Source organism: Aplidium turbinatum, chromosome 7, assembly GCF_918807975.1.
Source record: "Aplidium turbinatum chromosome 7, kaAplTurb1.1, whole genome shotgun sequence".
Lineage (NCBI taxonomy): Eukaryota > Metazoa > Chordata > Ascidiacea > Aplousobranchia > Polyclinidae > Aplidium > Aplidium turbinatum.
Window position 1 is genome coordinate 31,454 of NC_137478.1, and position 144,179 is coordinate 175,632.

Below are 144,179 nucleotides of genomic sequence, written 5' to 3' on the forward strand. Positions count from 1 at the left end.
GGCAATTCTGGAGTATCAGAAACAACATTAGCTATAGTTTGCGCGGCTGTTCCGACACACGCAGCTTGCAGCAAACATAGGCCAGATTCTTGGAAGGGGCAGCTTTTCATTAAAGCAGTGATACGATTTTTGAAAAATATGAAGGGCATATTCTCCCCATTATAAGCAATCAATGTAGCTCTATCGAGATAGGCCCTACAGTTTTGATATTGAAAAAATGAGTCTTGTTGTGTACCATAAGTTTCTGTCTCCCTAGGTGGGCGAGAATCATAGATGTTGGAACGACCAGTACTTACTTGCCTTGAGATTACCTGTGGGTTGTGAGAATGGTTTGTACTAAAGTTCTGAGTTCCTGTCTGGCGCCCATACGTGTCCTTAAAGTTAGGCTCGGGCACATAAGGCTCAGGTGATCGAGAGATCGCTGGGGTTTCGTCAAGAAGTAAGTAAGCCGAGTTGCCGTGGGGTGAAACCCCTTTTTATATGTGTAGTTAACATTAGGAACTGTCTCATCACACTCTTTAGTCAAGTTATCGATCGGTGGGTGGGTAGCCTTCCACGAATCACTACGATCACCAATTCCAGCAGATTTTAGGCCCTCAAAGATACAACTAGAGATGGGCGACGAAGACATTCGCCTACCACGTAGGCCTACTGGCTTAAAAAATACAACACTACAGTTAAATTATTCAATTGAGAACAAGTTCGGAACTACCTTACATTCCAAGAGTTCGTTTGTTGAATGTTCTTTGTTTCTTCTGAATTTCTTCTCTATTTATTCCATTTATGACTGAATTCCTCCCCAATTGGTAATTGTGTAGGCCAGGGGTCACCAACCTTTTTTGCATGCGGGCCACTTACTTTGGCGCTGAGGAGAGCTGTGGCGGGCCGCACTAATAAAATTTTAGGTAGGTTGACTCTTATGCAAGAAAAGAACGCATTTCGTACCCAGTATTCAGCGTTACATGTTGTTAATACTTATCTTAAAATACTGCAGCAACAAAATTAGTCGAACAACGCTACTGCCAGGCCAAGCTTTTGACTTCTTTAACAATGCCTAATAAACGAGGTCACTTGTGCGCACTTATAGCGAGGTGAGCTGTTTCATCAGAAAATTCATCGCCAAGCAAGAGTGGTGTTGTCACTTCGCTTCACAAAAGATATCTTGCAATTAACAGTTTCAGTAAACAAGGAAATGTTTGACACATCGCAATACAGGCAACAATAGTGACCTGCAAACATATCCGCGAAAAATAGGCTCCAATAACAGGGAGAAAGAAACCAGGCACCATGAAACAAACGCTTGTGGAAATCACCGAAAAAAACGTTTCTATCGTAACCCATGACCAGTGTTTCCTCTAAAAAAGCAATGAGTTGGTTTTTCATTCTTTTTGTGAGAGTCTATAAAACCATCTTTCTTTGATTATTACACAACTGTCACTTGCGGTGCTTATCAGCATGGCAAGAATTGGTGATTAACAACATTTTGCAGCCTAGGCTACTAAGCTAAATATTTTCATAATACAATCAGAAAAAGTCTTTAAATTTATATACTGTATAATGTCTTGCCAGTTTATTATAAATTGAGTTGGCACACCGACCTATTTTGCCAACAAAAACTTGCATAAAGGGAACACTGCTCGTGAAACACAATAACGGTGAAACGCACACTAGTGTTTACATGACATTTACAAACTTAAAATTTTCACATCACTGTATACTCACAGACAATTTCGAAAACAGACGTTTAAGTCTTTCGATAAATTATCGCGTCACGAAAATATCAATAGAGAGAAGAAAAACTACGTAAAAAGAAAATTTTGACCTAACCATGAAATTTGACTTTTTTTTTACTTAATAACTTTGAAACCTCTCTTCGTGTCAGCCTGAAATTTAGTTTATGGACGTTTTATAAACTTTGAACAAGGCAGAAAAATTTTGACTTTATTGACTTTTGGTTGCCCTAATTATTACACAAAGTCTTTGACCACAAGTGTTAGCTTCAAACTGTCTGCATAGTAGTTATGCCTGTGTCAATATGGTCCTATAGGTTACAAGAGGGTTGGGTCATATTACACTATACTGACACACTATATAAAGTAGGGCTACGCTACAAATTATTGCGGGGCTACAAGTTATTGCAGCAAAGCAGGGTAGTAACTTCTTTTTTTTTGTGTGTGTGTTCGTTTGAAGAAAAGCACTGGCGTGTGGAAAAAAGATCACTGCAGTCTGACATTCCATTTGGAAGAGATGCTAGAAATGGGCAGCCAGAGAGAGCGTAGCTTTTGCAGTTACCCAGAGTCTTCTTTGCATGGGCCGCTGCGATCCTGTTATCCCAAAGCAAGTGGGACGAGGGAGAGGGACAGTTAAAAATTTCCCCGATGCAATCACTCTTCCGGCATCAGGTCGTTTCAGATAAGTGAGTGTTCCAGACAATTGTTCACCTAATCAAACGTCATATAAAAACCGTTCAAGTCTACTGAATATTACGTCATGGAAATTCCTAAAACATGTGCCAAAATTGCACCATCGTTCGTAAGACCTGTGTCAAACCTGTTTAAACCTGTTTCAGTTGAAACCTGTTTAAACATGAAATGTTGCGTCGCGCTAACTGCTGGCGTGCCTTTGAGTTATCACAAATTTTTCTGATTCATTCTCGAAGTTGTTTGTTGGAAGTCGGTCGCACATTTAACTGGTTTATTTGGTGCTTGCTAGCTGGACAAATTCTCCGTCTTTTATCCAAGTAATCTGTATCGTAGTGACAGTTTTAGAGGTGTACGGCTTTGCATCTCGATTTCGATAGCCGCGGGCTAATTTTACAGGAATACACTTTAAGAATAGATGTTTCGAGGAGTGTTTCGTTTTCGGTCACTACATGCAGACAAACGGATCCGGGAACTTTATGTTACAATTTTCCCACGAAGAGATTATGGTTTACCGCTGTGACCATAAAAAATAAAAGACGAGTTCTTGTTAGCTGGTAGGCCAAGAAGCACTAGAAGCATAAAAAAAAATAAAAGAAGATTTTTGTTAGCTGGTAGGCCAAGAAGCACTTGAAGGTATAAAAATAAACGACGTGTTTGTTGTCAGCTAGTGCAGAAGAACTACTTAGAAGTACAAGAATTAATAAAAGAAGATTTTTTGGTTGGTAGTCTACACTCTTACAGAAGCAAAGAAAAGTAAAGACATTTCTTCTCAGTTTGGTACTGAAGAAAAATAACTTTGACATTCATTGGCAAGAAAGAAGATTAAAAGACAATCCATCTGTGCTTGTAGATTCAAGTGGAAGAATCCAAGCAAGTTTTGTGGACTTTAGGACTTCATACCCGTACAGCTACGGTATCGTGCATTTAAATTCTTTTTTGTATTTTTTCGTTCTTTGCAGTTAAGTTTTTTATAACTACTGTAGCCTAATAATTTTGTGTGTTTGTGTAACTTAATTTTTTTAATTGTTAATTTAGCCCCAACATTTAATATGTCTACACTCGGTGGCGACAAGGACTCGACCGCCGTAGACTCGACTGAGTTTAAGCCTGAAGATGTTCTTTGCGGTCGGGCAGGCCATTCTGGGGAGGGACCCAGTAACGATGAGGCTAAGTCAGTTCGAGAGGCCCGGCATCTTAGACGGGATATTTTGACTCAAATTGGGAAACTTTCTGTAGCCCTAGGTTCTTTGAGTGATAAGCAGGAACTGTTAATTTTTAGATCTAAGTTATCTACTTTAGAAGAGGAATTACGGCATTTCCATGCTCTTTTGACTAAAATCTTTAACTCTGCAATCTTGGCAGAACTTCGTGATAGGGTAGATCCCGAATTTAACTCGTTAAAAAATAACTTCGAACAAAAAGAAAGTGAGTTCTCAGATATGTTGGATGCTGACATACATCCTGAGGATAGCGCCTCAAATGTAAGCACTAGGATGTCTAGGACTTCGTCTCGGATAGTTGCACAAATTAACCTGCAGCTAAGACGAGAGGAGCTCCAGATACAAGCTGAGGCCGAAGCGAGAGCTGCTGAGGCTGCCGCGAGAGCTGAGGCCATTCGAGCTGAGGCTGCCGCGAGAGCTGAGGCCGAAGCGAGAGCAGCTGAGGCCGCCGCGAGAGCTGCTGAGTTCGCACTCAAAGACGCTCAGTTGAGGGCTGAACAACGTAAAGAGGTAGTTTTAGCTGAATATCGATCAGAGGTGGGCTCTCGGCGTAGCTCTAAGAAGGGCTCTTCTAGGCATTCCAGAAATGAACATCAATCGCAGTTTAATTTACATAACCTTTTCCAAACGCCCGTTCAACCTGTGAGTGGACCAGGGCAATCCACACGGTTTCCAGCTATTTCAGGAGGTCTCGGGGCCGCGGCTAAGGGTCTTCCGAATGCTGTAGAGCCAAGGCCTGCGAATTACAACCGAAATCCTCCCCCAGAGCGTACAGGTCACGGGGCCGCCATTAGTAGCAATGCTTTGCCCCCTTCACAGTTTTCTGCGCCGCTAGTTTTTGATCGCCCAGCTACACGTAATTTGGGTGGTTGTGAGAGGCGTATCGCGTCTCCTGATTTTAACGTGTGTGAGGATCGTGATCGGGCTGTGCATTAGGGTGATTCAAATGCCCCGACCCTTTTAAATATAGCCACAAATTTTTTTACAATGGAGGTTAACTCTAAAATGAATATTGGTATCAAAATTATTGAGTAATATTAAGTTTTCACATTTGCTCTTTTTGATTGAAGTAAGAGCTCCATAATGCAAAAAAACAATTATCTCGCCTAGTTTACAAGTTCATAAATACAATTTTGTTGAAGACAAAAGTCTGGATTTGGCTTTATGTTGTCTAGAAAAATTATTTTAAATATAAACAATAAATTGCACATATTTGACTTATTCATATTTTTGTAAAATGCGTTTGAAATTGCCCTTATTTTCACTTTTTTCATATTTTTAAGCAAAAAACGTTCAACACCCCTTGTTTCTAGCCTCAGAAATAAAATCTTGGTGAAGATAAAAGCCTGGATTTTGCTTTATGTTATCCAGAAAAATGTTATCAAATACAAACACTCAATTGAAAATATTTAACCTGTGTAAATTTTTGGTAAAAACATTTGAAAATGACCTCATGCTCACTTTTGCTTAAATTCTATTATGTGATAAACAGGTTTTAATATCATTTTACTCAGAACTATATAATGCAAAAGGAAAAAAGACTGACAACCTCAATTCCTTCAAAGAAAAGTTAAAAACAACTATGCCTTTTTGGCCACGTAATGTGTTTACCTTAAGATCGACAAAGACATAAAATTTTTGGAGAGCATGATGAACGACAAGTCAGCAACTTTCGAAGCAAGAGATGTAAAGCTGAAGAAAGTGATAGAGAAGTGTCAGCAGAAGGAGGAAGAAGAAAAGCGAAATCATCAGGAAAGAAAGCGACACTGTCCAGTTGCAGAAGATGTTCATATTTTAGAATCACATCAGAATGATATTGATAATGGAGATAATGATGACACTCAGTCTATGACAGATTCCACTGAGTCACCGACAGATTATGACCAGGAGATTTATCATCGCGATCACATAAAAGGTGCAAAAAGGTCAATCAAGAAATAATGATACCACATAACATCATGAAAGATCACAGAATTACTTCAATAACAGAGAGACTTCGAGGAGTCACAAATTCTGCTACAACATGCATCATCTCAACGTTCATCCAAGCATGTGGTGGTGACCCTGATAAAGTCACTTTATCAAATTCATCCAATTACAGAGCAAACTCATCCAATAAGTCTGCTATATCAGACCGCATTATGCAAAATTGGGTGCCTTCCATTGTAGGAACTGTGCATTGGGATGGTAAGATGATGGAAGATCTTAAAAACAAGCATGTTTCTGTGGAGCGGCTTCCGGTATTGTTTTCTGGAAGTGACGGAGTCAAACTACTGGGTGCTCCAAAACTGAAAGCTAGTGGAGTTACAATTGGATATGCCACTTATGACTTGTTGGAAACATGGCAATGTACTGATAATGCATCTATAATGTGTTTTGATACCACCTCTATAAATACTGGTCACCTATCGCGGGCATGTATTCAACTACAAGAGCGATTGGGAAAAGTGTACGGTAATTGTGGTCAGCATGTCGCCACCACATATTTGAGGGGATTCTGTTTTCGTTTTTTCACGCAATGAAAATTGAAGTTTCAAGCTCTCCAGAAGTTAACCTATTTACGAAATTTCGAGATTCCTGGCATTTCATTGAATCCAAATCCGTGCCAATATTCACCATGAATAATGATGACTATATCTGCATTCATGATGCAGCTAACACATTAAAAGAAACAACAGTTTTCGATCTTGAAACATTGGATAAGAAGTATTTGCTTTGTGACGATTACAATGAATTAATCCAATTGACCAAATTGTATCTGAGTGAAAGAGAAAACAGAGTTAACTTTACCTTTCGACGACCAGGTGCCATTCACAAGGCTAAGTGGATGGCAAAACTGATATATGCAATTAAGATGGTTCTATTAAAAGACCAGGTGCTCAAATTGAACAAAAAAATAATTACCAGTAAAAGAATGATCAAGTTACAACGATTTGTAAATTTTGGAGTGCTTGTCTATGCAAAGTATTGGTTTAAGTGTCCAAGTGCCATCGATGCTCCAATAAACGATTTGAAATTATTCAAAGACATTCAGATGTACGATTCAGTTGCTTCGAAGGCAGCAACGCCCGTGATGAATGCATTGAAACGCCACTTATGGAGCTTAACAACAGAATTTGCACCAATCATTCTATTTAGTCAAGAAATAACAGTGGAAGAAAACTTGTCAGTGGAAGAAATAACAGAGACCTTCTTCCAAGAAATAACAGTGGAAGAAGGTCACTGTAGCCAAGAAGTTGTCTCTGGTCAAGAATGACCAACAAAATGTAAGACCTCATGGTCTCGGATATGGGAACCCCCTGTTCCCCTCGATAGATACCCTCACAAGCTCAGTATCGGATGTATCCTGCCTTATTGGTGAAGGTTCATGGATTTTCTTCCAAGCTCTGGGTGTACAAGACACTTCCTTTCTATCCAAGAATCCTGACAAATGGCCGGAACATAGATCATTCCAAGATTGTCAGAAACGAGCTAACAATATCATGGTTGTCAATGACGCCGCTGAACGAGGGGTGAAGTTGGCAACAGATTTTATTTCATCCTGTCGGGAAGAAGAAAATTTCCAAAATACTCTTCAAGTAGTTGAAGAAAATCGACAATTGGTAACAAATATCAGGAGAACATGGACATTAAATGCATGAATAGAATGGAAACTTCATAAACCAGCATTTATTGTGTCGTGCACTGTGCATTTAAAACCACTGTATGATTTGGCTGAACTATGTCTGTATATACTGTGTGTACTACTGTGTAGGTACTAGGTACCTAATCCTCTCCTCACCTCATGTTCAAAAATGCATAGTGTTGATAGTTGAAAATATTATGTTCCATTAAACATGCCATTTATGGTTCAATTTTATTTTTTTAAATCACAAAAAAATGAAAAATTTATGGTTTTTATTCAAATTTTTTAAAAAATTTAGAGCACGTATATACATGGACATAATTGTTTCTAGTAAAGCAAATTTTTCCTGAGAAACAAAAGTGCAAAACAAGTCTTTGGTTGAAAAAAATTACTTTAAATATTTTATATTTACTTTAAACATTGACAGTATTTTCACGGTTTTTCACAATTTTTGGAAAACGATAAAACGAAAAGGGCAAGTGTGAAAAGTTGATCAATCTTGAAAATTTTGATGGCAAAATACATTTCAGGTCAAGCCTCCACCATAAAAAAATTTGTGGCAGTCCCAGGCAGTTTTTGAAATTTTAAGGGGCGTTTGAATCACCCTACTGTGCATGTGACTGAGCCCACTCAGCCCCTTAAGGGATATAGCTTGTCTTCTCCCGCTAAATCGAGTTCTCAACAGCAGGATTGCTTTTTTGAATACCAAAATAGTAGGACGTTTTTCGATAAGGCGGCCTTGATTGGTTACGATGGTAATAATATGCCATTTATCTTCTTTAAAAATTGTGTTACGGCCTTAATGGCAGCTTCGCCCTTTAAGGGGACTTGTTTGACTTTGTTACAAGCAGCTTGTGTTAGAACAGCTGCGCAAACGATTGCTAATTTGGTTTCTGACACCCCTGGCTTGTCAGAGGAAGACAGGATAGAAATGTCGTTAGCTCGCTTGTCCCAGGGTTTTGGGGTTCGTGGAGGTCTTTTTGCAGAACCGGAAATTAGAAAGTATCGCTATGGTAGCAAATTGACTTCGACCTCTTCCAGTGATCTGAAAGAGTTTAAAGATGAATTATCGCAGTGTTTGCTTTACGCGCAAGCTTATGGTCAGCGTGACAAATTGGAAGGACGTTTTGTTTTGGATTTGGCTAAGCGACTCCCGTTTGACGCTAAGCAGCGTTATCTTGACTTTTTAGGTGATCAGTATGGTGGCACTGATGAGCCTACTTTTCAGAGTTTGTTTGAATTTGTAGTACGGGAGGAAACGCGTAAGTCGACTGATTTTAGCATTATGCTAATGGGCGATTCTGGTGAGTCGCAGCAATTTAAAAAGTTTGGCAAAGGAAAATTGCCTTCATGTCCGATTAGGCAGACGTCCGTAAAACCCCATGATGATGTGATGTCAGGGAGTTCGCAGTACTCGACTGTTGTTGGCGCACCGCGCGGTGGTGAAGCCAGACGTAAAAACCTACCGGCATGCATTTGTTGTTCGTCACGTGGTCAAGTTGAATATCATTTTTTGTCTAATTGTAAAGAATTTTTGCGCTTGACACCTAAAGATCGGAGAGATGTCATTGTGAAAGCTGGCAAATGCTTGAATTGTTTGCGCCAGCATATGGTTAGGGATTGCGTTCATGCAAATAACTGTCGTAAGTGTGGGCCTAACAACGATAGGAAACACTATTTTCTTCTGCATGATTTTTATGTGACGTCACGTGATTCTCTGGATTCTGTTGGGAAAGATGATGCTCGTGCCAGAGTTCCTGTGCGTAATGTTAGGATTGGAAATGTTAAAGCAGCTTTTAACCGCGTTACTGCTGCTCGTGTTTTGAATCCAATGACTGGCAAATCGAAGTTGGTGTATTGTCAGCATGATCCTGGTTCGCAGTTGACGTTTGTTTCGAGTGATTTGGTGTGTGAACTTGATCTTAAACCGTACGATAAAGCGTCGTTTAAAATGGATACCCTGGCTGGTCAGAAAGCTACTTGTGCTGACCTTGTCAAACTCAACATCCAGTCGTTAGAGACAGATGAACTGTTTTGTGATATAACTTCGGTGGTTAACCCAGCTTGGGCTGACGATGTTAAAACTTTACCGCATAAACAAGATTTAAATGGTTTCCGTCATTTTCATGACGTGAATATGTTTCATTTGAATGATTGTAGTTCTGTAGATGTACTGATTGGCAACGACAACGCTTATTTGATGTGTGCAAAAAAAGAGCGTGTTGGTGAAAATCGTAGTGAACCACATGCTTTGCTCACTCCTCTCGGCTGGTTGGCTTGTGGTGGTAAGTCACCCTTAGATGAAAGCGTTGCTAACGTGTGCAGAGTGCAGACGTCTTCAGAGTCGGATGTCATCTCTGGCTTTCAGCGTAAAATTGAGTCTCGCGATATGGAAATAGCAGACCTGAATAAAGTCATTCAGGATTTGACCTTGCAAAATGAAACCTGTGAATTGTCTCGCAATGACATTTTGGCTAGAGAACTTGTTGAACCGAATATTGAGTTGAAAGATGGTCGATTTGAGATACCTGTTCCGTTGAAGGAAGATATTGATCTACCTAACAATTTTGTGTTGGCGTCAGATAGAGTTGCTGCTTTAAGGAAGAAGGCTTTAAAACAACCTGAACTTCGTGATTTCCTTACTGACACCATGAAAGATCTTAAATCAAATGGCTATATTGAGCGTACTGGTGAAGCAGGAAATGTCAAGGGATTTGAATGGTATTTACCATACTTTGTTACGTCACAATTAAAAAAGCGCATTGTTTACGATGGCAAGTCTGAATTTCGAGGAACTTGTGTTAATGATGTAATGTTTTCGGGTCCTGACTTGTTAAACCCTCTGGTAGATGTCTTGGCTAGATTTCGGCTTGGTAGATTTGGTCTCATGGCTGATGTGACTAAATGCTTCTTTCGAATAAAGTTACCTGAGTCGCAAAGGGATTTGTTTCGTATATTGTGGTTTGAAGATGATGACCTTGAAAATGGTAGGATGGTACCATTTCGTTTTTGTGTACACCCTTGGGGAATAAAGAGTAGCCCGTATATCGCTTGCTTGGCTATAAAGAAAATGATCGAGCAGAATCCCAGCAGTGCTGGTGAATTGACTCTCTGCAATATTGCAAATAATATGTACATGGATGATTTTATATTTTCGGCTGATAGCTTAGAGGAAGCTCAGCAAATCACTCATGAATCAATTGCTTTGTTTGATAGCCGTGGGTTTAAACTTGGTAAGTGGAGTGCTAACAAGGAGGCTATGATTGTCTTGTCAAATTTGGATAATGAGATGCTTTCACCTTTGATTCGTGACATTGACTTTCAGACTGAAAATATGACTTTGCCATCAGCGAAGACATTGGGTTGTGTGTGGCAAACCGAGTCTGACGAGATGCGTATCGCATGTTCCTTAAAGCCCTTAGCTAAACACACGCGCCGAAGTATGCTCAGTCAGCTTGGACAAAATTTTGATCCGCTAGGCTTTGGAGCGCCATTTTTTCTAAAAGCACGCCTTATACTTCAGCAATTGGCGATAGACAAGTTTGATTGGGACACCGAGGTCCCTGATAGCTTTGTTAAAGAGTGGGAGTCGTGGCTTCGCTCTTTGGACCTGCTTAAGGATTTTTCGTTACCGAGATGGTATTTTGCAAACTCTGGTGTGTGCAGTCCGGATGATATTGTTTCATATCAATTGCATGGGTTTAGTGATGCTTCGAATCAAGCTTTCTCTTCTGTTGTTTACTTACGTAGACTGGTTAACGGAGTTCCGAGTGTGTCTTTCGTTCTGGGTAAATCTACCATTGTTGTAAAAAATCAGTTTTCTTAGCCGATAGCTAGGAAAGAGCTTGTTGCCGCTTTGAATACAGCAAGACTCGTGAAGCAGGCCTACGAGGCATTGAAGATGCCCGACTGCCTTAAGTATTTTTGGTGTGATTCTCGTACTGTGTTGCAGTGGGTTAAAAACCCTGATTTACGTTTGAATAAGTTTATTACGCGTCGAGTTGAGCATATTTTATTGTTGTCTGGAGCCCAGGATTGGCGTTTTTGCCCTACCGATATGAACCCAGCTGATGTTGGCACAAGGCCAAATCTTATTACAAAGAAAGAATTTCGAGAGTTGTGGTTAAATGGTTCTAGTCTTCTCTACCAGTGTGAGGAAATTCCATCTGTAGAAAATGCCACTCCAGTACCTGTCCATAGCCTATATCTTCGTGACGAAGAGGAGTCGCTTGACGTTGGACAGGGTGGTCTTCACAGATTGATCGAGGCCGCACCTTCTTTGTATGTTATGAAAAAGAGAATCGCTTATTTGGTTGCTTTTGTTGAATTTTTGTGCTGTAAAACGAGAAAGCGTAGCTTTGTGAAGCCAAAACTGGATGCATCTTATCTTAACAGTGCTTCAGAGTTGGCTGTGAAGTTTGTTCAGAAGAGCGTGTATGGCGATGTGGTACATTTAATGACCAAACGATCGCCGGATGCCCTTGAGGAAGTGATAAAGCGAGGTAGTGTTGGCGCTTCGCAACGTGAGAAGGAACGCTTGAAAGAATTACGTTCACTTAAAAAGTACAGACCTTGTGTAGATGACGCTGGTGTAATCCGCATTGAAGGGCGCTTAAGTAGTTCTCCCGAGATCTCTCTTGAAGCAAAGCATCCGATTGTTTTGCCTTCGAAGCACCCCTTCACTAGGCTTGTTGTACTGTCGCATCATAATGGAAATGCGCACTGTGGAGTACAGCACACTTTGTTGTCTACGCGACAGAAGTTTTGGATCGCTAATGGTAATGCCTCCGTGAAGAGGTATCTTAATGACTGTGGTGTATGCGCGATTGAGAAAGCTCGACCTATAAGGCAGCTCATGTCTGATTTACCTTTGTCTCGCACAACTGCGCATAGGAAACCCTTTTTTGATTGCGCTTAGACTATCTTGGACCTTTAACTTTTGTTGAAGGTAGAAGTCACAAAAAAGCTTGGGGACTCTTGTTCACATGTATGGCATCTCGCGCTATTCATGTTGAGCTGGTTACGTCATTGTCGCTGAGTGATTTTTTACTTGCCTTTACACGGTTTACAGATTTACGTGGGCAGGTTAATGCTATCTATTCCGACAATGGAAGTACCTTTCAGGCAGCATCTAAGAAGTTACCCGAGTTGATAGGATCAGCTGAATTTCACAACGCCCTGAGACAGAGAGAGATAAACTGGGAATTTATACCTCCGTATGCTCCGGCGCAAGGTGGCGCCTGGGAGGCAATGGTTAAACAATTTAAAATTGCATTTTTTCACATTTTGGACTCTTCAATACGTAAGCCCAGTTTTATTGAACTGCTTACGTACACCAGTAGTGCCGTTCGGATCGTGAACGAACGCCCTTTGGTACCTTTGAGTGACGACCCTAGGGATTTTACTGTCATCACCCCTGCCTCACTTTTGACCCCATACTTAGACCCATACTGTGCTGTTGGGCAACCACATGATCGTGACCAACTAAGAAGGGATTATCGGTTCAATTTGTCACTTTCTCAGCAGTTTTGGAGTAAATGGATCGATTTTTATTTGCCAGGTCTTCAGGGCCGGAAAAAATGGCTAAAAATGGCCGAGAATTTGGAGCCTGGTCAACTTGTAGTGGTAGGTTCTCTCCAGGACATTGGTAAACGTGGGAAGTATCAACTTGGGAGGGTGCATGAGGTAGTTCCACAAATTAGGAAAGGGAAGCCTGTGGTTCGTAGAGCTAAAGTTGCCGTCTGCAACTATGATGAGAGTACGGGGAAAGTGAGGGATATTTCGTTGATTGTCTGATGATTGACGTTTGATTGAGGGATATTTCGTGCCTCGCCCCCGTAAAGAACACCTAAGTGTTAGGGTTTGAGCCTGGTTTTGTCTGCGGTGGCCGACACTTGTCTGAGCCCAGAACAGTCGGTTATTATCGCAACCATTGTATATAGCGTCATTTTTGCGTGTACCTAATACCTATGGTACCAATTTCATGTATCGTCGTGTTTATTTTTATTGCTGTTCATTCTTTGCATGCCCTTTGTATTTGCGTATTAACTTAAACGTGAGTGATTCAAACAATTTGTGTATCATGTGTTTTTATTCATTGGCTCACAATTGTCGTCAATTCTTTTTTAGTTATGCCATGTCAGACTGTCATAACTAGGGGCCGCTATGTTCCAGACAATTGTTCACCTAATCAAACGTCATATAAAAACCGTTCAAGTCTACTGAATATTACGTCATGGAAATTCCTAAAACATGTGCCAAAATTGCACCATCGTTCGTAAGACCTGTGTCAAACCTGTTTAAACCTATTTCAGTTGAAACCTGTTTAAACATGAAATGTTGCGTCGCGCTAACTGCTGGCATGCCTTTGAGTTATCACAAATTTTTCTGATTCATTCTCGAAGTTGTTTGTTGGAAGTCGGTCGCACATTTAACTGGTTTATTTGGTGCTTGCTAGCTGGACAAATTCTCCGTCTTTTATCCAAGTAATCTGTATCGTAGTGGCAGTTTTAGAGGTGTACGGCTTTGCATCTCGATTTCGATAGCCGCGGGCTAATTTTACAGGAATACACTTTAAGAATAGACGTTTCGAGGAGTGTTTCGTTTTCGGTCACTACATGCAGACAAACGGATCCGGGAACTTTATGTTACAATTTTCCCACGAAGAGATTATGGTTTACCGCTGTGACTAGTGAGAGAGCGGCTAAAGATGGGTTGTTACAAGCTTGGCTGTCTAAACTTTTTCAAAGACGTTCTACGACCGTACTGAGCTAGTGAGGCCCATCGCTGCAATCAGTTATCCCTGCCATTAAGGGTGACTGAAAGGAAAGGTTGAGGAGAGAGTCTCGAGTGGTTCTTCTTACTTCTGACCGTAGGAGGATGTTTGGAAGGAAGGGGGATGTCAGATAACAAAAGAATGATATGCTTTTGTTTTATGTCTTTTGTTTTAGTCATGATCACCCACAAGGCTTGGATAGTGGACCGTTTTGTGCTCCACTTGTATGTGTTGCCAATATCCAGAGATATCTTCTTTTGGGTGATTGTATGCTTGGCCACATTCATCATGATCATCAATCATCATGATATTAGATTTTTTTTTGTCAGCGAAGGAATTGATTGTAGAGGATCGACACAAACGTCTGATCTGATTTCTCAGCGCTTTGTACTTTTGCCTTGGTTCCATTTTGCGTTTCTTCATGCTACATATATATTGCTTTGACGTGCAGCTCATTTTAGATTTTGCGGTTATAAATTTGAAACAAATATTCTCTTTGACCTTTCTTTCTGATTTTGTATGTCTGCAAAAATACAACAAGTACTCCAAAAAATGCTGCACAAATAATAATTGCTTTTGCTGTGGCCGACTCTTGATGCTTTTCACTAATTTTTTATAACTATTTAAAAAAGCGTGAACATCACAGATTCTTTCAATACGCAACAGTGTAGGCCTAAATTTTGAAGCTCCGTGTATTTGCATGTGAAAAATTTACAAATATGTTTAATCCAAAATTTTTGGTTCTCCATCAGTCTAGTTGCCGATCAAAGCCAGCAAAATCTTCTTATAATCGCCACTGGTGTCTCCTTTGATGAATGAGAAAAGCGTCTTTTTGTACTTTGCCAGAAACGCTTGTTTAATCTCTTCCATGTCGATCTATCAATAACATCACTTTCTAATATGCATCATATGCAGGTGATTGACCAAATCAAGTGATTATATAGCATTGTTTAAATCAGTGTTTCTCAACCTTTTTTGGCCCAACGCCCCCTTCATGAACTGGTAAAATTTTACCGCCCCCCAACAAAAACGATTAAATACGAAAAGCAAATATAAAACAATAAATAGGCTACTATTAATACGGTACTACAAAAAGTGCTCAATGCCAAGCAAAAAGCTAAGAAGAGCGAATTACATCCAATATAGGCAAGTTACCAGTCTCTAAAACCCTTACAGCCTGTTTTACCTTAAAAGAGGGATCATCAGAAGGTCCTTATTCAAATAGAATTCTATTTCTATTAAAATAAGGACCTTTTGATGATTCCCCCTTTTAGGGTGAAACAGGCTGTAAGGGGTTTAGAGACTAGTAGCTATATTTGATGAAAAGCAAATACATATTTGCGAGCATGAAAACAGTATAGGGCAAAGTGGGGCGTGTTGTCACAATTTTTACAAATCAGCATATATCTCGTTCTGTGCCAATGGTATCGAGATGCTAGATAGTGCAATTGAAAGAGGTATCATTTGACTTCTTTTAGCTACAGCTAAAGTTTTTCTAGATTATTTCGTTTTTACATAAATGTATGTTTAATGCAAGTAAATGGGCTGTGACAACACGCCCCACCCTGGGGCGTGTTGTCACAGAGGACGGGGCGTGTTGTCACAAAATTTCTGCACATGCTTTATGATTAAAATATCACAGAAACCAATAAAAAATAGTTTTAAAACAGGCTGAACGAATAAAACAATATGCGAAATGCAAAGAAATTAATTTACAACATATTGGTAAAAAGTTTATGCCCATTGTCAAAAGCAATAAAAATGTCATCTTGAGAATTATGTGTCACTATCGAATATATGTGTGTATCATTTATCTAATACTAATTTTTTTTTCTAAAAAAGCGTTGTATTTTAACAAATACGCATATTACCTCGTTGTATAAGCAAAAATATTTTTTATGTTTCTTACATCAAAAATGCACACCATGGGGCGTGTAGTCACAGCTGTGACAACACGCCCCGTGGTATGAAATCACGTGGTTTCAACAACCATGTGTACACCTCTACTTGCATGTCTTATCTGTTTGGTATGATGAAAAGAGCAGGCTTAAAGCAAACAAATGGTATCTTTCCTGATCAGTTATGATTATACCTTAGTTTTCCAGACCATTTTTTAGTTTAGTTATAAAACCTGATTTTGCCCAAAATTCAATGGCACTCCTCATAATTTCTGCTGTGGCGACAAATTTATTAATCTTCACTGCTTGTGCGAAAGAGAACTGAAAACTATGCCTTCCATTGAAAGCTCGTAGTTATACGCTTGGGTTATCACATGGAAATCGTGCTGTGACAACACGCCCCTGTGACAACACGCCCCACTTTGCCCTACTGGTAGTCAGTGTGAACCTTGGGCTTGGTGAGAAAGTGTCAGTTTCACATCCGGTGTAAAACCAGTGAAAAACATTCGTAGATCACCTCTTATGGATATGTCAAGTGGGTTTCGCTGTTTGGTATGTAGCAGCACAACACAGCTGAATCCCTTTTCCACCAGGTATGCGGTAGGAAATGCTACCACGAAGATACAAGCTCTTTGACGAAATCGTTACGCTGGGCGGAAAACAAAAAAAACTAGGAAAACAAATCGAATGTTTTTGCCTTGCTTGACGAATGCACCGAACAGAATCGTTTTGTTGTCAACCATTTCAAAATCCCTTCTATTCCAAAGCGACAATTGTGTCAACGATGTTGCAAACAAAGTTTCAAAAGTTATCATTTTCAGCCCATCGACACTAGAATTTTATAATTAGCAACCCCCTCTTTCTTACCTCAGCTCTGGACACTACGACCCTAATTAGTTTGTCGTCATCTGTTCCGATTCCTTTCATCGATTTGTAAAGCTGCTTTGCAAAATACGCAGGGGCGCTTCGTGCAACCTCTACTATTGCTATCATTCCATCCTCGATGTCTCCAGAGAATTCCGATTTGATTGAATCAATGATATCTTTCTTGGCAATCTATGTAACAGTGATCATGAGATAACTCACTTACAAAAACAAGTGAAATCATTTTCATCTGCCACTAACAATTCGAAAGGAAATCATTGAAGAACTACTGCGATTGTTAACAGGATTGCTACCGGTCGTGGGACTTAACACGATTGTTAACATACCTGCATCTGTCGAAGGAATTCAAAACTTATATTTAAGACACAAAAATAATTTGTCTCTAACCTGTTGGTAAGCTTCAAAGGTGGCACGTAGTTGTGAGAAGCTCCGAGAAGCCATGACAAGGTTAAAGGTCGCCTCATCCGTTCCCCATTTCTTTTCCCCTGCAGAGTAGAGGCGCTGCGCATCATCCTTTGCCTTGGACGCGTCCACGTGAGTTCCAATATCACGAGTTGCCTGATAAAGACATCAACTTAATGAGAATCATTCTTGAACAGGGTTTTCCAAATGTCTACCAGTTACTATTTGTTTATTATACGAGAGAAAAACATCGCATTATAATCGAACATGATTGAATAATTGAAGCTACCCTGAATTTGAGTTCCACTGGAAGCTACCTTGAACTGGAAGTAGGAAAAGCTATCCTGAATTGGATATGCATTCGGGGACCTTACCGAGAACTGGAATTCCATCGTCGGAGTTACTCTGAACTGGGGTTCCATTGAGGAAAGTTACCTAGAACTGGAGTTCCACTGAGAGTTACTCTGAACTGGAGTTCCACTGAGAGTTACTCTGAACTGGAGTTCCACTGAGAGTTACTCTGAACTGGGGTTCAATAAAGGGAAACTATCCTGAACTGAAACTTCACTGGAGAAAGCTACTTTGAACTGGAGTTCAATTGGGAGAAGATCTCTTGAACTGGAGTTCCATTAGAGGATGTTACTATGAACTGGAGCGTAATTGGGGGAAGCCAACCTAAACTAGAGTTCCATTGGGGGAAACTATCTTCAACTAGAGTTCCATTGGGAGAAGCTAATCTGAACTGGAGTTCCATTAAAATAAATTACACTAAACTGGAGTTCCACTGGGGTAAGCTCTCCTGAGATGGATCTCTACTGGGGGAAACTACACTGGAGTTCCATTGAGGGAACCCAGAGAGCCACTTTATTTGGTTCAGATCTGGTTAGATCCGTACCCGATCTGATAAAGATCTGGACCATGGAAGTGACTGTCTGAGAGGCTACACTGAATTGTTCCCTTGTGAGAAGTTACCCTGAACTGGAATTCAACTGAGTGAAGCGACACTAAACTGGAGTTTCATTGGGGGGAGTTTCCCTGAACTGGAATTCAACTGAGTGAAGCGACACTAAACTGGAGTTTCATTGGGGGGAGTTTCCCTGAACTGGAATTCAACTGAGTGAAGCGACACTAAACTGGAGTTTCATTGGGGGGAGTTTCCCTGAACTGGAATTCAACTGAGTGAAGCGACACTAAACTGGAGTTTCATTGGGGGGAGTTTCCCTGAACTGGAATTCAACTGAGTGAAGCGACACTAAACTGGAGTTTCATTGGGGGGAGTTTCCCTGAACTGGAATTCAACTGAGTGAAGCGACACTAAACTGGAGTTTCATTGGGGGGAGTTTCCCTGAACTGGAATTCAACTGAGTGAAGCGACACTAAACTAGAGTTTCATTGGGGGGAGTTTCCCTGAACTGGAATTCAACTGAGTGAAGCGACACTAAACTAGAGTTTCATTGGGGGGAGTTTCCCTGAAATGGATCACCATTGAGAGAAGCTATCCAACCAAATTATTTGTTTCATGTTTATCCGAATCTATAAGTCTCACGTTGTTTAAGGAAACAAGTAAACGCTTGAAGTGTCCACTGGCTTCACTTTGAAGAGCTTCTTCCAGAGATTTTTTGTGTTCCTTCTTGTAAAGTTCTTTGATTTCTTTGATTTCCTCGTTGCTGCGGGAAACCAGAATTTCAATCAGCGTCTGAAATTAAATGACAGAGATTGTGGAAATGTTCTATAAAACTTAATTTCAGTTTAATGTCAATGTTTTCATTGTTGTACGACTGTGTCAGGGGGGTAACACAAGACAAAACACCCCTCACCTTGTAGGCTAAACTAAATCTACGAACGTACCCATTAGTCGAGAATAATTTTCATTGTAATGTTGTATACGCTGAGGCGAGATTCACAAAAACTTCACACGAGAGATTGGGCATGTTTAATTTGTATCCGTCACAAAAATACACAAAGTGGAACATGCTCCAAAGTTTTGAAGCGACAATTTGTATTTGTCTTCTCTTTAACTAAATGATTCGTGTAAACAATAAACAACAGTGGACCTTCAAGAACGGAATCATTAGGAATCCCAAAACCCTAACCCCAAAACCCTAACCCCAAAACCCTGACCCTAAAACCCTAACCCCAAAACCCTGACCCCAAAACCCTAACCCCCAAACCCTAACCCCAAAAACCTGGTGGCCGGTCGATTGGTCGAAATACATTTGGTCGACAGTCATTTGGTCGACAGACATTTGGTCGACAGGACGTTTGGTCGACAGACAATTGGTCGACAGACATTTGGTCGACAGGACATTTGGTCGACAAGACATTTGGTCGACAAGACATTTGGTCGACAAGACATTTGGTCGACAGACATTTGGTCGACAGACATTTGGTCGACAAGACATTTGGTCGACAGGACATTTGGGTTACAGTTAGGGTTAGGGTTAGGGTTAGGGTTAGGTTAGGTTAGGTTAGAGTTAGGGCTAGGGTTAGGGTTAGGTTAGGATTAGGGTTAGGGTTAGGTTAGGGTTAGTTAACCCTAACCCTAAAATGAATCGTTCTGTCGACCAAATGTCCTGTCGACGAAATATCTTGTCGACCAAATGTCTGTCGACCAATTGTCTGTCGACCAAACGTCCTGTCGACCAAATGTCTGTCGACCAAATGTCCTGTCGACCAAATGTCCTGTCGACCAAATGTCTTGTCGACCAAATGTCTGTCGACCAAACGTCCTGTCGACCAAATGTCTGTCGACCAAATGACTGTCGACCAATTGTCTTTCGACCAATTGACCGGGTACCAAAAACCTAACCCCAAAACCCTAACCCAAAAACCCTAACCCCAAAACCCTAACCCCAAAACCCTAACCCTAAAACCCTAACCCCCAAACCCTAACCCCCAAACCCTAACCCCAAAACCCTAACCCCAAAACCCTAACCCCAAAACCCTAACTCCAAAACCTTAACCCCAAAACCCTAACCCTATGCTTTCATTACTGGTTGTCAACAGTCACGTAGGCTATTGCTCACGGCCAGTTGGATAACTACAAACTAGATTATTAGTGTCGCTTCGTACATCATAAAAGTCTACTTCCTGTAAACTTTTCTTATGATAAATCATTTCTTACGGTAAACGATGTCAAAAGCCTATTTTAGTCAAGGAATAATAAAGCTGTGTGTGTGTATTGTTTACGTGGATAAAGCTGTGATACGTTTTTTGGTAAACTTTATTTGGATTCAAGTAAGTTTGAACGAATTTAAAAATCATCAGAATTATTCATATGTTGTTTTTACACGGTTTTACACGATTCACACACGCCACTTCGTGTGGTGACGCTCGCTTCGATTCCAAGTCAAGTCATGACAATAGTTAAGAGCCCGATCATCATGCGACATTTAAGCTATAACAGGCCTGGTTATAATAATAATTAACAAGCTGGGATTCGTTTTTGGTTACAGGGAACCGTTAAAAAGATGACAAGATAAGCATGACATATAAAACTAAAGTTTATGCTGCCAATGTGTATCGCCAATCAATTTTGACTCCTTCTTTTTACAATGTATGACTACAACCTATTCGAGTAAACATTGTTACTTTTGAGCTTAAACAAGCTAAGTTTCAGACCAGTGCAGTATGCATCAAATTTGTCACATAATACCTAGACTGTTTGTCTCACCGACTCTTTGGTGCCCGCTCCTTTCATTGCTTTGTTTAAGCAAAATATGTCATAGACACGAGGCTTCATGAACATGGCAACAACGACCTCCTCAAAATGACCACTCAGTTCTGACTTTAAATCCGCAACAAGATCCTAAAAGGAAAAACATCATCATGTAGCTGGAAGGTTCTAAGCAGAATAACTTATTCGAATAAGCACTAACCTTGCCATAGGCTTGCTTATACTTTGACAGTAACTCCTGTCTCTGGGCGTTGCTTCGTTGAGATATAATGTCTATGATCGCCTGCTCGTCTGTTCCTGTAGTAAAAGCAACTCAATGTAACATGACTGAAGTCATGTCAAGCTGAAAGGCTATAACAAACATGTGATAAAAAACATCCTTTAGGCCAGTGGTTCTCAACCGCCGGTCAGCGGACCGGTGCCGGTCCGTGTAATTTTTTTGCCGGTCCGCAGAAGATCTTACTTTCTGCAAAGCTTATTTCAATATGGAGTCATTAGCATATTGTAAAATTGTGATCGCACTGTGAAACATGCACAGCTGTAAAACTGACACATCTCCACGTAATTGTTTGATAATAAAGGTGAACTTTTTGATGACCTAATTCTGTGCGGTTGATATGCGGTAATGTTTTTGTGACAAATTGCGTGTAGTTTTCAAAATTTTTTGAAACACTGAAATACATAACCAAATGGGGAATTTTGTCTTTGATTTAGAAAAATTTCAAAGTCGTTAGAGACGAAAATTTGGAATTAGATAAACTTGAAGTTTCGGGATAAAGTCAGGCCTGCAATGGAAATTTGCCAGAACCGGAGTTTGAGAAAGCAAAAATCCTGTTTTTTAAAAACTATGCGGAAAATAGCGCTTCGGAATGGAATGAAAAAAGCCGATTTGCTGTGGAAAATGCTGGTGAAATGAAGTGTTGTAAAAAAATAAAAAGCGGTGCTGAGCATTGTGAGTCAACACTTGAAAGAGTTGGCTAACAATTTTGACGATCATTTTGCGTAACATGAAGATCCTCGACATGGAAACTTTTGGATAAACAATCCATGCATCGATGATGTCAACACATGCGACCTTAATCTTCTTGAAAAAGAAAGTCTGATTGAATTACAATATGTTGTGCTTCTACTTTGCAGTCCAGATTGGAAAAACATCATTGTCACACTTCTGGTTATCTCTTGCAAACGATTTTGTGCCTAACTTTCAAAACAATCGATTTGATGGTAATTGTTTCAACTAGCTATTTACAAACGACAAATCTTTTTCATCTCTAGCTAACAAAGCAAAGATATTGCCTGGATGCCTAAACAGAGCTACGTGTGAAACTTCTTTGATATCTCGTTTTCCTCACATAGGCCTACTGGCAGTGTAACAGTAGCAAATTTCCCACTGACATTGATTTTGTATGCAAATGGATTGACATTATTCTGTTTGAGTTGATTTGATTGCCGTTTTATTCCAATTTTTGTCCTGAATACAAATCATATGCTAAAACTTTGCATTATGGTTCGCAACGACAACTTTGGTTAACAAAACGTTACAAATATTCATTCTATTCACTACGATCTTTGGTTGCCGGTCCGCGAACACTTTTTAAAAATTTTGCCGGTCCCCCATTGTTAAAAGGTTGAGAACCAACTGCTCTAGGCTATATGGAAAAACCGCGGCACAAACCCGGTTGAAATCAAGAAAAAGCTTCCTAACACACGTCCAGCCACTAACCCCAACAAAAGAAGAAACAAGACTTAAGCAATGGAAACAACAATTCGAAAATGACCCATCATGCACTGAAATGAAAGTCCCACCATCAGAGTCTCTCCCTCCAGGAGCAAACGCTCCTTGGGCAAAGTGGAAAACATTAAATCGAGTCCGAATCGGTGTTGGACGCACTAAGTCTGCAATGGTGGAGTGGGGCTACAACACGGGCCCAGTTGCATGTACCTGTGGCACTGAGCCCCAAACAGCGGACCACCTTGTTGTTTGCCCTCGGCTTGCCACCCGGTGCAGTAGGAGGGACTTTTCAGTGTATAACTCCGTTGCGGCAGAATGTGTCAATCTGTTGTGTATCGACGAACTTTAGAAGACTCGATAGAAGAATGTAACACGACAGAAAAATTGTGAAACCATTTGTATTTTTTCTCTTTATTTTACTTTCACAAACATTCTTTACATTACTAACTTACAATTAGACAAATAAAACCTAGCAACCACACGGCATTTAACATAATATAATAACACGAAAATAAACTAAAAATTACAAACGTTTTCGGCCATACTCATGTTAGCCCTTATCAAGTAACCAACTGACTGATATTCTATATAAATTGACATTACCAAACTGATCTGCATACACAAAATCGAAAAAAGAACGCATAAGAATGCAAATCACATGGCACAAGGCAGAGGAGAAGCAAAATCACATGACGCCTAATTGCGCAAGGAAAAGACACACATCAATGACGCAAATATTACGTGGACATTTATCAGATAGGAGATGTTACAGACAATTTAGACTTAATCTCGATTTTTTTCTCCTTTTCATTTGTTTAAAAACATTCGTCACGCTCCAGAAATTCCTATCTCCGTCTCGTGCACTGGTCGTAAATCTACTCTTCGAGTTTGGACCTCTGGAAGGAGCACTTGATTTCGAGGAGAAATTATTTTTAAATTGCTTCGCTGCAGTAAGTGATGCCTTCGGTTTTCATTGTGTATATTGATTAGGGTGGAGTGAAAATAACTTTTTCGCGAAATTCAAAAACATAGCCCCCTAAAAAGTTGCTTTTGTTCATGAAAAACACATTTGTGAAAAATAAAAATAAAAAAAATAATGTCTTGATGAATCTCAATCCACAAATCAAAGATGGCCGCCAACTTTGCTTGAAAATACAGTAAATTCATCATAACTTTGCCAATACTTGCCCAATTTTCATCATATTTCGACAAGCTTTCCTCGTTTATGTCATAAAACAATAGCAATACATATGATGACAGCGTGAGCAAATTATGACGTCACCAAATCCAATATGGCCGCCAAATTATGTTTTTTTGCATATTTTTCCATTTCTACTATTTCTTCTTTCATTTTTTTATAGATATATACTAGGCCAGTGCTACTCAAACTTTTTTATGCCGTGTACCGGCTGAGCACCTTCCATCACTTGGCGTCCCGGTCAATTTGCGAAAAAAAGACAAGAGCAAAGTCATTATTACTTTTGTAACAAATACACAAAAAAACAAGTAAAGAAACACTTTTATTAATGGTCTTTCGAATTTTGATGCGAAGTGTGCGCTTGCTCATTTGCAACCAGCTTATCCAATTGCGGTTCGATGGAAGACAATGCTACTCGAAGAGGAGCATGGATATCCAACGCGTTTCTGTGTTTTCCCTTTAAACAGCTCATGGTAGAAAAGCCGGCTTCACATAGATATGTAGAAGGGAATGGAAGCAGTGTTTTAATAGCCATGGTACACAGTCTCGGATATTCTGCTTTTATTTTGACCCAGAAGCTTGCAAGGGAGTTTGATTCAAAAGATTTTCGCAAACTTTCATCAGCAGATAGATCCAATAATTTATCTTTTAAATCGACACTTATATTTAACCCTTCTACGTTTACAGTTGGTGCAAATGGATTTCGAATCCTTTTATTTCCTCTTCGTGGATCTTTTTGTTCTGGAAAATAATGTTGAATACGTTCCACCAAATTTGACAAATGTTCTGTGGTAGTATCTTGAACACATTTTACGTCCAAATTGTCTCCAGCATCGTCAATAACAGTGGCTAACTTAGGAAACATGTCGTAACAATTGTTCGAGACTCGAATCTTCCATGCTTTCAGCTTTCGTTGCATGCCGCATCAATTTTATCTGCTGTTGCAAAAAGTGAAGCATTTTTTCCTTGCATTGAAGTGTTAAGACCATTCATAATAACGAAAATGTCAGTTATGTAAGCTAGCAAAGCAAGCCATTGTTCATCTAGAAATAGCTTCGCCCAATCTGGCTTTCTGTCACGTAAAAATACTGCCAGTTCGTTTCGGAGCTCATATACGCGTGATAAAACTTTTCCCCTCGACAGCCAACGCAAACTAGAATGAAATAATAGTTGCCTGTGATCTGCTTGCATATCGTCGCATAAAAGGGCAAATAATCTTGAATTAACTGCACTTCCTTTGATATAATTAACAATTTTTACGACCTCGCAAAGCACATCATTTAACTTCGTTGACAATTTCTTGGTTGCAAGACTTTCCCTATGAATTATTATATAGACGTTCTGATCAACATAAAACAAATTACTCAATTTACAATTTCTCCTAACTGACCGCGTACCAGCAGCCAATAGCTCGCGTAACGGCACCGGTACGCGTACCGGCGTTTGAGTAGCACTGTACTAGGCTACGTTCTCTTCTTTAATGGGTATGATTGCGTATTGCAGACCTGTTCAAAAGTGTTCATCTTATACCAGAAATAGTTACAGTCGTGTCCATATTAATTGACTCAAGCCATGTTTTGCAGTTAGCCTATATTGCTATGTTTCGTAGAATTTCTGATAAATCAAAGAAATGCCAGGCAAATGATTATTGGTAGAATTGATAAAGCAGAAAGACAAAAGCTAGAAAAAAGAAACAAAAGAAGAACGTTGTTAAAGCATTGTGAAATGACCGCAAGAAGTTGTGCAACTCAGTCGTTTGCATCATCTCAGGTTTATCATAGTGACAGTAACAGCGACACAGAATGTCCTAACAATAGTGGTGCATATATAGATGCTTCCTGTCCAAAGAAGAGAAAGGTCTTCCCCGATTCTTTGCAAACAATGGCAACCATATGTGACAGATACGGAGTTTCAGATAGGGCAGCAGAAGCCATTGCGAGTTCTGTTCATGCTGATGTTCAAGGCGGCTACTCCTTGGTGATCGACAGAAGCAAAGTTCGAAGGGAAAGGATGAAGAAACGCACAGCTTTGTCAGGTGAAGCCAGCACAAAGATTACAGGTTTATATTTTGATGGCCGAAAAGATAAGACAATGTTTAAAGCAAAAGAGATTGATGGCAAATTTCACTGTAAAATAATATCAGAGGAACACATGACAATTATAGCAGAACCAGGATCATTTTACTCCGGGCATGTTTTTGCAAGTAACGGGACAGGGGCTGAAATAGCTTCAAGGTTGTTAGATTATTTAGAAAAAAGGGGGGTACATACAAATGAACTCAATGTAGTTGGTAGCCTACTGATGGAACAGGCGTCAATACTGGTGTAAAGAAGGGAGTCATTTGGTTAATTGAAGAGTCACTAGGTAAACCATAATGGTGTATCTGCCTGTTGCATGCTAATAAGATTCCTCTCAGGTATCTTTTTCAGAAGCTAAATGGTCCAATTACTGGCCCCCATGGATTTGCAGGACCAATCAGCAAAGCCGTTCATACCTGTGACCGTCAACCACTGGTAAAGTTTGACAAAATACCTTGTGATTTAGAGCACATACTGCAACCCAAAGACTTAAGCACAGATCAGAAGTATCTGTTTGAAATCTGTCTGGCTATTAGCAAAGGTTGTTGCTCCTTGGACCTTTCACTCAGATGCCCTGATACAATTAATCAAGCAAGATGGCTGACTTTAACAAATCGCATGTTGCAGTTGTATATTTCAACAGAAGCACCGTCTATAGAATTGAAGACTGTTGTCACTTTTATTTTGAAAGTGAATGCACCGATGTGGTTCTCTATTAAAATTCTCTATTAAGCAAAATTCTCTATTAAGCAAAACATGTCTACAACATGGTAGACAAGGCCAGATATCTTGAGGATGAGCTTAAGGAAGTTGTTATGAATGCTATCCAGAGAAATGTCTTTTTTGCGCAACCTGAACACTTTCTGCTGGCAATGTTGGCAGACGACAACATCAGTATCAGAGAACTGGCTCTCAGGCGAATATTGAAGTCCAGAGAACGCAAGAGCAGCTGTACAGTGCGAGTTTTTAGAGTGCCAACCTTGAGCCTTCACGCTAGGAATTATATAGAAATAATTGACTGGCACTGAACTGGCACGAAGATATCACTGAACCTCCCCACACCAAGAACCTTAGCAATGAAGATTTGATTAATATGATGTCACAATCAAGGTGCAATGCCTCGCGATGGCTTGCTTTGTATCTTTAACGAGCGTGTTGTTTTGGTTGTAGAATTCTGGTGCGATGTGTTATTATCGGTTATGACCTGAAGTAACCTCTGATTACGAAATCTGTATTATGTAAAATGTGTTTTCTGGAATCATTTTCCCTACGTGACATTCTAGAGACTTCTGTTGTTTACATTTAAATGCTGCTTGATAGAACAATGGTTCTTTATGATGTAACCTTACGTAACCTTCTCGAAGTTACTGGACTGAACAACCAACTATAAATAGTGGTGTAGTTTATGATGATTATTATTATTGAGTTGATTATGTGATTATGGGAGTTGTGTTATGAGTTGTGGATTGGTAGTTGATGCAGAAATTATTGGTGATTGAGACTTGAAGTAATTGAATACAAGTAGATGAGAATTGGTGCTGATATAAATTGTGTTCGAAATTAGAGTTATTTGAGAAGCCGTTCGTTAAAGTTCTTCAAGAAGTCAGATTATCATTTCACTAGTAGAATTATTCGACATTTAATTGACTGCTTTTCGGTTTGACCCATTAAACTACGTCATTGAACCTTTCCAAGTCTTTTTCCTGGTAAGAGATAGAAAGAAATCGTGACATTCTGGGGGCTCGTCCGGGATTAACCGAAAAAGGATAAACCGAAAAAACCGAAGATTACCGAAGAATTCCGAAAGAATAATAAATTAACAACAAGCTGTCAAAATGGCGGATGCCGTCAAACATGAGATGATTGAAGACTTACGGAGCATGGCTGAACGAATGGGGCTGAGTGACAATGAAAAGTCTCAGTTTGTGATGGAAGAGTATCACAAGATAATGGACTAAAAAGCTCAGCGAGAAGCTGACGAAAGAGAAGATAGAAGAGCTGCTCGTAAAATAAGGAAAGCACAACTTGAAGCTGAGGAGAAGCGAGCACAACTTGAAGCTGAGGAGAAGCGAGCACAACTTGAAGCTGAGGAGAAACGAGCACAGCGTGAAGCTGAAGAAAAACGAGCACAGCGTGAAGCTGAAGCTGAAGAAAAACGTGCACAACGGCAGTACGAAGCAGAAGCTGAAGAAAGAAGAGCGCAATATGAATTGGAAAAGTTAAAACTTGGTATAGAAAAACAAAAACTGGACATTGGTGAGCGATCTAATTCTACTAACGATAATGCTCGAGATGTTATTGTGGCGCAAGTTAGACGTCCAGATTTGCCATCATTTGTTAAACAAAAAGATGAGTTAGATAATTATTTGTTAAGATTTGAAAGATATGCTACAATAGCCAAATTAGAGAAGTCGACGTGGGCTACCCAGCTAAGCATGTTATTATCGGGACAAGCTCTTGATGTATATTCAAGACTTTCACAAGAAGAGGCCATGAACTACGACAGATTGAAGTTAGCTTTGTTAAAGCGATACAATTTTACCGAGCATGGATACCGTCAAAGATTCCGTGAGGCAAAGCCTGAACAACACGAAAGCCCAGGTCAATTTATTGAACGTTTAAGAAACCTTTTGTTAAAATGGTTTGAACTTTCGGGGGCCGACCAATCATTGGACGGATTGGCAAACCTTATAGTTAAGGAACAATTCACAGATTCATGTTCAAAAGATCTGTCTGTTTATTTAATGGAGAGAAGTCCAAAGACTCTAGAAGACATAGCCAGTGTGGCAGAACAGTATTTAGTTGCTCATGATGAGAAGTTGTCGACTGAAGAGACGTTGTCATGCGATGATGACGAGGAGCAGACAAATAATTTTAAAGGAGGTGCGGTTCCAAGAGAAGTACGTTGTTTTAATTGTAATGGCTTAGGTCATAAATCTGTTAACTGCCGGAGGAAGACTAACAGAAATCATCAGGAATCGAGGAAGTGGTGCAATCGTTGCAATAGGCAAGGACACGAACCGAAGGAATGCAAGGACAAGTCGTTTTCCCTATCCAATCAGTCTGGAAAAGATAAAGACACGGACGTTTATCGATGCGGTTGTGCGTTAATGATTCCTGAACCCACGCTTGAGGAGGAGAAACCGGATGAAAATGTTTGCGAAAAAATAATACCTGAAGATTACCTGCCAGTAGTGGATGGAACAGTTGGAAACAAAAAGGTAAAAGTTTTACGTGATTCTGGTTTTACGGGTATAATGGTGAGGAGAGATTTGGTTAAAGACAGTCAGTTAACGGGAAAAACTGGAATTGTGATGTCGATTAATAACACTTCAATCCAAGGACCGTTAGCAAGGATATATATCGAAACCCCGTATTGTAGTGGGACTGTGAAAGCGTTATGTTTACAAAACTCTTTAGTTGATCTTATAATCGGAAATGTCAGTGAGAGAAATTCTGAAGTTACTTGTTATTCTTGTGGCAAGAATGGTCACTTTGCTCGAGATTGTTCTGCAGATAATCAGCGACGATCTCACGGTCATGGATACAATGAGCGCGAAGAACCGAGGAGAAGAGGCAGGCGACGACCATTTGGAGTTTGCTATAGATGCGGTAGACGCGGACATTTCGCTAGGGAGTGCGTTGCTGATGGCGGACATTCGGAAAACAGACGTTGCCGTGACAACCATTGCTACCGATGTGGGGAGATTGGACACATAGCCAGGTGCTGCTCTTTTGATGAAAAGGTTTGCTACAACTGTCACAGAGAAGGTCATCTCGCCAAGGACTGTCCGGAGAGGAGGTGTTTCCGATGTAGGAAGATGGGTCATCTTGCTCGCCAGTGCACTAAAGTCATTGAGGACGATGGAAACTTTCGCAGAAAACGTGACTATTGTTTTGAGAAAAGCTATCGTTGGTAGATCATGCAACGATGGATTTATGAGAATTGTTTTATTGAGTAATTAGTTGTTTTGTAATATGTTTTGTATTGATTGTGTTGTTATATTGTTTGCAACAATATTCTAAGGGGGGGCGTATGTCACAATCAAGGTGCAATGCCTCGCGATGGCTTGCTTTGTATCTTCAACGAGCGTGTTGTTTTGGTTGTAGAATTCTGGTGCGATGTGTTATTATCGGTTATGACCTGAAGTAACCTCTGATTACGAAATCTGTATTATGAAAATGTGTTTTCTGGAATCATTTTCCCTACGTGACATTCTAGAGACTTCTGTTGTTTACATTTAAATGCTGCTTGATAGAACAATGGTTCTTTATGATGTAACCTTACGTAACCTTCTCGAAGTTACTGGACTGAACAACCAACTATAAATAGTGGTGTAGTTTATGATGATTATTATTATTGAGTTCGTCGTCGTCGTCTGAGCTTCTGGGGCCGAGGGTCTATTCTTTTACCACCCCAGATTCACGATGTTCCCGGACTACACTGGAAGGCTGCTAGAGAGCAGCCAGTCTTTAGTTTCATCATCCATGACGCGCAGACCTTCCACTCCGTTAGGTGGCTTGAAGATGGTACAGTCATTGATGATGTGGTCTGCGGTCTGTTCCTCGGCACCACATTCACAGGAGGAGGAAGAAGCCATTCCCCATTGGTGCATGGTTGAGCGGAAAAGGCCGACGCCCGTACGGAGACGGTTGAGGCGCACCCACGCCTGTCTCTGTAGTGTCAGGCCGATTGGGCGTGTGTCGGCGTCGGGGATAAATGAATGGAGTCTGGTGGTGCTTGACCTCCATTCAGAATTCCATTTATGGTCCGCCCGAGTAGCCGCAGAGATGTCTTGTTCATCAGCTTCGTTGATCAGAAGCCGAGCGGCTGGCACGAATGGGTGTCTTGATTTCAGTCGGCGGGGGTGCCCGTTTGGGAAGGCAGAGATCTTGTGGTGGAGAAGATGATTAGGCTCCAGTGCCCGTCGACCGAGGGACAGAGTGGCTTCTTCGCGACGAAGCTCAGCAGGTTGGATGCCAGCGAGAATGGGGAGATTGTCCAATGGTGTGGGACGCAGGCATCCGGTCACTGTGCGCAGGGCGCTGTTTATGGCAGTGTCGATGTTGTGGCAGTGTCGGCAGTGTCGATTATTGAGTTGATTATGTGATTATGGGAGTTGTGTTATGAGTTGTGGATTGGTAGTTGATGCAGAAATTATTGGTGGTTGAGACTTGAAGTAATTGAATACAAGTAGATGAGAATTGGTGCTGATATAAATTGTGTTCGAAATTAGAGTTATTTGAGAAGCCGTTCGTTAAAGTTCTTCAAGAAGTCAGATTATCATTTCACTAGTAGAATTATTCGACATTTAATTGACTGCTTTTCGGTTTGACCCATTAAACTACGTCATTGAACCTTTCCAAGTCTTTTTCCTGGTAAGAGATAGAAAGAAATCGTGACATATGATAAAAACAAATCCATTCACGATGAGTCCTCTCACAGTTGAAAGTTTCCCCTGTCATAACCAGGCTGTGGAACGCCATGTTAAGCTTGTGACAGAGGCTCCAGGCTCCGTTTGTGGAGAAGATAACAGAAATGGTTTCATCAGGGCTCGATTAGAGAGCAGGTGCAAAATGCCAAAGTTTGACAGCAAGGCTGATTTCAAAGTTTAGAATTTCAGTGAAGGTTACATTGAACAGGTCATTCTGAGGTGAAATTCATATTCCTTGGACTTCCCAGAATGCCCTTGGGCGACAAACGCATTCCATCCCCGGTTTGTCCCCTAAAAGGTTCACGTGTAGCCTGTAGGACTACCTCCACGTGACGTGAACTGGAAACGTTAATGCTATGGGCTTAACGGCTAAACGTCCTATCCTACTCTGTTGCAATTATTGAAGGTATTTTTAATTTCTAGATGAATACTATACTAAATAAAGCTTCCATCTGTATTTACTATTATCAAGAGGAACAATCGTACCCACGACAGAAGACAGCATAACCATATAACTGTCAAACGTTGGAGCAAATCGAAAAAGAAGTGTGTAACATGGAATAGGACATGCAAAAAAATGAATTTGGCGGCCATATTGGATTTGGTGACGTCATAATTTGCTCACGCTGTCATCATATGTATTGCTATTGTTTTATGACATAAACGAGGAAAGCTTGTCGAAATATGATGAAAATTGGGCAAGTATTGGCAAAGTTATGATAAATTTACTGTATTTTCAAGCAAAGTTGGCGGCCATCTTTGATTTGTGGATTGAGATTCATCAAGATATTATTTTTTTTTTCACAAATGTGTTTTTCATGAACAAAAGCAACTTTTTAGGGGGCTATGTTTTTGAATTTCGCAAAAAAGTTATTTTCACTCCACCCTAGTATTGATTAGTGTGTGTGGTGAATTGTTTTTGACTTAATTGTGCATTACATTGTTTATACCTCTCAGTTGTGTTGAGCTGGTAGAGAAGTCAAGAGTAATTTATTGCGACATAATTAGTAGGACTTTGGATATCGAGCATTATTTTTTAGCTGCGGCAAGCGATCATAAACATTTCAATCAACCGAAACTAGGTCCATACTCATCTAGAACAGGATGCACCTGCCTCGAACAACTGCCTATAGAGAAGAGGATTGCAGGACTTATTGAGCAGCCTCGTGATTTTTAGTATCAAATTCGGTGAAGCATATACGCACAATTCTAAATGACTCCAGGGATGGTTTATTGTTTAAAGAAGTTTGGCAATTTTTCTGTCATATATGATCTTTAATGGCACTTTTCTGTTGAGAACAGTTCAATCCAAATGCTCCCTCACTCTTGTGGTCATCACCCACTTTTTCATGAAACATGACACTCACTCGACTCGCTCATGGAACACGACACTCATCTCCTTCACGAAACACTCAAAACAAAACACTTTTCATGCAATGACCACTGCAACCAAGCCATAACATTGATATTAAAACTTACCAGCTCCTCTCATAGCTTTCCTTAATCCCATAACGTCGGCTTCAGCGTCAAATGCCATCATTGATTTTATGTGGGAAAGATATAAATTTGATTTGTATATGATGTAACAATTAATTAGACAATCTGTTTATTAATAGCCCTAGCTTAGATGATGACTTGAATATTACAGGAATTGGTTAACATGCCAATCAGAAGAAATATTTAGTCAAACACAGGTTCAGTGCCGGTGTTTGGGGTGTGCAAACCGTGCGATCGCACAGGGCCCACAAATTAGGGGGCCCGCAATTTACTCAGAAAATGCAGTACCGGTAATCCGAAAAATGTCAAAGAAAACATGATCTTATTATTTTGCTATGCCACCGGACAGCACCATTTTACAGTACTAGTGATTTCCCTAACCACGAATTTTTTTTCATAAACACGAAATATTTTTCTTCACCCACTGTTTAATTCTGAATATATATATTTTTGGTGGTAATCACTTCTAGCTACTTGCGTCTACTTTACAAAGAATTAATTTCAGCTAAAAACTGCAACAACTTTAAACATACCGACGAAAATCATGATTGAGAGCAAGGATTTCGCGGTTTACATAAAAATCCCTAATGCGTAATTGCACAGTTGGGGAAATTCGTGGATACTACAAATCTTTCCATTGCATGCTTATTTTGGAATAAATTTACTTACATTTGACATGGTTAGCTCCTGCATACCTACTGATTATTTTAAGATAGTTTCATCCGAAAAAAAGTACCAAACCTTGGCGTAATGGATCCAAAAATGATGTTGGTCCATAGGACAATATAAATTGCCACGGGATCCGCAATTTTCCTAATTCTGATTTATTTAGTGCAAAAATATCAATCCAAGCATTTTAAAGACTTGGGAACACAATAGTCGACATACAAAATTTATTAATAAAATAGCTCAATTGGTTAGCGCGTCACTTCTGGAACGAAGAAGCTTCAAGATCAAGCGGCGCTGGTTCGACTCTCGGGGTGTGCGCTTGAGCAACGCACGTAAGGACTGCTCTTCATTCAGCGGCATCTAATGGATGGAATAGTTCCCCGGTAACAAGACTTCAACAATCGGAAACTTCACTCTGTCCATCTCGGTGACCGGGCCTGCGTCAGTGATTCCAAGCTTCTACAGGAATGCGAAACTGCCAGGATTAAGCTCTGCAAGAAGCTTTCCCAGTCCGAGGATAAAGATTCAATCAATCAATCAACACAGCAGCAAGAAACACGCAAACAACACTGAAAATATGTTGATTTGCTCTGCGTGACTAAAACTCTATCAGGCTTAAGCAACCATAGATGTGAAGTCAGGTCTTGCATGCCAAATTTGAAGAAGCTAACCAGTAACCACTCGCCTACCTCTCTTGCTAACGAATTTACACCAGCTTGCAATATTCAGACATTTGTAAATTTGCCTCCGGCTCTGAACACCCCCACACTAGCCTGTATAATATACATGTTTAAATAAGTTTCTACATTCTCCAATGCATATATCTGAATTATATCTGCATCCTAGGCAAAGGATACTCTTCATTACACTTCCTTACCTTTTCCATGACCAGATCAAACCCGATTTGCCAAAGGCATGGTTGTCTTGCGCAATCTTAAAATTTCCCAAACCGCAAAATTTACTATCTCCATCTAGGGGTTGCTTTTTTGAACTTTTATTTGTCACATGGCGCTAGAGTATTACTTCCCGATTCCATTGATGTTTCAATGGTCATTCTAGTGCAGACGGTCAGAAAGTTTTCAATTTGATTTGGGAAAGGTTTTTGGGCCTAGGTCAAACATTTGCTGATTGTTGAAATCTGAAAAGCGATTTTGGTCTAATTTTTAGTGCAGAAATAGTGATAGCAATTTTCTTACCTGTGCCATTTCAGTTTTTGAGTTTAAACAAACATTAGCCTGTTTATTTTGAAATTCGTGTTTCGGGTTATTTCACTAAATATTCGTGGTTAGGGTAATCACATATTCGCTCTGCTTTGCTTTTTTGCTTAGCATTGAGCATTTTTTGTAGTATTAATAGTTTTCATTGTTTTAATATTCATACACAAATTTTTGTTGAACATGCTCTCAGAATGCACCAAATTCAAAGTAATATTTCAAAAATTTCTGGGAGAGGCCCCCCAGACCCCCCCGGCCGTCAAAACCTCCCCTTTCCTTTCAAAATGCCTAGCTACGCTACTGAATTAGATCATTGTTATTGGGGCCCGCAAAGAATATTCCACACAGGGTCCGAAATACCTTAAAACCGGCACTGGCAGATTTCTTTCCTAATGATGTAGAGCAAGCGTTGACAATTTCATGGACTTCCTCACGGACGGCACTCGGCTGCGAATGCGGCATAAAGGCAGCTCGACAGCGTGCTAACAGTCATCGGTAAAAGATGGGTTCCATACTTGAACCAAACATCGGGAGAAGACAAGGTTCTCATTATACTAAGCCATCGGCACCAACGAGAGTAGGGTGGCCAGTTCCTTTCTGTCGGCCAGGTTTGCTTCAATAACTACGCCCACCCAACTTATTACACCCTGGGTAGAAAAGTGAGCGGTGTTTTTCAACAACCGGCTTAACTGACTTATTATTATTATTATTTATTTGCGTCAAACAAAGTTGTCCATATCCAAAACAAAAACAACGAAATAATACACAAACTGAAAATGCACAAAGATCACAGAGAGCCACCTTGGATGCCGTCGGTTTAAAAGCTCACTAAATGGGCTATCTACTGTTACAAATTTATATACAATGAGCGTTGGAAGAATTGAAAGTATTCAGAGCGATAAAAACAATCAGATGACATCAGGTCTGATATAAAGCGATTGGAGGAGTGAATGCAACGGTTGATAAACGAAAACATGTTTTTTCTCAATAAAGCATCAAACGTTGTTATATTATACATTACTTGATACATTACTTGATATACATTACTTGATATTAAGGGCTCGAAAAGATTAACCCAATTCAACTGAACTAGCAGCTCTAATATTGACTCTTCTCTCAGCGAAGTTGACAAACTAATTTCGTTCGTGCTAAAGTGACCAGATATTTTATATTTACAGCCCTAAAAAGTAGTCATCAGCAAATTGATTCTCTAAACATAGGCATCAATCTTATTGCCACCGGCGATGCTTGAAAGTGACACAACATATCTTTTGCTAGAACTTGTGTAAAAACAAGATTTTAGGAATGTATCCACCCTAATATGTTTTATTCTCTAATATTTCCTCCTTTCACCAAACTTTGCAAACGCACATTGCGGAATTGAAACCAATCTAAGCGCAGTAGATTACTCAAACAACCCACACAGCTACTCTGCTGGCTGACGTGATGCGCTAATTAGCTAAACAATTGGCACGTCTTAGCCAGTCAGAATGATATAGCGCCTACTTCCGGTAAACGTGCCGCATGGTAACTTGCTTGCTTTAACTACATCCAAACTGTTGTATTTCCAGACGTTTAATATAAAATAAACAATAATAATTGTAGCGATAGCCAACCAAGTGAGAAAACCATTTACCTCTTGTTACTTACTAATAATAATAATAATAATGTTATGGTTTTATTTATTGTCGCTCTACAACAGCTAAGGTCTTTTAGCGACAGGGCTCATTTTTAATTTATATCAGGTTTACGATGTTATCACATTATCACCCGACTCATTCTCACTGCGCTGTGCAGGATAGAACACAATCGGTACCGTTTTTAAAGTCTTCGGTTTGACTCGACCTGGAATCGATCTCAGATCTACCAGCACCAGAGCCGAAGGCGAAACCACTCGGCCACTGAGCTGGTTTGTTACTTACTGATTCAGTGTATAAAAGCAACGCAATATATAGTAAGAAAGAAACGCAAAACAATCAACTAAGGAACGTGGTACAGAACGCTCAATTGATTACACGCGCAGTGCGGTAGTAATCAATTCCAACGTCTGTACCAGAAAACGCTGAACTGTGATTATGTAGTGACGCTGGTCACGAGTTACATATATTCAACGTAACTAAAATGACGACTATAACACAAACCATAATTTTTGATACGTTTTACGATAAACTCACCGCAATAAACAGTCTCCTACTAGAAGGAGGCCAAAAGTAACTCGGTGTGCACCCATTTGTGGGTTTTATTGTTCAAGATGCGTAGACCAGAAAAAAATGATGAGTAGGCATAAGTTTGGTTTGGCATAAAACAAAATTACGTTTTGTTTCGAAAGTCTCTGAGATTAACATTTTTTTGGCGACACTGGTATGCTTTCGGGTAGAGTTGAGCATGAAGTAGAGCCGGAGTTCCCCGATTTTGAGAAAATGGAATTGATTCGGAGGGCAGTGGATTCGAAGTTTGGTTCAGCAACTTTGCATTTTAGTGGAATCAAATTAGTCCCATGTAGTCGATTAATATTGGTTGGTTTTGAATCTTTATCCTCGGAGTGATAAAGCCTAAATAGGTTATTCCTGGTAGTTTCGCATACTTCTGGAGGCTTTTGACGCAGGGTTGGTTACCGAGATTGACCAAGTGAAGTTTCCGATTGTTGAAGTCAGGGATATCTAGAGAAGGGCATATGAAGGCTTGCAGCGATTTCCTTATTCTCATGACACTACCAGGGCGGTAGTTTGTAGTGCTTTAAACATGTGGTTCTTTTTAAAATCGTAGAAAGTTTTGTAGTACAGCTGGTACAATGAGTTACAGAAGACAGTTAGCAAATGTTACGTAGAGTATATTCAAAGAATACTTGTTTACAAAGGCAGTTGAAAAGTTACTAGTAAGCTGTTTTTTATAACAAAGCCTTTGCAGGAGGCTAGATGTAAAGCAAGTATATGAGTAGTTGAATTAACAAGCAACCACGAGCATGCTGTAAATATCCAGGCCTGATGTTAATAGCGCAATGCAAGTTATCATAACAAGATTTAACTACTATCGGTGCCAATTGTCATTTTACGATAAACAGAGATTATTTACGATAAACAAAAGCCCTTCTATTGTCAGACGTAATAGAAGCCTTCGTATCCCCTTCTGTAGATAGGCCTATCCCTGGTTGAAGTATTGTTGCCGGGGAATTATTCCATCTAGGCTAGGCTACTAGGTGTTGCTAAATGGAGAGCAGTCCTTAGAATGCGTTGCTCAAGCGCACACCTTGAGAGCCAAACCAGCGCCACTAGATTTTGCAGCTTCTTTGTTCACAAAGTCACACACGAAAAAAATAAAAACTGTCCTATGATTTTCGAGCTAACGGTAACGCTTATAAGTGTAAGTCACTAAAAACATTTTCGTGCTAGATAGGACGCAAGTTGAGAAAAAAAATGTTCATCCCTAAACTGTTTTGTATTGTGGGCTACTTTCAATTACGGTACCCAAACAACTTATTAAAGCTGAATGTAGCCTATCCTAACATGGATGGGTTCCACTCAGGGGTGACAATTTTCTCCCTCGGAAATATTTCACACTTTGCTACAGCATCATTTGACATCGTCTTAGGCTGAAAGTACTTTCAGAATGGGCAATTTTAAGGTATTTTTTTTGGAAGAGGCCCCCAAACTCTCCTGTGGGTGTTCCGCCTTCTATGAGTCGTTGCCGGATTCACTCACATCTGCAAAAAGACTTACACTTGCTCCCACGAAATTTGTTTTGGTGTCTATCCTCGGACTGACAAAGCCTTGATATGTTATTCCTGGTAGTTTCGCATACTTGTAGAGGCTCTTGACGCAGGGCCGGTTACCGAAATTGACAGAGTGAAGTTTTCCGATTGTTGAAGTCTTGTTGCCATGGAATTATTCCATTCACTCGGTGCCGCTGAATGGAGAGCAGTCCTGAAATGCGTTACTCAAGCGCACACCCCAAGAGTCGAACCAGCGCCGCGTGATTTTGAGCTGGGCGCACAACCACTGAGCTAACGGGGAGGAAATTTTGTGCTGGCTATGCCACGCCTGATTCCACGATCTCTAGTTTCAAAAACTAAGTCCATAACTTATCTAAACCGCCACATTTTAAAGCCATTGCAAGATTCACGTGACCGAGAAGACAATACGTCTTTGTATTTACAACAAATGTTCAGGATAACGAGAAAATTAGTGCAGTTTTAATAAATCGCAAGTGCACTACGTGATTTACTCGCAGGCTATAGTCTCATAATTTCTTTGAATACAAGCAATTATTAGCCACAATGGTAAACATGAAGCGCAAGGAACTCCTCGGGTCTAGGCTCCGACCAAACTCAGAAGCAACTTCTTGTAATCTCCGCTTGTGTCATCCTTTATGTAGCCTGGTAGAGGTTTCTTGTACATCGCGAGGAACTGTTGCTTTATCTCGACCATGTCGATCTAAAAACCAATACCTGATTACAAAAACACAAGCAATTGGTCACAAAGCGATGAAGTGACATCACAAACCTCGCATCTGGTGACCACGACGCGAATCAGTGTCTTGTCGTTTGTTCCGGCGCCTTTCATCGACTCGTGCAACCTCCTCGCGAAGTATGCGGGCGCGTTCCTCGACACTTCCACGACCGCAACCATTCCGTCCTCAATGTCGCCTGAGAACTCGCCCTTGATCGACCGAACGATATCGCGGTTGGCGACCTACATTGATTATGACGTCACTAATGATCTGGCACACGCGCATGACCTCTCATAGTGAGCGGATGAGCCAATTTTTACGAGGGTAAAAACATCTAGGACCTATTTTATCTCACAATGGGAGCATTAAACTTATTTCAACCAAACCTCTTGTAAGCTATTCGGCCGCTACTATGCGAACAGCCACAGGTTTGGTAATTGGTTCAAGTTCCTTCCACACTTCATTGCTCTTACCTGTTGGTAAGCTTCAAAGGTGGCACGTAGTTGTGGGAAGCTACGAGAAGCCATGACAAGGTTAAAGGTCGCCTCATCCGTTCCCCATTTCTTTTCCCCTGCAGAGTAGAGGCGCTGCGCATCATCCTTCGCCTTGGACGCGTCCACGCGAAGACTTGTGTCACGTGATGCCTGAACACAAAAACTCGATCATCCACTGTTCCACTCACTGATGTAAAGTTGCCTGATAACCATCAACTGAGCGGTTGTACGTATGTTGTATAATTTGTGCGGAACAGTTTGATACTTTCAGGGAGCGCATCAGATCGCGTAAGTCCAGTAGTTCTAGTGATAGCAAAACCAGAAAGAACAAATCACATTATGGCGTAAGTTAATGTTGCAAAAACAACCTTGAAACCACTTGAAGTAGTTTAAACTGGCATCGATCAGAGGTGGTGGAGTTGCATGCAATTGCTATGCTTTCGAAATCGCATCTACATATCAAAATACTTCAAATTCACAAAACTAAGCGTGGGTTCACACCACTCAGCAAAAAATGAGTTCATGCCACGAAGCAAAAAAAAATGGGTTCACACAACTCAGCACAAGAGAGGGGTCACACCGCTAAGCACAAAAAAGGGTCACACCACTCAGCAAAAACATGAGTTCACGCCACTAAGCAAAAATGGGTTCACCCAACTCAGCACAAGAGAGGGGTAACACCGCTAAGCACAAAAGAGGGTCACACCACTCAGCATAAGAGAGGGTTCACACCACTCAGCACAAGAGAGGGTTCACACCACTCAGCACAAGAGAGGGGTCACACCACTCAGCACAAGAGAGGGTTCACATCACTCAGCACAAGAGAGGGTTCACACCACTCAGCACAAGAGAGGGTTCACATCACTCAGCACAAGAGTGGGTTCACATCACTCAGCACAAGAGTGGGTTCACACCACTCAGCACAAGAGAGGGTTCACACCACTCAGCACAAGAGTGGGTTCACACCACTCAGCACAAGAGTGGGTTCACACTACTCAGCACAAGAGAGGGTTCACACCACTCAGCACAAGAGAGGGTTCACACCACTTAGCACAAGAGAGGGTTCACGCCACTCAGCACAAGAGAGGGTTCACACCACTCAGCACAAGAGAGGGTTCACACCACTCAGCACAAGAGAGGGTTCACATCACTCAGCACAAGAGAGGGTTCACGCCACTCAGCGCAATAGAGGGTTCACGCCACTCAGCACAAGAAAGGGTTCACGCCACTCAGCACAAGGCTGAATAGTTTTTCCAGAAAATTAATCCGAGCTAGAGAACTTGATGTAGCTTTGGAATAGGTGTTTCTGGTTCGTTACAAAATCGATTTGGAACGCCAATTGCACGATCTCAATAGATGACGTAAGCGGAACTTTCGGATCAAGGGGTTCACTCACATTGTTCAGCGAAACCAACAGCTTCCTGAAGTGGCCACTTGTTTCGCTCATGAGGGCTTTCTCAAGCTTCACCCCGTACAACCTTTTGTAGATTTCGTTGATTTCTTTGATTTCTTCGTTGCTACGGGATACTAAAATCTCAATCAGCGTCTGCGCAACAACAAGAAACAATAAAGTTGATATCAATCACATATAACGTCATAAAGGACACGTCAATACTCACGGATTCAGTCGTGCCAGCCCCGGACATGGCATCTCTGAGACAATACGCATCGTATTCCCTTGGCTTCATGAAGAGAGCAACAGAAAGATCTTCGAATCTTCCGCTCAATTCCGATTTCAAGTCTTTAACCAGATCCTTTGTTAAAATGCAACAAATTACAGCTCCTGCCAGTTAATATGCAGTTTGTCGCCGCCTAGCGATAACTGTGTGTGGCAACTATTTCATGCAATTGATGCAGGAACGTGGAGACCGTTTCCGGGTGTTTGTTAGCGGGTTACCCATTGAGCAACAAATGCGTATGTTGTTGACATGTAATGCCTGTACGTGTAATAATACATTCAGACTTCATGTTGTTTAAATAACCAAAATTATCAGTACATACATCATGTACGTATGTACTCGCACAGAGCACATTTCGTCAAGGAGCTACTTTATTGCAAATTCTTTCCAGCTGTACATTTTCAAAATATTCCAGGACGTACCATCCCAATCTTTCCAATAACATTTGTGCAACACTGCGTTCTGATAATCTCGCGGCTCTCATGACTTACATATCAATTTCCCAAATACATCTTATGGTCAATATTGCATGACCTGTAGTCCATAGGCTTCACTTTTTATTCAAAGTCGGATTGGTTCAAATGTCTTTTTTAATTAAAAAGGATTAGAAAATAAAACAGCTAATACAAGTAAATCATTTAATAAAACTTGTCTAATCAGCCTGCGTCAGTGGTTCAAACCTTTACAAATAGTCGAAACTACCAAGATTAAGGTCTCAAACAAGCTTTCTCAGTCTAAGGATAATCCAATCAATCATTCTTAAACCAAACCAAAATTAAACTTATAACTTAACACAGGCAGCAACTGAATACTTGCCCTTCCGTAGGCTTGCTTGTAAGTGGTCTTGATTTGCTGACGTTGATCGTTTGTCCGTGCTCCTATCACTCCAACAATCGCTTTCTCATCAGTACCAAGTCCCTTCATCGCTTTCCGAAGAAGTTGCGCGTCAGCCTCGGCATTGAAGCCGGGCTGGGCCACCACAGTGCCATGCGTGGAAATGGTCATGCTGGCCATCCCTGACGTCAGCTGCTGGGTAGCGGCCTTGTTTGGCTTGGAGTGAACTGGAGCTTGGTATGCTGGAATGAAATTTGCTGGATCAATGCATTTACGAAAGCCATCCCCCAACGCTGCAGTGTAACTTAGTGATTAAAACGCCACCTGAAAACAAAACTAATAATTTAAAATCATTGCAAGAAAAGGAGGGGGTGCACCTAGAAACATTTGTTGGATTGGCCAATGATGCTGCAAGAGAGGGATCCACAAAGAATACAAACTGATGTAAGCGTTTTGGCTTGTTGAATTTAAAATCACTTTGCAAAGATCTGACCAGCTGAGCGTCAATTAAAATAATGAAAAGTGATATGTGTTGGGATACAAGTTCAGTATTCCAGGGTGACCATGGCATTTCAAACATGATGCATTGAGAAATCAATAGCTTCCACATAGATACCGCGATGAGAGTAAAGTCGCAACATCCATTTTATAGTTGAGAAGTAGCAATCTTCCTGGCGTCAGCACTATCTGACTACTCACTATAGAACAGAGAGCATTGTGCTTCGCTAACCATACCGGTGTGTAGGCTCCACACTAGCCATCAAGACTTTTCCGTTCCTTTTGTTGTTGTTTTTGTCAGAATTAAATCCTTACCTTTCTGGAAAGAAAACAAGTTGAGAACTATATGGTATAAATTAGTGGTGCGATACTGATGAGCCCAGCCTCATAGGCGAAACACGTGTCTATCGCTGTCAATTCTTGCTACACTCAACTGCCGAGAAACACACGTCCATGCCATATGTTGTACACCAGTCCTTATGTGGTGAGAACACTTCACAATGTCTTCATTTTTGTTAAAGTCACGTTACGGATGACGTGGTTACAAGACTTCATATGACTATCCGACTAGGCTATCAAATATCTTTTGTTTGTGTTTCAATGCCCACACGTTCGCGCACATGTGTGTGTGTTAGGGTGTGACAGCCGCCCCATGATTTTTGAAACTTGGTTTCACAGAGCCTACCTTTTTTTTGGTGGTGAGGTTTTACCTGTATAACATTCCTGTAAAGTTTCAAAAAAATTGGTCAAGGTTTAGAAGTGGCCCGTGGCCACTAAAGTTTTTGGGGGGTGAGCGATGCATTTTAGGGGTGTTTTTGCTATATCTCAGCTCATAGACATGATGGAAGGTCATGCTATAGCTCAATCGATGCAGAATAAGCAAGTTTATATCAGACTTGTGAATAAATGTTCAGTCTAAAATGTGTAGTTTTTGAGTTATTTGAGAAAAACCCGTTTTTTGCATATTTGTGAGAAAATGTTCATAGCATCTTTTCTTCTTGGGTTAAAACACATGGAAAATCAATGAAATGATGAACTCACATGTTTACTTAATGTTAAACGAAATCACAAAATACATTTGAGAGCGAGGAACAGCGATGATAAAAATCACAATGTAAGAAACCAACTCCGAGATGGATGTAACTTTTGTTTACGCTGATTGGGCATAGAATTTCTGCTGTTCTCAACTACTTGAAGAACATTTTGAAATGAAACTTGTGTCTTAGTAGTGTCAATAAAGTCTTGGCACAGTTTGACACCCCTTTCTGCTGCATCATTAACAACACAAAGATTTGAAACCCGTTTCCTTGCTTCACAGTAGCTGCCATTCTGGCACCAATCGACAACACCAACACTTAAAAAGGTCGTATCAATCCTCAAGGTTCTGAAGAAGCTCCAAGAATCTTCTCCAACAAATGAGCTCAAGTCATCTGTTGGTTTTGTAGGAACGGAAGGAAGGGAGAGTTTGCCAAAATCACTTCTTTCTCTTTTCAAAGAATGTCCAGGATCTTCGAAGCTTGTCAGTTTTTGAACAATTTTTTGCCTTGTCTTGTCAGACACACTGCTATCGAAAAGGGTAAGGGGTATAGGTTCTTCACTAAGATACCACATGTGCCCCTTTAGAGCTTTAAGAGCTGCTTTGGCCATACTGCTTTCGATTTCTTTATGCTCAAGGAGGTTGTTGATAAGTTCTAGGTCGTTGCAAGGAGCAGAAGTTGACACAGAAGCGGTTAGCCACCGTGGCACATATGAATATACAACAAGTTGAATGAGGAGACCACGATTCTTTTATCTTTGAAGCTATCGTAACCACTGACTGCAACTTGTACCTTTGAAGCAAGATAACAGATGTAGTGAATGAAGTCATTTATTAACAAACACTACAATTAAATGCAATGTTAACTTTCCTACCTGTAAGCTGTTCTGTAGCTGAGATTAACTTTGGAAACATCACCTCATGTAGCGGTAATGTAAGACTGTGTAAGTGCTGCTAAAGATGGAGGGCTGATGCGGTTACGTACAGCTGCTTCCACTACTGTGGAAGAATTGAGGTCATCATGTGGCCAGAATGCTGATGTACCAGTCTTCACAGTCCTTTTGTGTGGCCTGTTGGGAGCAGTGAGCTATCTCTTCATAATCATCTTGATCCTCAATGTCTACTCTACATCATCCTCAACAATATGAAATGGCTTTTCAGCTGCTTCTCGTCTTAAACATTCCTTTTTTCTCCGACTCCTTGCTTCCATTGACATTCCTTTCTGTGGTAGTGAGAACCATATCAACACTGCTCATACTTGCAACCCTGTTTGTCATCATACTCAGTAAAAATGCTTTGTCTTCTTTATTACTCAAGTTCTAACACATTCTTTGGCCATAACTTTATTGTGGAGTTTAGTTTCTCTTTGTAATCCTTAATTCTCTGTTGCTGTAAATCGTCCATCCTGTACTTGGTTTCTCTTTTTAGGATAGCTTTCATTAAACAGCTTAATCACTTCCTCTGCCATCTAATGAGATTGCAAGTGAGGTATTCTTGCATCATTTGCATGTTCGTAAAAGGGTAGTACTGCTTTAACAGCTTCGTTAGCAGCATTTCTCAAGGTATTTGTTGTAGTGGAATGATGAGCAAGAAAGCACAGCAGGACCTGACTACAAGTAGGGAGTCATAAACCAGTAATGACCTTATTTTCTTCACCAGGAATTGTGTCAAGCAAATAATACCTTGGATCTTTAAACTTTGACATAGCATATAATATAAATTAGCACTTACCACCATAGAAATTGCATAAACAGTAGCCTAAACACCATGTTAGTGTTCAGTTTCTATGCTTCTAACAAAGCAAAACATGAGGTTATATACTTAAGTTTAAACTTTGAAGAGTTACAGCTTCTGTACTTCTCCAGGTGTTCCTAAGAAAAAAAGTGAAAATGGTAAAACATTCAATTCATATGTAACAATTTTTCACAAATTTTTTACAAAAAACGGGTTTTTCTCAAATAACTCAAAAACTACACATTTTAGGCAAATAGTTTCTTCACAAGTCTAATACAAATTTGCTTATTCTGCATCGATTGAGCTATAGCACGACCTTCTATCATGTCTAGGAGCCGAGATATAGCAAAAACACCCCTAAAAATGCATCACGCACCCCCCAAAAACTTTAGTGGCCACGGGCCACCTCTCAACCTTGACCATTTCTTTTGAAACTTTACAGGAATGTTATACAGGTAAAACCTCACCACCAAAAAAAAGGTAGGCAAATTCTGAAAAGGTCGGGGCGGCTGTCACACCCTAGTGTGTGTGTGTGTGAGGTATCCTATTTCATGCGGTACCTTGTTAAATCAAAGCAACTAATTAAACCAACAAATCAAAAAATCAAATCAACGAATCCCTCGCATTGAAGCCGAGGCACAGTACATAAGTTACCGTATGCACATGTGGATGGAATAAAAAATAGTTGCCTCAAAATTGCTTAGTAAGGTTGCAGAGGAAAATCTTTCCCACATTAGTTGTGATAAATTGCTTCATGCTACAAACCAATAGCTCACACTTGCCATGTTGCAACCACTTCAAGGTTGGATATGCTACAAATTTATATCTCAGTTTATTACTACCTTTAGCAAGCGGAATGGCCCGTTTCGGCGAGTCCGATTCGGCGAGTCCGATTCGACTAGTCCGATTCGGCGAGTTCCCTATTCGGCGAGAGCCTTTTTCGGCGAGTGCCCTATTCGGCGAGTTTTTGAAATTTTTAAAATGAAATTATCGGGTACCGTAGCCTAACTACAATTGCCGTTTTTACATCGTTTTGACGTCGCTAAACGTTGAAATCGTGCAGAAAGGAATAAAAATAAAATGTTTGTCAACATAGCAAAGGTCGAGAAAAAGGTAGAAGCGACAAAACGCGAAGTTAAAACGTGCTTGTGACCGAAGTAAGTTATTGAGTTGAAAGAAATTTGGCACGGTCGCAACACCTTCAGAAAAATTTAAGATATGAAGGGAAAATAAACCAAACAATGTTACAAAAAACATCATGTTTATGTCTATAAGTTAGTACTTTTGAATAGTTAAAATGATTAGTTTGGATCAACAAATGTGTGACCCACAGCTTAGATTGAAAGGAAATTATCGGGTACCGTAGCCTAGTTATCCCGACTAGCAAAAATTTGTTCCTAGAACCCAGTTAGCCTAACAGTTCATTTTTACATTGTAGTAACAGAATAAAAAGGCTAACCAAATGTGTGGCCTATCGTTTTAACGTCGCTAAACGTTGAAATCGTGTAGAAAAGAGAACTTTGCTGACTAGGATACGTTGAAACTGAAAAACATTCACAGAAGCCCTACGATACGTTGCATTTTTAAGATAATGTATTCAGACGTTGAATCAATGTACAAATGAAATGTTATGCTAAATGGGTTCTTGGAACAATTCGAAAGGCTTCTGTGAATTTTTGCTGGTCGGGATAACTGGGCTACGGCACCCGATAATTTCCTTTCAATCCAAGCTGTAGGCGGCCTACAGTAAGCCACACATTTGGTTAGCCTTTTTATTCTGTTACTACAATGTAAAAATGAACTGTTAGGCTAACTGGGTTCTTGGAACAAATCGAAAGGCTTCTGTGAATGTTTCTCAGTTTCAAAGTATCCTAGTCAGCAAAAGCTCCCTTTTCTACACGATTTCAACGTTTAGCGACGTTAACACGATAGGCCACACATTTGGTTAGCCTTTTCATTCTGTTACTACAATGTAAAAATGAACTGTGTTCTTGGAACAAATTTTTGCTGGTCGAGATAACTAGGCTACGGTACCCGATAATTTCCTTTCAATCCAAGCTGTAGGCCACACATTTGTTGATCCAAACTAATCATTTTAACTATTCAAAAGTACTAACTTATAGACATAAACAAAATTTATTTTATTTTTTTTTGTAACATTTTCTTTATTTTATTTTCCCTTCATATCTTAAATTTTTCTGAAGGTGTTGCGACCGTGCCAAATTTCTTTCCATAGGCGCCGACTTTTCAAAAAACCTTGGGGGGCGAGAAAGGTGATGACGTCATAACCATAACGCTATTTTACTCAATTAAAATAGTCTTTAATTAAGCTTAGTGTCTTGTTTATATTAACAAATAGGTCCCAAACCGTATTTATTAGAAGCGCTGCTTGAAAGGATTAGTTTTACGCATGCAGTACGCCTAGTCGTAAAATTTTTGAAATTGTTAGCTCATAATTGGAACTGTTGGAAAACAAGCCGATTCATTTCCTTTTCGTGCGAGTGAATAACAACGATCAAGACAGTGAAGTTATCGAAATAAAACGCAAAAATCATGATCTCAAGCAGAGTGAAAACCCGCTATCAGTTTTATTAACCTCGTTTCGCTAATTACTTTCAAAGCGTTGACAACGGCGAAGTGTTTTCTCTTCTGTTTTTTATCGAAAGTCTTTATAGTCTTTTATTGAATACAGTAGGCTATACTCGAGTAAAGGTCGAGATGTTCCCACGTGATTTTCACCTCAAAAAGACAAGTTCAACTAACACGGGACAAGCTGTTGTCTCCAGCTCGGCAATTTTCAAAATGAACGCACTAAAAATCATTGTCGACGTAGATTACGGAGTGTGAAATCGCGTCGGCCTAAGTAAAACTTTTGAATACGTTTATTTGCAGTGATTTAAACTTAATTTTCAAATTCAATGATTTCTTGTCAATTCTAAACTTTATGCACTTGTTGAGCAATATGCAAAGCTCACGAGACAAAACAGAAAGAGGAGATCAATTTTTTTATTTTTGCGTGTAGGATATAATCGTTCTTATTATAACGTAACATTCCATGATCGTTGAAGTCGATGTCAAACCTTAGCGGTCGCATAAAACAATGATGTCAGGTTAGCTAGGTGATAATAGCGGTAAGAGACGTCGTTAATGCAGGCAATATCTGCGACCAAGACCATTAAACACCTTTTCTTTTATCGGTTTTCGATTTAATTCTCACACATTGCGAAGAAAACAATGCGTTCTGTTGAATCATAATTGTCTCACAGCGGGAAGACCTCGTTGAAAATAGCGCGTCTAATTTAGCTGGTTTACTTAATATTGCAGTGAATAGTTACGTGACTATTCCAGCAGTGCAAGTTACTCTACCATCTACTTTGAAACTTCCATACCGTATGAGAAAGCCATGCGATCAGCTGCTGTTTTGCGGGCAAGAGCAACGTAGGCTTTTCTTGCTTTCGGCATTCTTTAAGTCCGTTTAAATTATCTAAATCTCTTTCACGAAGTGTTTTATCTTTGAAACACCACTTGTCATCACCATTTTTGTTGCCCTTCAACCATAAATTTACGGGGGGCGCCGCCCCCCGGAAGTCGGTGCGTATGTTTCTTTCAACTCAATAACTTACTTCGGTCACAAGCACGTTTCAACGTTCGTGTTTTGTCGCTTCTACCTTTTTCTACCCCTTTGCTATGTTGACGTGTATTGTTTTTCATATGATGGTCAGAAATAAAAACAACTAAACTGACATGACGAATTGTAATTTAATAGTTTAAACATTTTATTTTTATTCCTTTCTGCACGATTTCAACGTTTAGCGACGTTAAAACGATGTAAAAACGGCAATTGTAATTAGGCTACGGTATCCGATAATTTCCTTTCACAAATTTCAAAAACTCGCCGAATAGGGCACTCGCCGAAAAAGGCTCTCGCCGAATAGGGAACTCGCCGAATCGGACTAGTCGAATCGGACTCGCCGAATCGGACTCGCCGAATAGTAGCAGACCCTTTAGCAAGGCACAGTCGTGTTAGGTGCTGCTGATTTCACCAACTACTCCCTTTATTCGCCATCCGTAAACCGCTGCTCAAGATCACCGATTACTGATCCATCAATGAACTTTGTGTAAACTGATTGTCGATTAATTTTATCTAAGACGTAATTGGCCGCTTTAACTAATATTTGCTGCTGATATATCCAACACCAAGCGTTGAGTTATAATAAATGTTGGGAATTCGTATGTGATATGAACAACTAGCTATATTTACAATTGCGTTTAGATGCTTATTAAGATGCTATTTGGATGCTGTTAATTTATTCTTCTGACAAACAGGGCTCTACAGCTGGTTATCTATAACGCTTTGTTTTGTACATATCTACCTCTCAACATCCTGTTCATCACAGCCCATCTGACACTACATCACTGTGACGAGGAAGCATCACTGTTTTATACAGAAGATTCAATGTAGGATACGCACTCCACTTGTCAGACTGAGCTTTTAAAGAAGCTTTTTCAGTCCCAAACAAAAGACTCCAAAATTCAAACAATTTTAAAGAAATGTTGGCTCTTCAAAATAGAAATATGATGTAAAGAGACATTTTCATCAAAGCGACACATATCGGAACAACAAAACACATTAGATTTTCTGTAAACCTTACGCCAAGTTTTTATAAAGTGAGAAAGAGAATGATGCCAGATGATGTTTCAGGTCAACAATAAAACTGGCGCCACCAACTAAGAACGTTGACAACAAAATCTCGTAAATCCACTCTTGCCTCGAGAGCAAGCTGGTTTTTGGTGTGGAAGATCTAATGTAGACCAAGTCACTCTCGTGACTCAAGATATCGAAAACTACTTCGAGGCAAAGAAGAAGGCTGGTGCTGTGTTTTCGACATCACAGCCGACTACGAGACCGTATGGCACCAAGGCTTCGTCTGCAAACTGCTCTGCCTGCTCCCGAACATGCACATGTCTGCATGATCATGGAACTCATTCACAATAGAATTTTTACCCTCACCACCAGAAGTGGTAAACCAAGCAGGTTACAACACCTTACAATGGCATCTCACAGGGATCATCCGTCCTGACTCTCTTCTGTGTGACATCTACAACCTGCCAAGCACAATATCTGCATAGTACGCTAAGAAATGGGAAGGTTTTAATATTGATTGGGTTACATTGGCTTCCAGATCACTTCATTATGTCGTTTGAAAGTTGGTTAGCAGGTGATATTTAGTTGGACGGCTTTCAACTTTGCAACAACTCTTTCAGAGTTGAATCCTGGTACAAAACAATCTCGCAACAATCTTTCAAAGAAAAATTGCTTATCCTGCCTATTCTTCCACGGTCACTTTGATCAGTATGTCCGTAACTACAGACACTAAACGTCGCATGGAACTCAGCAAGGTGACTGAATACAAAGATGGCTGACATATTAGAACAAGAAATGCAGAACGGCAATCGCTATGATTCGTCAATAACATAAAAGATGTGAAATATAAAACCGAAAACTTATTTTAGCAATTTCGAAAGAAGCACATAAACACAACAGATGATAAAGTTGACACATTTATCTTTTAAATAGAATTATAATTTTTTATTAAATTCTATCTCAGGAACTTCGACCGCTTGCTATAAACTCATATGATTCTTACCTTTTACATAATTTTATTCATGTATTCTGCCATATCAAAAGTTGCACACTGATATAATGCAATTGCAAGTTGACATGACCATGGAGAGTGGAGACCCCACGAGTATATCTATTATGAACTTGACTTAGATTTCCCAAATGAGCACATGTTCTCCGACTTTCTACTTTCGTTCACCTCAAATTTATAAAATTTGCCTCAACCATTTCCTGGCCAAAACTTGGGTATTGATTCTATTCTATTGAATCTATCTTTCCGATTTCAGTTTATCTCTTGATTAACTTCGCAAGGAACCCCTTGATTAACTTAGGAAGGAAGCCCTTGGAGAGTTAATATGTCCCCGTTTAAGAATCCTTGTACGAAAAGTTTATTGGAAAGTTGGCATTAAAGTTGTAAAGTGGCCGGGCCATGGCAGGGCAGACATTGAAAGATCCCAGATGTGTGCAGTGACATTCCGCACAAGGCGCACATATCATCAATGAGATTTAGCTGAACCGGAACATAACCAAAGCAATGCATCCAGCCAACTATTCTCACCATACCTTGAACCTTAAACTAATGCTAATCTATTGGAAATAAATGTCTAGCAAACAGATTGACTTCAATTGAATATCCGAAATCATTATTGTTTATTCAGTTCAAGCCATAATACGAGTAACTCACAATTTCACGCGAATTTTCACATGACTTTGAACATGAGCCACAATAAATACAATCAAACAACTGGAGTATGACACACCACACATGATCAATAAATAATAGGGCGACTCCATGATGCATTTGGCTTCAAGAGAGACAAGAACTTTTAATGATGCTTATTTTCAATTTTTTAGAAAAGCACGTAAGAGGCAGTCACTTCAGCACATGCCAAACAGGTGTTATAGGGCTACTGTACATTTCATTTGGTGAGGGCGGTAGCTCGGTATGATTTACTCATAAACATGTAACAATCAGATCTAAAAGGTTCAATACGTACAACTGCAGTCATAAATTTTCTAAATTATTAGCTGATAGCCTAATTTGACAATGCTATTCCAAACGAAAGTTTGCGGACTGCGGAGTAGGCTATTAACCCTATCTGTAGCGACACGGCACGGGGTTTTATGAGGACACACCGCATTCTAGTAGTGAAATATTCACAAAAGGAAATATGCTAGAAATGTTAAATTTCTTGACTTTTAGTTTTTATTCTTTGCGAATTTTCTAAACATACAGTCATACACTGGTCATTTTTCTACATTCCTGCCCTTCACAATAAGCATTTCGTCTCAGGTGACTAGACATTTTCATGAAACTGCCTACATTATAGCTAGTGCTATAATGTAGTGCATTATACTATAGCTATTAAATAACTAGTGCAGTTACTTTGAAATGTAAAAACGCCTAAAATATGCCTTAAATTTATGAACAAAAGTAATTTTTTGTTTAGTTTAGCATTACTCTATAATTAAAAACATGCGTTTGAACGGTCAATTTTGAAGCTATTTTCGGGAAATTAGAATATAAATCGACTTTCTGACGTTTTTTCATCTCAAACACTTTATTTCAATAAATAAACTGTCTGTGGATTAACTATCGCAACAGCTCCTTGCCTGATATGTTTCATGAATTGAAATGCCAGTTACATGCACCAAAAATATAAGATGAACCCTGCACCAAGCAGCATGACTTTTGGTGACTGATCACTGATCAGTCAAAATTTAGAAATTGAGTGACACAATTGAAATATTTTTGCAAATTATTTAAATTTCAACCCTTTCCAGGGTTCGACCTTAACTTTTTTTCGCACTGGCCATGTGGCCAACCGGACCAGTGGCTGACCATTTGCACTGGTCCGCACGAGATCGCACTGGTCCGTCCGTTTACTGATAAAAACAAGATTGTCGTGGGAAGCACGAGGCCTACCCAGGAAAAACTACCTTAAAACGACAATAATGAATGGTGGCAATAGCATGGAAATATACAATGGCAATAACAGTAACAACAGTTTATCTAGGCAAGACATTCAATCTACGTTGAGTCTTCAATCTATTTGGGGCTCTTCTTCAATTTCTGAATCCGATGATGGGTCATAATCGGAATCTGATGGCGGGACGATCACGGGGTCATAATCGGAATCCGATGTGTGTTTGTCTGGCCTTGTATTAAGTTAATTTGATGCCTCATCACTCACATGCTCTCTAGCACAAGCTTAACATTTTTATGCATCAAATCTTTTGAGAGTACTGTACTAGGCTACCAGAGCTTACATGTTGTTGCGATTACCCCTTTTCTTACGATTTAACACTGTCACGTGATGTTGCGATTGCTTTTTTTCTTACGATTTAACACGTGATGTTGCGATTGCCTTTTTCATACGGTTTAACACACACGGATCACGTGTTTTGTTGTTTGAAGAGAAGCGCAAACGAGAACCACGCACTCTAAACGATCAAACGACATTTTACGATATTTTCGCACTGGACAGTCGGACCAGTGCTAAGATCGAACCCTGCTTTCAATTTTTTTTATGAAAATACATTGACTTTTTATTCCCACAACTGTATTAAATTATTATTATTTATTTGCGTCAGACAAAGTTGTCCATATCCAAAACAAAATCCAAAGTACGGTACGTAATTTAACTTGTCTCATATTGCAATTCATCACACAAAAGAATTCAACTTCAAAAATGTGAAAATTTATGAATGTTCTGATTTTTTGTTTCTCCTAATTGAGAGCTTACAGATTCAGCACTAAGAGTAAAAACATCCAACAGGCATGGCATATGTCTCAACGTTGCTGGAGCTGTTTTAAAATGAACTACCATCATATCAAGCTTAAACACAAACTTTTCAAGTTTTCATTTCATTTAATAGCAATCAGTGTTATAGTGGCACCGTATGGCAAGTATTTGCTGATTTTATGTTTCAACTGAAAAGTTGCCAAAAATCACCCGTTGTAACCTTTGGAATCGCCCTATGTAATAACCTTTAAAATAATTACAACTATAAAAGGAGTTTTAAAATTTAAAAAGTTAATCTCTTTGTTAAGTAATGTCATCATTTTATACAACATAAACATCAAGTCAATCTTGACTGAGCATTATGAAAGCATAATTGAAAACACACACAATATAAATTGCTATGAAATATATCACACTTGAATTGTTGATCAGATTGAAACTAACTTTGAGGCACAAGTAACTGATCATGGTGGCATGAAAACAAAGAGAAAAATTAAATGGAATGTGGGTTGTGGTAGGTTAAATTCCAATTACAAATGAATGTAATGTCTGTACTAGCTACACAAAGCATTTCCAAAATTTCATTCATTGGTTTTAAACATATTTTATGCTGTTCAATGATCTTAAGCAAATAATCATGCAATAACATATTTAAAAATACAAAGTTTTCGTGACTTTTAGATATGTTTTTATTTAAAAATCAAATACTTTTTCATTTCTCAACTGTGGAATTGACCAATGGCAAAGACCATAAATGTATCTAATCTTAGATCAAACTAATTGACTACAACGTCGTTCTCATTATTATTCAACCTATTTCTAACAAAAAGTGGATTTGGTGTAATTTTCACGATTAAAGAAATTGACAATATCAAAGGGTGATAATGAAAACTCATAACCCTGGAAAAAAGCTGATTTTGCAAGTCAAATGTTACCTTGCTGGGCAGGGGGTTGTCCATATAGCTGTCCTTGAGTAGGCATAGGTGCTCCTGCTGGATATCCTTGACCCTGAGGGGGTGCATTATACCCCTGAGGTGGCCCTTGAGGGGGTACTGACCCTTGTGGGGCACCATAACCTTGTTGGGGAGGGTAACTTCCGGGGGCTCCATAACCTCCAGCCGTAGGCATGCCAGGTCCACTTGATGGAGCACCATATCCTCCTGCAGGTGCATAATTCTGTGCCGGGTTTTGTGGAGGGCCAGGGGGTTGATTAGCAAGACTTTCAAAGCCTAAAAAGAAAACAGATAAGTTAAAAATCAAAAGCCTTAAGTGCAGTAAGTAAACTGCTGAGCACAAATCGTAGCCACTGAGATATTGAAGTTCTACCTTAGTGGGGTGCTACCGTGCTAGTGAATTAAAAGCTATTTCAAAAACAGTAGATTTTACTGATGTTTTAAGTTCATATATATATTATACATTATTATAGAATGAAATAAGGAACGATCATGCTGCTTTAAACGCAACTCATTCTATTACTATTTACAATAACGTAATTGTTTTGTATTCTAACACCAGAATCATTGATGTGGTTTATCATGCTCATTGCTCATCACATAATGCAGGCTATAAGGCATTTTACTTTCCAAACAACAAAAAGCAGTGAAGGGCATTAATGCTCCCTTCAAGAAAAACTCGCACATGCTACTAAGCATGACTGATATGACATGACTCACTATACCAGTGATTTCTCAACTGGGGGTCCATGGACCCTTAAGGGGTCCGCAAAGCATTTTCAGAGGCCAGTGAAACTTTTCTAGTTTGCAGCATGATTGATAAATTACAAGATTTAAAAATTGGTGGTGCTTTATTTGTGTATTACAGTGATTCTCAAACTGGGTGTTGCGGTGCCTTGGTGCGTCATTCAGATAGTTAGATGTTTATTGGTTGCTGCAAAAAATATGTACGATAAATCAAAACACATTGCACAGTAAAACTGTTGAAAAGATCACAATTAAAAAAAGCAACTAATAATAGCATCACAGCAACAGGAGGCTACAGATTGACCATTCAAGGTCTTCAAGTCAAGCAGCCAGCCCTCAAAATCATCAATGATAATTATAATTGGTTAATTTAGACAAATGAATAAATAATAGTGAAACTCTCCAAGATGGCAAGAAATTAAAAACTTAGGTAGGCCTACGTAGTCTTATCGGGTTTAACATAATATTGTCCATATTACCAGAGATGTGCCGATACCAATATTTTGGCCGATACTTTAGTGTTACAAAAAGAATCAATTTTGGTATTCGCAAGGAATTATATCAAATGCTAAGTTTGACCTTATTTGCATTTGTGCAAGGGTTAGGGTTAAAACAAAACAACTTAAATAAAATAAAACTATTAAAAAAAACTTTGAACTGGCATAATTTATTAAAGATTCAAGAATCCAATCTCAACCGCATTGTTGTGTCATAATAGTAGCTTTTAGTAATGAAAGGCCACCAAGATTGAGGACTGGGGTATAAGGGAAGAAACGTTACATCATCATTGGGGTTTCTGAAAAATTTATCATAATTGATAATAATATGTAAACCAAGTCATTTGTGTAGTCGTACAAAAACTATTCAACAAGTAATGTGCAACCTAAGGGTTTTGTCGTTTGGTTGAGAAGCTTTAGCCGAGCCAAAACTACCCAGGTATCAGCAAAATTGTATAATTTTGCATCGTTTCTATGTTTCTAAACGCTTAAAAAACCCATGTAACTTGGTTGTTTTTAGTAAGCTGGTTCTATCAGTTTGTGATTTAGTTTCCACTTTAAACGCATCAAGCTTAAACAATGTCGTGGCAGAGTAAGTAGGCTCAAAATGAAAGCAATGGGACTACGAATCCTCACTAAACCAATCAATCAATCAATGGTCTTGTTGCATCTAAGATGACAACCTTATATTTTACTGATCTCCGGAGCTGATGTAAACCTTAAAAGTCATGTGGACTTATTCTTGATGCCCCCCTTGTCGAAAATTGTTCTTTGTAACTACCGCTTTGAAGGTGGATTGCGACTATGAAGAAAAGAATAAATTTTAAACTTCAACTTGTATATATTGAAAATACAGGATGTAATGTCTTCCAACCTTATCACAACCTTTAATTCAAAGCCGATAATTTATTTCCAATAAAGACAATAACCCTAAAACTACCCCTAACTCAGGATTAAAGTGCCGTTTGTCTCTGACAAGGTAGGCATTTTGGTAGGCATTGGGGCAGCTGAAGTTGCTCTACTTTGAAATTTCCTCAGTGTATGTTAATGCCAATACTTAGATGAACCACCAAATGACAGTGCCAAGAATAACCTAGTTGACTTTTACACGAGAGAATAAAAACGTCATTGATTTTCTGCAAAAAAGTAGACGTCGAGTGGTCGACCTATACATGACGTCAGCCTGTACTCGAGTAGGGTCATGCGGGGTCAAACGGGACACTTTTTCAGTTTTTTGAATGCCACATAAAACCTATAATAAAATTTAAAAAAAAAATTTTTGCAACAGAGCATTACACCTTTCAGCAATGAAATAAGACATTTTTCAGAAAAATTAAAAACTTGCAAAAACATGAAAAAATGTGCTAAGCTGGGGTAGGTGTGGCCCATTTGACCCCATCAGCTGTGGGGTCAAATGGGCCACAACTTCTATTTGTCGAAATGGTAAGGAAAGAACTTCATTTTTGCTATTCTATCACAGGCCTGTTGGGTGGCATGTATTTTGTTAGTGATATTCAACAATTTTAGCCATAAAGGCCTTCTTCGCCCTTTTCAGATAAAGGTAGAACACATAATTTGCAATGCTTTTTTTTTGCAACTGAAATGGAACGATATGAATAAGGAAACATTTTACAAATGTTCAATTTTCAAACAGCAGGGTCTATAGTTGACAATTGAAATAGGATACTATACCTTCAATCAATCATGCTATATACAAAACAAACGGGACAGGTTGGAAACATCAAACAAATAGTCTAATATTGTGATTACTTCAGTTTGTATTTTCATACGGATCACAAGAATTGTCATTTACACTGCAGTTAGACTTTCCAGTATTTTTCAACTTCGGGCACACTACGTTGGCCACGACTGCCACAAGTAGCTGGAGGTTGGATGATGGAGACAACATCATCTAATGGATAATCATGTAGATCTTGATGTTCAGGCCACTTCCAGACACTGGGACTGCTTCTTATCATGCAACTAACTTCAACACATGTCTTTTTAACCTTTGTAACTAGCCCTGGGAAATAAGATCCTTCATAGATGACAACAACAAATGTAACACCTTCTTTCAATTTTTTAACTTTGGTTATTGACACCGCTTCTTCCTCACCTGAACCACTGTCACTACTGGATGATGCAGTAACAAATGAATCGCTGTAGGTTAACTTCTTTTTTGCCATATCTGGAATTCTAGCCACAAGCTGTTTCTTTACAGGCTTTTTAACTGAAATTGTCATGTTACTCTTGTTCTGTTTCAACTTCTTCTCTTTACGAAGTCTTTCTTCTTCTAATAGTCTTTTCAGCACTTCTTCTTCTGTCAATACTTCTCCTGCATGTGCCTGAACTCGTGCTCTTTTCTTTTTTTTCTGTTCCATGGCTGCTACAGTTGTTCGTGATGGGGTTGGATTTATTACTCCAACAATTGCATTCCGCAGCAACTTCCTTGGTGAGTCTGCGGATGTGCTGGGCTTTGCTAGTGTCCCATCAGTCCCATCTTGTGTATTTTCTTCTAGGTGTACAACCCTTTCCATTACAGGTCTTCTGTTTGGAGGATATAACCCAGCACCTCGGAATGCGTTGATTGTAGTTATTGTGTCTAAACGTGGCCAAAGTCTTGACAGCAACCTAGGGAAGACTGCTTTGTCAACAGCGTCCAATCGTGACTCTGAAAACCAGGCATTAAGAATCTTCTTCCACATAACTTTCACAGCTTTGAATACTCCGACATCCAGAGGCTGAAGTGCATGGGATGAATTTGGTGGGAGACACAGGATAATAACACCATTGTCCATTGCACTCTTGACAGTGTTGTATGTTAGATGGCTGTTATGCCCATCAAAGGTCAAAAGAACTGGCTTTTCAATATCACTGACATATTTTACAAAAATGTTGAGAAACCAATTTTCAAAATTAATATCCATCATCCATCCAGACTCTGAGCAGCTGTAACATGCACCTTTTGGGCCTCCGACAGTCCAGCTCTCATAGAGGTGTTTTGCCTTGTACACCGTCAAAGGAGGAAGATGCTTTCCAGAGGCAGAGATAAAAGAGCACTGTGTACATAGTCTTGCCCGCAGTAGGAGACCTCAAGTAGGCGTTCTTGCTTTGTTTGGAGACAAAGAGTGCCTCATTGCTTCTATCAGTGCTAAGTCCAGTCTCATCCAAGTTGAAGATGCGATGAGGCTGCTCTTCAAGTTTGTTTTGTTCTAGAGTTTTATCATAAATGTCAAAAAAGGAATTCACAACATGCTTGGTCAAACCTTCAGCGCGTGCTTCAGTTAAGATCTCAGGCTTACGTCGTTTTAATACACCTGTATGTCGCTTTTCAAAGAGCAACATCCAATCTCTACCAGGTCTTCCATCCTTAAATGGATTCTTCCTGCCTATAGAACTGATATAAGATGCCACCATGTTCTTTACATCATCTCTACTCTGGGGGTAACTGCACTTGGAGATATACTGTAAAGCATTCACGATCAGTAGTTCTTCGTCAAACGTTAAGACAGTTCTACCACCAGAACCTACTTTTGTTGGGGCACTTGAAACCCACCGGCGAAGAGTTTCTTTGGGGACATTGTGCTTTTTTGCAATACTTTGTAACGAACCTTTGCCATCTTTCACCAACTGGGCCAATTCAGGTAGAAGATCAGGATTGTATGCAGTTTTAGTTTTGCGTGTTCTCTTTCTAGGCATGTCTGGAGCTAATCATGCAACCAACAGCTATGTCTAGTACTAGTAATAGGCCTGTTCACCTAAAAAATACCATAAATTAAACAGAATTAAAAAAAATTACGCAAGTGAGCTAAAACTTGTCAAAAAGCCAATGTGACCCATTTGACCCCATTTTATTTAAACAGAAAAATTGCAAAAAGTAGAAAAGTGAGACTATTAATTTTTTCAGCATACTAATTCAGCATTCTGGGGTGTATGCTGTTCAGTAAATTTTTATTCCAGCTTAATTAGTTTTTCAGGTATACCAAAGTTTTTTTGGTCAATTTTTAAATTTTAATATTTTCACATTTTTTGGCCACTTTATGCATCATGTGAAGTATATTTTCCAAATGTACATCTGTGTTTGTTTTACATGATGCAAATCTATGGGAAAACAGCTTTAAAATGAGCTATTAACTTCCGATTTTAAAAAAGAATAAGTTTGAAAAAAAATGTGAGAAGTAAACAGAGTACCAGAATGGCCTGTTTGCCCCCGCGGCCCATTTGACCCCGCTTGACCCTATAGGGTTAGGGACAATTTTTGAGTGATAAATTGCTTTTATCAGTTTTGAAGTTCTGACGCTTCAAGGGCAACCTTGGGCTACATAGGCGCCTAGTTTTCAAAATAGCTGGGCGGGCGAACACATGCTGTCACGTCATCAAGGTTATTTTGTGCGTTTTTCAAAAGGGCGATTTTGCTAGGTTGTTGGGCTAGCCTAGTTTTACATTTAAGTCTATGTCTCCTCTAACACGATTTGGAAACAAGCAATAAATATAATTGGTACGCAACAACGTCTGGTCCTGGTAATTCAGTTCCGCATATTTTTTGTGATTGGCCTATGTGTGGCTTGCGGGACGAAAACTGCAATACTGTACTAGTTCCATAATTACATTACTATTGTTGATACAACACAATAACACACACACAATACATCGGTGGGTTCATACAATAGTCGCTCCTAGCGGGCGCACAGATAAGAAACAAGATGCTGTAATACAGGGGTCACCAAACTACGGCCCGCGGGCCAGAACCGGCCCGCAAACTAATTTCATCCGGCCCGCCACATGCTGCGGAAACAACAGCTGGTATCGTAAATTAATTATTATACATATCAGATGTCGTAGATACAAATTATTATAGATTCTAAACCTACAATAAGAATTGTTTTTATAACAATACTTTTTCTATAATACCGGTAATAGAAAAACTGCCAGACACTGTTATAAATTCTGTACACGTGCTTCCCTTGGCATAGGCAACCGTCTTTGGCTTTGCCTTTTTGTGTAATAGAGATTTCTTTAAAATTCTTTGTTCTTATAGTTCGTTGTTGTATGTTGAATTTGTACATTTTTTCACCAGGCAGCCTACATGTTGGTGTTCTGTTTTTATCATTAGGCCACCACAAATGGGGACAGCCTAGGCCAAATTTGGAAAGATGTAATGTTGTTTCAAGAGCATGATGCCCTGTAGTGTATCACAGCGGGGGATGACTTTTCCAGCAACTTTTCGATTTTCATCACTACTTTGCTATTCCATCTTTGACTTTGTTAATTATTGTGCTCAATTCAAGTCAATGGAGATTCTACATATATAGTTGTATAATGTATATCTTTTCGCAATTTGCATCCGGCCCGCAGCTGTTAATCTCGCAGCAACCCGGCCCTCAGAGAAAAAAGTTTGGTGACCCCTGATGTAATACAACGCAGAAGCGATTTTACAGCAATTCAACTCCCGAGAAGCCCATAGTGGGGAAGAACGAAAGGTATAAAACACTTTTTACAAACGGCGCTCCATAGCATAGTTAAACAAAAAATGTGTTTTACCGAACAGTGCTTTCGGAGATAAACTGCGCAATTATTTTGTCTTTGTCAAGTACCGTCCATCAACTTCTTCTTTGTGAGCGGTCATGATGCAGGCATGGTTATTGGTTAAGACAGTGGTTCTCAAACTTTTTTTTGTTGCGACGCCTCTGGAAAAGTTTTCTGGACTTGCGACGCACCAGCAAATAAAAGTAAATGAAGAAACTTATGATTAAAGTTTTGTTTATTGATGCAACAAAAAGCAATGCATATTATTTAATGTGACGCGTGGGCTTGTTTATTTTCACAAAGTTCATTGAATCTTGAGAGAATTTTTGAACTTGCCACCCGCATTTCTCTTTCACTGTTTAGTATTTATTCGTGAACGATATTTGGTTTGATCACCGCCAAGGCAGAAAATTTTGCTTTACATAAATACGACGTAGCGAATGGGATAATAATTCGCAGTGCTTTCTTTCACCAAACCTGGATAATCGTCATTCATTGAATCCAAAGATTTCCTACTATGAAAGGATCACGAGTCCATTCGTAGTTTGAAAAATTTTCCGGGAAGTATTTTGAAAATTTCGACTCGAGCTTGGGCAAATGTAAATAAATATGCTTCGCAAATTTGAAGAGAAGAAAACGCACTTGCAACCTCAACTCTTCACTATTTTCAAACTGAAATAACACCAAGGAAAATGATTCAGAGTTTCCAACTTTTTTTTGAAGGATAGACATCCAATACTACGTTAGGGTATCAGCATAGTGGCAATTTTTTTTAGTTAATTGCGGTGTAGGCTAATCGGCTAAGTGCATTGGACACATGTGTTCCAGCGGTCCTCAAAGGGTTAACCTCATTTTTATAATCTTAAACTGAGTTCAGCCAAGAAACGGAACTATTTTGCGACGCCCTTGGAAAAGTGAAACGACGCACCAGGGCGTCGCGACGCACAGTTTGAGAACTACTGGGTTAAGACGTTTCTGCGTCATGGTCGTTCGCAATTTACTTGGTTTATAGCACTGGGCTACGGGTGGCAGAGTGGAGACAAACGGCGCGGCTGGACACTTTTGCTCGTTTAACGGCGAATCAGCGTTGTTTAACATTGCATGAATGTAACAATGGCAATAATTGACAAAAACTAATCGCTTAATTAGTAGGTCTAGGGCCTATCATATGGCGACAAAACCCTGCGATTAAGGTAAGTAGGCTAGTATCAGAAGGAGGCAAATGGTTACAGAAATTTTGGGACTTAAAGTTGCATTAGTTTTTTTTTTTAATTCTTGAAATGTCCGACGGGCACGGCCTGCCCGCCCGGGACTCGGCGCCAGTGCTTGGGCAGGCGCCTGCGGCAGTGCTTGGGCGGCGCCAAGTCCTTTGCAAATATCACTCCTTGACTTGCCCGATTTGAAGAACTCTACATCTATTCTTTTAAATTCAAACTTTCATTCATGGCCTATCAAAGTTAGACCTAAAAAATATAAAATCTAGAAATATTCAATTTATTAACATTGCAACGCTAAATGTTGATGTTAAATACAGTTGTTTGAAGTTGTACCGTAATGTTAATTTACTGATGACCCTGTATAATTATGGAGATTAAAAATCAATAAGAAACTGCGAGATCAAGCAGTGCCAAACAACTATGCTTCAACCAGCAGAAACTTCCCACTGTCAACAATCAACATCTGTGACCGACCTGTGTCAATGATTCAAAAACCTCTATAACAGTAGTTCTTGGCCTTTTTATGTCATGCCTCCTTTTAGTAAAGATCACATGCCTTGCAGCTTGCAGCATCCCCAGTGATTTTGAACAAGTGTAGCAAAAAACTTTTTTTATTTATTGATCACGGTACAATCGGTACATATCAAGTGAGATGGTTGACACTGGTTCCTAGCACTCAGATTGGCTTATACCCTTAGATTTGCAACTCACTTCACACCTCCCACAACCACTCAGGTTACTTTTTCATTCAAAGAAGACTGACAGAATCAATCTCTCAAAGAGACTCTCAGGCCAAAGACAAAGACTCCCATTCCAACAATCAATTTCTATAAAAACATTAAATGTCTTTACAATTTGTGTACTCACCTATTCCACCAGGTTGTGTATAAGCTCCTCCTGTGGCTGGTGGATACCCTCCAGATGAAGGCTGAGGTGGGTAAGCTCCTCCTGTTCCAGGCTGGGGTGGGTAAGCTCCTCCGGGTGCAGGATAGCCTCCTGGAGCCCCAGTTGCAGGGGGATACCCACCTTGAGGAGGGTAGGCTCCTGGGTACCCTTGTTGTCCAGCTGGAGGATATCCAGGCTAAAGAAATTCATTAATGAAGCAGAAAAATCACTTGGGGTTCAGCAAATTTGTTATGAGCTATGGGCAGAATTGTAGATTGAAATCACTTTTTAAACTCTGTGTGGCTTAACACTCAAATACATATACGTCATTAGTATGTGATGAAAACTTACAAATTTAACCGCCTTGTTAAACAAGCTTGCATAAGATCCAATTTTTAAAAAAAGAATAGCACAAGCAGTCTTTATGTAGGTGAGGACTGGATATGAAAGTATTTGTCGTGCTATAACATAGATTCATTGGCTAACAAAGATCGGAATCACCAGTTTTGGAGAATCTGATTCAGAGATGCCAATTTGGAGAATGGAGATATCCCGATTCAAATATTTCTTTAAAATCCAGCCACGGCTTCTGTTTATTCAGAGAAGTTGTAGGGATCATAGGTAAGCTTTTTTATTCAAAGAAAATGAAGGGGTGTACCAGCAAACATCTATAGGATTGGCCCATGATACAAGAGAAGGATCCCCAGAGGATAAGCTTTTTTATGTTTACTTTTCCATAACCATGCAAACAAAACGGTTATTGGTTCAGTAAGCTGCGCCCTTTTGGGGCAAATTTTTAATTTCAATTGGGGGGATATCTAAATATCTGTGTATGCCTGAAAAATGAAGACATGCAAAAAAAAAAAATTTTCCGTCAATGTTTAGACCCTGCTGTCGGCCCCGGAACATTTGCAGGTTACCGGAATTTTGAAATCCTCATAAAATCTTAATCGTTTGTGCTAGGTATGGCATGTTGGTATTCATTTCTATTGTTTTTGGATAATTAATCCATTCATTAAGTTTACAGACAAATTTAGACATGTTTTACAATTTTAATTTTTGCAACGATGACAAATTTTCTTGCATTTTATGTAAATTTTTGTGGTTTCTGAGGGTTATGATAGTAGCAAGTTAGATTTACTGGTTCTGGTACATTCTGAAGCAATATAAATAGACTCATTAGTTAAACATTTTAACAGAAACAATGGCTAAGGAAGTCCAGATGAAAAAATAGTATTATAATTCTTATTTATGTAACAAATTACATCACAGGCATGTAAGTGTGTATGATGTTTCTCCACCCATTAACTTGATTCCGATTTTACCTTCCAGGATACTACGAAATATACCTACCTGACTCATTCTTTTGAATGTATTGTAATTGCTGAGTGTAAGAATGGCATAACAATCTTCAATAAAGAATGATCCTTTAGAAATAGAAAAGTATGAGTCACTGCAAACATCCAAACTTCCGCTTCATTTGAATGTACTCATATATTTTCTCTATCTCCGTACATTTCAATTTATGAATTCCACAACATCTAGTCAACTGCACAATTAACTCTACGAAGACATCATCAACATATATTCATCTGCATCTATAGCAGCCACAAAGTGCAAGAAGACCATCATAGACCAAGTAAAAGAGCTTGTAACCAATGAAACCAAAAGAAAGACTGAACAAAAACAAGAATAACCAGTAGATTCTTAGGTTCAATAATTTTTTTTTAGGAAGTCTTAACTTTAAAATTTGTATTCTACAGGAAAATGTGTTGCTGAAGGTGTCGTGGATCATCTCATCTCAATGAAAATTAACATATCTAACATATGTGTTATTTGAGGAGATGGTAGCCTACACACTCTAATACTAGCTGGAAGGATGGTTTAATGGCCCATATCGAAAGAAGTATAGGAAGACCTTGTCAGCATGTAGTTCGCTTACTTCACCACTGCGAGTTATCACTTCGCAAACTTTTTGAACACATTGATGGATCAACTTCAGGGTCAAACAGTTTTAATGGCCCAATCGGAAAAATGCTTGCCAAAAATGTATGAGAAATGGAGCCACTACTATTTGAACCACTAAATCAGTGTTTCCCAAACTTTTTTTTAATAGCGCCCCCCTGGACAACAAACAGAGTATCAAACGCCCCCTCGACAAAAAAGTAAAACCAAAGTTATTTTCCATTCAAGTCCAAGTCTAATGAGACAGATGAGGTTGGTGCAATGTCATCAGTCTCTTGACATCGGGCTTCAGTTGCATAGGAACAATCTTAAGTCTCCCTCTATCTAAGTATGACAAGACGGTTTCTTTTATTATCCAGAAGCGTTGTCACGGCACTGAAAGCACGCTCCACCAAGTATGAGCCGGGAAAGACTATGATAAAAAATTTGACCCGATTCCACACGTGAGGGTATTTCTCTTTGATTTGGTTCTGTAACCAGAACTATTGGTGCGAGATATTGAACTTCGGTTTGAGTGCAAAATCGCCTTGCAATGTTATCAGTTCCTCCTCAAGAATTCCATGTTTGGAAATATCACAGAATGGGTCGATTATCTAGTCAGAGATTACCCAGTCAGACTCCGCAGCAGTGGCCGAGTGGTTAGCGTGTTGGGATCGCAGTCGAGAGCCTGCATGTTCGACTCCAGCCACCCGCACTTGATGTTGTTTCTCTGGGCAAGAAACTTTACAATAATTGCCTCTACCCAGTGATCGATTTCGAGTAATGGGTAGTACCAAATTTAAGTCATAAGTAGAGTAGACAACCGGAAACAGACATTGCCGTCGGCTGCAGCGTGGGTCAGGTGTACGTCGGAAGGAGTACACCGATGCATGGCGCTCAAGTCCGCTTTCCCGCAATGCAGGGTAAAGATAAAACAAACAAACAACTGAAATACATCATGGAATCGAACTCCCATGTCTTTGTGTACTTCTTGAAGATGATTGCTGTACGTCTCTTCATCAACATCAAATATGCCTCTGTCACTGGTATCAAGTTGATGCAAGCTTGAGATTTGGAAAAATTCTCGTCTAGCCAAATTTTGCTGATAGAACGCGAGCTTATCACTGAACCCAGACAGTGCCGATTTCACCTTGATTAGGTTTACTTCGTTACCGTGAAGGGATAGACTCATTAAATTTGGAAAATATGTCTGACAAGTAGGCGATATCATTTCTCACAACCAAGACGTCATTCGCAAGGCCAGGGTCACAACTCTATGGAAATTCCACGACCGTTTCAAACAGCGATTAAAATCGTGCAAGGCAATTTCCCTTGGAAAGCCATCGTACTTCGGTGTGGAGTAGTAAGCGCTCAAAAGATCGGGTTTGCATATTCGCAGTGCTTCAAAGTAAGTCATGCGTTACGACCTCAACAAACTTGTAGGGCACTGCGAAGCGACGTTGCCAACATAATTGCATGACAAAAATCCTTTGCAAACTTTTTCTTGTAACTGCCCTGGCTTACTCTCAGCGCCCCCCAATCGCCCACTTTATAGCCAGCGCCCCCTTCATGGTCGCAAACGCCCCCAGGGGGGCGCTGGCGCCCACTTTGGGAACCGCTGCACTAAATAATATATACACCAAAATATCCTGAAATTTCGGTTCAAGTTGAGCAGAATCTCTCAAATGATGCAAAGCACCTGCATAAGCTGGGTAAGGCGACCAATAGTGGAAATCTTCCAGAAAGTTTAATCAAGAAAAAGATTGGCCCACTGTGTCACTCGCGTTGGTTAACTCTAACTTATTGAACCCAAGAATCTGCTGGTTATTCTTGTTTTTGTTCAGTCTTTCTTTTGGTTTCAAGCTCTTTTACTTGGTCTATGATGGCATTCTTGCAATTTGTGGCTGCTATAGATGCAGATGAATACATATTGATGATGTCTTTGTAGAGTTCATTGTGCAGTTGACTAGATGTTGTGGAATTCATAAATTGAAATGTACGGAGATAGAGAAAATGTCTGAGCACATTCAAATGAAGCGGAAGTTTGGATGTTTTCAGTGACTCATACTTTTCTATTTCTAAAGGATCATCCTTTATTGAAGATTGTTATGCCATTCTTACACTCAGCTATTACAATACATTCAAAAGAATGAGTCAGGTAGGTATATTTCGTAGTATCCTGGAAGGTATAATCGGAATCAAGTTAATGGGTGGAGAAACAGCATACATACTTACATGCCTGTGATGTAATTTGTTACATAAATAAGAATTATAACACTATTTTTTCATCTGGACTTCCTTAGCCATTGTTTTTGCTAAAATGTTTAACTAATGAGTCTATTTATATTGCTTCAGAATGTACCAGAACCAGTAAATCTAACTTGCTACTATCATAACCCTCAGAAACCACAAAAATTTACATAAAATGCAAGAAAATTTGTCATCGTTGCAAAAATTAAAATTGTAAAACATGTCTAAATTTGTCTGTAAACTTAATGAATGGATTAATTATCCAAAAACAATAGAAATGAATACCAACATGCCCTACCTAGCACAAAAGATTAAGATTTTATAAAGATTTCAAAATTCCGGTAACCTGCAAATGTTCCGGGGCCGACAGCAGGGTCTAAACATTGACGAAAAAAATTTTTTTTTTGCATGCCTTCATTTTTCAGGCATACACAGATATTTAGATATCCCCCCAATTGAAATTAAAAATTTGCCCCAAAAGGGCGCAGCTTATTGGTTCAGTAAGGTAGATGTAAATTAGGTGATATCTTGCAGACTGTGTATATAGTGATATCTAGCAACGATTATTCTATAGGTTAGGCATTATAGGCAATTAACCTTTGGTTTTCAGGCTAATAAAGGAAGCGATTTCCAGATTAGCCGCTGATATGTCGACCGTGGTAATGATCCAAGCATAAAAGTATGGATGGGTAATTGGAATTACATCTTTGCATGCACAGTCTTAAACCATTACGATTCTGCCACCTTTTCCTTTGGTTGGTTCTGTTACTGTATTTTATTTCCACAATATTGTTTCTTCTGTATTTCGACAAAGAAAATTAAATGGAAACTGAAGTTTTACAAAAATAAAAGGCAAATTAAAATTTATTTCTGATTTAACCACTTGATAATGGCGGCTATTTTTATTTCACTTAGCCTACCAGACAGGATTAATTTCAGAGACAATTGTTAATTTTACAGTAATTTTGTTTCTGGATGGTTTTTCAGTTTGGTGGTTTCCCCAGTGCACATAATAATGTGGCCAATACTAAAATAAAAAACTGCTGAAAGTTTTGCGCATATATATATATATAGTAATCGCATCGGTCGGTCTTTTTGTCAACAGTAAAAATGCGTACATATGCCATCCTTATAAATGCTAAAGTTTTCTCATGCGTAGAACTGTAGATGTACATCTTCCGCCCACAAGTGGTTATTTAGCAAAGATTTTATTTGATTAATCTCTAAGTATTATAAGCTAATTCCTTTGAATGAACAAATGCTGCTGTGCCAGTGGGATCTTAGAAATCTCCAAAAAAAGGTTGTCTCCAAATTAGGATATCTCTGAATCAGCATCTCCGAATAGTCCCAGACCGATCAAATATATAGAACGGCGCACAGTTTGTTCAAGAAGCATCGAAAAATCTGTTATTACCACAACAAACACATGTTAAACAACAAACTAAACCAATTTAGTTTACAACCAAGTTGAGTCATAACGTCATAAGGAATAAAAGCAGTTATCTCTGTTTATCACATTTCTTTTGACTCATCTTTGCAGTTATTTGATTCCATAGGGTGAAGGGTCATTTTTTCACGTCAAGAATTAAAGTGTTGAAGTTACCAGACAGCAGAACAAGTTTAAAAGAGAAAGTCGCATTATCCTGGCTGTGCAAACCTTATGTTGCAATTGAAGGGTTAAAGATATTGCAATAGGATGGGCAGAAAACAATTTTTTTTATAATTTAAAAAAAACTAGTAAAAGGACCTAAAACTCATCTCCAAACATTTTGGGGAGTGGCTCTCTCTAACGGCTGTGCCACCCAGTGAAAAAAGGTCAAATTGCCATATATCCAGAACCATAGGGGTCGATTTTTTCTTAGAAGAGAGGAATTCTGGGTGGGCGAGAGTTTTCAAACAGATTTCATTGAATGTGTATGTTCGCAATGGTTAGTCTTTCTCACAAAGACTGTGTTTAGCGTCGATGCAGAAATTAAACTTTAATAGGTTTGATGTTTGCTTTCTTGCGCCTTTGACTTTGCTTTATGTTTAACTTTTCAATAATGAAATGACAATTGTCGCGCGGTGCCCCAATTTATACCCAGCAACAAGTTTGTGAGGAAAGATTTGTAAAAAATGATTGTTTCAGTACATCTTTAGTTTGTATTGGTTATTTTATTGTCATGTTCATTATGATGTCATATTCATATTCCCTTACGCTAACCTGGAACTGAAGTTTGATTGTGACGTAACAAAAGTGAGACCATTCGGAGAAAAGATCAAACATGGCTTTCTCTCACCAGGAATTGCCATCGTGTGGCAGTTGCCGTAACAACAACAATGCAGTGAGTACCGCATTTTTTTCAATGCAGCGTTGTTGCGGATTTGCTTTGTTCTGTCGAATACCTAGCGAGAGACATAGCGTAAAACAAAAAGTTGCGCTACAGTTGGTTGGATAATTCAGCGTATAACAAAAACGGAAATAATTGTAACGAACACTTCATAAGTATCATGAAAACAGGGTGGGCGAAACATATTTTGCCCACCCTCATTTTACGGCAGGGTGGGCGCCACCCACCCGGCCACCCTATTTCAACGCCTATGTCCAGAACTACTTATTGCTGGAAGGGTTAAACCAGTGGTTCCCAACCTTTTTGACCTTGCGGCACCCTATCAAAGAGATAAACAGTTTGCGGCACCCTGGCAAAACTGGATCAATTTTATGAGGTTTCTGTATTTCAAATAACTGTATGACATAACACAGAATGAGTTGTACAGTATAGCGCGCATAAATAAATGTATTTATTAAAAAGTCAGTGTGAAATTAGGGCTTGACTTCTTGCACAAAGTCCTTTAATATCTGGGGGCACATTCGATAAAGCAACCTGCATTTCTTCCTCGACTATAAGCAGTCGTTCTTGTTTTTTAGTTTTTATGTTTGTTAATATGGAAAATCCACTCTCACATAGGTAGGCTATGTCATGGAAAACTGCAGTAAAAGCACAACAGCTTTCTTTCTAACGCAAGGATATTCATTTTGAATTTTTATTCGGAACTCGTCGAGAGACATCTGCTTGTGCATAAGCTTAAACTATCGTTACAAAAGTCAATGAATTCTTCTTCTTCTTTAAGATTCAAAATAATATGACAGTCCAGTAAAAATGGATTTCTTACCCATGCGTAATTTTCCATGGACAATCTGGGAAATTACTTCTTAACCCTTTCGCTGCTATAGGTATGTCTAGTCCCTGTGCTAAACCCTTTTTTAGGAAAAAATATGCATTTTCAAATGAATGTGCAAAAAGTACTACAAGAGCTTTTTTGAAATTTTTTTTTGTGTATTAGATTTTAAAAAAGGTTGGACTACTAAAAACAGGCAAAATTTTAGAGTTTTGTGCAGTTAGATTGTCACGTGACGTCATGGCAGCCATTTTGGATTTTTTCACTTTTGTGAAATTTGTGAAGAAAACGTTTTTTTTTGTAATGAAATGTAGTTAGAAAGTCTTTTTGCTTACTAAATATGGATAAAGATACACAAAATCAATTACTGAATAACATTTAAAAAAATGAAACTGGTAACAAAAGTAATAAATTAAAAAAAAAAATTTAGAAAAAAATATGCATTTCATAATGAATGTGAAAAAATAAGCTCCTACTAGAGCTTTTTGAAAATTTCTTTTGTCTTTTAGATCTAAAAAAAGGTTGAACTAATAAAAAAAAAAAAAATGTTAAAATTTTACACAGATAGATTGTCACGTGACTTCGTGGCAGCCATTTTAGATGCTTCAATTTTTAGAAAATCTGTAAAAAAAACTTTTTTCTAGTAAAATGTTGTTGAAATGTCTTGTTGTTTACTGAAAATAGATAAAAATACACAAAACGGACAAAAAGAACTATAAAATAGGCTACCATGTAAAAAATGAAAGATACATTGAAAAATAGTTATAGTTTGTAGGCTACATAGTGATTGTAGTCTTCTATCACATAGGCTAATGCTTTTCAATAAATGTTTTTGCTTTCTTTCACAGTACAAACTTCAGGCTGTTGAGTTTGTGAGAGCATAATTTGGACATTTACTCGTAGGCTATACGTCTAATGAATCTTTGTTTTTTTCATCAGGTGCAGCCAGGCCCGGATTTAGGGAGGGGGCAGAGGGTACAGGTGCCCCGGGCCCCCCTTTTGAAGGGACCCCCGATGTAGAAAAAATGTAATTTTGTGTTATTATTTTTTTTTGGCCTTTAAAGTTTCTGCAAAATGCTGTGCAGTGCTGGATTACTGCTACTGTACACGTAGAGGTGGTTTTTCGCGCCCACGGAGCTAAAAAAAAATTTTGCACGGGCCCCCCCACCTAAAAGTGCCTCGGCCCCCCATCAGCTAAATCCGGCCCTGGGTGCAGCTACAGAATAATCCAATTTTATGTGGTAAACCCTAAAACAATCTTTATCTGCATGCAGGCCTGGCTGGCTTGGACAGTCAGGGCAAACTTGGGCGGACCATAAATGGAGTTCTGAATGGAAGTCAAGCGCCACTAGACTCTATTCGTTCAGCCCCGACGCCGACATACGCCTCATCGGCCTAAGGCTACCAAGACAGGCATGGGTGCGCCTCAACCGTCTTCGTACGGGTGTCGGGCTTTTCCGCTCAACCATGCACCAACGGGGAATGGCCTCTTCCTCCTCCTGTGCAGGGTTCGATCTTAGCGGTAGTCCGCTAGCCAATGGCTAGTGAAATTTTGCGCGGACTAGTAGAAATGTTGCAGTACTAGTCCGATTGGCTAGTGAAAATATTCGCTGGTGAAAAATTTTGATTTACAAAATGGCGATTGGCGACGTCACTGAGGTCACTCTCACTCTGAAATACTGCAGAAATTTGCTTGCCAGAGGCGAAATTGCACAAAGAAGGCTGCAAAGTAGGTCAACTGAGCACGTGACTACTTTTTTCTCGCACTGAACACGCCAGCCGCCAGGTTGGCGGTCGCCACATTACAACTGATACTTCCTACAACTGTTTACAATTCTGGTTAAACTTTAAAGAGTTTACTAGTTCTGTGTTACATAACACTATGCTGTATTTTCCAACCAGCAAAACTGGTCCTTTTTACATTGATTTATCATCTGCAGACGTTGAAACAATGTTAAAAAGACCAGCTTTGCTGACTGGGAGAGCATTTATGATGAAAGCATTTTTCTGCAAACTGTGGCAGTCGGACTTCTTTTCATCTCACCGATATCTGTGATGTCACAACGCCAACTTTGACGTTGATGTTTTTAATTCAAGCGTGCTATTTTTAGCTCCGTGCCAGCTGTGAAGTTTTGAGTATGGAACGTGGCCTACGAAAATAGTGGTATGGTGGAAAACACGGCTCACACTCATTGTTTGTTTTGAAATCGCAAAGTTTTTTTTTCAAGTCTTTTGGTTTTGCGCTGTCTGGTAAAATAATTAATTTGCAATGTTCTTCAACTGAACGAAACTGCACAAATGAAATTATGCACTGCATTTCACAACAGTAGGCTGTTTTTTTTCAGCAATTTAAAAAAAAATTCTCCAAAGTTTTCTGGTTTAAACTTTTAGACATGCTTTCCAACACTTCCCTCTCAAGCTGAAATAATTTGTCCGTGTCCATTCCTTGGAAAGCCAGTCGCCGACGGATGACATCAAAAGCATTTAAACTTCTTTATTGGGAAGTGTGATTATTCCTTTTGTGTGCTCTTCTGTTTTAATGAAGCCCAGCTGTGCGAAAATTGTTTTTTTTGTAGTGCGATGTATATTAGCTTATGGCGGCCTGGGATTACAGACACTTGTCTTTGTTTTGATCGCATGCGCATGTCTCACCTCTGCTTCATTTCGCCTTTGAACATTGAAGACAATTATGCGAAGCAAAGAAGAGACATTCTCTTTTCGCTAACAGGCACAATTATACGATTAAATAAATGAAGTATGCAAACTAGAAGCAAATCCTGATGATCAAATGCTGATTCAACGTTACTACAAAGTGTCTAACGCTGAGTGTTAGCTGGGTAGTTATCGCTATTGTTAATACGTCATCAGACAAGTGAAAAGTCAGTAAACTGGTCGGACCAGTGAAAAATCGTGCGGGCTAGTGAAAACGGGGAGCAACTAGTCCGGTGGGCTAGTAAAAAAAAAAGTTAAGATCGACCCCTGCTGTGACTGTGGTGCCGAGGAACAGACCCTGGACCACATCATCAAGGACTGTTCCATCTTCAAGCCGTCTAACGGAGTGGAAGATCTGCGTGTCATGGATGATGAAACCAAAGACTGGCTGCTCTCTAGTAGCCTTCCAGTGTAGTCCCGGGACATCGTGAATCTGGGGTGGTAAAAGGATAGACCCTCGGCCCCAGAGGCTCAGACGACGACGACGAACTCAATAATAATAATCATCACGACGACGACCACCCTCTTCATCATAATCGGGAGACACATCCATGGATCTATCGTCAAGATGTAAATCATAAAAATCATTCAAATCACATTCCCAATCACTCCCCGGGCTGTCATAGTCAACATGCGGAAATGAAACTTCTCTATCAGCAATATCAAAATTGTCCTCGCTGTCTGTGTTAGCAAAAATCTGACCTACCGCTTCCTCCGTATTGAATCGACTACCTCGCACATTGCTCCCCGACATTTTAAAGTTTGACGTTTTTAAACAGCTACAAATAACTTCTAGTGCATAGAAACAAGCCAAGCTGGCGCGTGCAAGTCAATAACTAGCTTTAACAAGGTTTTAACTGACTACCATACCCGGTATTACCGGGTACACGCATTTCACCGACTAGTTGCTATACCCGGTAACACCGGGTACACGCACTGAAAGGGTTAATGCAACAGATTAGCATAGTTTGCTCCCATTTCCTTAAGTGGTCTACTTTTGATGTACGGTAGTTGACCATTTTGACAAGTTTGTTTAAAATTTCTTTTAGGTCTGAACTTAATGTTTTTCCGAAAAGAACTTTGCGATAAAGAAAACAGTGTGTTGTTATAATATCACTATTTTGTCTTTTTGCTAACGATACAAATCCTTTAATTGACCCAACCATCGACGAAGCTCCATCTGTGCAAATTCCTACACACCGTTGTCCATTTCTAAGATAACCGGGCTTCTTTCAGGTATATACTTACTCAAATATTTTGACCAGTGGTAGTTTGTGCGCCGTGAAACACAAAATTTAATCATGAAACCTGGCAATAATGATGCGTTTTAAACGTTTTTATGGAAAGAACAGCAACTAGTTAAAATCTCTTTCACGCTGTTTTTCCTAGGAGAGAAAACAAAGGCTTACCGCGAATTATCTACTTACCGCCAGCGACTTCCCCACTAAGTGACTCTCCAGAAAGGAGCCGAGAATAACTGCGAGACGCGAAACTTAATACGCACTGAAACTTGGTTAGAAATAAATAAATTTCGCACTTAACAGTTTAAAGTTAAAATAAAGATTGGGCCACAGTAGCTTATTGCAATATTTCAATATCTCGCGGCACCCTTGAGCATTGCAATTGGCACCCCGGTTGGGAACCACTGGGTTAAACAAAGCTCAAAACCAAAAGTTGAAGCAGAAACAGAAAGTTTCAATATGTCCTAAACTCCTAAGTGGTCTGCTACTATTCGGAGACTCCATTTCAGAGAATCATATTCATTATTCAGAGAAGCCGACCCAGTACAAAAAAAGCATTTTTCAGAGAACATCAAAAGACTGAGGCAAGTAATGACTAGTTTTGACAGCTTCATAAGAATACCAAGTTACTTCAGCATCAACGCTTAAAGCAACAGTCTTCTATAAAAGCCATTGCAAGGGATGTTTAAGATAACATATTGTTGAGGTAAAACCAAACTGGGTTATGTCCACTTTTAGTTTTATTGCAGTGTCTCGGTTTTTGAGCGTAGTTCTTTCCAGTACTCCAGGTTTGCAAAACAAGGTTGTAAGTATTGTGGCACTTACATGGTTGTAAGTATTGTGGCACTGGTTGGTTTGATGCATTTAAGATATCAAAAACATTCAAACAATTTTTTTGCGGTTATCTCAGTTTGATGATTTTGGACATAACTCCATTTGGTTTTATCCCAACGATATATTCCATAATCCTGTCAACCATCTTAAGACCAAGACCATGGAATACAATGAGCAAATCTTGGTTAAAACAAAATAACTTGAGAAAGGGTCTTTCTGGAGCTCTGAGATATCAGTGAATGTCTAAGAATCATAGACACAAATTATATATATAATACTGTACAAGATACAATCCTCTGTTCATATTTTCGGTAGTTGATAGATTCCTGATTTTGTCTGAAAAAGTCAACTCAACACGAGCTCCTACGGCCATGGTCCATGTATTTTAGAGCAATGATCTTTCGCACTCTATCATTGGATGCACACTGTACGTTTTTGTTGTTTTTTTTTAAGTAAGTTTTGTGTCGCATTCAAACAAAAATAAATGACCAGTGACCACCTATCCTTACCATATATTGTGAATATAGCCACTGAAGCTATTGCACAACGCTAGTAAGTAGGCTACACAGTAGTACAATGAAGAATTGGTAGCTTATTCAATGACCAAAATATTCAAACTATTGGTAGCCAATGAGTTCAAACCGCACCCGGCTCCCCACCATCACTAAAATAACTGGAACAATGCAAAAACCATCCTGACAGCGTCTCATCACCAATGGAACTGACAACTAGAGAGAAAAGGGTGTGGCTTTTTCTTATATATTTTCAGTGGGAATTGTGCAAGAGCACTACCCTAATCGCAATACTTGCACCAACAAAGAGCAACATTGAGTATACAGTAGTGCAAAATAACACCTAAACAATTAAAAATCACTTGAAGGGCAATCACGCTGAGAAACATAAATGAAGCTAAAGAAAATGTTTTAATCAATTTCACGATTTCTACACATCAGTGCATTAATAACATCTTGATACAATTGATTAAGACAAGAATATCTTAAAGCAAAACAAAGAATCACCTGCTGAGGTGGGTAGCCTTGACCTTGTCCGGATGGAGGATAATTATAAGCCATTGTTGCGAAACACAACTTTACAAAAAAATAGGTTGTTTTTATCGATAAGTACGTCAATCTAGAAAATACTGCTAAAAATAAAATCAATGCTGTAAGAGGATAAATCTAGATAACTAAAATAATCCGTGCTAATTATTTTCTAACACAATCACCTTTCTGCATGACAACAGCAAACATTTTCCATGAGAACTGTTTCCGTCTGTTTGTGATAATTTTTTGGCAATACCCCATCATCAGCCAGTGCTTCCACAATTTTACCGTACTTTCTATTTCCTCTTTCAACATTCGCGTTTTGTCGCTTCTATCCCTTTCTCGTCCTTTGTTATGTTGACATGTATTGTTTTTGTTGTTTCAAAAATTAATTCCTTCTAGCTTTCCTCTAATCTAATTCATGAAATCTTCAAAATAAAACAAAGTCGGAGAAGATCAATGTTTATCACCATGCCAAAAAGAAGACACACTGGTTTGCAGAGATGTACGTATGCGCCGCAAATTCTACGCCGCATACATGCGGCGTAGACTTTTTGTTTGCGCTTACGCTTGCGGCCACATTTTTTTGGATAGTTTGCGCTTGAGGATGCGCCGTAAAGTTTTCGCGGTTTTTTAGCGCATAGCGTCAACGCATACTTTTTAATGTCTTAGTTGTTGTTTGCAATTTTTTTTGTCAAACTGCGAAATGTTGACGTCTTACAAAGTTACAATTGCCCATTGTTCTAGTGTTGTGTCACAGTGTCATCTATTGTTCAGTCAGCTGGAGTTTGTTTGTATATCGCACTACTGCCTTTGACGCTAGAATCCCACGTGGAGACTGAAGTCTTGCAGAAAAAAAGAAAGAATTAGTTAAAACAACTTAATTAGGCCTACTGCGAAATTACTTAGTAAATTACGGGTCAGAACAGGAATGTAATGTAAGCAAGTAAGTAGGTAGGTTGGTAATGTTCCCGACAATTTTCACCAAATCAAACGTCATATAAAAACCGTTATGGTCTACTTAACCTAGCTGGCATCTTACGTCATGGAAATTTTTAGAAAATGTCCAAATATTGCACCATCGTTCGTGAGGCCTGATGAAATATTGCATCATTGCCTTTCAACACCGGTTTGAATTGCGTGACAATGTCTTTCACTATTGCGTCACAGTACTGTGTACATGCATTTGAGATATTGCTATCTATTCTGGTCATTCGTGAAATGGTTGCTTGAGAGTTAGTCGAACATTTAACTATTGGCTTAGTGCTTGCTAGCTGGACAAAAATTTCGTCTTTTATCTAAGTAATCTGTTCTGTAGTGACAAGTTTTAGTGGTGTACGGCGATGCATCCAATTTCGACAGCCAGGTGGCTAATTTTACAGAAATACAAATTTGAATAGACGTTTCGAAGGAGTGTTTCTTTTTCGGTCATTACATACAGACAGAGATGGGCAAGATCACCAGTATTGGTGATCTTGAAGATCAAGATCAAGATCACCAAGAATAGGTGATCTTGAAGATCAAGATCACCAAACTATGTGATCTTGAAGATCAAGATCGTGATCTTGAAGATCAAGATCACTTTCAAGATCACTTTTTGTGTACTTGAAAAAAAAATGAAGTTTTTGATCAGTGATGTTGCAAAAAATAATTACTAGGCTATAAGCAACCTGGGTAAAGGTATATAGTTGGTATTGCTAACTTTTACTTTTAACTACTCGATCGCTGGCCTAAGAATTGTGATAAGTTAGTGACTGTTGCTATTAGGCCTATCAATTGTTGATGTAGTTTGCGTAGAATCGCAACGTCACACCCAAAGCCGAGGTTAATTACAGTTGTTCTGAAAAAGTCGCAAAATTTGCAATTAGTTTTATACGTTTTATTTATAATAAATAAATAAAAATAAACTTTGAACTGCATCATTTTTTACCAAATTTTTGTCTGGTTCGTGGGAGTTTTTATTCGTGTTACTAAGCAGTTTTAACTTTCACTGTATTATGTCAATGTTTATTGCACCATTTACCTATCTGGCAACCTTGATGCTGTTGTCTGCTATCAAAAAAGTTCAGAGGCCTGAGGTCAGACAAACCGCTCCATACTCAGACCCTAAACAAGTCTTGGTCTGGTTGATTTGCTGCAATACACCACTTTACATGACCAAAGTCGGCGTCCTAGAGTCCAGATTTTTTAACACCGCCATTCTAGACTTTTGAAACATCTAAAATTGAGTCAAAGAAAGAAAACATTTCTTTAAAATTCACACATGGAAATTGTGAACAAAATTAAATCACTTTTTATTATGCGTCAACATAAAGTACACGGAAGTTGACTTCTTTATTATGACCAACACAGAAAACTTTTTCAATTTTGAAATGGCAACACTGACCAGATTAAATGGAGACTATCGTCTTTTGTTGGACACATATTATATTAACAGTGGCTTAATGTTAGTAGTTGCCACTAACTGCTTTGTACAGTACGAGTTATAAAAAAATGCCTTTATTTAGGAAGCAAAATTCAATTTTAAAGTGATCTTGATCTTATTGTTCTTCAAGATCAAGATCACACAAAAAAAAGTGATCTTAGATCAAGATCAAGATCACCAAAAAAAAAGTGATCTTGAAGATCAAGATCAAGATCACGATCTTGATCTTCAAGATCACTTGTGATCTTCAAGATCAAGATCACGCCCATTTCTGCATACAGACAAACGGATCCGGGAACTTTATGTTACAATTTTCCCACGAAGAGATTATGGTTTACCGCTGTGACCATAAAAAATAAAAGACGTTTTTGTTAGCTGGTAGGCCGAGAAGCACTTGAAGGCATAAAAAAAAAAAAAGACGAGTTCTTGTCAGTTGGTAGGTCAAGAAGAAATTAAAGCAAAATAATAAAAGAAGATCTTGTTGGTTGGTAGTCTACAGAAGCAAAAGAAAATTAAAGACATTTCTTCTCAGTTGGTACTGAAGAACTTCAAGTTGAAAATTAAAGGCGTTTCTTTGTTGGTTCTGAAGAAAAAAACAACATTGACATTCATTTGAGGAAAAAAGATTAAAGACAATCCATCTGTGCTTGAAGATTCAAGTCAACATATCCAAGCAAGTTTTGTGGACTTTAGGACTTCTTATACCCGTACAGCTACGGTATCGTGCATTTAAATTCTTTTTGTATTTTACAGTCTTTGGAGTTAAGTATTTTATAACTTAATTTTGTGTGTTTGTGTAACTTAATTTTTTTAATTGTTAAATTTAGCCCCAACATTTAATCTGTCTACACTCGGTGGCGACAGGGACTCGACTGCCGTCGACTCGACTGAGTTTAAGCCTGATGATGTTCTTTGCGGTCGGGCAGGCCATTCTGGGGAGGGACCCAGTAACGATGAGGCTAAGTCAGTTCGAGAGGCCCGGCATCTTAGAAGGGATATTTTGACTCAAATTGGGGAACTTTCTGTAGCCCTAGGTTCTTTGAGTGATAAGCAGGAACTGTTAATTTTTAGATCTAAGTTTTCTACTTTGGAAGAGGATTTACGGCATTTCCATGCTCTTTTGATTAAAATTTTTAACTCTGCAATCTTGACAGAACTTCGTGATAGGGTAGATCCGGAATTTAACTCATTAAAAAATAACTTTGAACACAAAATAAGTGAGTTCTCAGATATGTTGGATGCTGACATACATCCTGAGGATAGCGCCTCAAATGTAAGCACTAGGATGTCTAAGAGTTCGTCTCGGATAGTTGCACAAATTAACCTACAGCTAAGACGAGAGGAGCTCCAGATACAAGCTGAGGCTGAAGCAAGAGCTGCTAAGGCCATGGCGAGAGCTGAGGCCATACGAGCTGAGGCTGCCGCGAGAGCTGAGGCCGAAGCTAGAGCTGCTGAGTTCGCACTCAAAGACGCTCAGTTGTCTGCTTTACGCGCAAGCTTATGGTCAGCGTGACAAATTTGAAGGACGTTTTGTTTTGGATTTGGCTAAGCGACTCCCGTTTGACGCTAAGCAGCGTTATCTTGACTTTTTAGGTGATCAGTATGGTGGTACTGATGACCCTACTTTTCAGAGTTTGTTTGAATTTGTAGTACGGGAGGAAACGCGCAAGTCGACTGATTTTAGCATTATGCTAATGGGCGATTCTGGTGAGTCGCAGCACTTTAAAAAGTTTGGCAAAGGAAAATTGCCTTCATGTCCGGTTAGGCAGATGTCGGTAAAACCCCATGATAATGTGATTTCAGGGAGTTCGCAGTACTCGACTGCAGTTGGCGCACCGCGCGGTGGTGTGGCCAGACGTAGAGACATACCGGCATGCTTTTATTGTTCGTCACGTGGTCAAGTTGAATATCATTTTTTGTCTAATTGTAAAGAATTTTTGCGCTTGACACCTAAAGATCGGAGAGATGTCATTGTGAAAGCTGGCAAATGCTTGAATTGTTTGCGCCAACATATGGTTAGGGATTGCGTTCATGCAAACAACTGTCGTCAGTGTGGCCCTAACAACGATGGGAAACACTATTTTCTTCTGCATGATTTTTATGTGACGTCACATGATTCTCTGGATTCGGTCGGTAAAGATGATGCTGGTGCCAGAGTTCCTGTGCGTAATGTTAAGATTGGAAATGTTAAAGCAGCCTTTAACCGCGTTACTGCTGCTCGTGTTTTGAATCCAATGACTGGCAAATCGAAGTTGGTGTATTGTCAGCATGATCCTGCTTGGCAGTTGACTTTTGTTTCGAGTGATTTGGTCTGCGAACTTGACGTTAAACCGTATGACAAAGCGTCGTTTAAAATGGATACTCTGGCTGGTCAGAAACCTACTTGTGCTGACCTTGTTAAACTCAACATTCAGTCGTTAGAGACGAATGAACTGTTTTGTGATATTGGTCACAGCGGTAAACCATAATCTCTTTGTGGGAAAATTGTAAGATAAAGTTCCCGGATCCGTTCGTCTGCATGTAATGACCGAAAAAGAAACACTCCTCGAAACGTCTATTCAAAAAGTGTATTCCTGTAAAATTAGCCCGCAGCTATCGAAAATGGGACGCAACACCGTACGCCTCTAAAACTGTCACTACAGAACAGATTACTTGGATAAAAGACGGAAAATTTGTCCAGCTAGCAAGCACCAAACAAACAGTTAAACTTGCTACTGACTTCCAACAAACAATTTTACGAATGACTAGAATAATTTGCGATATCTCAAATGCACGTAGACAGTAACTGTGACGCAATAATGAAAGACAATTATGAAGTCATTCAAACAGGTGTTCAAGCGGCTAATGCAATATTTCATCAGGTCTTACGACCGATGGTGCAATATTTGGACATTTTCTAGCAATTTCCATGACGTAAGATGCCAGCTAGGTTAAGTAGACCATAACGGTTTTTATATATGACGTTTGATTTGGTGAAAATTGTCGGGAACATTGCGGCCCCTAGTTATGACAGTCTAGCATGGCATAACTAAAAAAGAATTGACGACAATTGTGAGCCAATGAATAAAAACACACGATACACAAATTGTATGAATCACTCACGTTTAAGTTAATACGTAAATACAAAGGGCATGCAAAGAATGAACAACAATACGGAATAATACACGACGATACATGAAATTGGTACCATAGGTACACGCTAAAATGACGCTATATACAATGGTTGCGATAATAACCGACTGTTCTGGGCTCAGACAAGTGTCGGCCACCGCAGACAAAACCAGGCTCAAACCCTAATACTTAGGTGTTCTTTACGGGGGCGGGGCACGAAATATCCCTCAACACGTAGTCTACTTTCACTTTCCCCGTACTCTCATCATAGTTGCAGACGGCAACTTTAACACTACGAACCACAGGCTTCCCTTTCCTAATTTGTGGAACTACCTCATGCACCCTCCCAAGTTGATACTTCCCACGTTTACCAATGTCTTGGAGAGAACCTACCACTACAAGTTGACCAGGCTCCAAATTCTCGGCCATTTTTAGCCATTTTTTCCGGCCCTGAAGCCCTGGCAAGTAAAAATCTATCCATTTGCTCCAAAACTGCTGAGAAAGTGACAAATTGAACCGATAATCCCTTCTTAGTTGGTCACGATCATGTGGTTGCCCAACAGCACAGTATGGGTCTAAGTATGGGGTCAAAAGTGAGGCAGGGGTGATGACAGTAAAATCCCTAGGGTCGTCACTCAAAGGTACCAAAGGGCGTTCGTTCACGATCCGAACGGCGCTGCCTGTGTACGTAAGCAGTTCAATGAAATTGGGCTTGCGTATTGAAGAGTCCAGAATGTGAAAAAAGTACTTGGTCATATCGGCCACGAAACCAAATCTACCAAGCCGAAATCTAGCCAAGAGATCTGCCAGAGGGTTTAACAAATCAGGACCCGAAAACATTAGATCATTAACACAAGTTCCTCGAAATTCAGACTTGCCATCGTAAACAATGCGCTTTTTTAATTGTGACGTCACAAAGTATGGTAAATACCACTGAAAGCCCTTTACATTTCCTGCTTCACCAGCACGCTCAGTATAGCCATTAGATTTAAGATCTTTCATGGTGTCAGTAAGGAAATCACGAAGTTCAGGTTGTTTTAAAGCCTTCTTCCTTAAAGCAGCAACTCTATCTGACGCCAACACAAAATTGTTAGGTAAATCAATATCTTTCTTCAACGGTACAGGTATCTCAAATCGACCATCTTTCAACTCAATATTCGGTTCGACAAGTTCTCTAGCCAAAATATCATTGTGATACAATTCACAGGTTTCATTTTGCAAGGTCAAATCCTGAATGACTTTATTCAGGTCTGCTATTTCCATATCACGAGACTCAATTTTACGCTGAAAGCTAGAGATGACATCCGACTCTGAAGACGTCTGCACTCTGCACACTTTAGCAACGCTTTCAACTAAGGGTGACTTACCACCACAAGCCAACCAACCGAGAGGAGTGAGTAAAGCATGTGGTTCACTACGATTTTCACCAACACGTTCTTCTTTTGCCCACATCAAATAAGCGTTGTCGTTGCCAATCAGTACATCTACAGTACTACAATCATTCAAATGAAACATATTCACGTCATGAAAATGATGGAAACTACTTAAATCCTGCTTATGTGGTAAAGTTTTAACATTGTTAGCCCAAGCTGGGTTAACCACTGAAGTTATATCACAAAACAGTTCATTCGTCTCTAACGACTGGATGTTGAGTTTAACAAGGTTAGCACAAGTAGGTTTCTGACCAGCCAGAGTATCCATTTTAAACGACGCTTTGTCATACGGTTTAAGACCAAGTTCGCCCACCAAATCACTCGAAACAAACGTCAACTGCGAACCAGGATCATGCTGACAATACACCAACTTCGATTTGCCAGTCATTGGATTCAAAACACGAGCAGCAGTAACGCGGTTAAAGGCTGCTTTAACATTTCCAATCTTAACATTACGCACAGGAACTCTGGCACCAGCATCATCTTTGCCAACCGAATCCAGAGAATCACGTGACGTCACATAAAAATCATGCAGAAGAAAATAGTGCTTCCCATCGTTGTTAGGGCCACATTTACGACAGTTGTTTACATGAACGTAATCCCTAACCATATGCTGGCGCAAACAATTCAAGCATTTGCCAGCTTTCACAATAACATCTCTCCGATCTTTAGGTGTCAAGCGCACAAATTCTTTACAATTAGACAAAAAATGATATTCAACTTGACCACGTGACGAACAACAAAAACATGCCGGTATGTCTCTACGTCTGGCCACACCACCGCGCGGTGCGCCATCTGCAGTCGAGTACTGCGAACTCCCTGACATCACATTATCATGGGGTTTTACCGACATCTGCCTAACCGGACATGAAGGCAATTTTCCTTTGCCAAACTTTTTAAAGTGCTGCGACTCACCAGAATCGCCCATTAGCATAATGCTAAAATCAGTCGACTTGCGCGTTTCCTCCCGTACTACAAATTCAAACAAACTCTGAAAAGTAGGGTCATCAGTACCACCATACTGATCACCTAAAAAGTCAAGATAACGCTGCTTAGCGTCAAACGGGAGTCGCTTAGCCAAATCCAAAACAAAACGTCCTTCCAATTTGTGACGCTGACCATAAGCTTGCGCGTAAAGCAGACAACTGAGCGTCTTTGAGTGCGAACTCAGCAGCTCTAGCTTCGGCCTCAGCTCTCGCGGCAGCCTCAGCTCGTATGGACTCAGCTCTCGCGGCGGCCTCAGCTCGTATGGCCTCAGCTCTGGCGGCGGCCTCAGCAGCTCTCGCTTCGACCTCAGCTCTCGCGGCGGCCTCAGCAGCTCTCGCTTCGGCCTCGGCTTGTATTTGGAGCTCCTCTCGTCTTAGCTGTAGGTTAATTTGTGCAATTATTTGTGACGAGCTCCTTGACATCCTAGTGATTACATTTGAGGCGCTATCCTCAGGATGTATGTCAGCTTCTAACATATCTGAGAACTCACTTACTTTTTGTTCGAAGTTATTTTTCAACGAGTTAAATTCCGGATCTACCCTATCACAAAGTTCTGCCAAGATTGCAGAGTTAAAAATTTTAGTCAAAAGAGCATGGAAATGCAGTAATTCCTCTTCTAAAGTAGAGAACTTAGATCTAAAAATTAACAGTTCCTGCTTATCACTCAAAGAACCTAGGGCTACAGAAAGTTCCCCAATTTGAGTCAAAATATCCCTTCTAAGATGCCGGGCCTCTCGAACTGACTTAGCCTCATCGTTACTGGGTCCCTCCCCAGAATGGCCTGCACGACCGCAAAGAACATCATCAGGCTTAAACTCAGTCGAGTCGACGGCAGTCGAGTCCCTGTCGCCACCGAGTGTAGACATATTAAATGTTGGGGCTAAATTTAACAATTAAAAAAATTACGTTACACAAACACACAAAATTAAGTTATAAGAAACTTAACTGCAAAGATCGTAAAAATACAAAAAGAATTTAAATGCACAATACCGTAGTTGTACGGGTATATGAAGTCCTAGAGTTCCACAAAACTTGCTTGGATTCGTTCACTTGAATCTTCAAGCACAGATGGATTGTCTTTAATCTTTTTTCTTCAAATGAATGTCAATGTTGTTTTTTCTTCAGAACCAACAAAGAAACGCCTTTAATTTTTAACTTGAAGTTCTTCACTACCAACTGAGAAGAAATGTCTTTAATTTTCTTTTGCTTCTGTAGACTACCAACCAACAAGATCTTTTTTTATTATTTCTTTGCTTCAGTACCAAACACTAGACAGAGCCACGTCTTTTATTTTTTCTTGCTTCAAGTTCTTCTTGGCCTACCAGCTAACAAAAACGTCTTTTATTTTTTATGGTCACAGCGGTAAACCATAATCTCTTCGTGGGAAAATTGTAAGATAAAGTTCCCGGATCCGTTCGTCTGCATGTAATGACCGAAAAAGAAACACTCCTCGAAACGTCTATTCAAAAAGTGTATTCCTGTAAAATTAGCCCGCAGCTATCGAAAATGGGACGCAACACCGTACGCCTCTAAAACTGTCACTACAGAACAGATTACTTGGATAAAAGACGGAAAATTTGTCCAGCTAGCAAGCACCAAGCAAACAGTTAAACTTGCTACTGACTTCCAACAAACAATTTTACGAATGACTAGAATAATTTGCGATATCTCAAATGCACGTAGACAGTAACTGTGACGCAATAATGAAAGACAATTATGAAGTCATTCAAACAGGTGTTCAAGCGGCTAATGCAATATTTCATCAGGTCTTACGACCGATGGTGCAATATTTGGACATTTTCTAGCAATTTCCATGACGTAAGATGCCAGCTAGGTTAAGTAGACCATAACGGTTTTTATATATGACGTTTGATTTGGTGAAAATTGTCGGGAACAGATATAACTTCGGTGGTTAACCCAGCTTGGGCTGACAATGTTAAAACTTTACCACATAAGCAGGATTTAAGTAGTTTCCATCATTTTCATGACGTGAATATGTTTCATTTGAATGATTGTAGTACTGTAGATGTACTGATTGGAAACGACAACGCTTATTTGATGTGTGCTAAAGAAGAGCGTGTTGGTGAGAATCGTAGTGAACCACATGCTTTGCTCACTCCTCTCGGTTGGTTGGCTTGTGGTGGTAAGTCACCCTTAGATGAAAGCGTTGCTAAAGTGTGCAGAGTGCAAACGTTTTCAGAGTCGGATGTCATCTCTAGCTTTCAGCGTAAAATTGAGTCTCGTGATATGGAAATAGCAGACCTGAATAAAGTCATTCAGGATTTGACCTTGCAAAATGAAACCTGTGAATTGTCTCGCAATGATATTTTGGCTAGAGAACTTGTTGAACCAAATATTGAGTTGAAAGATGGTCGATTTGAGATACCTGTACCGTTGAAGAAAGATATTGATTTACCTAACAATTTTGTGTTGGCGTCAGATAGAGCTGCTGCTTTAAGGAAGAAGGCTTTAAAACAACCTGGACTTCGTGATTTCCTCACTGACACCATGAAAGATCTTAAATCTAATGGCTATATTGAGCGTGCTGGTGAAGCAGAAAATGTAAAAGGATTTGAATGGTATTTACCATACTTTGTGACGTCACAATTAAAAAAGCATGTTGTTTACGATGGAAAGTATGAATTTCGAGGAACTTGTGTTAATGATGTAATGTTTTCGTGTACTGACTTGTTAACTCGACCTGTTATCAGACGTGTTCAAATGGCCACGCCCTTCACTAGTTTTGAAATATTATATAGAAGGAATTTTCCTAAAACGCTGATATTTCTTGACTTTTACTTTTTATCATTTGAGCATCGTTTAAACCTAATTTAGTTATTTTTGGAACACTATGTGGTTCACAATAAGCATTTTGTTACAGGTTGTTCAGAAATTTTGTCTAAATTCCTAGATTTTGGCAATCGGCATCGAAATGACTCATCGCTTCTGTTAATGTATATACAGTGGCCGCAGTCAACCGCGAGTCAAGTCATCAATCACACATTAAAACTAAGAACGAAACGCAATGGGACTCATAGTACAATTTATCGCTTAATCTCAATTCAGGCAGTTTTTGTTGCGTCATTGCAAGGCAAGTGAAGTTGACCAGTTTTTACGAAGATAAAACGTGTTCACAACATGAAAAGCAAACTTTAGCAACTAGTAATGATCCGTTACTTTAGTTTAGTATTTACACTTTGCTACTTTTGAAAAAAAAGTAGAGCTAATCACAACCGAATCATCAACCACAGCCATCCACAAAGCGTTTTGTACCATATGTGTAGACCATAGGCGCCGACTCCGGGGGGGGCGGAGGGGTGGCGCCCCCCCCGTGAATTTAGCTCGGGGTGGCTGTCTCCCCCGCAAATTATTTTTAAAAAAATCCTAAAGCAAATGATTGTAAGTTCAAATTTGCGTTAGTTTGACCTTCATTGCGGATCGATCTCAATTAAAAGATCTACTTGTTGCAACAAGAGCGCTGCTCCTAAGATAACAAAAGAAACAGAAGTACGGTAGCTGATAAACGCCAGCATGGTGCCGTTGAAGCATAGTAACAATGATTGAAAAACGTTTTTCTTGATTTCTTCTGCTTTGTTTTTTCTTGGGAGTGTCAATAACGAGGTGCAGTTTGCTCAGTTTAATATCTACGCGTATTAAGAGCTAAAGTTCAAAGTGACTAGCATAGAATTCGAAGTAGCCTACAGGCCTCAACATTCGTTTTTGTTGACGGCGGACAAACGTGTCCGGTCTGAGCAGCTATCTCGGCGGACAAATCAAGTCTCACGGCGGACACACTAGTTTTAGCCGTCGATCGTCATGCTTAATCACTTTATCTTGATAATAATTTATCACCATTTCAGAACTATAACTACGGTTTTAGAAGGCTTTTTAAAAAATCAGTAAAGTCACTCTGAAAGGCTTTCATCAGACCAACGACTTGCGCTTGAAGAGTCAAAGCGCCGTGTAGCTGGTCAATACGTCACATAACTGATTAACTTCCCCTGAACGAGGTCGTGTGGCTTATTGCGTCACAATACTCTGGGCAGGAGTCGGAAAATTTCTACACCAACGCTACTATTTTCTGCTGTGCAAAGTTTCACAGGCTTTTTTCTTTAAGTTTATTTTTGCGTGTCATGTGAGCGAAAGTGAATTTTCTTTAGGTCTTTTCTTTCTTACTGTAATACCAAAACTTAACAAATTTTGTTGCATCTTGCTGCAATAGCCTACTCGTATAATCTAATTTAGTAACCAACCTTGCCGTATCATTATTACTCGGAGATCAAAGCCAGACATTGTGACGTAAAATTTGAACTAAATTGCGCGTGATTAGTGTAGAAGTACCTGTACTCCTATCGATTCTTAGCGAAGAATTCACCTTTGTTACACTGATTCAATGTCATCAATCGTTGAAGCAACGTAAAAATCGAAAGTTTTCCTCCTTGAATGGAAGCTAAGGGATACAGTATTCACATTTTCTAGATGCGCGCTAGAATGCGCTGGAAAATCTATTATTGCAACAATTGTTCGTGCTATGCAATGACGATTTGTATCGCTAGTTCCTGTGTTATTTCTCGGCGGACAAATATGACCGATCTAGATGGTACTTCCCGAGGACATCACATGCTATGACGGCGGGCATGTCCGCCGTGAATTTCGAAGCCTGAGCCTACATTATAAAGCTTGGCGATATACAATGGCAGATAGACGCAAAAAAACATCAATGCTGACAAACAAACATCAGCATTTTGAATGTAAACAATCAGTCGGCTAGAAAGTTTGCCCCCCCGGCAATTTTCAAAACCCGGCGCCTATGGTGTAGACGACATCAGAGGAACAGATTATTCCAAAAAAGAAATGATCTCGGCAAAATTCCTCATAGTAGCTTCAAATGCAACATGCCTTTTTGCACAAAGCACTAGTTGAAACTATGTAGGCTATATGTTATTGCCATTCATGACATGTAGGCTACAGTTGAGAAGGAGCGATATTCCTGGCGTCAGCACTACCTGACTGCTCACGACAGAACAGCGAGCATTGTGTTTCGCTAAACTGAATTTTTCATAACTCAACGATCATTCGATGTGTGTTGATACAGAATTGTGGTAGCCTACATTTCATTTTGAATCTTGAAAAGTAAAATTAACTTTTCTTACATTGTCAGACTCAAGTTAAACAACCCAGACAGAAAAACCCGTCATTTTTAGATTCATTCAACGTCTGAAAAATGACGAGTTTTGCTATCTGGGAAATTTAGCAAAAAGCAGGCAGGCTTTTATATCGTTTCAACGTTTAGCTACATTGAAAAGTAACAAAAAGAAGTTTTTTTTCCTTTGATTCTAAAACATTTGGCAGGTTGAAATGAAAGCTACACTATATGAAATGCAATGCCTGACAAAACAGCTGATTGGAAATCGTGTTACCTATACTTCTAACCCAGCCAGTAAATCAACCACTTTCAACAATGATTCGACGTCTGCAGACGTTAAATAAATGTGAAAAGGATCAATTTTGCAGGCTGGGAAAGAATGTGATAAACTAGAGTTATTTCAACCAGAAATTCAATCTGCCAACGTTGAATCAATGTAAAAAAATGATTTGCTGGCTGGGATCGCTACAACTATTTTATGCTTTTATTCATCTTGATTTGTCATGAGAGATACTGCGATGCTAAGCAGCCATGACCACATGTGGAGAAGCAATTCATCACAATAACCTCAAAACCGCTTGATGTAGTATGAATATGAAAAATACTGTATTTAGTGTAGGAAAAAATAATTTGTTTCAAAATATTGTTGTTGAATGTTCACAAATCATTAAAATTAAAATTCGAATGAACAAAATCGGATATAAAATGCCTAAATGCCAGCAAAATTTGCGTTTTTAGAGCTTTTTTGCAACATATGTTTTCAGAATGCACAAACTAAACATTTGTTTTGAAAACAAATAATTAAAATATAAAATAAAAGCATTTGTGCATGCAGATTTTCTCAAATGTGCGATATTTAGCGGCTGAGTTATAAACCAATAATCAGGGCGTGGCCAAATGGTCACGTCTCGTGCTTTTCGCGCGTCTTTGAGACGAATACCAGATAGGGTTAAACCTTCTGGCAGATGTCTTGGCTAGATTTCGGCTTGAAAGGTTTGGTTTCATGGCCGATGTGATTAAATACTTTTTTCACATTTTGGACTCTTCAATACGTAAGCCCAATTTTATTGAACTGCTTACGTACACAAGCAGTGCCGTTCGGATCGTGAACGAACGCCCTTGGGTACCTTTGAGTGACGACCCTAGGGATTTTACTGTCATCACCCCTGCCTCACTTTTGACCCCATACTTAGACCCATACTGTGCTGTTGGGCAGCTACATGATCGTGACCAACTAAGGAGGGACTATCGGTTCAATTGGTCACTTTCTCAGCAGTTTTGGAGCAAATGGATAGATTTTTACTTGCCAGGGCTTCAGGGCCGGAAAAAATGGCTAAAAATGGCCGAGAATTTGGAGCCTGGTCAACTTGTAGTGGTGGGTTCTCTCCAAGACATTGGTAAACGTGGGAAGTATCAACTTGGGAGGGTGCATGAACTAGTTCCACAAATTAGGAAAGGGAAGCCTGTGGTTCGTAGAGCTAAAGTTGCCGTCTGCAACTATGATGAGAGTACGGGGAAGTGAAAGTAGACTACGTGTTGAGGGATATTTCGTGCCTCGCCCCCGTAAAGAACACCTAAGTGTTAGGGTTTGAGCCTGGTTTTGTCTGCGGTGGCCGACACTTGTCTGAGCCCAGAACAGTCGGTTATTATCGCAACCATTGTATATAGCGTCATTTTAGCGTGTACTTATGGTACCAATTTCATGTATCGTCGTGTATTATTCCGTATTGTTGTTCATTCTTTGCATGCCCTTTGTATTTACGTATTAACATAAACGTGAGTGATTCAAACAATTTGTGTATCGTGTGTTTTTATTCATTGGCTCACAATTGTCGTCAATTCTTTTTTAGTTATGCCATGCTAGACTGTCATAACTAGGGGCCGCTATGTTCCCGACAATTTTCACCAAATCAAACGTCATATAAACCGTTATGGTCTACTTAACCTAGCTGGCATCTTACGTCATGGAAATTGCTAGAAAATGTCCAAATATTGCACCATCGTTCGTAAGGCCTGATGAAATATTGCATCATTGCCTTTCAACACCGGTTTGAATTGCGTGACAATGTCTTTCATTATTGCGTCACAGTACTGTGTACGTGCATTTGAGATATTGCTATCTATTCTGGTCATTCGTGAAATGGTTGCTTGAGAGTTAGTCGAACATTTAACTATTGGCTTAGTGCTTGCTAGCTGGACAAAAATTTCGTCTTTTATCTAAGTAATCTGTTCTGTAGTGACAAGTTTTAGTGGTGTACGGCGTTGCATCCAATTTCGACAGCCAGGTGGCTAATTTTACAGAAATACAAATTTGAATAGACGTTTCGAAGGAGTGTTTCTTTTTCGGTCATTACATACAGACGAACGGATCCGGGAACTTTATGTTACAATTTTCCCACGAAGAGATTATGGTTTACCGCTGTGACCAGGTAATGTCGCTCCATGTAAAATGTAAACAATGACTTGGCTTCGTAGTGTGAAGTTTTTTTAGTCAAGCAGTGTTGAAGGCGTTTGTAAGCAATTGTGAGCACTTTAATTTATATTAGTTAAGTCTTGCATTTTGGGGCAAATCAGAAACTTCTCAGGCAATGAGCAGTGCAGCCTATGTATCTAAACAAACTCAAATATTTGGTCTCCGACCGTGATTGCTGGCTCTGTCCTTTTTGCTCAAGTTGACTAAATGTTTCGACCATTGTCAGTGATGGGCATTATCGGCGATAATTCATCGGCGATAATTATCGGCGATAAATTTTTATCGCTTATCGTTATCGCTCAATTATTTTTTCGGTTATCGTTTATCGTTATCGCCAAAGGCAATATTTGATTATCGCCGATAATTAATCGCCGATAAATTTTATTTTGGATCAACACACAAGTGGAAAGATCATGAAAAGTAATATTTTTACTAGCCACCTAGTTAATGAAACTAAAATTAAAACCAGTTCTTCTTCAGTGCCTGAAGTGTGTGTGCACAGGTCGTTATCAGGAGAGGGGGCACGCCCCCCTGCAGCGACGGCTCTGACAACACAATAATTTTTAGAGTTGCAAGTTGCAATGCAATGAAATGCATGCAACAAGTTTCTTGTTGGTTTGCCGCAATGGGCAATCGCGAGTGAACTTTACAATTAAAATGTAAGCGCACAGGCGGTACAACTTCCTTTGAAGCGAAGCGAAAGAAATTGGCAAGTGGTTTGTGAAAGTGTCGCAATACAAGGCCGCTTTTACATAGGAAACATGGTCTTTCACGCCACCTCACGATCAACTATTTTATTCTTGTGTTTTCTTTTTTCGTTGGAAGTGTTAATTTTTAGTAATTGTGGTAAAAAAATAAAATCTCTCTTGTCAAAACATGAAACTTACTGTTTTAAGCGCATTAAATTTTTAGATGAGTAGATTAACTAAAATTGCAAGAACTTGCCTTGAGACGTGCGGTTACGTCACAAACTCAGTTTAAAAGACAAAATTCACACACAATAACAACACAAGATCGGTTATAGACTGTAAGATCGATTTTTTTCTAGCTTGGCGATATAACTTTAATTTAAAAATAATAACCGAATGCATAAGTGCCATTTAACTTAAAAAGTTAACCCATTTGTGCCGAAAGTGAAAGTACTTAAAAAATATTTTCGGAAAATTTAAATATTGCATAATTATGACTTAAAGAACATATCACAATTATTTTTTTCCTAATTGTGTTTGTACTTTTTGAGAAAAAAGCCGTCCTATATATAAGACGCTAGGCAAATCCGTTATCAAATTTCACAGTTTCTTGTGCGTAATGCTTAAGCGTTATTATATTTTACTTATCGCTCAAAGTGATAAATGGGAAATGTCTTGTTCATGTCTTGTCATGTCATTATTGTCATCGAGCATTTTATTGAAATGAAAGTTAAAAAAATATGAAGATGAAAATTAGCAAAGTAACACAACATCACTGAAACAAGTCATTGCGGAATATGATATTGCTTGAAGCATTTAACATGCAGACCGACATCACATTTTTTTGCATCTTGTACTGTGATAGTTTTTGCATGACAATAGGCGGATCGAGTTGCGTGGTAAAATTATGCTAAATACAGTATAACCTTTCTCATTTACTGTAGCCTACCTATGCGACATAGCCTACCTCAATCAAATATTTTTATTCCCACTAATACAGTGCCTACATTGTAATTCTTATCTCAACAACTCAGCGTTCTGCCATTGCTTTAATGATGGTGTTCACAAAGAAAACAAAAAAAAATTATCTGAAATTATCAGTAAATTACGATAATTATGTTATTGTTCTTAAACAAACACGACTAATTTGACAAGCTTGATGGATTTCACAATATGCACATTTTTACTACCAATAACGCTTATGATTACTGATGAATTTTCAAGCATTTTGCGTTTTTGGGAATTTTTTCAATTATTGCTGACTTTGCTGTAAACAGCCCTTTAAGCAGAAAACAAAATACAAAGTTTGGAATTTTTTATGGTATTTTCATTTGATTTAATTATTTTGCCTACTGCACGTAAGCGGCAGTGTAACTCAATTGATAAAAGCATCCAACTGGTATCTGAAGGTATAATTATAAGCACGGCGGTTACCTCAGTGGTTTGATTCTGGATCAAGAGGTTGAAGATTCGATGCCCACTGCCGCTATTGCGATTCTATTTATGCATAACTTACAAAAAGTTTTGTCCCTTTACAGTATATTATGTTCGATTTTTCGGCATGTTGATGAAAACAGTTCGTGCTGCATGGGATGGGGCAGCGCTAATCAAGAAAAAAAAATTTATTGTTATCGGACATTATCGGCGATAATTTATCGTTTATCGTTATCGCTTAACTTTTTTTTGATTTATCGTTTATCGTTATCGCTTTAGGCATTTTTCGTTTATCGATTATCGTTATCGCTTAACTGAAAAATGAGTTATCGCGCCCAACACTGAGCCTATGTATCTAAACAAACTCAAATATTTGGTCTCCGACCGTGATTGCTTGCATGATGTTGTACTCTGTATGTTATATGTAGTACATTACTTTGCCTTTGCCGGTTATTCTTGTTGTAGGCAGTGATGGGCATTATCGGCGATAATTTATCGGCGGTAAATTTTTATCGCTTATCGTTATCGCTCAATTATTTTTTCAGTTATCGTTTATCGTTATCGCCAAAGGCAATATTTGATTATCGCCGATAAAGTTTATTTCGGATCAACACACGTGGAAAACCCATGAAAAGTAATATTTTTACTAGCCACCTAGTTAATGAAACTAAAATTAAAACCAGTTCTTCTTCAGTGCCTGAAGTGTATGTGCACAGGTCGTTGTCAAGGGAGGGGGCACGCCCCCCTGCAGCGACGGCTCTGACAACACAATAATTTTTAGAGTTGCAAATTGCAATGCAATGAAATGCATGCAACAAGTTTCTTGTTGTTTTGCTGCAATCGGCAATCGCGAGTGAATTTTACAATTAAAATGTAAGCGCCCAGACAGTACAGATTCCTTTGAAGCGAAGCGAAAGAAATTGGCAAGTGGTTTGTGAAAGTGTCACAATACAAGGCCGCTTTTACGTCGGAAACATGGTCTTTCGCGCCACCTCACGATCAACCATTTTATTCTTGCGTTTTCTTTTTTCGTTGGAAGTGTTAATTTTTAGTAATTGTGGTAAAAAAATAAAATCCTTCTCATCAAAACCTGAAACTTACTGTTTTAAGCGCATTAAATCTTTAGATGAGTAGATTAACTAAAATTGCAAGAACTTGCCTTGAGACGTGCGGTTACGTCACAAACTCAGTTTAAAAGACAAAATTCACGCACAATAACAACACAAGATCGGTTATAGACTATAAGATCGATTTTTTTCTAGCTTGGCGATATAACTTTAATCCAAAAATAATAACCAAATTCGTAAGTGCCATTTAACTTAAAAAGTTAACCCATTTGTGCCGAAAGTGAAAGTACTTAAAAAATATTTTCGGAAAATTTAAATATTGCATAATTATGACCTAAAGAACATATCACAATTATTTTTTTCCTAATTGTGTTTGTACTTTTTGAGAAAAAAAAAACATTCTATATATAAGACGCTAGGCAAATCCGTTATCAAATTTCACAAGTTTCTTGTGCGTAATGCTTAAGCGTTATTACATTTTACTTATCGCTCAAAGTGATAAATGGGAAATGTCTTGTTCATGTCTTGTCATGTCATTATTGTCATCGAGCATTTTATTAAAATAAAAGTTAAAAAAAATATGAAGATGAAAATTAGCAAAGTAACACAATATCACTGAAACAAGTCATTGCGGAATATGATATTGCTTGAAGCAGTTGACATGCAGACCGACATCACATTTTTTGCATCTTGTAGTAGTTTTTGCATGACAATAGGCGGATCGAGTTGCGTGGTAAAATTATGCTAAATACAGTATAACCTTTCTCATTTACCTATGCGACCTAGCCTACCTCAATCAAATATTTTTATTCCCACTAATACAGTGCCTGTATTGTAATTCTTATCTCAACAACTCAGCGTTCTGCCATTGCTTTAATGATGGTGTTCACAAAGAAAACAAAAAAAATTATCTGAAATTATCAGTAAATTACGATATTATGTTATTGTTCTTAAACAAACACGACTAATTTGACAAGCTTGATGGATTTCACAATATGCACATTTTTACTACTAATAACGCTTAAGACTACTGATAAATTGTCAAGCAATTTGCGTTTTTTGGAATTTTTTCAATTATTGCTGACTTTGCTGTAAACAGTCCTTTAAGCAGAAAGCAGTTCAGTTCAGTTGTTTTTTTATTTCTGACCATCATATCAAAACAATACACGTCAACATAGCAAAGGTCAAGAAAAAGGTAGAAGCGACAAAACGCGAACGTTAAAACGTGCTTGTGATCGAAGTAAGTTATTGAGTTGAAAAAAATTTGGCACGGTCGCAACACCTTCAGAAAATTTTAAGATATAAAGGGAAAATAAAAAAATAAAAAATGTTACAAAACAAATAAACATATATAGGCTATAACTTTATTAGCCTACATAACTTTAGCTGATATATTGAAGATTTGTATGGACAGTTGCTATGAAGATCGGCTATGGTGCGTTATCAAGAGTGCTGATGGTCGTAAGGGGAACACGTCTTGATGCGTTTAGCTCATAGCAAAGAGCAAGGCAGGCAAAGAAAACCCCACAAAGAAATCCTACCACGGGCAAAGCCATTTCAAGCGCAACGCACCAGGCCTTGCACGACTCACAAAATAGATAGGCTATAACTTGACGACATGAAACAATGACAAAAAACAAATAAATCAAACTAGCAAAAAACAACATCATCATCTTGAGGAAATTCAATTATACCCAGGGAAGTTATGTCTTAAAGATATCAAGCGTGCTTTGATAAAAGTTGCGTTGATAAAGCGATAATTTTAGACCCCAGTCAGCTAAACTCGCCACTTCCACACCGATCCAACGTTGGCTAACGTTGAATTAATGCAAAAATGACAGTCATCGCCAGCTGGGATGTAGTAGTGGTATGTCCCAGTAATATGATAAATTTGGGTTACCGTATGTTTTACACGTTAAACCATATTAAAGTGACAAAAAATATCCAATTTGGCATATTACGTTAAAAAAATAGATAAACAATCAGACAATAGCATGACGATCCAGTCCAAGATATTGAAATAAAACAACTGGTTGGAGCACATGGCCACCGCTTCACCGAAAGATGGAGATTGGTCAAAAAGGATGGAAAAACTTCTGCAGACTCTGTAGAACTTCTGTGGACAAAAGACACAAGAACCAGAAGGCCAGTAGGAGTACTTACAATCTTACTATTTTGCTAATAAATCTACACACATTGGCTAATCATTGCTGGGCAATAAAAAAAAATATATATATATTAGTATGTTTGGTGCATGATGTAATACTTAGATGGGATTATTTCAAAGAAGATTTAGCTTGTTTATTTTTGATTTAAAGCCTTTTACAGTTTTACATTCATTTCTTATAGTAGGCTAGTTGGAAGCTTGTTCCAAACTGTTGGCCCCATGTACCGTATTGATTGTTTGCAAGTGTTAATTCTGCAATATATCGGAATATAAGGAGAATTACTTCTCATTTGATTTAATTATTTTTCCTACTGCACGTAAGCGGCAGTGTAACTCAATTGATAAAAGCATCCAACTGGTATCTGAAGGTATAATTATAAGCACGGCGGTTACCTCAGTGGTTTGATTCTGGATCAAGAGGTTGAAGATTCGATACCTACTGCCGCTGTTGTGATTTTATTGATCAGTGACGTTCGGTGGCTTAAACCGTTGGGAAAGCAACTTAGAAATATGCTGCAGCAAGGTAGTAAGCACGAAGGGCGTAACCGTCGGGCGAAGCCCGAAGGCGTGTTGCCGAAGGCAACACTTCCAGCGGGGGGTCTGGGGAGCCTCCCCCAGAAATTTTTGAAAAACATTTCCAATTTGGTGCGCTCTGAGAGCATTTCCAAAACAAATCAAAAATAAAAATCTGTCAAATTGTGCTTCGCCTATGTCGTGATCATACATCCATTTAATGTTTAGAAGTCATGAACAATCTTAATTTTAACGTTGCAGGACCAAAATCCTGTGTTAGACATGGAATAACAATTGTCTAAATGTTTAATTCGTCATGAATGTTCATTCTCAGATATTCAATTAAGCCTACACTACAAAAACTAACACTTAGGCCTAAACATTACAACAGCAAGCAATTTGTACAAAAAGCTGGATAAGCTTGCCTCCTGCGTATAGAAGCTTAACAAACTAAATATTGCATCCGCACCTGAACGTTCATTGGCGAAGTAACGTTATATCAACGCTGTAAAAAGGGCAAAGGCATGACTATGAAAGCTAGTACAGTAGGCTAAAGTACATGGCGAGGAGACATAAAAAAACAGCAACAAGCTTATTGGCATTATGATGCTGTGCGTGTACCGTGACGAGATACCATTCTGACGAGTTAGTCTAGTATAGTCGCTCTAGCGAATGTACGCATTGACGTCACTGGGAAAGCACAACTAACCTACCATAACCATAACACATCTGATTGGCTAAGCAGCTGGTAACGTTTTGCAAAACGGGTGAGGATTGGTTAAAACGAAGGCGTTTTTTGACATTTTTGAATCTGGGAAAGCAAGTTTGATAGTTGCTTACCTGGAGCCTCAGTGATTGTTTCTGACAGAAGCGTTTGCGTCAATTGGCATTTATAGGCAAGACATACGGTTTGGTGAGGACTTAGACTACTCACAAGCGTTACGAGTAATTCTAGTCACGAATACAGTAATTTTCAAGTTAAAATAGACGTGATAAAAATAATAAGTTAAACCTACAATTCAGTCATTATATTTTGCATAGTTTTTGCTAAGGTAAGCACGGCTTTCCTTGCTTTCCCTCACCGATCGTCACTGTTATTCATGCATAACTTACAAAAAGTTTTGTCCCTTTGCAGTATATTGTGTTCGATTTTTCGTCATGTTGATGAAAACAGTTCGTGCTGCATGAGATGGGGCAGCGCTAATCAAGAAAAAAAATTATCGTTATCGGACATTATCGGCGATAATTTATCGCTTATCGTTATCGCTTAACTTTTTTTCGATTTATTGTTTATCGTTATCGCTTTAGGCATTTTTCGTTTATCGATTATCGTTATCGCTTAACTGAAAAATGAGTTATCGCGCCCAACACTGGTTGTAGGCTATGTAGCGTAGTAATGTGTAGGCCTACATACAGTAGGCTATCAAGCTAAGGTAATATTTACTTGACAATTTATACATTCTGATGCGTAAGTATGTAATTATATATGTTTTGTAACTTGATGAGCAGTTTAGCAAAACATGCATCCAGGGGCCAATTGTGAGAGGCGTTTGAGTAGCCTACTGCTAATAACACTAGTAATGCTAACTATCCTTGAATGCTAATAACAAAGAGTTGTGCAGTTCAGAATCTAAACTTGCTTGTGTCTGGCAGTTTTGTTTTCCATTAACCCACTTTTTAAAAATCTTATCAAAAAAAAGCATAGAGCTTACTGAGAGAATCATGGCATTAAAAACAACATTAGTCTTATTCAAACGGAATCATTTTAAAAATAGTGTTTTTTATACTGGATTTTTAGGGAGCGACAGTTAGTATATCACTAGGAGCGACAGTTAGTATAATACTAGAACTTTCTTGATAGGCATATGGTACAGTTTCTTACACTACATTATTGTATTCAGGGAATAAATTACGGTAATACTAATCTTCAAGTGAAATGGAGCATGATAATACAAATCCATGGCCCTACATGGAAAAGTATTTTAAGCTCTCTTCTTCGAAAGGCAAAAACTTATATTTTCAATGCCAGATGTGCCTTCCGGCCAAAAAGATAATTTCTTGTAACGATAAATCGCGAAGTGGCTTGAAAAGTGTGTTGTTTCGAGTGGTTTATACCGTTCGAATGTTTGGCACCTAGCAAACAAAATGAGTTTGCGCTAACGCTGACGCCACCAACTTTTTTTACAAGTTGCGTTGACGCATGCGGCGTATAGTTTTTCAAACGTTTGCGTTTGCACTGACGGCGTCAATATTTTTTGTATGCGCGTACATCACTGCTGGTTTGTTCAAACTATCGAACCATAGCCTTGTACTTGCTGCATAAATCCACCATAGCTAAATCTTTCAAAGGATGGCATCTCGCCCCATGGCAACAAATTTTCTCTAGACGTCGATCGAAACTATAATGTGCTTTTATAGCTACGTAATCTCAGAAACTCCTTCTATCTTAAATTTTTCTGAAGGTGTTGCGATCGTGCCAAATCCTTCAACTTAATAACAATAACAGGCACGTTTTAACGTTCGCGTTTTGTCGCTTCTACCATTTTTCGACCTTTGCAATATTGACATGTAGCATATTGTTTTTGCTGTGATGGTCAGAAATAAAAACAACTGAACTACCATACTACAGAAGCTGATTTTTCTGTGGTCTACTATTCTTTTACTTGCCGGAGTGAGTGACTTCATAGCCCAGTTGGTTGGTTTTGAACCTGCAGGGGTTCTTGGTTTTTTTATTGAATTAAAATGTTTATTCCCCCTGATGACAGCAGATACGCTGCTGGCGTAACAAAGCTTCGATGGCACAAAGGTAACGCAATGAGTCTCAAGTAATTTCTTTATTTGTGAGTTCGAATTGAATCTAGATTTTGAGTTTAGAAATACACTTTATGTTGTCTGTCTTTTATGTTATCTGTGTTTTATGTTATCTGTTTAAGAATTGTTTTGCGCAGAAGTATATAAAGCACTTTCAGAAAAAGGAAAAAGCAAGCAGTTACGTAATTTAAAACTGGCAAATTTCAACAATGTTTACGAACTAGGGTGAACTCCTGGTGAGATTCCGTCACGGAGGTGAACTGCGGATATAACGTTTTGTTAAAGCAGAGAAGATTGAAAGCGATGACTTGCCATTAAACAGAATCACTTGAGGAAAGCTGCAGGTGGAAGGTTATTTGAGTAAAAAATGATCCATCAAAATTATCTCGGTGCACAACAAGTGAGCCTTTTTTAAGAAACGCAAATGTTATGTGAGAATTACATTTTGTAGAAAGCTAAAAACAATGGAAATTCATTCGGGTCCCTACAAACCTTTATCCTCAGACTGACAAAGCCTTGATAGGTTATTCCTGGTAGTTTCGCACAAGCTACCCTACTTGTGAAGGCTTTTAACCCAGAGACGATTAACGAGATTGTCAGAGTGAAATTTGCGATTGTTGGTTTGGTTTTGAATTTTTATCCTTCGGACTGACAAAGCCTTGATAGGTTATTCCTGGTAGTTTCGCATACTTGTAGATGCTTTCGACGCAAGGCCGGTTACCGAGATTGACAGAGGGAAATTTATGATTGTTAAAGTGTTAATTGTTGTCGTGGAATTATTCCATCCATTAGGTTCCGCTGAATGGAAAGCAGTCTTAAACTGGGTTATTTATAGCGCACGCCCCGAACCAGCGCCGCGTGACCTGAAAATGAGAGTCGACCGCGTAACCGCAGACAGGTCCTATTTGTCGACGTTGCCTAGCCGACAATAAGCGATGATTGGTTATTTGGTTTGCTCAACAAACGCATATCGAGACTTGTGTTATGTCACAAACAACTTAGGTTTGTGGTGTCGAAATAGCAGGGTATGGGATGGAATGGAAGACGTTTTTTCCATCTTCCATCCTGAGATTTTCTTCCATTCCATCTTAGAAATCTTCCATCTCAGAAATCTCTTCCATCTTCACATGTTGTGATCTCCGCGTTGAATATGCCACAAATAAACCTAAAAACCATAGGCTAAATTTAAGCTAAAAATTTAACAGCAGTATTTTCCTAAGGATTAGATCATTAGGCTATGTACCGTTTGAACGCACCATTCGAATGATTTCAGCAAGCAACGTAATATTTTGCCTGTCTTGATAAAGCGTTAGAAAGTTAATGATGGAATGATGGAAGATTGTCTTCCATCCCATCATCAAGATCTTCCATTCCTTTCCATCTTTGACATTTTCTATCTTCCATCCCAAAACCTGTCTTCCATCCCATTCCCTGCAAAATAGTGCAAAAATCCGAAAACGGATTTAGCTTTTTCGTGTCACATTGATTGAATCTTTATCCTCGGACTGGAAAAGCTTCTTGAAGAGCTTAATCCTGGCTGTTTCGCATAGGCTACTTGTAAACTAAAGGCTTTAAATTATTCCATCCATTAGATGTCGCTGAATGGACAACAGTCCTTTACGTGCGTTGCTCAAGCGCACTCCCGGAGAGTCGAAGTTGTGAAACAGCATGCAGTGGTTGTCATGGTGAAGGATGTGAAAAAAAAGGTAAACAAATAGTTCTTCAGTTCAATGTTTTCCAGCGATGTATTTCTTGGACAAACAAGCTTTTAGTCAATAAAGATAGTTAAATCTAAGTATAAAACTTCTTAATTCATTACAAAAAGAAGCAAGTCATGTGACCACCATGCATAGCCGTACGAGCCAGGGGGGACAGCCGCCCCCCCTGTTGTTTCAAAACGTTGGGAATTCGGGCAAAATCTTGAAATTATTAGGGCAAAAAATGCTATATGAAAAGCTACAAAATTGCATGAATTAAGAAAAACTATAAATTATTATCTTTTACCTATCAAACTAATTAGCCTACAGCCTCTTATTTGCACAAGAAATGTGCCGCAAAATTTTCATTTGGCACAGCCGTATTGATGTATTGTATTGCATGGTGATCAAACTGTAGTACGAAATGCATTTAACCAACTGCATCATGCTAATTTGGGCAGCCACCAAAATATGTCTCTAATACTTTTGTGAAACTGCCCAAATCAAAACGCAAAATTTGCTATAGGCCTATAGCTAATTTTATTAATTTTCACAAATGCATCGTATTGATTTGGGCAGCTGAAAACATGAAATTATTTGATAAAACTGATTAGTCTGTTTATGCAACTGCCCAAATTAGCGTGAGGCAGTTTCCCCAAAATGAACAAATTCATTAATTTTTCCCATTTACATAACTGTATCGTTTAGATTTGGGCAACAAAAAAATATGAAATTATTTAATCATAGTCTATTTATAAAACTGCCCAAATTAGCATGATGCAGTTGCCTCGGCATAAAAATTTACAAAGGCTTTAATTTTTTTCATAATATCCATAAATGCATCATCTTGATTTGGGCAACTACAAAATATGAATTTATATAAATCTGGTGAATAGCCTACTTTTATAAAACAATTCGGGTGAGGAGGTCACAGTACTTTTTCAACCATAAACGGACATAGCTAAGCAACATCACAACATTTAACAAAAACATGTTATACCTGTTAAAAGTAATGTTAAGGTGTTGCTTAGCTTTGTTTGGTTACTTTTATAAAAGGTTTTGCTACTATTCGGCGAGTTTCCTATTCGGCGAAAGCCCTTTTCGGCGAGTTCCCTATTCGGCGATTTTTTAAATCCAACGACGCCTTCTGCAAATCCGATGATTGAATATTATTCAATATTCAGACATTGAATCAATGTAAATACGTACTGTTAGGCCAATTGGGTTCTTTGAATCCTACGTCGTCTGTATGCAAACTTAGAATAGCTTATATTAGTTATTTTTGTAATCAAATTACCTAGCCTAACTATATTTTTAGACCTTTTTATTTTTTGTACTAAAATTCGTACCATCAAAACTACTTTAATTGATTGAACAAAGTTTATTTGAACAGAAGTAGTATGTCTGTGTTTTATTACATTTAATTATAATTTCTCTATTGTTATGTACTTTTTTCTGAATCCGCATGGTCACCCTGAGCCGGTTTCCTGCAATGTTTATTTTTCTGAGTCTTTTATGACATCACAACTGAATATTTAAGTGGCGTTGTTTATTATTTGTGGTGTGTAAAACAATATTTGTTACTCCTACTTACCATGCCAAAGTGCAGAAGCATCGAGCAATGCACAAGCAAGGTATCTTTAAAGATGAATTCAGTTGTTCTATCTTGATTACTTTGGTAAGAAATTCTAGCTAGCTGGTGATCAGTGGCGTAGCCAGGGGGGGGGGGGGGGGGTGGGGGGTTGGGTATTGCAAAGAGCAAGTTTTGCCATTACTAAACATTCAAATATCTCAGCTAGAAATTAGCAACAAGAAAAGATAGAGAATTGTAGCTTTATTTTCGAAAAATGCCGAAGAAAACATGATTTTATCCTTTTGCTATATGCCACCGGACAGCACCATTTTACAGGAATATTCATAACCACATTTTTGTTGAAAATACTCTCAGAATGCATCAAATTCAAAGTAATTTTTCAAAATTTTCTGGGGGAGGCCTCCCACACCCCCCACTGCTGGGTGTCGCCATAAGTAAAACACGCCGTCAAAACCACCCCCCTTTCAAAATTACTGGCTACGCCACTGCTGGTGATCTTGGTATGTTACTTTTTCATTATTATCATGCACCGCATACATTATATTTGGGCAATTTCTATAAAAGCGTGCACATTTGGGAAAATTTACGTTCTGCCTCCCCAAAATGGTTTGGTCTCGTACGGCTATGCCACCATGTCAGTTGTAGGGCCTATAGAGTGGCTTTAATTATTTATATGTCAAGTGACATGAAGTCAGATATTTCATATCTTAAGATCAATTTTAGATACCGGTAGACTACTCGAATCAAGTGATGGTGATAATGACCAGAGATGGGCGTGATCTTGAAGATCACTTTTTTTTTGGTGATCTTGATCTTGATCTAAGATCACTTTTTTTGTGTGATCTTGATCTTGAAGGACTATAAGATCAAGATCACTTTAACCGTATCTGTCACTGCTTCCTTTTGGCGGCAAGAGTTACTGGCCGAGACCATCAGGTCTACGTCTCTCTTATTGCTAATTACTCCGTCGGCATATATCAATTAACACCGGAAAAAAGTATGCCGTTGGTCAAAAGCCTTATCTGTCACTTCAATCAATTTATTTTGCAAAATATATTCGTGGTTGTGTATTTTAAGTAGAAAAAGTGATAAAGACTCGGTTTTAGACCTATTTTCGCCATTTTTTGGTCAAATTTTTCAGTTGACATTTCATTTTGAAAGTCTTCTTGCATTGAACACAGAATTTCATCAATTTTGTTTTTCCGTTTCTGTGCAAACAGTATTACATGCACCTTTTGCACTACAAAGCAATTTGTGCAAATAACGAATTACCTTCCTAATTATTGTCTGTCAGCAAAGAATGACTCATATTGCGTCAGAGACCGACTCCCTACCCAGACAGCAAAATCGACGTTGAATCAATGTAAAAATGACGGATTTTGCTGCCTGGAATTTTAGCGCCGTCGCGTTAGCACAAATGAAACCGCACGCTAATAGTAAACTGTCAATCAAGCTATTGAATATCAGCAAATTTCTTGCATTTCATAACTGGCTGTGACAAAAGGTTTATTGTGAACTTCACAATTATCCGATACCAACATAATCGGGATTAAAATTTGGGGGAAGAAAAAAAAGTAAAAGTCAAAAAATCTCAGGTTTTTAGCGTCACTGCTTCTATGTGAAATTGCTGAATTAACAGAGGGCGAGACCATAAGGTCTACGCCAGCAACAGATACGGTTAAAATTGAAGTTTACTTCCTAGGACCTAGATAGAGGCAATTTTTTAGAACTCGTACTTTAGGCTACAAAGTAGTTAGTGGCAACTACTAACATTAAGCCACTGTTAATATGATATGTGTCCAACAAAAGACGATTTAAAGCAGTGTTTCTTAACCTTTTTAGCACTCGTATTTTTTGAGCTTTCATGAAATTTTCTCGTACCCCTGTCTACAGTGGCCGACGAAAGTAAATAAAATTGTAATAATAGGAGTTAAACTCAGTGGATTTATAAGTTACGTGTTGAATGTTTGCATTAAGAACAGTCTTGTAAGTTCAATAATATTTATAACACCCCAGTAAACATTTTTCCTTGGCCCAACGTTGGCTGACGGTTGTTCGGGTTGGCTGAGGGTAGTGTAGTTTTGCCAACTTTGCCAACTTTTGAAATATTTTAATTGAAGATACCTTCGAAGAATTGTTTAAGTTTGCTTCATCGTATTCCTTTTACAATTGTAATGGGACAATGAAAATGCAAAAAAACTTAGAATTAGAAAGTCGGTTTTTCCAATGTTGGTGTGCAGTTGTACAGAACGTTGGGCCAACGTCATTATTGGCGGGCGAACTACGGTAACCCCTCAATTTTTTTACGTTATTGCTATAAGTAAAAAAAAAATTTGAAATGTTTTTCTAAATCATGCATCACTATGAGGATCACTAATTCTGAAAAAAAAACACTAATTTGCAAATTTAGCTGCAGTTTTTCAAGTTTGTTAGCAGCAGCTAGTTTTTTTAGTGTTCTACTATGGCTCTATATAACTATATACTCTGCCTTCTTAAAATTGATCAGGGCTGTAGTTTCATCTCGCAATTTTTACGTGCTCCGTTCATTTTTGTTTTCGAAGTTTTCATTTTATTTTCGAAAAAAATTATGACAACACTGAGCTGAATAATTGGACACAGTTTCCCGTACCATGTGTTTCAGGCAAGCACTTTAAAAAAACCATAAACATCTTATAACAACTAGACAGCGCATCTCGATTGAAGAAATTAAAAAAAGGCATTCGCCATTGTTACTGTCTCAAATTTGCGTGAAAGCTGCGCTGTTACAGCCAAGCCATACAACAAAATCTGTCATTTTTACACTGATTCAACGTCTACAGACGTTTGTTAAGACAGAATTTTTGTTAAGCGTTTTACGAACCAATTTAGCTTGTATTTGCTTGCAAGTTTTCTTACCAATGCGGTAAAACCTAATTTTTAAATAACATTTGTACACAGTTTTGACTAGTGTAAAAATATGATTATTGGTAATGGTGCATTCAAACACATGATCCGAGAGATTGGTAAATATCTTGGAATAATATTTACTCCTTTTATCATCTGAATTGTATTTTCTTCGTTTTCTACATCCATATGCACAGCACACCATATCTAAAGCATTGACAAACGCGAGTAATTGGTACATTGTAAAAAATGGCGGACATCTGAACGTGCTTTTTCAAAATTTGCTAAAACAAGATGACGATGCGCATGCGCAGTCAGAAACTACAATTGTCTGTGACGTGAATCGTAAAAAACGCGCGAAAACCCAAATGGAGTTGGACGCCGCCATTTGCATTTGCAGTTTTGTCTTGTTCGCTTGCAGAATCAATGGAAGTTTATTTGTCAAGTTTTCTTCCGTATTTGAGTTCATAGCAAAGTAGTCACTTGCCTAATGTCCCTACCATGTTTAAATGCCCCAGTTGAATGACTTTTTAGTACGGAAAGCTTGAAGAACATTAAAACTGACTACAGGAACAGTTTAAAGTCAGAAAGTTTAGTTGGTTTGCTACACACCCAAGGTATGAAGTCAGCTGACAAACTGGGATTAAGGGATCGAGCTAAATTGTTGCAGTTGGCAAGGGCTCATGAAGAGTTCAGCTACAGATGCTGAAGCACATGAACTAATCAACTAATTACTAGTCGAATTAGCTCTCATGAATAAGTCGATAGTCGTGCACAGTTTATGTCATTTTTAGCATGTGATAAGCATTGGGAAATCTTCACTGTATCCCTGTAATGTTAAACATCACTGTAATTTAACATACCGTACTGCTTTTTGCTGTGAGACTTTGCCCACTAATACAACAAAGTTATGTAGAATGGTTTTTGCTAGTGTTGTTGTTTAAACCGCTTAACTCTTGCTTTTTGTTTCAGAACGTGAAACTGTTTGAATGTAATAATGATTTAGGGAACTTTGATGTAATCTAGGAATTTTTAGACGTAGCTTTGGGGACTTTCAGGTTTTCATTTATGAGAGCACTGCCCAAATGAATGATCATCATGAAACTCAGGTAAGGTTTATTGCAGTTGACTCTAATCTATTCTTCAGGGTAAACTATTTAATACTTTTTACGGCAATTACGTGACCTGTTTATTGGTTTTGAAGTAACATTTTTAGAAGTAGCCTACTCGATTTTTTCAAAAAGTGGTATCTTCACTTTCAAGTGGCATAAAAATGACTATTATGTCAACGAGAAGTTTTTTATCAGGATTCGAATGTTGCTACTATCACCGCATTATGTATATACCACAACTTTTTTGCAGATTGTTTTATGAAGTAGATTGCGCAGCATCGGATGCAACCTAATTAGTACCACCATGAACAATTCGTACCGTCAGTTCGTACCTTGAAAAGATCGAAAAAAAAATTAAAAAAAGCCGAAGTCGCTGATCACAGTTTCTGCAAATATTTTAAAATTTTTCCGCAAACAAACAAAAACTCTTAGGGTCATTTAAAGAAATTTTTAAATGTTTGCGGAAACTTTGATCAACCCTAATCCCGAACCCTTTTAAAATGTTTGCGGAAACTCTAATCAAGCCTAACCCTTTTAAAACGGTAGGCCTACCTCTAAATACCCATTGTCAGGCATAGTAGGCTTTTTGGGGGTTTGTGGAGCATTTTCAGGGGTTGTCAGGTATTGTGGAGTAGGCTAACTACTTTCAGGCATTGTTGGGAATTTCCAGGCATTGTCGATCATTATCAGTGGTTGACGGGTTTGTTAGGCATTATAGCATTTTCAGGGGTTGTCAGGCATTGTAGAGTAGCTACTTTCAGGCATTGTCGGTAATTTCAAGGCATTGTCTAGGATTTGTCTAATGCCTGACAATGGGTATTTAGAGGTACCCCTTTTTAAATGTTTGCGGAAACTGCGAGTGCGATCGGCGACTTCAGCAAGCTCTTAGGATCATTACCAGAAATTTTAAAATGTTTGCGGAAACTGTGGAAAAATGGAAACTGCGATCAGCAACTTCGGCTTTGTTCTATTTTTTTTCACTCGATCTTTTCAGTTTGTTTGTTTGCGGAAACACCCTAAACCTTAACCCTTTTAAAATGTTTGCAGAAACTGCGTTCAGCGACTTCGGCAAACTCTTAGAATCATTACCGGAAACTTTAAAATGTTTGCATTACCGGAAATTTTAAAATGTTTGCATTACCGGAAATTTTAAAATGTTTGCGGAAAAACGGAAACTGCGATCAGCAATGTTCTATTTTTTTCTCTCGATCTTTTCAGTTTGTTTGTTTGCGGATACCGATGCCTAGCTAATCAATATCTAATCCTTTTAAAATGTTTGCGGAAACTACGATCAGCGACTACAATCAGCGACTGCTTTTTTAATTTTTTCTCTTGATCTTTTCAAGGTAACTGAGGGTACGAATTGTTCATTAGGGTGGAGTGAAAAATAAAAAAAATTGAATTTCAAAAAGTGGTCTTGATATATGGCCCCAAATATCAAATGAAATACTTCTATCATAATTTTGGGTTCTTGCACCCTCTAGTGGCCGTGCAATTTCACCAAACGAGCTGAAAATAGCTAATTTTGCCATATCTTGATAACTGCTTATACTAGAAAGTTAGTTTTTGGCTTAAATGCTGCAGAAGTAACATGTTTCTATCTTATTTCCAAAGAACTTTCTCTTAAAAATGTACAGAAAAAAGTTACAAGCAAATTACTGATTTTTTAAAGTAAAATCAAGCACTGATGCAGTGGGTGCGATGTCAAAAGTGTATAATGATTGATCTTATGACTGTGAAACATACCCCATCAAGTAGAACTACTTTTAAAAACTTACTCAAACAAATGAAGTCCTCTTCTAGTATAAATACACTTGATCTTAGCAATCAAAGAATCAATAAAACAGTCTAGTTTCAAAGTGGACTTCGTGTAACCCACTATTTTTATGGCTGATTCACACTGTCACAGTTCGGCTTCAATGAGGCAGAATATAGTTTTGTTTTAGAAATTCTTAAATAAACTGAATTCATTGTGTGCATATTTAATTTGTATTTCAAATGTCATATTGGAGTCAAAACGCTTAGTGTGAATCAGTCCTTCACATTCTTACAGACATGCTGTTGTATGGTTTGTATCACACAACTCCATATTGAAAACACAAAAATTTCAAAGCTGGTTTCAGCATCACACAGTATTAGTCTGCACAAACATTAAAATCGTGTTTGGTATTGAAGAATTTCGTCAGCTTTCGGGACTTTAGTTTTTGTCTGATAGTGATGAGGCCATCTCTACGTTTTAATCCAAATACATGAGCAGATGCTTGATATCTTTGAGGTTTAAGTTGACAACTTGGTGAAAATATTTAGCCTTGATGTTAATAACTGGAATTTGGAACAATCTGATGTTGGTATCAATGTTACTGTTTGGAGGTTTGGGTTCATTTACATACCCACCTTCAAAGTTGTCAATTGGAATGTGGTATTGTGCGTTTGATTTACGCATATCTGTGATCTTGTTTATTGCAAGTCTTCAGAGGTTACACTGCAGTTGGTTGGATAATTAAGCTAAAAACAAAAACGGAAATAATTGTAACGAACACTTCATAGGTGTCATGAAAACAGGGTGGGCAAAACATATTTTGTTAAAATAAAGCCCACCCGGCCCACCCTATTTCGACACCTATGTACGCTGGTAGCCTGGTACGCACCGCGACTGTTTGATGGGACTGCTTTCTATGCTGTTTTAACGATCTCGGCTTATGCATTTCAACATCCATCTGTTCTATTGCAGTTCAAACAACTGTGTCGTATCTAGGAGGAAAAAGCCTATACGACACGGTTAATCGATTGATGCCTCAGGTGATGTTAAACGAAGTCGCAAGTTACGTCTCGCGGACTGGGAAGGGGAAAATACATTAAGTGGAGAGAAAAAGTTTTCTTTTGATTCCATGCAAAACTTAAAGAACATGGTCGTAGGTAAGTGTTTGTTTAAGTTTTGTATTCACCTCTTGTTGGTATGATATCGTCTCCAGAAAGAATACTTACTGTTCATGATTAATTTTCAATGAAATAACAACCTTGGATATATCATAAGTTTTGCAGCATCTGAAGTTTACCTTTTTCGTAATCTTTTTTGTCAATTTGCTGTTTACTATCCCTGATTAATGCCTCAGTCTAGATCTAGTTGAAAAACACCTGCTGTTTACTCGTGTGCAGTAAAAAAGATGAGATTAGAAAGTTGATCTGGCCGATTTCGCAGGGAAGGGTGGCCTTCTCTGCGAAAAGGTCAGGAAGGCCGACCTTCCTGGGTTCGGCGGCTATGCTTATGGTGATGTCCTCGCTTTTATTTTTATTACAGCTCTCCTGATGATCGTGCCACGCACGTGAAACAGACTGTAGACTCTGTAGAGCAACATTCTTAACCTTTTCTGACCCGTTACCCCACTTTAAGCAATTAAGCATGTTGGGCATCTTAAATCTATTATTTGTCTATTAAATCCCATAACCTTGTCCATTTGCCCTGCAAGCAGTTCAAGGCGTTTATGTCAGAGAAAAAGTCGCACAAATAAGCAACCTTCGACAAGAACACGTTGTTCTGCATCTTCTCGTGAAGACTTCCAAACAGCAGCATAAAATTAATTCCATTCGTACCAATTTTATTAGTCTTTGGCAATCAATTGAATGGAATAGCCAAAGCCAAACCCAACAATGATTTAAGTTTGATTAAAAATTGGCAATAATTTGCACTGTCCTGCTCATTGCCCTCTGGAAGACCTCAAACTTCCCCAGATTGAGTAATTACCCACAGGTTAAGAGCCGCTGGCCACTGCTGTAGATGATTGTGTAAAAATAAAAATCGATGTAACATTATTTGTTTACAAAACTGCTTTACTTATAGATGTTGTCCAGAGCAATACGAAATCATGCACTACAAGAAATCGACCACAAACTGGGCGACTGGTTTAAGACGTGGGAAGACCGCGATGGGGGCCGGCTTAAACGTCTTGCTACAAAAAGTACTGCGGGTATGTTCATTTGTTCTCTCCGTCACTTGACAAATCGTTACTATTCTCTCAATAAGGGCAATAAAAGCATTTTTATTTACTTAACCAGCGATTAGTTTATTGCTGGAGCAGAACTTCAAGAAATATACACACATTTTAAGACTTGACTTCGAAGATCTATCAAACGATAACAATAATAATTTGCACTGGTTAGAGAAGGCAAACCGCATTAACACGATTAACGAATGTGCATTAATGTTAGAGGTTGATAGAACATAACGGTATACCCATTCCCCACCCCATCGTATAGGCTACGAATTACAGAATTAAAACATACTGAGGAATGTTAGGATCTATTAAAAAAATGCTTGTTATTGTAACATAACCGGGTGTTGCATACACATATCCATGGGATATGTAGCAATTAGAGTCTGTTCTTTCACGGTGCTGTAAACACGACCTAATTTGCACCTTACAGTATATTTTCTTTCATCCCTGCTTTCTTTACAAATGTTGCATATTGTTTTATAGGTACTTGCGTTTGAGCCGCCACAGATCACGTTGTTACATCCAGGCGCAGTCTTCTGATGAGGCATGAAGTACCTCAGTCCACTGTGTTTTTAGACTTTTATGCATGTCTTGTCGTAGCTGTGAATTGTGCATGGGTGGTGCATTTTACCATTCGAATAAATGTATTTTTCAACAACTTTACGTTTGTTTACATCATTGACTTAAATTTGCTCAGTATAAGAAGATGGTCATCGTATTGGCATATTGGATCATCAGGACAGTGTCAACTTGAAATTGCAGGTTAAGTTTAACCAACGTTGCTCAACTACAACGATTAGTGCAAAATATGTATGGCCAACTGCGACGAAAAGTGCAAAGTGCGTTTGGCCAGCGTAGGTACCAACGATGAACTACGTTGGCAGTAGAGTTGGGATTACGTAGGCCCAAAGATTTTAAAATAAGTCGGCTCAACTGCGACGAATGGTGCAAAATACGTTGGGCCATCGTAGGGTACCAACGATGAACTACGTTGGGTGCAGAGTTGGGATAACGTTGGTCCAAACATTTTAAAGAAGTTGTCCCAACTGCGATGAATGGTGCAAAATACGTTGGGCCATCGTAGGGTACCAACGATGAACTACGTTGGGTGCAGAGTTGGGATAACGTTGGTCCAAACATTTTAAAGAAGTTGTCCCAACTGCGATGAATGGTGCAAAATACGTTGGGCCATCGTAGGGTACCAACGATGAACTACGTTGGGTGCAGAGTTGGGATAACGTTGGCCCAAACATTTTGAAGAAGTTGTCCCAACTGCGACGAATGGTGCAAGATACGTTGGGTCAACTTCGGCCACAACGTAGTGCCAACGGAGGAGCATTATTTTACCAACTGTCACACTACGTTGGGCCGAAGTACAATGTTTGCTGGGACACCAACAATCAGTCAATTGAGGCTACTAATGGCTTTTTGTTGCTGCTTTTCGTCAATGATCATTTTGAAACGAGGTTCTTTCTTTGAGATAGACACACGCATATCATCTATTGGATCCAAACGATTGCCCGACTTAGTTTTGATGTTTACAAGAGTTGAGAACCCAGTTTCACATAGACAGGTTGTAGCAAAGGGCACAAGGATTTCTAAAGCTTTTTTTGCTAACTGGGGAAATGTGTTGAGTTGTGCACACCAGAAGTCATCCAACTGCATTGAATCAAACTCCATTTTGATTTTACTACTAGCTTTTATCTCAATAAGATCGTCTTTCATTTGGTCATTATCATCCATAGAATGTAGGTGGAAAATGAATGGGTCTTGCATCCATCCCTGAGAAATAGAAACCTCTCCATGATGAAAGTATCCCTGGCAAAACTGTCTGAGCCCCTGCAAGTGTTCTATTTCAGTCACAAAATGTTCCGGAAATGAATTTGTTGAATTGAAAACTTTATCGAGATTTGGAAAATTTGCATAACTTAGTTTGCACAGGTAGGCCCAGTGTTTTTTTTAAGGTGTTTTGGGGGACCGAAACGGTCCCCCAAATTTCTCCAGCGGTTTCCCAAAATTTGGACTTGCAACTACAGTAAAAAAGTAATGGTTGTTTCTCGCTATGTCTTGTCGATAATACGAATATAGCCTACGATCAATAGTTCACGTCCGGAAAAAATAATAAGTGGAGGTACAGCTAACAGCTGAATCAAAGAGTTATTCACAAAAGAAGTGCACCTTCGATACTCGTCAATGTTTATTTCTGATTTATGGCGCATAATGATCAGTTTTTACGTGTGGAAACATGACAAGCAGAAGCCAACAAGCACGGTAGGCACTTTAACATGCAGATATCCAATCCAGCACGAACCAATCAGAAGCTACGCTTTTCATGACGTCATCAAGATTGCGTTTAGGAAGAATAAAGGAAAAACGCAAATTCTAGCTAAATTAAATCATCGCTTTGCCATCGGTTGGCTTGGCGCATTGGGTTAGGGCGGTAGTAGTCATTACAATGACGTGGGTTTGATTCCCACCTCTGCTATAGCTCTTTTTTTCTTCTGTAATTACCAAACAAAGTTCGAAGTAATTATTAATTCTCTGGCTGAATGCTGGAATGGTCACAATAGCAGATAACGTAGCATCTCATTGGTTCGTGGTTGGATTGGATACGCGCGTGGATTATTAGAAATCTGCTTGTTAAAGTGCCTACCAACAAGCACACGTTGTTTGATTGTGCAGCAAACTTGTTTGGCGGCCGTGTTGGGCAGGCTGTTTGGTCGCTGTCACAATCATTTAAGCTGTGCCTTGTCGAATAATTCATTTTATGTTGCGTTGATTGTATGTAGTTATGGCTATTTTTTGGTATTTAAATGAAACACTTGCGGTTTCTTAAAACTACTTAGCGGTCACCCAAACCAAACCTTAAAAAAAAACCTGGGTAGGCCTAATGCGATGTTTCCAGATTGAAAGTTTTTCATAAAGTTTTTCTCTGGCAGTGATCATGTTTATTCTTGTACCCTGGATGGAGGTGTTCATGTCGTTTAAGTGGCTGAATATGTCTGTCAAGTAGGCCAGGGACAAAATGAAATTCTCATTTTCAAAATGCTCTATTATGCTTCAACCTTCTGTCCAAGAAACAGCTCAATTTCTTTGTGCAGTTCGAAAACACGAGTAAGCACTCGGCCACACGGAAGCCACTGCACCTTGGTGTGGTAATCAGTGGCGTACCGTGACCACTTTGACAGGGTGTTCAGTGACGGCAAAGCAACAGCGGGGGGTTTGGGGGGCCTACCCCAGAGAATTTTTAAAATAACATTGAATTTGGTGCGTTCAGAGAGCATTTTCAGCACAAATTCTGAACATGAACAGAACTGACAAAAATAATGTTGTCGGAATGGAGAAGAATACAAAATAGATATTTATTTGACAGCGCATTGAATGAAAGACTTAATAATGTCAAACATTAAGTTGCACTTCTAAAGTCACATACTTCAGTTCACTTTTTATTTCCAACCATCAAAACGAACAATATTACTTGCCATAACACAACAGGAGTCTGAAAAAACGCGAAAGTTAAAGCGTGCTCGAGATGGAAATGGTTTACTTCATGCAAGGATTAGGCACGGTCGCAACACCTTGAGAAATGTACAAGCGAATTAAAAACAAACAGGTGAAAGTTAAAACAAAAAACAATAGCAAAGCAACTCGATAATAAACAAGAAAAGAAAGTCGGTTGCTATGTTGGTCGGCTGTACTTTTATCCGCCGTACTAGCCTACTTAGTAAAAACGAAAATGTTTAACACCTCGACTACAGAAGGAAAATTCATTTATAGTATAAATCGATTCTTCTTGTTTGTGCAATTAATTTTTGAATTACATCGTCGTTGAAAGCTTGCTGTTGCTTCAGTTCTAGCAAAAGTTGCTTCCAACGCTGATCACCTCAAACTCTAATCCAACAAGCTAAAACTTGCTATTGCATGGGGTTCCCCCAATGACGCGCCAAGGTGTGCAGATCAGCGAGTGCACACTGCACAGTGCACAGCCTGGCTGACCTAAAACCATTGCTGTTTTCGCTGTCTTGTGACGTCATTTTTCTTAATTGTTTATTTTAAATAGCACTTGCCAAGTTGTCAGTGCACACCCAGCTTAAAGGTAATGACCGAAAAAAATTAAAGGCAATGACCTCAAACGTTGGAGTATTAAAATCAGAAGGGGACGAGTTTTGCAATTGAAAAGAAAGCAATCAGCATGCAGCAAGATGTTAGAATATCATGAAAGTAAAGAACATTGACAACCGATGGAAATTTTTTTTTTCTGGATTTCTTGGGTGTGCAGTGCACACCTTGAACACCCTGAATATACGCCACTGGTGGTAATACTGGCAAAGAAGTACGTTGTGTTTAGCTCCAAGTTCGTTACAAAAAAACTAGACACATAACAAAGTGACTTGTTACGTATTCTTCACAAATATGCCTAAATAGCGTATAATTTCACACTGCGTGTCGTACCCCCTGGTTTGGTGCTTCGTACCCCCAAGGGGTACACGTACCCCTGGTTAAGAACCCCTGATTTAAAGTCTCCATCTAATTTGGTCAGTGTTGCCATTTCAAAATTAAAAAAGTTTTCTGTGTTGGTCGTAATAAAGAAGTCAACTTCAGTGTACTTTATGTTGACGTATAATAAAAACTGATTTAACTTTGTTCACAAGTTCCATGTGTGAATTTTAAAGAAATGTTTTCTTTCTTTGACCCAATTTTAGATGTTTTAAAAGTCTAGAATGGCGGTGTTAAAAAATCTGGACTCTAGGACGCCGACTTTGGTCATGTAAAGTGGTTTATTGCAGCAAATCAACCAGACCAAGACTTGTTTAGGGTCTGAGTATGGAGCGGTTTGTCTGACCGCAAACCTCTGAACTTTTTTGATAGCAGACAACAGCATCAAGGTTGCCAGATGGGTAAATGGTGCAATAAACATTGACATAATACAGTTGAAATTTAAAACTACTTGGTAACACGAGCAAAAACTCCCACATAAACCAGACAAAAAATTGGTAAAAAATGATGCAGTTCAAAGTTTATTTATTATAAATAAAAAGTATAAAACTAATTGCAAATTTTGCGACTTTTCAGAACTAGTGTAATTAACCTCGGCCTTAGGTGTGACGTTGCGATTCTACGTCAACAATTGATAGGCCTAATAGCAACAGTCACTAACTTATTACAATTCTTAGGCCAGCGATCGAGTAGTAAAAGTTAGCAATACCAACTATATACTTTTACCCAGGTTGCTTATAGTAATTATTTTTTGTAACATCATTGTTCACAAAAAGTGATGTTGATCTTCAAGATCACCAATACTGGTGATCTTGCCCATCTCTGATAATGACGATGGACGGAATATCTTTGATTTATTCTAAGCTTACAGTAAAGTATGGAAATGCTAGTAGCCTACTTGCGTTGTTAACAATGTTTATGAACTTAAATTTGTTATACCGGTAAATAAAACGTGATCCTTTAATATTTAGATCGGTATTTTTTTGGAACGTCTCAAAATGTAAAACCTTGAATTTCACATAAATTAATTTCTACGATTTTGGCATTTCTGGTCAACATTTTTCCGTGTGGTGTGTTTTTAATGTCAAAAATGATTCAATATTGGTTTAGGAGCAATTCAGGATAAAATTATGGATTCAGCAACTTTTGAATTTCTACAATTGGTTTTAATTTTCTACTTTTATGGAGACATGTTGTTTATAGCCTATAGCCTACCGTATTGAGTTTTTTAAACCTCCTTTTTTTTCGCGCTTTTTTTAAAAATTAGTTTGAGTAACTTCTGATGAAAAATTGTATGCTTTTTCGTAAGCTCTGGTTTAACCATGGAATAGTTCTTGTGAAAGCTATTCAGCATTATAGGTATAAAAGATCAATTTTCTCAATAAAACGTCATAAACAAGTGAAGTTGGTTGTCGTCCGAATCTGAACTTTCAAGGCAAAACTGAATTTAAACAATCTCGAAGAAACTGACTGAAAATCTGATATTTTGCAAACTCATGAACATTCACAAATATTTCAAGGCATTTATTAACAGTTTAGGATTCCTTCTGGTCCCGCAACCTCTTGATGCCATACTTGACAGTGGCGGCCGTCGTGGTCTCAGGGACCCAAGCTCCACCAGCGATCTGTAACATAAACGTTATTATATGAGCATTGTTACTTCAACACCAACCGCGCAGCAAACATCATCATTCGCTAAATCCCCAGCTCAAGTGGCCAACAATACAGGACTCTGCTGTAGCAGAACTTCAAACGCCAGCTGCTAATTGTGATGCCAGCCACAGACTAGCCGCAATATGGGTTTCAAGACAGGAAACTAACGTGTGGGTAGAAAGGCCAAGCTGGGATACTCTTACCCACGAACAGAACAACCAGTCAGACTCAATCACTCACAAGCGATCCCAACAAGGAGTGAAGGAATGTGCCTTTTACCCAAGACAAAAACAAGGACTGCGCAGACAGAGTTGGATCAATCTTGTTAATTATTACCTTAAATATTTCAACTACATTACTGCGACCTGCCAAAAATATGAAATTACTTTCACCATGTAATTAATTTATTACAAAGTCTTGATCCGCATTTACATTTCCACTTCCTCAAAAACTGTTTGACTGCACTTGATGAACATTAGGCTGCGAAAAGTTTCTGGCCCCAGCAAAATTTTCTTGCCGTATGAAAGTTACTCGCAATCAAAAAAATATTTCTGACAGGGCTGATGTTGCTGCTAGTCCCAAATAATTCTTGGTCAAACTAGCAAGTAGTTGTAGGCAGCACGTCATACGGGGCTGCCAGTTCCGCGCGGAATTGGGGTAGTTTTGTGTCGGAGTCGCTGGAACACGTGGGTTTTGTGGAGGTTGATTTCGTATTATTTCAAACCAAACTTTACAAAAGAAATACCATCTCTAGTTAAACTTTTGTTTTAGACTTTTATTGTGCGAACTTTCAAATTTTGTAGATGACTTGTTGTAACTTGTAAATGATTGGGAAACTTTTTAGTGGCGATTGAGCTAGAAATATAAAAACATCTGGGAACCTTGACGTCATATCTCGTCTTCTTCAGATTGCAAGCAATTGCGAAGGAGGTGACGTCATTATTTCTTGTGCCTGTCAGGTCCCAATATCAGTGTAATTAAGCAAAATACAATGACACAAAATAAAAATGTTTTAATTACAAAGTACAACTGAGACCAGACCGCCGAACGAGAAACAAGTGATCATGGCGGACAAGACTGGTTGGAACGACCTCATCCGTTTCGGGAGTGAGCACCATCCAGTCTATCGATGATTGATAGCTCCCGAAGAACAGGAAAGAGTCAAGACACCAGTGTTGCGGTGTCCAACACTGATGTTCGATCCATCTCGATGGGATGATGAAAAAAATGATTCATTGGCCTCTAGACCAATAAGTTGAGAAAAATGCTCAGGCACGTGACAAGTTCACATGCTCATTGGAACTGCATGAGTGAGGTCATATGAGGGATTGAGGGAGATGAGCAACAAAACTGTTCAATCTTACATTACCTTCAACCAGTGGATATAACCCCTACCAGTATAATTGGAGGGTGACATTAGGAGAACTGAATATAACCTTAGCATGGCAACCGTAATCAATGGATAGGGCACACTCTTCAGCATGGAGGTTTACTAAAAAGCGTAGTAGAAACCAAAAGAATGAGTGGAAGACTCTAACCAAGAAGCAACAAACTAACCAGATTGCATAGAAAATCATACAGTGGTCCCACATAAGCCATTGTGACCAGGACCACATGACACCTCTTACCTTGATGTCAAGTGACTTGCAATGCCAAATTCCAACAGCCATTCGTCTCAAATCATCTTTTCCACTGGGTCCTGGCAAGCAAAACAAGTCACAATCGAGACCATAGTTGAACCAAGATTATTAAAATTGCAACATTTGTAATTATTTTAAGATCTGATTTGTGTTTTATTTGATTTTTTTGTGCGTTGTCATGATTTTGTTATTATGTTCGAATACAATTTTCTCATGGTTGGCTTATGTGTGTTGACTACTACATTTCAGCTGCACTCCTGCACAGCTGAGGGGTCTGCTACTATTGGGAGAATCCAATGCGGAGAAATCCCTATTCAGAATCAGCCTTTTTCAGAGAATTGTAAAATTACAGCGGCATATGTATATTGAAAGGAATTAGCTTACAATAGAGAAATGAATGAATTAATAGTTTAAAAATAAATTTTATTCGCTTTTTACTTTTTCGAAAAAGGCTGTCTCTGAATTGGGATTTCTCCGAATCGGATTCTCCGCAATGGGCCATTCCACAGCTGAGTACCGTTACGGCACTCAAAAGTTACAACATTCGACACAGCTCAATAGCATACACTGTGTCTTTGGCAGAACATTTAATAATCAAGCCTGAATACAAACACAAAAATTGGCACCCTTGCCTTCTTGTTTGCTTAATCTAAATCTTCAAGCATTGGGTGTAAACCTGAATACAACAACACATACTGATTGTAACCTTATTTAATGTTTCTATTTATTTCTAGTGTTTTCAGTACAATTTTCATTGATAACATTTTGTGTCATATGCTGACGAGGTGAAAGCTGACTTGGTGACCTCACTATGCAATGTACCTGTGTATTATTGTGATATTTTGTGAAAAAGTGAATGGTTCACTCAATTGTATCAGTCTTGAAATGCATGTGCAATGTAGCAAAAACATATATTGGCAAATTATAAATTAAAGTCCTCATATACATTATACAATTGTAATGCAATGTGGAGACGGCACATATCAATTTAACATGGTTCAGATGGCTTAACACTTTAGCTGCCAGCGTTTTGAAAAAGTGAGAGGAGTTCTCCTTTTTCTCTGGTTGCCATGGTAATGAAAAAATGGGTTGCCAAACTATTGAAACGCACTTTGAAATTTTGGAGCAAATCAGTGTTGCAATTGATCGTCGAAATGACCATTGCATTTACAAGCGCGCCAGTCAGCAAAACAGTTTTTTTTTTGCATCGAATCAACCTGTTCAGACGTGAAATCAATGTAAAAAAAAAAAACGATAGACCGAGTGATTCAACGTATTCAAACATTGAATCAATGTAAATACGAACTGTTAGGCTAATTCGGTTCTTTGAACAAATCGAATGGCTTTTGTAAATATTTCTCAGTTGCAACTTATACCTGATCAGCAAAAGTTCCTTTTTTACACGATTTCAACGTCTGGCGACGATGAAACGATGTAAAAATGACAATTTATGCTGGCCGGTAGCTAGGCTACTGTACGGTAGGCTACCGAAGTTTAACTTAACCAACTAGGTGATTGCAAGCATATTTCCTTTCGATGAAACCTATAGGCTACCACGTTTGGTTTGCCTTTACATTACATTCAAAAGTTTTGTTGACATCATAGCATAGTCATAGCCTATATTCATAAGAAAATGCTTGCTTGGATTTTTTTAGCGACTAGGGTTAGATAGCCTACAGGACTTCTAGCTAGTACCAGTAAGCAGTCTAGTCTAGTGACTTTAAATGAATAGGTAAATTAGTCTAAACCTTAAAAAATAATAGAATATTTCAATTACCTTGCTGCATAAAAAGTAAGCTCTTTTACATGACCTATGTGCATTGATCAATATACTAGTAGCCTGGCATCATTATCCCAGTCTAAGAATTTCTAGACCTCAAAGTCATTGCTGAATTTCAAGCTTTGTTCACACTGATTGGTGTTTTGACTTTTATTTAATTTTAAGAATTTGGCGGGGAAATGGGTTAAAAATCGTTTTTTTTGGTTTAAAATTGAAGCAACCTGTCAGGCCCCCAGACTGGCAACACATTAGGATTTTTGGGGCATTGTGACATCATGTGACGTTAAATTACATCACAATTGCACTAGCTAACTCGTTTCCAGCAGCAGAACTGTTAAAATACATATGCAAAGAAGCAATAGCAAACAGTGGCTGGATAATTGGCAGCATCTCTCATTAAGTTTTGAAGAGAAAAATAAACATGCCGCATGATTTTAGATATCGAGACGTCTGTGAAGATTTGAAGGCCAAGTGGGGGCAAATTAGACAACATAACCAAAGCTATTGTGCAGCATGTGATTACCTGCAAACACCACCGTTTTTTTAACGTAGGCCCAATTTAACATAGCGTGAACAAAGGGGTTCATTCACTGTGATTTATGTATTTAAGCTAATTTGACATGACTGTGGGAGTGTGGGTAGAGGTGAGCATTCGTTACTTTAATTTTTTTTTTTAAATTAGTTAATTTTTTCTATATTAAACCAAAATTAACGGAAGTATGACTGAATATAAACAAAGAATAAAGTATGACATAGTATGAACAAATGTAGCGCATCTCCACTACCTTGGGATAAAAGTAAGGTTGCCACTGCAGCCAATACACTAAAACAGGGGTCACCAACCTTTTTTGCATGCGGCCACTTTGGCACTTAGGAGAGCTGTGGCGGGCCGCACTAATAAAATTTTAGGTAGGTTGACTCTTATGCTAGAAAAGAACGCATTTTGTACCCAGTATCCAGCGTTAAATGTTGTTCATATTTATCTTAGAATACCGCAGAAACAAAATTAATCGAACAACGCTACTGCCATGCCAAGCTCCTTTTAACAACACTTTTGACTTCTTTAACAATGCCTAATAAACGAGGCCACTTGTTTTGCGCACTTATGGCGAGGCGAGCGGTTTTATCAGAATCATCGCCAAGCAAGAGTGGTGTTGTCACTTCGCTTCACAAAAGATATCTTGCCATTAACAGTTTCAGTAAACATGGAAATGTTTGACACATCGCAATACAGGCAACAATAGTGACCTGCAAACATATCAGCGAAAAATAGGCTCCAAGGGAGAAACAAACCAGGCTCCATGAAACAAACGCTTGTGAAAATCACAGAAAAAAACGTTTCTACCGTAACTCCTGAACAGTGTTCCCTCTAAAAAAGCAATGAGTAGGTTTTTCATCCTTTTTTGTGAGAGTCTACAGGGTTCGATCTTTCCACTGGTCCTCTGGCCAATGTCTAGTGCGAGTTCCCCGCGGACCAGTACGAAAATATTATAGCATTATGTCGTTTGATCGTTTAGAATGCGTGGTTCTCGTTTGCGCTTCTCTTCAAACAGCAAAATACGTGATCCGTGTGTGTTAAACCGTAAAAAATAGGCAATCGCAACATCACGTGTTAAATCGTAAGAAAGCAATCGCAACATCACGTGACGGTGTTAAATCGTAAGAAAAAGGATAATCGCACAACACGTGAGCTCTGGTAGCCTAGTTTCGACCCCAAACCTGCCATACATCTATGGCTGGCAAACGATTCATGTGTGAGGTCAAGAAGGCCCGACACTGGCTAGTGGCTATGTGTTTACAAGGCCAAACAAACACACATCGGATTCTGATTATGACCCCGCGATTGTCCCGTCATCAGATTCCGATTATGACTCATCATCGGATGCAGAAATTGAAGAAGAGCCCCAAGTAGTTTGAAGACTCAACGTAGATTGAATGTCTTGCCTAGATAAACTGTTGTTACTGTTATTGCCATTGTATATTTCCATGTTATTGCTACCATTCATTATTGTCGTTTTAAGGTAGTTTTCCCTGGGTTGGCCTCGTGCTTCCCACGACAATCTTGTTTTTATCAGTGAACGGGACGGACCAGTGCGTTCTCGTGCGGACCAGTGCAAATGGTGAGCCACTGGTCCGGTTGGCCAGTGCGAAAAAAAGCTAAGGTCGAACCCTGGTCTTTAAAACAGTATTTCCTTGATTATAAGACAAATGTCACTTGCGGTGCATATTAGCATGGCAAGAATTATTGATTAACAACATTTTGTAGTACAAGCTAAATATTTTTGTAATACCAGAAAAAGTCTTTAAATTTATATATAATATTTTTCCAATTTATTATAAATCGAGTTGGCACACCGACCTATTTTGACAACAAAAACTTGCATAAAGGAACACTGCTCATGAAACCCAATAACGGTGAAACGCACACTGAATAACGCTGAAAACTAACTATGAAATGTGAAACGCATGGTGTTTACAGGACATTTACAAACTTAAAATAAGCAACCCTATGCTCACAGACATTTTTGAAAACAGATGTTTTAATCAACCACTGGGGCAGTGTGGCTGGACATCGCACTGGAATAACTTTAAACGACCCCTACCTAAAACTACATTTTGATTGGTCGGTCGGTGGAATCGTATGCAAAGCGAAAATATGCTTTCAAGAATATATTTCTTGTCTTCATGCTGTAAACTCCTCAAGAAAAGTATTTTTGATTATACTTGTGAGCTGATACCTTTTGCGGGCCACACATAAACGGATGGCGGGCCGCATGCGGCTCGCCAGTTGGTGACCCCTGCTCTGAAATGTGATGTCGTAGTCAGTACCGTACCAAAAAAGGAGCGCATTAGTAGCATACTACTGCCCACTTCTGCTTATGGTAGGTGATGGGCGATTTGTGGGACCCCAACTTTTTTAGATATCAACCAGTCCGGGTGCAACCTAGTTCGTACCCTGAACAGTTCGTACCCTGAAAAGATTGTAAGAAAAAAATTAAAAAAAAAACGAAGTTGCCGATTGCAGTTTCCGCAAACATTTTAAAACTTTCCCTCTGAAAAGATCGAGAAAAACGCAGTTTCCGCAAACAAACAAACTCAATAGATTGAGAGAAAAAAATAGAACAAAGCCGAAGTCGCTGATCAGAGTTTCCGTTTTTTTGCAAACAGTTAAAAATTTTCGGTAATGATCCTAAGGGTCGAATGCAGAAAGGTAGCTCAAAACAAACCTAGCTTAACGCCAAGCTCTTCTCAGGCAAGCGGAGTTTTAGTCAAGCTCGGTTTAAAACTTGAGCGCGCTGCAGAAACTAATTTGCAAGGTCGCTTGGCCAAGCCACCCTTTGAGCTGCGCTTCATAATAAAACTGGTTTTAAGCCACGTTTTTGACGCAAAGTGTGACGTCACTCGACTTGCCATGGTGATTTTTGAAACCTACTCGACAAATAAAGTAATTGTCAGTTTAGATTTTAGAAAGTTGTTGGTGTAATTAGGGATGCTTTATTAATGACATCATATAATACCTTTTGTTACATCACAATTGAATTTGAAATGCAGTTTCCAGTTGGTGGTAGCAAGTTAGTAGCCTGTTACAACAAGACAAGCATGCATTGATGTAGTAGCAACAATTTGTAGGCTACAAGTAGCAGTTGTTTTTTAACAACTTTGTAACTGAAAAATGGCAGTGAACCATAAATATCTGGAGGTTTGTCAAGGGGCTAAATAGGGAAGGGTATTAATAAAAACAAAAATTAGAAGTATTATTGAAGTCTACAAATAGATTGAATGAAGTTGTACGTTGCATCATTCACAGTTTCAAGCAATAACTTCTTTTCTGCCTCTGTATAATTGCTGGATCTGCTTTTTTGTATTCCACCTGTAACTCAAATAAATCTGGTCAGAATTTTCTCTTTAACCTGGTCGTATGAGATGCTGCTAGTAAGCTTCAGCATTTCCAGAAAGGCCTACAGTTCTACAGACGGAGAATGCACATTTTAGCAAGCTTCAAAAACTGCCCTGCACGATGGACTGATTATACTGCGTGGTTGATCCATTGTTTGCCCAAGCATCGATCTTGTTTAGTAACCAGGACAGGCCCTGATTTAAGGGGGGCAGAGGGTGCAGGTGCCCCGGGGCTTCCATCAGCTAAATCCGGCCCTGAACCAGCGTATGGGATGGAATGGAAGACGTTTTTCCATCTTCCATCCTGAGATTTTCTTCCATTCCATCTTTGAAATCTTTTCCATCTTCCATTCCATCTTCACATTTTGTGATCTCCACGTTGAATATGCCACAAATAAACCTAAAAACCATAGCTTTCTGATTGGTCAATTCTGCCTCACGACAGTAGGTTTGACAAATACGCGTGAGGCAACAGTTCCGTTGGTTTAATACGAACCGAAAATCGAGTTGTTTCAGCAAGCAACGTAATATTTTGCATGTCTTGATAAAGCGTAAGAAAGTTAATGATGGAATTGGGATGGAATGACGGCAGATTGTCTTCCATCCCATCATCAAGATCTTCCATTCCTTTCCATCCTTGACATTTTCCATCTTCCATCCATAATCTGTCTTCCATCCCATTCCCTGTTAGTAACTCGTTAGATTGCAAAGTTGTATTCTCGAAAGTTGCATTCACGAAATGAATACCGAACATATTTTAGAGGTAACGAACACACAACTTCACCGGAATCCTTTGAAATCCAGTTTGCAAAATGCTTAAGTCAAAATTCGCCGCTGTTAAGTCGCCATTTTTGGCGACTTAAATTGGTGGCTCAAAACCTGGAATGAAACGAGTTTTAAACTAGGTTTAAAGTAAGAATAGTTTCTGCAGCGCAAAACTCGGCTCAAGCCACTATCCAAGCCCGGCTTGCCTAAAACTAGTTTTGAGCTACCTTTCTGCATTCGACCCTAAGAGTTTGCCGAAGTTACTGATCGCAGTTTTAGCAAACATTTTAAAAGGGTTAGGAAAAGATTGGGAATAAAAAATAAAAAATAGCCGAAGTCGCTAATTGCAGTTTCCGCAAATAAACAAACAGAAAAAATCGAGAGAAAAAATAGAACAAAGCCAAAGTCGCTGATCGCAGTTTCCGCAAACATTTTAAAATTTCCGGTAATGATCCTAAGAGTTTGCCGAAGTCGCTGATTGCAGTTTCAGCAAACATTGTAAAAGGGGTTAGGGTTAGGAAACAATCGAGAGAATTTTTTTTTAAAAAGCCGAAGTCGCTGAATGGAGTTTCCACATACAAACAAACTGACAAGATTAAGAGAAAAAAATAGAGCCGTTTTTTCGCAGTTTCCGCAAACATTTTAAAATTTCTGATAACGATCCTAAGAGTTTTAGTTTGTTTGCGGAAACTGCAATCAGCAACTTCGGCTTTTTTTAATTTTTTCTCCAAATCTTTTCAGGGTACAAACTGTTCAAGGTACGAACTAGGTTGCATCCAACCAGTCCCAATATAATAATGTTATATTTTGTATTGTTTGTGCTAAATCAAGATGTAGAACACTGGAATAGTTATGAAGTAGGCTCAGTGTTGTGGCAAAATTGCTGTAATACTTGGTTTTGGCAATAAAATTTGCACATACACAAACACAATCATTGTGATTTTGGAAACACCCACAAATTACTTTTTGCAGTAACTACTGTAGGCTACAGCTTTTGCCTTTTTACAAAGTAACGCTTTACACAAAAAAAAGTGTATATACCTGTGTATTTTTTGTGTTGGGATATTTCCATTCTTTTTACAAGTTTTCTTAGTGAAGCTCCATATCGTGTTCCATACTTTCCCACAATCCCGACTTTCTTGGTTCGTTTTGCCATTGCAAATCTATACAAAAGAATGATAAAGCTTTGGTAGAGAGTTTGTATTTATGAACCATAGACAAGCAAAAAAAAAGTAACCTTAGCGGGTTTAACATAATGTATTACACACAAACCAAAATATATAACATAATGAGATAAGTTTACACCTCATGTGATCTGTTTCCCACGGTATAATTTACTCGTAATCATTTGTTCAGTTTGTGCTTTTCAATCCAGAGTACAGTGCAAAGTCAAATTTATCTTGAAATTTCTCATTTTATGTATATTGCAGATTTAATTCCTGATGAGGACACACGTACGTGTTGAAAACGTTGTCCCTCAGTTTCAGTTTGTTTTTAATTATGACCACCACAACGAAAAAAAAAAACAATATTGTATGTGCCAAACATAGCAGAGGTCTAGAAAAAGATAGAAGCGACAAAACATGAACGTTATAACATGCATGATACCAAAGCAGAACAATCAGTTTAATATGTGGCACGGTCGCAATGTTATTTTGTTTTCTGTAATACATTGTGTTAAACCCGCTATGGTTACTTTGTTGTGCTTGCCTTCAACTTGCTTCACACTGGGATTGCTTGTCATAAACGGAGCTGGTATAGGATGCAACCTAGTTCATACCATGAACAGTTCGGACTGTCAGTTCGTACCTTGAAAAGATCGAGAAAAAAAATTAAAAAAAGCCGAAGTCGCTGATCGCAGTTTCCGCAATCATTTTAAAATTTTCCCCCTGTAAAGATCGAGAAAAAATAGCTTAAAACAGAAGTCCACTGATCGCAGTTTCCGCTAACTTTAACCGTAGAGTAATCTATGCTCTAACCCTAACTGATCGCAGTTTCCGCAAACATTTTTCCGCAGTTTCCGTTAACCCTTACACTAATTCTAACCATAGAGTAATCTATGCTCTAACCCTAACCCTCGCTGATCGCAGTTTTCGCAAACATTTTTCCGCAGTTTCCGCTAACCTTTACCCTAACCATAGAGTAATCTATGCTCTAACCTTCGCTGATCACAGTTTCCGCAAACATTTTTCCGCAGTTTCTGCTTACCCTAACCATAGAGTAATCTATGCTCTAACCCTAACTCTCGCTGATTGCAGTTTCCGCTAACCGGACAACACTAAAAGGCGGAAATGCGGAATTAAGCCAAAATAACTTTAGAATTAAAACAGTCATAGTATTTAATGATCTCACAATTGCTTCTAAATAATATCTTTCAATGATATTTCAACATAAGAAAATGTTCGGTATTGAGTTGTGGCTAAAAATCGCATTTCCACCTTTTTCCTATTTTAATAAATTCCATTAAATTTTGAAATTTACTCCAATAACTGTGGAATTAAAACAGTCAAAGTATTTAATGACCTCACAATTGGTTCTAAACAATATCTTTCAATGATATTTCAACATAAAAGTAGGTTCGGTGGTGAGTTGTTGTTAAAAATCGCATTTCCGCCTTTTTCCATGTTGCAACATTTCATTCTTTCATGATGAAGTTATCGCTATGGTAAACAATATGGACGCCAAGATCGTACTTCCGCGTTTTCTACATCGGCATTAAATCGCTACTTCTGCGGACAATACGCTATATCATGCCCGGCTTATTTCCGCGTTCCCGCCTTTTAGTGTTGCCCTCGCTAACCCTAACCGTCGAGATTGTTTCAAATTGTTTGGGGAAACTCCAATCCGCGACTTCGGCTTTGTGCTATTAAACTGCGATCAGCGACTTCGGCTTTTTTAATTTTTTCTCTTGATCTTTTCAGGGTACGAACTGACTGTACAAATGGTTCAAGGTACGAACTAGGTTGCACCCGCTGGTATACAAGTCCCCCCCCCTTGGCAACTCATGACAAAGAGGAATTGACCAAAACATGTGGATTGAAGTGTGTGAACAGTAAAGTAAAGGTAAAGTAGTTCCACCCTATATGTTTGGTTGAGTCCTGTCTTTGTCATGAGTTACCAAGGGGGGGGGGAGTTGTAATATACCGGCTCCCAAAAAAACTAACGTAACAAAAGTCACGCATACAACAGTGTTGAATAATAAGAAAAACATAATAATACGTTAGAAAATTATTTTAGTGCAAGCGATTTCGGTCAATCGCATTTTAGATTATCATCAAACAGCACACGATTTTGAAGAAATCAAGCACAAACCAACCTTCTTTATTCACCGCGCACCTCAAAAGAAGGAATCTCGACACCAAAGCGCAAAACTTGTGTTTGGTATCCTCGCGCCATGAATTTAGAAAATATTTGAAAAGGATCAATCAATCAATCAATCAATGTTTTATTTGTCAGTAACAGGAACATAGGTGGTCACAACGGTAAACCATAATCTCTTTGTGGGAAAATTGTAAGATAAAGTTCCCGGAACCGTTTGTCTGCATGTAGTGACCGAAAAAGAAACACTCCTCGAAACGTCTATTCAAAAAGTGTATTTCTGTAAAATTAGCCCGCAGCTATCGCAAATGGGACGCAACACCGTACGCCTCTAAAACTGTCACTACAGAACAGATTACTTGGATAAAAGACGGAGAATTTGTCCAGCTAGCAAGCACCAAATAAACCAGTTAAATGTGCGACCGACTTCCAACAAACAACTTCGAGAATGAATCAGAAAAATTTGTGATAACTCAAAGGCACGTCAGCAGTAGTGTGACGCAATATTTCATGTTTAAACAGGTTTCAACAGAAACAGGTTTAAACAGGTTTAAATCGGTTTGACACAAGTCTTACGAACGATGGTGCAATTTTGGCACATGTTTTAGGAATTTCCATGACGTAAGATTCAGTAGATCTGAACGGTTTTTATATGACGTTTGATTAGGTGAACAATTGTCTGGAACAATAGGTACATGTTTGAAATATGCAATATACACAGTACAAAAGTTACACAAGTTCCCATACCGACAGGGAGACAACGAGACGACCATACGGTCTACTAGTCAATTGCCACCCTACGGAAATTACGATTTTTTCATTTAAAATAAGCTTACAAGAGAAAAAATAAAATAATTGAAACGTTCCCGCGCTTCAACAACAGCATACGCACAAAAAAACACAAAACATATTGATGATAACGTAGGCCAGAACACAAAATTCCATGAAGCAAGCAGAGAATAATTAAGTTTCCGAAGAAACTGACAAGTTGGTTTCCATAACATATCACTTCCCGCACAGCAAACAATGTCGGCTGATCGTTGGCCAACGGTCGCGAACGTCGCGGTCGGCTTTTCGCCGCAAAACAACCATTTGCCAACTAACATTATTTCTTTAACTGGACAAAGAATCAGTAAAAAAGGGTACAACATGTTATAATTTGGTGATATAAACCACATAAAACATTTTTTTTACCAAATATATAGCCTATTGTGTAAAACTTGGTTGTGGACACAATGCTAAGACAATGGTGGGCCAACGTCGCATTTGTCGTCGTGGGCATTCAGTTGAAAACCAACCTCCAGCCACCGATTGTTTATTTTGATATTCCGAGTGAAATAATCTTACATAATGAAAAGTACCCATTACAATTCTGTGAATTGAAGCTTTTATAAATTTTTATTTCAACAAACGTCAATATCATAAATAAGTTGTTAACACAACGTTGAACTAACGAAGAACCAACGTCACGTACGTCACCGTGGGCATTCGGTTGTCAGCCAACCTTTTGAGAATAAATCTCAATTTTGGTGTTTCTGGCAAACGAATTAAGAGATATGGCAAGTATGTATTATAATTCTGTGAAATGAAGAATTTTTAAAGTTCATTTCAACAAAAATTTAATATGACTAATATAGTTGTTGACGCGACGTTGTGCCAATGGTGGACCCCACAGCGCGTTCGTCGCCGTGGGCATTCGGTTGTGAATCAACCTTTCTACAACAAATATCATTTTTCGTATTCACAACAAAATAATTCGAAGCATTGGCCAGTATATGTTACAACTTGACGAAATTAAAGTGAACAAAGGTTTATTCTAACAAAAACGCTATATAAAAAATATTTTGTTGAAGCGACGTTGAGCCAATGGTGGGCCCCACAGCGCGTTCGTCGCCGTGGGCATTCGGTTGTGAATCAACCTTTCTACAACAAATATCATTTTTCGTATTCACAACAAAATAATTCGAAGCATTAGCCAGTATATGCTACAATTTGACGAAATTAAAGTGAACAAAGGTTTATTCTAACAAAAACGCTATGTAAAAAATAGTTTGTTGACGCGACGTTGAGCCAATGGTGGCCCCACAGCGCGTTCGTCGCCGTGGGCATTCGGTTGTGAACCAACCTTTCTACAACAAATATCATTTTTCGTATTCACAACAAAATAATTCGAAGTATTGGCCAGTATATGTTACAATTTGACGAAATTAAAGTGAACAAAGGTTTATTCTAACAAAAACGCTATGTAAAAAATAGTTTGTTGACGCGACGTTGAGCCAATGGTGGGCCCCACAGCGCGTTCGTCGCCGTGGGCATTCGGTTGTGAATCAACCTTTCTACAACAAATATCATTTTTCGTATTCACAACGAAATATTTCGAAGCATTGGCCGGTATATGCTACAATTTGACGAAATTAAAGTGAACAAAGATTTATTCTAACAAAAACGCTATGTAAAAAATAGTTTCTTGAAGCGACGTTGAGCCAATGGTGGCCCCACAGCGCGTTCGTCGCCGTGGGCATTCGGTTGTGAACCAACCTTTCTACAACAAATATCATTTTTCGTATTCACAACAAAATAATTCGAAGCATTGGCCAGTATATGTTACAATTTGACGAAATTAAAGTGAACAAAGGTTTATTCTTACAAAAACGCTATATAAAAAATATTTTGTTGAAGTGACGTTGAGCCAATGGTGGCCCCACAGCGCGTTCGTCGCCGTGGGCATTCGGTTGTGAGCAAACCTTTTGCCAAAAAATCTTAATTTTATTTTATTTATTTATTTGCAATCAGACTCAAAGTCTATAGAATTCAAAATGCTTAGCCTACGCAATTGAATCAAATAGTTTTCAATTAGAGAAAACACAAGTCTCACGAAACAAAGTGTTACAATCACTCATACAAATAGCCTATATTAAAATGTTGCATGACCAAATGCTGCATAAATTTGATTAAAGAAATTCATCTTTTGATAAACGTTTTTAGCCTACAGCTTTTCAATAGTTTATAAGTCAGTAAATCGGTTGGATATCGGAAATTTTTGAAAATGAAATATAAGCCGTCGCCAAAAATTCATATAAAAATAATATTTTGTTGAAAATACAACCAAGAAAACTCAAAATGCAAAAATTTTGTCTTGTTTGAGGATAAGGATTTTCGTTAGCCTACATCTTCCGTATTTAACGTTTGACTAGAATTAACTACATCAAAATAAAATAATTTAATTTGGACCAAAAAAATGATTTCATCATGTTTTTACAGTAACCGCAAATATCCCCCATAAAGTAGCCTACAAATGATCATATGAATGTTTGTGGTGGGCAAAACTATTTCTCAACCATTCAGACTTTCGAGTGTTCAATATAAATTACTTCCTTTAGCCACAAAACTTGTTGTTCTCATCTCGTTTGCTTCGAATTTTCGAAGTATTTCGTTTCGACCTAAAAGTTTCTATTGAAAAGCAAAGTCCAATTTTTTCACATTCATCCAATGTTTGAAGATGTTGAATCAATGAAAAATGCCTGATTTTGTTCGCCAGTGATTTAACCCAAATAGAATTGTGGTTTAATTAAATCCAAAGTTTGATTGAATTGAATTAAGTTTAACTACTAGATTCACCCGGACAACAGAGCAGAAATTGATTTTCATTGATTCAACGTTCACAGATGTTGATACAAAAGCATGCTTTGCTGGCTGGCAATAAACAGCTCTTTGTTAATTAGGTCATGCATTGGTGTTAATTAGGTCATCCTCTTCTTTTTTCATTTTTTTCCCATGCTGCCCTGCTTTCAAATTTATTCACAGTGAGTTGTAACGGCTTGAGGGCTTGTACGAATTACAAAGATAATATTGCGGTGCTTTGGTATGTCAGCAAAGTCCAACCAATGAAATTGCGAAAGATTTTAAGCCTACAAGCTCCAGCCTCGAATACTATCATTAGTCGCCTGGAAAAGCATTGGTGAGTGTATACTAGGTACTGCATATCGCTGTTTTTATTGTTGTTAGCATTTTTGATAAAGCATGAGATGGTTCAATTAGTTCAATGTAGTAGCCTACTATAATTAATTATAATGCAATACCGATACATAATTATTCATAAATTTAGATTTTAGGACACACCTGGGTGTGTACTGTGCAGTGCATTGATTTTTGTGTTAGTTTCGATAATACTAAATAGCTTATCTCCTGTTTTTTCGATGAAGTCAACTTTTTGTAGCAAGCTTGCGCGGTGCGTTTTTTGTAAGGATTCTGAAAGTAACGAAAAGGTTCCAGATGCTTGTTTAATAGATCAATGAAAAGTCAATTCAATACCATTACTTATTTTAAGTCAGTTTGTTTTAAATGGACACTGGTAAGCAAAATGTCTCCTCCTCCTACATTGATAAAAAAAGCTCACCCTCAATAATTTGTTTATTTTTATGTCGCCAGTTTTGTGGCTCAGACTACTGTCTTGTATCGCAATTTTGGTACGATCTAATTGATTAAAAGCAATTAGTTTTAACATAAAATCTAAAAAAACACTAAATTATTGGGTCAAGTTTTTGTTAGGTCATTAAGGTTATTTTCACATTTTAAAGTAAATTGTTTTGAATATTCAGGTCGATGAAAACTTGCTCTATTTGTGAGGAATAGGCTGATGATGATGGATGATGGTGATGACGGATGATGATGAGGCTACATCAGATTTCGATAATCCTTTTTCACTACAAGCACAAGCATGGTCAGCTTAAGCATTTACCCCTTTACCTTATGTTTCTTTTTCAACAAACTCTCAGCTTTTAATGAATAATAACTAGGCCTACAGACAAAGCTTCTGTAGTTAATTTAATGCAAGGTTGCATGAAAAAGGTGTTTATTACAGTGACGAAAAATCATAATTTTGTATTTGTAATAGAAGTAATTCGCAAAATCTTTGAAGAAATGATTTCAAAGTTTATTTGTAGCAGGATAATTCTCATTTTCTTTTCCAGACTGTTGTAATCAATGTAATTCTGAGTTTATCCATGGGAGATACTTTCAGAACTTTTTCAGTGTGATTAGTTCATTGCTTTATGGGAAAAAGTTGCTTGTTAGAGTTAGTTACGTGGCTTCAGCAACCAACCTTTTCCACTAGACATATTGGTTTGGACCAGCTATTGGCAATTTATCCCAATGACATTATTATTTTTAGATGGAGTACGAAGAACCCATAACTTGTCCACAGCAACAAATTCAAATATCCATGCCGCTATTTCAGACTGGCTGAAATACGCAAGAGATGAGGACTGAGAAGTTTGAGAAGAGGAAGACAGGAAATTTGATTTAATTTGCCTCATGCCCTTTTCTAGACCGCTGTTATATTTAGCATGTTCTTTGTTTTTGCTGTGATGGTTAGAAATAAAAACAAACTTAACTGCCATCTGTCCTACTCTTTGCTTGTATGAGTGCCTTTTCTAGCAATGTTGTACCGAGTGGAATGCTAGTATGGTAAGTGATAAGGTTTACTGCGAATTGAGGCCTCGATCCCACGTCTTCGTGGTCATCATTTTCAGCACAGATTAACTCGAAAAAAGTGAGTTAACAACACGCCACCATGTGGTCAAAGTTAAGAAACGTTTTCGGTTTGGTGAGGTCGTAATGTCTAACCCTTGTCAGAGCAAAACGTGAGCGTTTGGTCGTAGATTAGCAAATGATGGCCAATGCTAGGCCCACGAGTAACCAAATCGTTTTCGCCAGAGGGGATGATAGTAAATTGCGTCTTCCACGTCGACCCAACGAAAGCGTTTGGTCGTAGGTTGGCCAACAGTGCACTAACGTTGGTTCTACGATTAAACAACTCTTTTTTTCCACAGTGAGGATAGTTGTAGGCTAAATTGCGTCGTGGATCCCACGTCGAACCAACGAAAGCGTTTGGTCGTCAGGTTGGCCAACAGTGCACCAAAGTTGGGTCTACGATTAGCCAAGCATTTTTTTTGCCACAGTGAGGATAGTTGTAAATTGCGTCATGGATTCCACGTCGAACCGACGAAAGCGTTTGATCGTAGGTGGCAAATGGTCGGGAAAGGGTTGGCCAACAGTGCATCAACGTTGGGTCTACGATTAGCCAAGCCTTTTTTCGCCACAGTGAGGATAGTTGTAAATTGCGTCGTGGATTCCACGTCGAACCGACGAAAGCGTTTGGTCGTCAGGTTGGTCGCAGGTGGCAAATGGTCGGGAAAGGGTTGGCCAACAGTGCATCAACGTTGGGTCTACGATTAGCCAAGCCTTTTTTCGCCACAGTGAGGACAGTTGTAAATTGCGTCGTGGATCCCACGTCGAACCAACGAAAGCGTTTGGTCGCAGGTTGGTCGCAGGTGGCAAATGGTCGGGAAAGGGTTGGCCAACAGTGTGCCACCTAGGGATCGACGTTTAACCAACCGATTTTTGTGACTGACGATTCGCCCAAGGTGGCCCGCTGGCCAAATTTGTTACGCGCCAACGGAGGGCCCACGGGACGTTTCCGATGGTCTAACGTTGGACCAACGACACGTTGTTGTGCGGGTTACGATGCACTGTAGCTTTGAAAGCTAAAACCTCAATTGCTAAGGTAACAGGAATCAGTTGTCAGTAGATGTTACAGAAAATATATTTCGCACTTATTCAGTGCATCGTCAGTTCTGATAAAGGGCAGTTAAAACCTACAAGTAATGTGTTAGATTTTCAACAGGTCCTTGATAGGCCTGCCTTTCGTTTTACCGCATTACTCCCGTTGATTTGTGTATTCGCCACCTAGCGTCGTTTCCCTTCATTGTTATGTTATCGCTGTTTGCAAATGGCAACACTCACCACGAGATTGTCTATGGAACTTTCGAGACGTTTTCGTTTTTGCTGCTAGTTTGCCAGCTAGCCGAACTTGTTAGTTACTGTAGTTTGTGACTGAAAGTTGATTGATTGATGTTTATGCTTTGTTAGCTGCTTCTCTGTTATGTATTTCTACAGAACTTAAGTTTGATAACTGCTATGGTAATACTTATTTGCGTGTAGGCTGAATTCCATATTTGCAGCTTGCTATCTCAAAGTTCAACTTACTGGTGAGCGTACTTGTGATGTAATAATGTTTTTTGTAGCTGAATGTTGACTGTCTACCGTAAACAAACGTAACGTATCTCTGATGTGCGTAAATTGTTGTTAGGCTAATACTTCAAACTTAAATATTGCAGAGTCAATCACTATAGAATCCTTCGCGTACAAGTGCATCATTTGGCATTACTGATCCGGTCATACTACCGGTACGTTCATTATTCTGAATTGTATGATCAATTGATTTGTGTCGTGAATTGTGGATTTATGTTTACTACTGAATTATTGACCAATAATTTGTCAGCCTAATGGAAATTAATTCTCGTAAACCGATCTTAACTAGGCCAGGTGAATTGCCACGTTTCTTTGTTTTTTAATGATTATTGACCTAGCGTTATGGTTGTACGGTACGGTAGCCTACGTAACAATTGTGTAAGGTAACATCGCGAATTTATTTATTCAGTGCGTCATTGGCCAACCTGTGGAACTTGTGTACCGTACAGTGGATTTAGAACTGTTTGTCAACAAATTTGGTACGTTTATCAGTTCGACTGTTATGCTTGCTGAATTGTGACTAGTGTCTTATGTTGTGTTATTTCTTGACAGAAAAACCGTATAAACTTCATTGCTGCGAAGCAGTCATTGGAAACCGAGTGATTTCTTCAAGTTGGCGTGCTTTAACAGTTGCTCAGTCCTGCCGGGTGGATTAGGAAAATCGTGACGTCACCGGCGCAATTAACTACCGCACCTGTTGTGTTCGCGTCGCACACAACATCGTTTTTCAAATTTGGCATCAAAGCTTGACCATCTTTGAACTGAAGCTGATTTCGTCAATCGAACCGAACTGCTGATCTTCACCAACCTGACGATCAAATTTGCGTTTACTTACCTAGTTCCCATCAGTGTCACGTGACATCTCTCATTTGCTGAAGTTAGCTTATGCTGTTACGAAGCGGATTTGCATACACAGTTATGGATTCCAAAGCCGAAGCTATTCAACAAGCAGCTGTTACTTTGAGAGACAGCTACAAGCGTGGTGAACAACTGATGAGCAAACGTGAAAACCTCACAGAAGTGCAGACTATCCTGTTAGAAATTGACAAAAATTATGCCTCTTTAATGGCGCTTTGTGTCGATGTCCCTGAGAATGAACAAATTCCAGGAGGCCTTTCAACTAAACGAGATTACATTCAAGGTAAAGAAGAATTTGCTGATAGAGTCAAACAGTGGTTCTCGGAATGCGAGAGGACAGACACTAAAACTCCTCCACTACGCTCACATCACTCGTCCTTGCGTACTCATTCCCATCGCTCCAAATCCGGAAGCATTCGGTCATCGAGTACAATGTATAGTTTGCGTCAACGTGAAGCACATGCCAAATTGGAACTAGCTCGTTTGACAAAAGAACAGAATGATGCCAGGCGACGAGAGGAAGAAGAACTAGTTCGCATGGAACAAGAGAAAGCTCGGTTGGAGCAGGATAAAGCTCGCTTTGAACGTGAGAGAGCCGAAGCTGAAGACCTGCGTCAAATTAAAGCTGCTGAAACTGAAGCCGCACTCTGGCAAGATGATTCTTCTTCGATTATTATCAATGTTGGATCAATGACACCCGTACGATTGCCACAGCAAACCTTCACTCACAAAGACACACACCTGGAACCTCTGCGTCACGGTGATGAGCGGCACAAACAAGAACCAACTGCAACGTCTACAAGAATGCTAGACCAAAAGGTAAATTACCCTTGTTATTATACTAGCCGACAACCTGATCTTTCAGAACGACTTTTACCTAAACCAGATGTTAAGAAATTCTTTGGTGACCCGCTCGATTTCTGGGCTTTCTGGCACCGTTTTAAGTCCCATATTTCTGATTGGTTGACACCCGACAGGAAGATGTCTTACCTCATGCAGCACTGCTGTGATGCAGTCTGTGAACAAATAAGGCACCTTGCCGATAGCAGCGAAGGTCACAACTGCTATGATGAAGCGTGGGAAGAATTGAAACGGAGGTATGGCCAACCACACGTTATTGCGCATGCTTGTGAGGAACGCTTGAGAGCTGTTACCAGAATTTCTCACCACGAACCCGAACAATTGGAGAAGTTGTCCGTCCTGTTGAAAAGATGTTGTTCATCATTGAGCTCAAACACCGAAGCTTCGAACTTGGATACCGTGCAGTTTATCACCTGCCTTGCAAATAAGCTGCCAGCGTCTCTGAAAGAAAAGTGGGTAATTGAAGCTCTGAAAATCAATGATGACACTGGAAAAGTGGCTGGATTCCAACATTTTGCTGACTTCATAACGAACGAATCTAGGATTGCCAATTCAATCTATGGCGTGAAACTCTTTTCATCAAATGTCGACAAACTTAACAAGCCTGACACCAAAGGGAAACAAAAGGCTTCACTGTTTAACGTAGTGACAAAACCTACTGAACGATCCGGACAGCTCCAAATTGGCAACAAGCGACTCATACAATGTATCCTGTGCGATAATACACATTATTTGCAACACTGCAAAGAGTTCAAAGCCAAATCCGTCACTGAACGGGAGCAATTTGTAAGGAAGAACAAACTGTGCTTAAACTGTCTTGGACCAGATCACATACGTGCCGACTGCAGAAGCCGAGGTAAATGCACTGAATGCGGAAGCTCATCACATCATTCTCTGTTACATCGGTATCTGGTCACAACTGGAGAACACGTCCAGAGACGACACCCTAACCCCATTGCTAATAGAAATGATAGCCAGCCAGATGATTCCGGAAGAAGACCATCAGCAAGGAACACAAATGAAGTTGTAGAAACCTTCCATTCCAGAACAAGCAACTCGGCAACTTACTTGGACATCGTTCCCGTACGTGTGACAGGAGAAGGAAAGGTAATACATACTTATGCTCTCCTAGATTCTGGTTCAAACCGCACCTTTTGTGAACAAAAACTTGTAGAGATGCTTGAACTGAAACCTGAGCCATCTGGTGACTTCCAGGTGCAAACACTGTCTTCGAGTGGACCATATTCCTTCAGTTCTTCAACTGTAGCGTTGAAAGTTCTACCAGTAGTTGGCGGCGAAGTGCAAGAACTGACAGATGTGATCGTCGTTGACAAGATACCTACCAAGCCAACTCCAGCGCCTTCTCCGGAGTATCTGCAAACGCACAAGCACCTCCAAGGCATTGACTTGAAGCAATTGGGCCATGGTACAGTTACACTGTTGATCGGAAATGATCATGCTGTCGCCCACCGATGCATTGAAAGCCGCTTTGCACCTAACCCGAAGCAAGGACCTGATGCAGTCAGGACACCCTTAGGCTGGTTGCTTAGAGGTACTCGACCAAAAGAGACAAGTGTAGGCAATTTCGGTGCTGAATCTGACATTTCAAATTTTCTTGTCCGTGACACGAAGCAGAACCCTGCTGACCAAGCTTCAAGGGGCATGACGGCCAAAGCCTTGATGAATTCTGGGATGTGGCTCAATGGTCCAGATTTTCTGAGGAAACCTCCAGAAGAATGGCCCAATCAAACTGCTCAGAAACCACAATTTGAAGATATCTTTGCTGCTTACAAACCAAAGAGAAAAAGCGAAACCTTTACTGCTTCTACGACTGAATGCCAAGGAACCAACAGGTTAATCTCCTACTTCTCATCTCTGCGCCGACTGAAACTATCAGTAGCTTGGTTCCTGAGATTCAAATCGTACTTATTGATGCGCATGAAGAAAGAAACCCAGATTACACTGAAAGGACCAATCAGTGTGCCAGAACTTGATGAGGCAGAAATTGAGTTAATCAAATACGAACAGCGTCAGAGTTTTCCTGCCTGGATCAAATCTCTATCCAAAGGAGAACACCCAAACATGCCCAAATCCAAGAGGATCCCACTCGAAAAACTCAGCCCTGTCCTAATGAAAGATGTTCTACGTGTTGGCGGAAGAATCGACAGATCCGACTTACCGTTCGAAACGCGACATCCTGCTATCATAGCTCCAGAGCGCCACTTAACGGACTTGATAATTGAACATTGTCATACAAACGAATCGAAGCACATGGGTGAAAGCCATACACTGAACAATATTAACCGAAAATACTGGATAGTTAATGCCAAAGTTGCGGTTAAAAGGGTACTTGCAAGATGCCTGCCTTGCCGGCGAAGGACCGCAAAACCTAGACAACAGCTCATGGCAGAACTGCCAGAAGCAAGGTTACAAATGTCACAGCCACCATTCTCACAGACTGGCGTTGACTTTTTTGGGCCGCTGAATGTCCGAAACAGACGAAGTGACATTAAGAGATACGACTGCCTTTTTACATGTCTCACAACTAGAGCCATTCACTTGGAGGTGGCACCAGACCTGACAACTGGCGCATTCATAAATGTCTTGCGGCGCTTCATAGCTCGCAGAGGCCCCATCAAGAAAATCTTCTCTGACAATGGAACCAACTTTGTGGGTTGTGAAAGAATCTTGAAGCAAGCCATCGATGAGTGGAATCAGAACCAGATCCACCAGAGCCTTCGACAACAAGGAATAGAATGGTCATTCAACCCCCCAACAGCCAGCCATATGGGCGGAGCCTGGGAGAGAATGATTCGCACAGTACGTCAAATTCTTATGAACATCTTACCAAAACAACCACTCGATGATGACACATTGCACACGTTACTTCTTGAAGTGGAAGACATCGTCAATTCAAGACCACTCACCGATGTGAAACTGGAAGTTGATGGCGACTTACCCCTGACACCTAACCACTTGTTGAAGTTGAATTCTTCATCGAATTTACCGCCAATGTTAAGCTGCGACAGAGATGGCTACCGACCAAGTGATCGATACCGCCATGTGCAGTTTCTGGCAGACACCTTTTGGAAGCAGTGGGTTAAGGAATACCCACGATCTGTGATGTCAAGAGCAAAATGGCTTCACAAAAAGGAGAATGTCCGAAGAGGAGACATCGTCCTTTTGATTGATGACTCTGCTCCCAGACAACGATGGCCACTAGGCAGAGTAATTGAAACATTTCCTGATCGTCACGGCGTTGTTCGTTCCGTAGAAGTGAAGACTGCAACCGGATCTCTGAAGAGACCAATATCCAAACTTTGTGTAATTGTCCAAAGGGAAGAAGATGATCCAGATGAAGATGAGACACCAATAGACACCGTTGAGATTTTGCTGGAAGATCAGAGCGATGAGGAAGAGACAAAGGACTGAACTGTTACATGACAATGGACTGTTGAAAAACTTTTATTCATGAAAAGAATGACCCAGTTTGGCCCTTCTTTGGCCCGGGAGTGTTAGATTTTCAACAGGTCCTTGATAGGCCTGCCTTTCGTTTTACCGCATTACTCCCGTTGATTTGTGTATTCGCCACCTAGCGTCGTTTCCCTTCATTGTTATGTTATCGCTGTTTGCAAATGGCAACACTCACCACGAGATTGTCTATGGAACTTTCGAGACGTTTTCGTTTTTGCTGCTAGTTTGCCAGCTAGCCGAACTTGTTAGTTACTGTAGTTTGTGACTGAAAGTTGATTGATTGATGTTTATGCTTTGTTAGCTGCTTCTCTGTTATGTATTTCTACAGAACTTAAGTTTGATAACTGCTATGGTAATACTTATTTGCGTGTAGGCTGAATTCCATATTTGCAGCTTGCTATCTCAAAGTTCAACTTACTGGTGAGCGTACTTGTGATGTAATAATGTTTTTTGTAGCTGAATGTTGACTGTCTACCGTAAACAAACGTAACGTATCTCTGATGTGCGTAAATTGTTGTTAGGCTAATACTTCAAACTTAAATATTGCAGAGTCAATCACTATAGAATCCTTCGCGTACAAGTGCATCATTTGGCATTACTGATCCGGTCATACTACCGGTACGTTCATTATTCTGAATTGTATGATCAATTGATTTGTGTCGTGAATTGTGGATTTATGTTTACTACTGAATTATTGACCAATAATTTGTCAGCCTAATGGAAATTAATTCTCGTAAACCGATCTTAACTAGGCCAGGTGAATTGCCACGTTTCTTTGTTTTTTAATGATTATTGACCTAGCGTTATGGTTGTACGGTACGGTAGCCTACGTAACAATTGTGTAAGGTAACATCGCGAATTTATTTATTCAGTGCGTCATTGGCCAACCTGTGGAACTTGTGTACCGTACAGTGGATTGAGAACTGTTTGTCAACAAATTTGGTACGTTTATCAGTTCGACTGTTATGCTTGCTGAATTGTGACTAGTGTCTTATGTTGTGTTATTTCTTGACAGAAAAACCGTATAAACTTCATTGCTGCGAAGCAGTCATTGGAAACCGAGTGATTTCTTCAAGTTGGCGTGCTTTAACAGTTGCTCAGTCCTGCCGGGTGGATTAGGAAAATCGTGACGTCACCGGCGCAATTAACTACCGCACCTGTTGTGTTCGCGTCGCACACAACATAATGTTTTTAACAACATTACAGTGACGCAATAATGTCAAAACATGAGCGTAAAAAATTGAAAAAGCATAAGCGTAAATATTGAAAAAATGCTGAATGAAAACTAAACCAAGCCGGCAGTAAAGTAAATTACGTATCAAATATAAATTATAAACTAGAATTGATGAAAGAGCGAATATAATTTTTATAATTTATATTTGATACGTAATTTACTTTACTGCCGGCTTGGTTTAGTTTTCATTCAGCATTTTTTCAATATTTACGCTTATGCTTTTTCAATTTTTTACGCTCATGTTTTGACATTATTGCGTTACTGTAATGTTGTTTAAAACATTACTTGCAGGTTTTAACTGCCCTTTATCAGAACTGACGATGCACTGAATAAGTGCGAAATATATTTTCTGTAACATCTACTGACAACTGATTCCTGTTACCTTAGCAATTGAGGTTTTAGCTTTCTAGATATGGAACAGGGATCGTTTCAGAATAAGACTAGGTCAGAAAGCGAGGCAGACTCATACGCAGCTCAGCATCAGCCAAGAGCAGTTAGCCACTGTAGCTTTGTAAAATTAATGTTTTGATCTCTTTTTTGAAACAATGAAATGATAAGTTTTTTAGCCTACTTGGAGCCTCTGACCAGAGCATTGGTCCCAATACCTGCATGGACTTCTTGCCAAATTCTGTGTTTGATCTGTTTATAAAATAGTTGTTGCTTGTTTGATATCTTGTGTTATGCTGATGAATAGATGAAGCATTTGTAAATAAATCACAATACGTAGACGGATACTCATTCATATGAACT

At 39.1% G+C, this 144,179-nt stretch overlaps 3 protein-coding genes and 2 long non-coding RNA genes across 7 annotated transcripts; 3 read left to right on the forward strand and 2 right to left on the reverse strand.

Annotated features, from left to right (window-relative positions):
• Window positions 1–14,664: 14,664 nt before the first annotated feature.
• Window positions 14,665–76,938, reverse strand: LOC145774452 (annexin A6-like). Its single transcript, XM_082585707.1, has 17 exons — window positions 76,803–76,938; window positions 63,626–63,839; window positions 54,754–55,047; window positions 42,163–42,422; window positions 41,287–41,421; window positions 41,064–41,213; window positions 39,647–39,817; window positions 39,227–39,415; window positions 39,047–39,157; window positions 35,096–35,174; window positions 32,827–32,949; window positions 21,107–21,201; window positions 20,902–21,036; window positions 18,775–18,924; window positions 17,214–17,384; window positions 16,809–16,997; window positions 14,665–14,919 (listed from the first exon to the last, which is right to left on the reverse strand). Exons 1-17 carry the CDS (start codon window positions 76,854–76,856, stop codon window positions 14,797–14,799), a joined length of 2,643 nt encoding a protein of 880 aa, XP_082441833.1. The 5' UTR covers window positions 76,857–76,938; the 3' UTR covers window positions 14,665–14,796.
• Window positions 76,939–107,779: 30,841 nt separating this feature from the next.
• LOC145774775 (uncharacterized) lies at window positions 107,780–113,032 on the forward strand. The gene is made up of 4 exons (XR_014290054.1): window positions 107,780–108,365; window positions 111,100–111,284; window positions 112,207–112,333; window positions 112,844–113,032. It is a non-coding gene; the product is annotated as an uncharacterized LOC145774775 (long non-coding RNA).
• A 5,288-nt stretch (window positions 113,033–118,320) lies between these two features.
• Window positions 118,321–128,404, reverse strand: LOC145774625 (large ribosomal subunit protein eL43-like). 3 transcript variants are annotated; one of them, XM_082585910.1, is made up of 4 exons: window positions 128,303–128,404; window positions 127,634–127,755; window positions 120,139–120,209; window positions 118,321–118,482 (listed from the first exon to the last, which is right to left on the reverse strand). In XM_082585910.1, the coding sequence occupies exons 2-4, from the start codon at window positions 127,746–127,748 to the stop codon at window positions 118,393–118,395; spliced, it is 276 nt and encodes a 91-aa protein (XP_082442036.1). In that variant the 5' UTR covers window positions 127,749–127,755; window positions 128,303–128,404; the 3' UTR covers window positions 118,321–118,392. The 3 variants fall into 3 exon arrangements, with proteins under 3 accessions (XP_082442036.1, XP_082442035.1, XP_082442037.1); XM_082585909.1 differs by having other exon boundaries at window positions 128,289–128,395; XM_082585911.1 differs by lacking the exon at window positions 128,303–128,404 and having other exon boundaries at window positions 127,634–127,774.
• Window positions 128,405–133,785: 5,381 nt separating this feature from the next.
• On the forward strand, window positions 133,786–135,302 carry LOC145774899 (uncharacterized). Its single transcript, XR_014290077.1, has 3 exons — window positions 133,786–133,868; window positions 134,509–134,630; window positions 135,081–135,302. It is a non-coding gene; the product is annotated as an uncharacterized LOC145774899 (long non-coding RNA).
• Window positions 135,303–137,920: 2,618 nt separating this feature from the next.
• Window positions 137,921–142,153, forward strand: LOC145774453 (uncharacterized). The gene has a single exon (XM_082585708.1). It carries the CDS (start codon window positions 137,921–137,923, stop codon window positions 142,151–142,153), a length of 4,233 nt encoding a protein of 1,410 aa, XP_082441834.1.
• The last annotated feature ends 2,026 nt before the right edge of the window (window positions 142,154–144,179 follow it).

Bases quoted from the DNA above. Each gene is read 5' to 3' on its own strand.
- LOC145774453 (XM_082585708.1), top strand. From the start codon at position 137,921: ATGGATTCCAAAGCCGAAGCTATTCAACAAGCAGCTGTTACTTTGAGA.
- LOC145774625 (XM_082585910.1), bottom strand. From the start codon at position 127,748: ATGGCAAAACGAACCAAGAAAGTCGGGATTGTGGGAAAGTATGGAACA. The intron at 120,210-127,633 runs GTATATACACTT...TTTGCTTGCCAG, and splicing joins CCAACACAAAAAATACACAG to GACCCAGTGGAAAAGATGAT. The intron at 118,483-120,138 runs GTAAGAGGTGTC...TTTATGTTACAG, and splicing joins GCAAGTCACTTGACATCAAG to ATCGCTGGTGGAGCTTGGGT.
- LOC145774452 (XM_082585707.1), bottom strand. From the start codon at position 76,856: ATGGCTTATAATTATCCTCCATCCGGACAAGGTCAAGGCTACCCACCT. The intron at 35,175-39,046 runs GTCGGAGCCTAG...CCGCATTCGCAG, and splicing joins AGAAGTTGCTTCTGAGTTTG to CCGAGTGCCGTCCGTGAGGA. The intron at 16,998-17,213 runs GTTAGAGACAAA...ACTGTTACATAG, and splicing joins CCTTTGAAGCTTACCAACAG to ATTGCCAAGAAAGATATCAT.